General features: G+C 43.3%; 2 protein-coding genes, 1 long non-coding RNA gene and 1 pseudogene across 3 annotated transcripts in view; 1 reads left to right on the forward strand and 3 right to left on the reverse strand.

Annotated features, from left to right (window-relative positions):
• Nucleotides 1-848, reverse strand: part of LOC101947275 (taste receptor type 2 member 7-like) — a 959-nt gene extending 111 nt beyond the window's left edge. Inside the window, exons 1-2 of the mRNA XM_005289712.1 lie at nt 630-848; nt 1-537 (exon numbers count right to left, since the gene is read on the reverse strand). The exon at nt 1-537 is cut by the window's left edge and continues 111 nt beyond it. Coding sequence (XP_005289769.1) covers nt 1-537; nt 630-848 — 756 coding nt within the window. The remainder of the gene's footprint in view (nt 538-629) is intronic.
• A 12,801-nt stretch (nt 849-13,649) lies between these two features.
• LOC135982207 (uncharacterized) lies at nt 13,650-92,366 on the reverse strand. Its single transcript, XR_010599448.1, has 3 exons — nt 92,040-92,366; nt 80,548-80,645; nt 13,650-16,644 (listed from the first exon to the last, which is right to left on the reverse strand). It is a non-coding gene; the product is annotated as an uncharacterized LOC135982207 (long non-coding RNA).
• On the reverse strand, nt 18,348-19,298 carry LOC101947574 (taste receptor type 2 member 7-like). The gene has a single exon (XM_005289713.2). It carries the CDS (start codon nt 19,296-19,298, stop codon nt 18,348-18,350), a length of 951 nt encoding a protein of 316 aa, XP_005289770.2.
• Nucleotides 66,725-67,252, forward strand: LOC135982082 (V-set domain-containing T-cell activation inhibitor 1-like; annotated as a pseudogene).
• Nucleotides 92,367-144,179: the final 51,813 nt, after the last annotated feature.

A 144,179-nucleotide genomic window follows, 5' to 3' on the forward strand; every position in this document is an offset into this window, starting at 1 on the left:
GGCAGCAGCTATAAATATACACACCGTATATTTCCATTCATCGTTGAAATAGGATGGGTTTCCTATTGGGAATGTTGAAGCCACATAATAAATATTGTAGATGATGAAAAAGGACACCACAGATTTAAGAGCACGCATATGAGCATCCGTGTTGGGGTTCCTGAAATTTTGATTAAGGTCTGAATTAAGGTTCATTTTCCTGATGTGTCTCCAAAGGGATATGATTAACAGAACAGATGAAGCAATAAATAAGATAAGGGGGAAAATAGATCCTACACTGTGTATCAGAAAAGTGAACTCCAAAAGGTTATTTATATTGTCTGACATCGTGCTATTTGTTGATAGACGATCTGTGGAGTTGTGAGAGGATACGCAATAGGAATAGCTGAACAATGTAAAACAACTGTGGTAACCAAGCAGTAAAGCACAGAGCCCCAAAGCAGCCATGGCACCAGTTTGGAGATTTTCAATTTTAAACAGCTGAAGAGGGACTGGTTGAAAGTGGCAATCTTCACACAGTAGAACACAGAAAGGCAGCTTGCAAAACAGAGACTCACTTGGTTTATGAACATCCAGATAACTAGGTAAGGCTGTAGTATTTGAAACCTATCAAAGATATTTTGATATACCTTAGATGAAATATTGTTTAATGTCACCAAGAATTGTAGGCAAAATCTGGAGAAGGCCAGACTGGTTATGATCTTATCATACGAAGACAATGTTCTGCTTTTGGCCCAGTCGATACAATTTAAGGCAACAATGTATCCATTTGCAACAACTCCCACTGATAATTCTATTGCTGAGATGATCAGATAAAAAATAGCAGCAGGATCTAAAGACTTTTTCATCCTTAATTCTCTGTTTGTAGCTCACTTCTCAAGACTTTCCAGAAGTCTTGGTTTAGAAGACATCAGTTCAGAAGGCTTGATTTAGAAGACTGTTCATGTCCGCTCATGGATATACAAAGCTTAGTCCTTTTTGCATTGGTTCAAAAGCAGGATGAAAATTAAGTTTCACCTGTTGTTCATATATAACCAGGTCATTTCATGAAGATTCAAATCTGGCATCTATCCTGTTACTAAATATCTAGTTCATGGACAAAGATATTTGCATGTCCCTTCCCAAAATGCCCTGTTACTGACTAATCAAATCATTATTTTAATAAACTGAAAACCTAACCATTTATTTGAATATCGTAGGTGCTTTCTAAAATAAGCATGAGGTATAACTTGTGTGGTACACTGGCCTTAGTTAGCCCTCAGCACAAGAAATAATATTATATACATATGGCAATGGTCAATGGAAACTGGGAGATACATTTAGATAACTGTGACAAGATATTCAGACAAATGTGCAGAATTCCTACCCTGATTTTTTTTTCATTCAAACTGATTTGTTACCATTCTAGCAATAAAATAATGAAAGATCCCTCAAAATAATCTCTAGCAGCACTGGTGACATCCCACTTGGTGTGTTTGCTGTGTGCAGGTTTATTGTAAAATGGAGATCAATACAATAAAGAGGATGTAAAACACAAATGCAAATAGGAAGAATGCAACCTGCCTTGAGTCTTGGAGTGCTAATCTCTGCCCATATGCTGAAGCAGCAGTATGGATTGGTCTCCCAAACACTGCTTCTGTCTTGACATAAGCAACAGAGAGTCCTGTGGCACCTTTAAGACTAACAGATGTATTGGAGCATAAGCTTTCATGGGTGAATGCCCACTTCGTCGGATACATCCGACGAAGTGGGCATTCACCCATGAAAGCTTATGCTCCAATACATCTGTTAGTCTTAAAGGTGCCACAGGACTCTCTTTTGTTTTTTTCAGATCCAGACTAACAAGGCTACCTCTCTGTGTCTTGACATAGTTTCCTTTTCCCAACATCTGGTATATTCCTTGCTCTTGAGGGAAAACCCCAGACTACAGCCACAATATCTGACTGTTCTTTTTAAGAGAAAGTCAAGTCTTAAGTGTTTGCAGGCAGAAAAACAGAGTAGGCAGACAGAGGAGAAGCCAAAAGAGGGAGTTTGCCTGGGAACCATCCAAGAGGAGCTATGGTGAATTAGGGGGGCTGTGTTGTGAGCTGGTACGGTGAATATCCAAGTTTCTGCTATGACCATTTGTTTGACTGCTGCTAGTTGCAGGGACTGTTTGATTGTGTGTCTGTTCAAAAAATATGAATTGGGAGTACTTTGTTCCAGGTGAGCCTTGCATGGTTGATTGGAGGGAAGGCTTTGAGCTGGGGCAACTGCTTTGAGCCAGCAGCCTTATAAAGAAGCAGTCACTTTTGAACGAAGTGAGCTGCGAACAGAGAAGAAGAAAACAGAGGGAGTTTCCTTGGGAGTTTACCTGGGGGAAATTCCCACAGAGGTTTTGCCTTTCAGGCTTCTGTGAGAGGTAGATATAACATTTGAAGAGGCTCTTAGAAGGAATACAATATGGATAGTGAGTGATCAGCTGTTGTGACCTGCACAGGATGTGCCATGTTTGTCTTTCTCCCAGAGGATAGAAGCAACTTTGTCTGTACAAAATGTAAACTGGTCTCCATATTGGAAGAGAAGGTTAAAGGACTAGAGACCTAAGTATCAACCCCACGTTGCATCAGAGAAAATGAAGATTTTTCTGGATAGATGTCAGTGTTTAGTACTGCAGGCACAGCATGCTGAAGAATGAGAGAGGGCAGTGCAGAACAGGAAAGAAAATTGGCAGCATGTGACCTCCAGAAAAAGAAAGAGGAAAACCCATGTACATCCAATGCAGATAGAGGTAAGAAACCATTTTCATGCTCTCTGCACAGGTATTGCGGTGGAGAATGATTTGGATGAGTCATCTGAGGGTATGGATCAGAAGAAGACCCCATCGACTGGAAGGTATGGGATGCATTCTCCTAGGGATGGGGTTCCACGACCACCACTCCCAAGAGGAGGAGATAGTTGGTGATGGTCAGGAATTTGCTTCTAATGGGAGACAGAGTCATCCATCTGCCATCCAGGCTGGGAACCTCGAGAAGTGTGCTGCTTGTCTGAAGCTGGAATTCAGGATGTGACGGAGTGTCTGCCGAGACTGATCAAGCCCTCGAACTGCTACTCCTTCCTACTTCTCCACAGGGGCACCAATGATACTGCCAAGAATGACCTTGAGTGGGTCACTGCAGACTATGTGGCTCTGGGAAGAAGGATAAAGGAGTTTGAGGTGCAAGTCATGTTCTCGTCCATCCTCTCTGTGGAAGGAAAAGGCCTGGAATCTCCATCCTCAGAGGTTTTTAAGGCCTGGCTTGACAAAGCCCTGGCTGGGATAATTTAATTGGGGTTGGTCCTGCTTTGTGCAGGGGTTTGGACTAGATGACCTCATGAGGTCTCTTCCAATCCTTAGTGCCACCTTGACTTGAAGCAGGAACTTGAAATTTCACAGGGATGTCAATTGTCAGGGGGATGGCAAGGACAGTGAATTGAGATTCTATGGGAAACCATCATAGAGAACAGACGACAGGTCTGATGTGCTCCCAGCAGTTTGCGTTGCTGAGGAGACATCCTACAGTTGTAGGTGCTCAACCCCTTTTTGGGATTTAGCTATAGACTTATTGAACAGATCTGGTAAGGAAGCTTCATAGAAATGATAGACTCATAGATTTTAAGGCCAAAAGAGACCATTGTAATCATCTAGTTTGATATCTTGCACACTGCCGTCCACATAACCTCAGCCACGCACTTCTGAAAAAGGCCCATAACCTGTTGGCTGCGTTACTGACATCCTCTAATCTTGTTTTAAATACTTCAAGTTACAGAGAATCCATCATTTATTCTAGTTCAAACCAGCATTTGAACCACGCCCCAGAAAAAGGCAAAACAAACAAACAGGATCCCTGCTAATCTGACTGGAGAAAATACCTTCCCAACCCCAATCATAGTGATCAGTTAGACTCTGATTATGTGGGTGAGAAAGATCTCTCTGTAGTAAATCAGAGCCCTCGCCATCTAGTGCCTAGCACCAGGTGGAGATATCTGCTAATTGAAGTGGCTGATGGGCCATATATCATTCTAGGAAACCTCATCATACCATCTTCTCCATAAACTTATCAAAGCTCAGTCTTGAAATGAGTTAGGTTTTTTGCACCCTATTACTCCCCTTGAAAGGTTGTTCTAGAACTTCACTCCTCTGATGGTTAGAAACCTTTATAACCATTTGTTCTTGTACCAACATGGACCCTTAACTTAAATAACCCCTTTCCCTCTCTCTGATGTACAATCATATCTCCCCTCAGCCTTCATTTGGTTAGGTTAAAAAAGCCATGATCCTTAAATCTCCTCTCATAAGATAGGTACTCCATTCCTCTGATTATCCTAGTAACCCTTCTCTGCAGTTGTTCCAGTTTGAATTCATCTTTCTTAAACATGGGAGACCAGAACTTCATACAGTATTCCAGTGAGGAAATCTCACCAGTGCCTTGTGAAATCATAACAGAACTTGATTATCTCAATTGGAAATACCTCACCTAATGCATCCTTGGACTGCATTAGCCTTTTTCATGGCCACATAACATTGGTCACTCATAGCCATCCTGTAATTCACCAGTAAACTGAGATCTTTCTCCTCAGTCTCTTCCAACTAGTAAATTCCCAGATTACTGGAAAAAAATCCTGTTGTTAGCAGGGCCGGCTCTAGGTTTTTTGCTGCCCCAAGCAAAACATTTTTTGGCTGCCCCCCACCCCAGCCCTGGGCTCTCCCCCTTTCCCCCTCCCCAAACTGCAACCTCCTGCCACCCCAGCCCTGGGTCACTGGTAACTCGCTCCCAGGGCAGGTCATTCAGCAGGAATTTTGGATGTGCACAGAACACAGACAGGATTGGTTCCCATATGGTTACAGAACTGCAGTAAAGTGGAACAATTTTCAGCTTGCGTGACTGGAGGATATCTGGATGCATATTATAAGACTGTCCTACATAAATGAGGAAAAGTTGAGGTGCCTTTATTATTCTTTTGTTCCATTCTTTGTTTCTATGGGGAATGCACTATCACGATCTTCCTTTTAAACAAATAAAACTAAAACTTAAAAAAAAAAAAAAGCAAAATAGAAATTCCAGTCCTAATAACCACTGGGAAGCATTTCTTGCTCAATTTATTCTACTTTTTCTACAGCAAGTTACAGTGGATCAGTATATTTGATTTGGGGGAAATGAAGTGCCCAAATTGAGCTTGAGCACTCCTGAATTTTGAGGGTGTTCAAATCTGGAAGGCAGGTGCTGGATTCCCTTTCTGAATATTAGCTAAATCTGGAAAAGAAAAGTCAATATCTGCTTCCATGGCTCAGAAATGTAAATCCTCCTATGTGCCTGGTTCTGTATCTAAAGCTGCCCAGTCTAGTAGAGCCTCCCCTCCCTTACTTTTCATTTTACATTCTAGTGGGATCCACATACCTCCCTTGCTAGGCTTCAGATAGAGAGGTGCACCGTCCATTTAGGCCCCCCAATTCCTTCTTTGGGGGAAAGCCCAGGGCTGGGGCGACAGGGGGTGCGGGTGGGGGCCAGAGCTGGGGTGGCAGGAGATGCGTGTTGGGGGGAAGAGCCCGAGACTGGGGCAGCAGGAGGTGTGGGTGGGGGGAGAGCCCAAGGCTGGGGGAGCAGGGGAGTGCAGGTGGGGGCCAGAGCTGGGGCGGCAGGAGGTGCGGGAGGGGGGCAGAGCCCAAGGCTGGGGCGGCAGGAGTTGCAGGTGGGGGCCAGAGCTGGGGCAGCAAAGGGTGCGGGTGTTCGGGGGAAGAGCCCAGGGCTAGGGCGTCAGGAGATGCGGATGGGGCGGCAGGAGGTGCGGGTGGGGGGAGAGCCCAGGCTATTGTACAGGATCCAACCTTTGGATCCCACTTGCTTTTAAACCCACTGGGTCTGAGCAGTGTCCAGACCCCATCTTTAAATCTGGCCTTTCTGACATGCTCCTGAGATGCAGACCTCTGCCACGCCCATCATCTAGTTCTCCCTTCTTAGCAGGCGGGACCCTGTGGTTCAGCTGCCCTCTGCCCTCTGATCAGTTCCGACCCCCTCCTTCCACAAGTCTTCCCTAAGGACTAAGCACAACCTCCGGACATCTCCGCTTTAATGGGCAGTTATAAGAGTAACTCATTGTTCAGTGCACTTTGTGGTGGCTGGCTGTGGTTTAGCAGGATCTCTTCCTGCGGCACGTCTGCTGACAGCTACTCCAGCTCTGCAGTTGTCTGCTTCTTGCATCTTGGCCTTACAACCAGGTTAAATATAGCCCCATCTCTTTTGGGGTAAAATAAAAGTCCAATAAGCAATAGTCTGCCAATGCCATGGTGCGTCTTCAGCCCAACACAGGACTCCCCCCTTGTGTCAGGGGTATTTCCATATCACCTTCCTGGGTGGTCCAGTAGGGAAACTCAGGCCCTCCTTCTATTCCAGGATCGTTTCATAACCAGCCAAGACCCGTCAATGCAGACCCCTTGCTGCTTCCCTGGATCTCTTCCAAACCTGACCTTTCTTAGGCCTTTCCCACAGGCTCTTCCCAGGCTCATTGTGTATTGGCATCTCTCTCTCTCAGTCTATTACGCAGGCTCACTGCACAGCTTCTTAGGATTTTCTGTCACCTGCTTGTCCTACTTCAGGAGAGTTTTCTCTGCTCCCCTGGCACCTTTTGAGTGTCCTTTTAAGGTGTCACGTCACTCCTGAATCCCACTCCTCAGTCTTCCAGTTGATGGCCAGTGAGAGAGCCCTTCAGCTCAAGAAGATCTCAATTTAAATAGAATTATCTTATTCTCTTCTTTGAGTTGAGACCCCCTGAGAAGATTAAAAACCCCTATCAACCGATTGGTTAACTCCACACTCCTGCCCACCTACCCCCATGAAAAATTTGAAAAGAGAATTCCTGGAACTGCATCCAGCCTGCTGTTCTAGGGAGGACCCATCTGAATGGAGGACTATCAGGTTTGATGACTCTTGATGGCTTTCCCATTGTTTACTCTTCTTCTGGGTATAATGATTTTTCCTGACAGCTCTACGGTATCCCAGCTCAAGGTGGAGACTATAGCGTAAAAACAAAGGGCACAGAGAAGTTTAAAGACAAAACGGCATACACAAAACAAAATAAGACTTTGCAGCCTGATATAGATACATACAAACCTATACTAATCCATTACACTCTCCATGTTGAGAATTCATGATTCATAAGCTCTCGTTTTAACAAGGGCCAACATAATAGATGGAACTTTATCCATCCTTCAACTACCTGGTTTCTGCTGAACTACTCCCATGGAATTCCTTGGTAAAAATGTTCTTCTAACACAACTGCTCTGTGTAAATGCAGTCAGAAGTCACAGCGCCTTATCCTATTTTGACTGAGAATACCAAATATGCCTAGGATGAAACTGTGGCCTGAATTTTGCCATTATCTTGAATGGATCCAGGATTTCGCACTTGGAATCGGACATCAAAAAGACCAAGTTGTAGCTCCATCTTCTTCTTCTGTATGGCTGGTATGGAGCAGTAACTACAATTTTACCTGAAGTTGATCAAGCCAGATAGCTATATCTGGACTGTCAGAATTTATAGCAGTGATGCCGCCTTCATATTTATAAATTGGGCAGTAGGTGGTGATATGTTTGATGGCTTGTTGTGGGATCCACACTCACGCGGTGGGGAGTCCTTGATTTTCCATTTGTGCATTAGATGTCTGCATCTACCATGGTTGTTTTGAATTTGGTTCAGAATTGACCAAGATGTCTGTGGAACGTCAAACCCAGGAAACTTCTGAGTGGGACCCAGCACAAGGTGCTTATTTTTGAAGTCTTGCTTCGCCCAATCTGCTTTCCAAGCCTCCTTCTGATCATAGCCTGATTGCATGAGGCTAAGTGAATGTTCCCAGAAAGGCTTGTGTGACATTAGACTTTGGGTGGGGGGCATTTTCGAGGTCTTGGTGGATAGGAAGACATCTGTTTTCCTTGATTCGCTGAGTTTGCAGAGTATCACAGCAGTTTGGTGTATCATCGGAGGAGTGATGTTAGAACAGCTAGCCATGGTGTTCAAGCTGACTTAAGGGTTCCAGTGATCCTCCTCATCACTGTATTCACCTGAGTGTCAACAAGTCACAGATGGCTGCATCTGCTCCATACCAGTGCACAATATTCAGTTACCGAATATTCAAGTGCCATTACAGATGTTCACAGCATTGATGCCTGTGCACCCTAGGTTACCCCTGCTATTTTCTTTTATGTTAACTCTGTTTTTTATCTTTGAAGCTAGTTTCACAACATAATCATGGAAAGTGAGGGTGTGGTCGAGTTTCACTGCAAGGTATGCTGGAGTGTAATTATTTTGCAAATTTTTACCACAGAAAGCTACTTTCAATGTGTTTTTGGCACTCCTATTATCAAGATGAATTGCGCTTACTATTGTTTTTCCAGGGGGTTTTTTGAGCCTTCATTTCCGGAAGTATTGTTCCATAATTTGGAGATCCTCAGTTAATGCTTTCTCAGTGTCATGGAGGTTTGGTGCTTTGATTGTCATGGCAAGATCATCTGCATATCCAAATTTTTGTGAAATGGAATGTTCATCAGGGATTTTCTTTACTTTCACTCATTCACTTAGCTCAGACATATACATTTAAATGTGCCTAATGTACAACTATATTACATATCAAAGGTCATCTGCAATGTGATATATTCACATTGCAGATGGAACAAAATATAATCCCATGTATAATGAGGATGCTTCAAACACACAAATGCTCTAAATTATGCAAGTAGCCCCATTGACCCATACCTCACGTATGTAAAATTAAGAATATGTGTAAGTATTTACAGGATTGTGATCTATTTTTGAATATACTACATACATCCAATCCCAGAGATTTCTCCATAAACCAAAAACAGATGATGGATAAGTGATACATTTAAGAGCCAAGTGATGAATTATCTAGCATCTTTAACCACCAAACCTGTTTCCTACTCACTAATTCATCTTTGTGGTCTAAAATTAAATTCAATTAATTTTTTTTAAATCAACCTTGTGGAGAAATATTTCTTCCTTCTCCTTCAAAATATGCTTGTAGGGGTCGGAAATTGACTCTGTCGTGCTAACAAGTGGGTCAAAGTAGCTCTGTCAAAGTATGACAGGGTAGAGTTTATTGAAACTGCTAAGGGAATCTAAAAATGTACTCACTCCAAAAGCAAGGCAAGGGAAAATGCTTTTGGTCCAGTCAAGACAAAAATAAATCTATTTACAGTGATCCCTGTAAGGAATTCAATTTCTGATATGGTCAACTGCAGTTAAGGCCTGCATTATTAATTCAAACTCTGTGGCTCTCTTCTTTGTGGTTTTCCAGAATACTGAGTTCAGAACAGCAAGGGGCAGCGCTCCTGGCTCTCAAATATACACCTGACTAACAAATATACAACATCCATCCTTTTCACGCAGATTGATAAAGAAGCAGAGATTTTTATTTCCATTTTTGTTTATGAATAATAACGAGATAAATACAAGGAGAAGCATATCTGGGAAGTATTTTCTTATCACAGACAGGTCATGGATAAATATTTGCATGTCCCTGCTCAGGAATCCCTGAAGTGTTAGTCTAAGAAATTTAAAACATAACAATTCATTTCAATAAACAATGTGTTAGCTCACCTTCACTCAGGGTGAAATTCACTCCAGTGTAGAGGGCCAGGACATAGCTTATGCTTCACTGAAGTCAAATTTATGCCCTATTTTCACTGTTTAAGTGGGAGTTAAGTGATGCAGAGATCCGAGAGCCTTGTAGAGATGTCTTTTTGTGATTTAAATTGAAATAAATAAAAACACTTTTAACAATAATTTTGAATAACCATAACATTGAGTAAATGGTAATCTGCTGGCAGACAATTCTAGAACAGAAAAAAGTGAAATTCATTGAACAAATTCTTTTCTACAAATTATTCACCCAGTCCTACCCATTACACTGCTCTACAGCCAAAATGCTTCTGAAATAAATGTATTCAAACTTTACTAATTCTTGGTCACTGAGAACGAAAATGATGCTTAAAATTGTTGATTGGCTCTAGTTTTCAAGATATGCTATTGGGTCAGTATATACGACCCTTGACTTGGGAATGGCGAAGGATAAGTGAGTAATAAAGGGAAAGGATCTCAATTTAAACCAGAAATGACTAAAATACATCTTTGACTGGATCTACGAATAAATCTATGACTGGGTTTGGACAGTACTTGCTTTTTAGGCAAAACAATGAATGATGCAATCTGAAGCTGGTATTGCGTCATACATTATATGAATTGCATCATGTTATTCCTAGAAGTCATGGATGATGCAATCATAACGAAGCTTACATCACTCTGCTGAACAAATTGCCCTAGATCAGCTCTAGAAATCATACAGTGTCATGCTCTCTTATTTGTCAGTGTTTGATTTTGCAAAGGGACACATTTCTGTTTAGCCCAAGTGAGCAGAGATGCCGCGTACTTGTGTGAACAGTGCAGATAACTTCTGCTATGTTTGTGGTGAAGTGACTTTTGCATCACAAAAGCGCAGTATAACCACTATGGTTAAGAAAGCCTATCACCTTTATTTTGGCTGCAAAATTGGAGATCAGGACAAGAGGTGGGCCCCACACATATGCTGCAACACTTGTGCAACAAATCTTCGCCAGTGGTTGAACAGGAAAAGGAAATCTATGCCTTTTGCAGTGCCAATGATTTGGAGAGAGCCAACAGATCATACCAGCAATTGTTACTTCTGCATGGTGCCTCCAGTTGGGAAAGGTGTGTCAAAGAAGAAAAAGTGGACTGTGCATTATCCAAACATTCCATCAGCTATACGCCCAGTACCCCACGGAGAAGGACTGCCGGTACCTCATGCACCAGAATCATTCTCACTTGAGTCAGACGAGGAAGAGGATGAAACTTCTGGTCCTGAACCATCAAAGTCACAGGACCCACATTTTCACCCATCCTCCTCCTCTGAACCACATCTCATAACACAAGGTGAACTGAATGACCTTGTCAGGGATTTGGAACTATCCAAGAGTAAGCAGAGCTGTTGGGCTCCAGACTACAGCAGTGCAATCTCCTGGCAGGTGATGTTAGGGTTTCCATGTTCCGTGACCGTCAAAAGGATCTTGTCCCATTCTTCTTCATGGAAGGTGATCTTGTAGCCTGCAACAACATCGATGGTGTGATGGCAGCCCTCAACATCGTTCACGATCCAGATGAGTGGAAACTGTTCATTGATTCATCGAAGACGAGTCTTAAAGCTGTTTTACTGCATAATGGCAATGTTTTGCCATCAATTCCAGTTGGTCATGCAGTCCATACGAAGGAAACCTATGACAACATGAAACAACTTTTGAGGTGCATAAACTATGACCAACATCAGTGGCAGCTTTCTGGCGATTTGAAGGTTGTTGCTCTCTTGCTTGGTCTGCAGACTGGATACACAAAGTACTGCTGTTTTCTCTGCGAATGGGATAGTCGTGCAAGAGATTCCCACTACATCAAGAAAGATTGGCCACTCCGACAATCATTGGAGCCTGGCAGGAAAAGTGTTCAGCATCCACCACTTGTTGAATCAAGGAAGATTTTGTTACCACCCTTACACATCAAGCTGGGTCTGATGAAGAACTTTGTCAATGCCATTGACAAAACACAAGCAGCTTTCAAGTACCTCCATGGAAAATTTCTAAGGTAAAGGAAGGTGTCTTGTTGGTCCTCAGATTTGTGAACTTCTTCGAGATGATGCATTTGACCAGGCACTGCGTGGCAAGGAAAGGACGGCATGGAAAGCCTTCCAGTTAGCGGCAATAAATTTTCTTGGAAACAACAAGCAGACAACTACAGGTTGTTGGTGGAAAACCTCCTCAAGGCATACAAAAGCCTTGGTTGCAACATGTCACTAAAGATACATTTTTTGCACTCTCATCTAGATTTTTTTCCACTGAACTACGGAGCAGTGAGCGACGAGCACGGCGAGCGATTTCACCAGGACATTGCAACAATGGAGAAACACTATCAGGGCAAATGGAGCCCATCAATGCTTGCAGATTATTGCTGGACAGTGACAAGAGATGCTCTATTTAATGAATACAAGAGACAAGCCAAGAAGCGCTGCATAGACACTGAATAGGATTAAACTATGTACATAATAGTTTTTTACCTTTTGTTTCATAATAAATTTTATTTATATAACCCTTTTGCTGATTTTTAAAGTGTTACATAAACAGGACAGGAGAAATATTATCATGTAAAGCAACCATAAACACATGAAAAGACCTAGGTTTACAATTTATGATTAAAACTCTACTATCTACACAATATACATAGACATAAAATGTAAAAACCTAAATATCTTAGAAACAGTAGCCAATCAGTTGTTTTAATTGTCATATTTGAATTCACCACATCAAAATACATAATAAATAGCACATTTTATCTCTGAAGCAGACGACTTCTCAAAAATTGTAGACCAGTGTTATAAATCTAATAAATTAAATGCCGCCATCTGTATTATTACAAGAAATGTAAATGTAGCAGCAGGGGATTAGTTTTCAAGCTAATTCATAGTGATGCAGCAGATTGTGGCTTGGGAAGTAGAGGGAGAATTGGGGAAGCAAAGCCAGAGCTGACAGAGATCTGGAGATACCCAGAGAAATGACCAAGAAGAAGAGCAATGCAGTGTTGGGAATGCAGTATTCTTTATCCACAGTGTATATAGTCTGCTCTTTCAAGCCTTGAAAAAAAGATTGAGGTTGTGGAGTGGGTTATTGTCTTGTTGGGGGAGAAATGAATCAAAAATGATTTAGGACCTTAGGATTAAATAAATTTATATTTACATTTACAATATGCCCATTATTCCTGTAATTACCTTGAACAAGGACGAATAAGAACAGCAGAAGAGCAAATATATTGATATTACAGGTAGCCTTTCTCAAATGCAGCCACCGTGGCTGCGTGCGGTCACCAGGGACTTTTCTTGTGGCCACAGCCTCCTGGGTGGTGATGCGATGGGTGGGGGGGAAACAGCGGCCCCTCCATCAGGGCCCCCAGCCAGGGTTGGTTCCTGCCCCCTTCTGGAGTCACAAACACTGTAGAAGCAAGCGACCAGTGTGTGTTCCCCTCTTTCGCGGGGGCAGTGGGCCTTGGGCTTTGGGCTTCCATCCTGGGGCAGTGGGCAGCAGGTTCAGGCCATGCGGTGGCGGGCTCTGTCCCCCACTGCTCTGGGCTCCGGCCCCAGGATCCCCACCTCCCCACGTCACCTTGACCCCTGCTGCCTCCTCCAGCTCCCAGCTGTGCAGCAGGACCCTAGGGTTCAGCCCCTGACTCACGCCCATCGCCCTGCCCCCTGCCTCCTCCAGCCCCCACATCCAGTCCCCCATCATCCCTGGCCCTCCTGCCTCCTTACCAACCTTCCCATCCAGGGTTTAATTTGTTCCTCAGCTTCCCGAGGACGAGTAAATCTGCTGTGAAAAGTGATATTAACAAATATACAAATATCACTTTTCACAGTAGCAGACTTATTAGCTAGCAAATCTAAAACAAACAAACAAAAATCAACCAAAAAAGGAAAACATGCAGAGCAGCTTATTTGTGTTTCTATTCTGTTTAATCCAGTAAAGAATAGAGACATCTGTACATTATTTTTATTATTGAGTCTGCTAAAAAACCCTAAACAAATAAATTACAATGATTTGGACATGTATATGTGCATATTAATTTGTTTTTTTTTGTTAATCTAATTAAGTATTTTAGAAAACACCGTCAGAGCCACCAAAAAATTTGTTGTGAGGACCATAGTGCTACTTTCAGAATGTTACTAAAAACAGGCCAGTGTTTTTCTTCTTGAACCAAACTACCTCTTACTGCTCTGTGTGACTAGGCCTGGGGGGAATAACTCATCATGATAAATTATATGTTTTACAGCTTTTTCTTTCCATGGCATACCCACACATCGATTATACATATTTCTTGATTGTTTCATTATTTGGTCAAATTTTTCATGGATTTGCTCCATGGTTTGCTATAAGAAATTCAGGATGTGTTGATTTGGTATTGTTATGAGTTGGATGAAACCTTGTTTTGGACTGAGTGAAAACCTGATTCAGAATTATATGTGAACATGTCCGTCACTTAAAATAGTTGTAAAAATCACTTAAGAGGCCCTGTAGTAAAAACAAAGCCTAATAAAATCTGCCCAGAAATTAGCACCATATGGGGGTGAAGATTCCACTCGCTATTGTGACCAGGTTTGTGTGCATGAGTGAGGGGAGGGTTGAGAGACCATATAGAAGCTGAGAACAGACAAAAGCAGACAGACAGACAGAGGCAAAAAAGAATAAAGTCAAGGAGTAGGCTCTGCGCACAGTGTGATCCAGGGAAAAGCTAGAGAGAAAGCTTTTGGGGTTGAAAAGAAGTTTGGGGCAGTTAGGTAAAAAACTGCTCCTTTTGGTTGGCTGTTTAGGGCATTGCTTTTAGCTGCCTCTTTCTAGTCACAGGTTTACATCAGTGTTTCAAAATATATAGTCTTCGCCAGCTATGCCAGACTCTTATGAAACAGAAGGTAAAGGAGAGAAATAGGAAAGAAAAGAAATTAGGTGTAGAAGGAAAAGGACACATGGGGTTGGGAGATGGAGGAAGATATCCAGAATTTAGCTGGAAGCTGATGGAGGTAGCAATGTCATCTGTGTCCTCTCCCTAGCCTGGTCTGATCAGGATATCTCTCAGGACTAGGATGAAGAAGGTTCATTATCCCCAGGGATGGTAGTGATGGAAGCCAAGATGACAAAGCTCAGTGCAATGGTTGTTGTGAGACAACTGCTCCTTCTACTATTTTTTCCAAAGAACTCTTTTCTTTTTCAGAAGCCCAAAAGGGAGTTGGGGGCAGAATAGTCTATCCTCTCATTATTTTGTCCACCAATAGAACTAATTTCCAATGCACCAATTTTGCTTAGTTGATTTCTTCTCTGTTTACTTATCATAATCTTAATATAATCCTTGAGAGGTATCAATAAAACCCTTTCTGTTTAAATTAATTCAGTCTGTCCCTTTATTCCATCTGTTCTTAAACAATTATATATAACAAGTCATTGTGACAATTTGTGAACTTTCACTCACAATTTACAGCTGAGTTTACACTTAGGAGAAATGTGTAGGCCCAATTATCATAGCAGCCATATAAAAGAATTCTCACTACTTTGTTTCTGTAATCTTTGATTTACAAGATTGTTCTTATCTGGCACCAGAGGGGGGGAAGAAGTTTTTTGAACTCATAGCTTAAGGCTTGTCAGATCTCTCTCTCTACCAGCTGAGGATGCTTCAGGCTGTCATAGTCAATTGGTCAGTGTCTTTCACCGCTTTTTCCTCTGGATGGCCTGTCCAGACAAGAGAGGGGTACTTTGCTTCAGATATAATTTAAACATGAGAGAGAGCATAAGGTTCTCTTCCGCTTGCTTTCAACTTTTATACGGTTCAGTGTTCCCTTTACTCTGCCTCAGGGGTCACCTTTGTATTTTCACAGTCTAATTACGGAGCTCCAGCATGTTGGATGTAGTTCAATGTCGTCCAGTGATTTGGCAGTGGGCAATGTCTGTGTTAGGTGATTGTCAAAAGTTCTAGTAAGGAATGATCATTTTCTTGACAAATCTGCTGGGGTCAACAGAGACAGGTACTGTCTCATACATATGTTGTAGAACTCAGTAACACACTTTTGTCTAAGGCTAATGGACATGAGGCCAACATTTGTTTTGTGAAATATAATTAAAGACTATAAGCTAGTTATTCACACTCTCCCCCATTTACACTCATTAAACCCATGACAATTACTTAGGACAGACATTAGGGAAATGACTCTGAGGGTCCCAGCCTAGATACAAGATTTTAGCTAACCCCTGTGCCCTTTACCTTGAAGACATAAAACTGCTTTAGCATTTCTTGTTAAACTGACTTTATTCAGCACTGAAAAATTCAATGTTTCCAGGCCTGACATGAATTGTGGCTCATGTTCCTTACACCAGTCTGTTGTATTGTACCCAACTTTTGGATCCCATGTGCTTCCAGCTAGATGGGTCCAGATACTGTCTCTAGTAATGGCCTCTTAGGTACAATTACAGGTGAAGATTCCCTGTTTGGCCTCTTTCTGTGGGAAGTGAGACTTCACAGTCCAATTGCCCTATCCTCAGAAACCAATGCTGACACTCCGAAGACTTCCTAGCAGTTTATATTCCTTCCTCTCCCCGCCTGCCAAGTCCCACTTGGCCTGGTTGCTATGGAGTTCAAGTATTCAGGGACACATAGCAACTACAGTAAGGAACACAGGCTTTGCACAGCAACTTCTTAAAATACACACTTTACTCTTAGCACAGGAGATTTACAGGTCTATGCAAAACAAAGTCCTGAATACAATCCCCCTCTAGAGTCCTCATTGCACCTCAGAGTCCATTGGGTTTGGTCAGCATCCTTCGAGAAGTACACCACCTCCTTCTTGCCTCCCTTCCTTCAGTTGGGATTTCCATTCCTGGTGACTCCTGTGGCTTACAGAAGCCCACCTTTTAAAATCCATCTTCCTCCCTCTTTAGTCAGGTGGTCCACTGGAGAAACCACAGCTCTTCCAATCAAGTGTTCAGTCTACAGAGAATCCCACATCTCCCCAAACAGGTTTCTGTGAAGAGAGAATTTATTCAAAGACCTTGCTGTCAAAAAAACCTATTCTTCAACTATTCAATGGGAGGGGCCAGGATTGCTTTGCTGCACATTTCCAAGCCAGTCTTGCTACCATATGGAGGCTCTAATCCACTGAAAATTCCAATAATGGTATCCATAAAACAGAAAGGAATTCATAAGTTGACACAGTCATGTTCTCCAAACATGTCCCAAATTACCCTCGTCCAAAACCCAGAAAAGACCATATTTAGTAGACTGGGCTCTTTGTTTTTTAAATTTTAACTCACTAATTCAAGAATTTTCATAAACAGTGTCACCATTTTTCAACCATCTCTAATGTTCATTGCCTCAGGTTATTCCAGGGCTAGATGCCAATGCTGGGTCCCTTTCAAAAAAGGATTCTCCTTTTCCAGTGGAACTCAGTATTAGTCTACCCTGGAAACTCCTCCAATTACAGTCTAAAAAGTCTTAACCACAGTACTGACAATATTTTTTTTAATTTAAATCCTTTGTAAAAATATTTTTTCCAGGCAATGATCATGAACAATCCTTTCCACTCTCATAAACGTACATGTACATTCCCTTAACTATATTGTATCACAGTACTGTATTATCAACCTTAACCATTCATGCTCTATGTTCATGCTTCTTACTAAATTACCAAACAATTCACTAGTTATATGCAACTAATAGATTATTTGTCTAATTAACTGAATGGTTATGTAACTTTGAAAAAATATATGGATCAAGCATAAACTTTTTAGTATGACAGGGTGAATTTCAAAGTGCTAAGACACAGATTCCTGCTTTGAGTGAAGTTTAGTGCTGAAAAATTGCCAGTTGTATCCTCAGGTAGGTAGAGATGCAAGTACGCGGATTTCTGCACTCAGTTGAATTGTGGACACAAACAGTCTCTCAAAAAAGGAGGGTATCCTTTTGTAAATGTGGCCCCTACAACTGTTATTTCAATTATTCAAGTTGTTTTCTCTGTATCTGACAGACTAACAATTTCATGCTTGTTTTTCCATTGCAGCCTTTCACTGCAGATCAGATGATGACACCGTTACTTATTAAAAGAAGAAAGCTATAGTCATTTTGGGCCAGATTCTAATTAAGTCTTATCACCCAGATAACTGTTCTAAATGCTCGGGGACAGCAAGCTGTAATTGACTGGACTTTTTTATTAAATTTCAATGGGCAGTCAGTCCTACGACTGTCCTTTCTCTAACAAGACAGGCATGGACGAATCCATGCATAGGTTGCACTTTGCACATCATCTCATTTCTAGAAATGCCTGGTTTATTTATTTATAAACAGGAATGTCATTCCCCAGTGGAGACCAAATTTCAATCCTGGCCGAATCTATCATTTGAAAATGAATTTGGTGATCTCATACTGTTTTTCTTAGTCATCCACATCAAACGTCTGATACAATGAGAAGTCTCTTCTTAAAAGGATAGCAGTGCTGCTGCAGGAAAGGACTCATGTCCATTGGAAGAGTTTGAATGGGAATTGGTGGGAAATGTGCAAATGATCTCCTTGGGAAGTGTCAGTGGCTTTGTGTACTATAGCAATAAGAAAGATTTCAAATGGATAATAGATTGGAAAATATGGAAACAAAGAGGTAAATAGAATATTTTTCCACTACTGTGCTTTACAAAGGTAGTGAACATTCTTGATCCGGAAGGACAGGAATAGATATTATGAAGTAACCTCTCCAAAACAGGAATTGGCAGAATGCAGAATTTTTGCTGAGGCCAGTTTTAATTTGGGGTTGCCCAGAATCAAGATAATGGAGTGCAGAGAAGGGTAGACAGCAGCTACAAATGTACACACCATAATTTTCAATTCATCATTGAAATAGGATAGGTTTCCTATTGAGAATGTTGAAGCCACATAATAAATAGTGTAGATGATGAAAAAGGACACCACAGATTTAAGTGCACGCACATGGGCATCCATGCTGGGGTTCCAAAAACTTGGATTAAAGTCTGAATTAAGGTTCATGCTCCTGATGTGTCTCCAAAGGGATATGATTAGCAGAACAGATGAAGCAATAAATACAATAAGAGGGGAAATAGATCCTACGCTAAAAGTGAACTCCAAAAGGTTATTTTTATTGTCTGATATTGTACCATTTTTTGATAGACAATCTGTGGAGTTGTGAGAAAATACCCAGTAGGAATAACTAAACAATGTAAAAGCAACTGTAGTAACCAAGCAGTACAGCATAGAGCCCAAAAGCAGCCATGGCACCAGTTTGGAGATTTTCAGTTTTAACCAGCTGAAGAGGGATTGGTTGAAAGAGGCAATCTTCACACAGTAGAACACAGAAAGGCAGCTTGCAAAACAGAGACTCACTTGGTTTATGAACATCCAGGTAACTAGGTATGGCTGTAGTGTTTGAAATCTATCAAAGATATTTGGATATATCTTAGATAAAACATTGTCTAATGTCACCAAGATTTGTAGGCAAAATCTGGAGAAGGCCAAACTGGTTATGATCTTATCATAGGAAGTCAGTGTTCTGCTGTTGGCCCAGTTGATACAATTTAAGGCAACAATATATCCATTTGTAATAACTCCTGCTGATAATTCTATTGCTAAGATGATCAGATAAAAAATAACAGCAGGAGCTAAATATTTTTTCATCATTAATTCTTAGTTTGTAGCTCAGTTCTCGTGACTTTTCAGAAGACTTGTTTTAGAAAACATCAGATCAGAAGGCTTGGTTTAGAAGGTAGTCCATGTCCTTTTAGTACAGTTTCAAAAGCAGAATGAAAATTGAGTTTCATCTGTTGTTCATATATAGCCAGGTCATTTCATGAAGATTCAAATCTGGCATCTATCCTGTTACTAAGTGCCTAGTTCATGGAGAAAGATATTTGCATGCCCCTTCTCAGAATGCCCTGTTAGTGACTAATCAAATTATTATTTTAATAAACTGTAAATCATTTATTTGACTATGGTATGTGCTTTCTAAAATAAGGATGAGGTAGAACTTGAGTGGTACATTGGCCTTAGTTAGCCCTCAGCAAAAGAAATAATATTATATACATATGGCAATGATTAATGGAAATTGGAAGATACATTCTGATAACTTTGACAAGAAGCAATGGGCTTAAATTGCAGCAAGGTTTATGTTGAACATTAGGAAAAACTCCCTGTCAAGTTGGTTAAGCATTGGAATATATTGTCTAGGAAAGTTGTGGAATCTCCATCATTGGAGATTTTTAAGAGCAGGTTAGACAAATACTTGTCAGGGATGGTCTAAATAATACTTAGTCCTTCCATGAGTGCAGGGGACTGAATTAGATGACCTCTCGAGGTTCCTTCCAGTCTTATGTGATTCCTTAAAGGCTGCTTTGATGGCCAGTAGCTCTTTATCAAGGATGTCAGAGTTTTGCTTCACTGACGCATGCCTGTGTGAGTAAAAGACACAAGGGTGAAGCTGACCATCAAATGTTTTTGTTAGAGAGAGGACTGTTCACAGTGTGAAGTTCAAGGCATCCACTTCTGCCATAAATGGCTGGCACAGGCCTAGGTATGAAACTGGAGAAAAGCCTGTTGAGAGTGTTTGGATTAAGTTTAGAGATGAGAGCAACAAGGGTGATGTCATGGTGAGTATCTGATACAGACCACCAGACCAGGAGGATGAGGTAGACGAGGCTTTCTTCAGACAACTAACAGAAGTTTCTAGATCACAGGCCCTAATTCTCATGGGGAACTTCAATCACCCTGACATCTGCTTGGAGAGCAATACAGTAAAACCCAGACAATCCAAGAAGTTTTTGGAGAGTGTTGGGGACAACTTCCTGGTCCAAGGGCTGGAGGAAACAACTAGGGGCTGTGCTCCTCTTGACCTACTGCTCACAAAGAGGAAAGAATTGGTAGGGGAAGTAGATATAGGTGGCAACTTGGGCAGCAGTGACCATGAAATGGTTGAGTTCAGGATCCTAACAAAAGGAAGAAAGGAGAGCAGCAGAATACGGACTCTGAACTTCAGAAACATAAACTTTGACTCCCACAGGGTACTGATGGGCAGGATCCCCTGGGAGGCTAATATGAGGGGGGAAAGGAGTCCAGGAGAGCTGGCTGCATTTTCAAGAAGCCTTATTGAGGGTGCAGGAATAAACCATCCCTATGTGCAGAAAGAATAGCAAATATGGCAGGCGACCAGCCTGGCTTAACAGAGACATTTTCAGTGAGCTTAAACACAAAAAGGAAGCTTACAAGAAGTGGAAACTTGGACCGATGACTAGGAAGGAGTATAAAAATATTTCTCGAGCATGCAGGGGTGTAATCAGGAAGGCCAAAGAACAATTGGAGTTGCAGCTAGACAGCGATGTGAAGGGTAAAAAGAAGGCTTTCTACATGTATGTTAGCAACAAGAAGAAGGTCAGGGAAAGTGTGGGATCCTTACTGAATGGGGGAGGCAAACTAGTGACAGATGATATGGAAAAAGCTGAAGTACTCGATGCTTTTTTTGCCTCGGTCTTCACAGACAACGTCAGCTCCCAGACTGCTCCTGAACAGCACAGTATGGTGAGGAGGTGAGTATTCTTCAGTGGTGAAAGACAGGTTAAGGACTATTTAGATAAGCTGGACATGCACAAGTCCATGGAGCCAGATGCAATGCATCTGAGGGTGCTGAGAGAGTTGACTGATGTGGTTACAGAGCCATTGGCTATTATCTTTGCAAACTTGTGGCAATTAAGGGAGGTCCCAGACAACTGGAAAATATAGTGCCCATCTTTAAAAAAGGGAAGAAAGAGAATCCTGGGAACTATAGAGCTGTCAGCCACAGCTCAATCCCTGGAAAAATCATGGAGCAGGTCCTCCAGGAATCCATTTTGAAGCACTTGGAAGAGAGGAAGATGATCAGGAACAGTCAACATGGATTCAACAAGGGAAAGTCATGCCTGACCAACTTGCTTGCCTTCTATGATGAGATAACTGGATCTGTGAATATGGGGAAAGCTGTGGATGTGATATATCTTGACTTTAGCAAAGCTTTTGATACAGTCTCCCACAGTATTTTTGCTAGCAAGTTAAAGTATGGGCTGTATGAATGGACTATAAGGTGGATAGAAAGCTGGCTAGATCATCGGGCTCAACGGGTAGTGATCAATGGCTCAATGTCTAGTTGGCAGCTGGTATCAAGCAGAGTGCCCCAGGGGTCGGTCCTGAGGCCAGTTTTCTTCAACATCTCCATTAATGATCTGGATGATTGGATGGATTGCACCCGCAGCAAGTTCGCACATGACACTAAGCTGAGGGGAGAGGTAGATATGCTGGAGGGTAGGGATAGGGTCCAGAGTGACCAAGACAAATTGGAGGATTGAGCTAAAAGAAATTTGATGAGGTTCAACAAGGACAAGTGCAGAGTCCTGCACTTAGGACAGAAGAATCTCATGCACTGCTACAGGCTGGGGACCGACTGGCTATGCGGCAGTTCTGCAGAAAAGGACCTGGGGTTACAGTGGATGAAAAGCTGTATATGAATCAACAGTGTTCCCTTGTTTCCAAGAAGACTAACGGCATATTGTGCTGCATTAGTAGAAGCATTGCCAGCAGATTGAGGAACATGATTATTCCCCTCTATTTTTCATTGGTGAGTTCACATCTAAAGTATCACTTCCAATTTTGGGCACCCCACTACAGAAAGGATGTGGGCAAATTGGAGGAAGTCCAGCAGAGGGGCAACGAAAATTATCAAGGGGCTGGAGCACATGACTTATGAGGAGAAGCTGAGGAAACTGGGCTTATTTAGTCTGCAGAAGAGAAGAGTGAGGGGGGATTTGATAGCAGCCTTCAACTACCTGAATGTGGGTTCCAAAGAGGATGGAGCTAGGCTGTTCTCAGTGTTGGCAGATGACAGAACAAGGAGCAATGGTCTCAAGTTGCAGTGGGGGAGGTCTAGGTTGGATATTAGGAAATTCTATTTTACTAGGAGGGTGGTGAAGCACTGGAATGGGTTACCTAGGGAGATGGTGGAATCTCCATCCTTAGAGATTTTTAAGGCCTGGCTTGACAAAGCCCTGGCTGGGATGATTTAGTTGGGGTTGGTCCTGCTTTGAGCAGGGGATTGGACTAGATGACCTCCTGAGGTCTCTTCCAACCCTAATCTTCTAAGAATCTATGATTCTGTGAACAAAAATGGGGGCAGTGATGCAGTCAAAAGCCACTGGTTCCTCCTGGGACAAAAAAAATGGGATTCTTTCTTTAAGAGGGCTGTGATTGGGTTGACCACCCTGAGAAACTGTGGATGAGCCATATGGAGAAATTGGCAAAGCCCAAAAATTATTGCAGCCCCTGGATGTCCCTCAGCACTACCCAGTCAGTGATGGCTGCCACTTTGTCTGAGTCGATGGCCAAACTTCAGGGGAACTGATGTATCTCAGAAACTCTACTGTGTCTTTGTCAAACTAGCATTTCTCTGTGTTGGCCTATAGGCAGCATTGGTAAAGCCTTTATAAGACACTCCAAACATGCTGGGTGTTCTGTGCATGGTTGCTTGAAAAATAAGGATGAAGTCACAATAGATAATAATGAATTAATCCACCATGTCCCAGAAAATGTCACCGATAAAGTGTTGGAAAGACATGGGACCATTAAACAGACTGAATGGAATGACCAAGTATTCAAGGTGTTCATGCTGGGTTTGGAAAGCCATTTTCCACTCATCTCCTTCTTTCACCCACACCAGTTACTGGCCCCACAAAATCTGGCAGAGTGTAATCAGTCTATGAGTTCATTAATGAGGGGAAGCAGGTAATGGTTCCAAACTGTCACTATATTGAGGCCCCAGTAGTCAATGTAGGACCTCGGGAAATCATCCTTTTAAAAAAACACACAAAGATGGGGCCCCAGGTGGAGATATGGACAGTTGGATAAATCCCTTCTGCAGATTCTCCTGCGGATAGACATGAAGGGCTTGAAGCACTTGTTTGGAAAAGGTGATTTTGGTTCCTGGCTAAAGGTCAATTGGGCAGTCATATTTGTGTTGCAGCAGCCCGGGGGGCGGGGGGCGGCGCTGGAGGTCTGTATTTACCTTGTCAAAATGTCTTCAAGGTTGTACAAGTTATTTTGGTGGTGGCAGTTGGGATAGTTAGCAGTGTGCACAACTCCTGTGGGCCCATTCCCTCACAGCAGGGATTCCCCAGATGATGACACAGGCTTCAGAGGATACCAGTTCTCTCTTTGGCCTGAACACAGTAGAATTGTTGCCAGTACTTAGAGCAAATGTGTGCAATTCCTTTTTGCCTATGGATACAGAAGTCATGGGGAGCGAGCCAGGGCATTCCTAGGATGACTGGAAAGTGGGGAGCCTGAATTAACTGAAACTGAAAGGTGTCCTGGTGCCCTGTAGGGTAATGGTCTGGTAGATGACTGGCCTCAAGGTTAGGAGAGATGCCTCAATGGTTTCCACCAAATCTATGGAATTTTTATGCACAGCAGGGATCCTGTGGGCCTCAGCCACCTCTTGGTCTATAAAATTACCTTACCTTGAGTTTACCTGAGCCTCCAGGTAGAGTGCTGGACGCATCAGGAGTAGGAGCTACAATGGCAGTCAGAGTTGCATCAAGAGTAGATTTGTGATTGCTGCCATCCCAACAGAGGTGCATGGATGTCAAGTGTCTCTGGACGGGGAAAGGAACCTGCACAGATCAAACTCCTTATATGGGCTGAGGTAGACCCCAAAGCTGGTCTGAAATTTGCAGGATATCTCAAGGTGAAGTGTCCGCTGCCCCCACAATACAGACACAGGACCAACATTTGGCATCTGTGCTTCTCAGCCTCAGCCACATCTGGGCAGGCCCGGTCAATGTGCATGGGTTCTGGGGCCTGGACTGGGGTGTGCGATTGAGACTGGAGTATTGACAGAGCTCAAGGGACTGGGTCACATATATGGCACCGCTCAGTAGGCAATTGTGAATTCTGATCCATAGGTCAATCAGGTCATCGAGATGGGATGCTGACTTGACCAACACCAGTTCATTCTTTATATTATTGTTCAATGTCTCATTCCATTTAGTTTCAGCAGAGAGATGACAGAATTCAGCAGCATATAGGATAGCTGATTGATGCCCATGAAGTAGCATTTGCAGTGTAGCTTCAGCCACTTAGGTGCAGTGGTGGTCACTGAAGATAATCAACATGAATGAACATTGCCAACTGGCCCAGGACTATTCCAAGAGGGGGTCGGCCCAGGCCAAGGACTCCCCAGTCTGCAGACTAATGATGATCCCAATTTGGGCCTGGTCTGTGGGGAATGATTGGGTTTGTAGCAAGAGGAGCCATCATTGATTTAGGAAACCTCGGAATTAGCCATGACCACCATTAAACTTACCTGGGAAAAGGACTTTTGGCTCCTGGGGGGGCAGAGCCAGGGTTGGTGGTGAAGCTACCTGGGTTTGTAGAGCTACATTCTGCACCTGGAGGGTAGACACCTGCACCTGCAAGTTCTGTATGGTCCCCACCAGCTCCACCAGGGAAATATTGGCCAGAGAGGGGTCCATGCTGGTGAGATGGCCCCCTAGCCTTTGTATTGGGCTGCTCAAACCGTAGCTGACTAAGCTGTGGGCAATCAGGTCTGGTGGTTAAAATGTGTTTGGCCTACTGGATAGAGATGAGTCCAGGTTGGGGAGAGTTCAGGAATGAGCCGAGGGTCAGTACTGGAAAGAAAGAAGCCAAATGTCAGAGCCAGAGGGTAAACTAGAGTCATAAGCCAGAAGTGGAGCCAGGAATTGAAGCCAGAAGTCAGAGGGAAGAGGGGCTGGAACAGAGCAGGGACTGGAAGCTGACTGGAGCAGGTCTGGGACAAGTCCCAGCACAGCTGTGGTCATGATACACACTGAGCAGCCATTGATCTTCTGTGGGTTCCAGGCTTACAAGCAAGGCTGCTAAATGTGTAGCCAGCCAAGGACTGTGGCTATATATCAGTTCCAAAGCAGTGTAGCCGGGCTCATTGGTTGCCTAACCGTGAAGTTATTCATGGAGCAGGCCAGCAGCTGGTCCTAGCAGGTCTGGCCCTAGCAATACTCAAAACAACTAATATTAACAACAAGGGGAAAAGAATGCAACCCAACATAGGGAAAGAAAGGTTAAGGACTATTTAGAGAAGTTAGATGTATTCAAGTTAGCAGGGCCTGATGAAATTCATCTTCAGGTACCTTAAGGAACTAGCTGAAGCAATCTTGGAAACATTGAGAACTCATGGAGGATGAGTAAGGTCCTAGAAGACTGGAAAAGAGCAAATATAGTACCTATCTTTAAAAGGGGGAACAAAGGATCCAAGGAAATATAGACCAGTCAACCTAACTTCAATACCTGGATACTGGGGAAAAATATTCAACCAATTGTTCACCCACCTAACAGTAATTTCATCTAGACCACATTCCCTTTGTTTGCTTATGGGGAATGTCATGTGGGACTATGTCAAAAACCTTTCTAAAATAGATTACACTAAGCTGGAAGGAGTGACTAGTACTTTGGAGGACAGGATTAGAATTCAAAACAACCTGGACAAATTAGAAAATTGGTCTGAAATCAACAAGGTGAAATTCAATAGAGACAAGTGCAATGTACTATATTGAGGAAAGAAAAATCACATACACAACTACAAAATGGGGAATAAATGCCTATGTGGTAGTACTATTGAAAAATGTCTTGGGTTATAGTGGATCACAAATTGAATATGAGTCAACAATGTGACACAATTGCAAAAAAGGCCAATATCATTCTGGAATGTATCAGTAGAAATGTTGTATTTAGGACATTGGAGATAATTGTTCCACTCTACTCAGCACTGGTGAGTCCTCAGCTGGAGTGCTGTGTCCAATTCTGGCCATCACACTCTAACAAACATGTGGATAAACTAGAGAGATTTGAGAGGAGACAACAACAAAAAATGATAATCTGACCCATGAGGAAAAGTTAAAAAAACTGATCATGTTCAATCTGCAGAAAAGAAGATAAGAGGGAGGAAGGGAACTGATAAGAGTCTTCAAATATATTAAGGGCTGTCATAAAGAGGACAGTGGTCAATTGTTTCCATGTCCACTGAAGGTATAACAAGAAGTAATTGGCTTAATCTGTAGCAAGGGAGATTTAGGTTAGATATTAGGAAAATCTTTCTAACTATATGTATAATTAAGTTCAGGAAAGACTTCCAAGGGAGATTTTGGAATCCCCATAATAGAGGTTGGTCAAACAATTGTCAGGGATGGTCTTGCCTTGGCACAGGTTACTGGAACTGAGGATCTCTCAAGAGCTAGAATGTGGTTTATAAGTTTCAAATGTTATGTATGTGTAAGGGTGCTTTGTGACATATGCTGCATACAAGGCCAGGAGGGGGAAGAGCAAGGAGAAGAGGAGGATTCTATCAATGCAAAAAAAAAAAACCCCACTATTTTCTTTGCAGGCAATACAGTATGAGATGCAGCAGCAGTAGCTTCTCGCACAGCAGCAGGTTGCATGGCAAACAGCTGGGCAAAGTTTAGTGCAGCTTCCTCTTGAATGATGTTTTGCTACTATCTGAGCAGATGCTGCTTCTCCTCCAACTCTTGCTCACTCACCAGGGGCAGTCACTGCTCTCCTTCAGCATTCGCTTGTATGCCTCTAGTTTGATGGTGCTGAGTAGATGCTTTCAGGGCAAGCAGTTGGAATCCTGACAACTGAAAGAGGGGTCTTTAGGAAAGCATGAGTGTGCTAAACTAGAGATAATGGTAATCAAGAGAAATAGGACAGACCCTAGCACAGCCATGGCATGAGTCTAGGGATTCTAACATTCAGCTGAATGGTGTTGGGTATTTTATTTCAGAGTGAGAAATATAGAGTAAGTTGGCAAAACAGGGACTGGGCTGGTTTATAAAGAACCAAGCAACAAGGAAAATTAACCCCCTTTTCCATTTTGCTAAGTCTAGAGAGGGAAAATAATAAAAGTTCCTCAGCATTACTGTCTCATGAAGACAAAACAAAAGCAGGCTGAGATTAGATAGGATAATATCCCTCTCAGGGGGTTCACTCACTGCTGGTGGTGCCTTCTGCTGTCTTTCCTGGGGATTAGCTCCGGACAGGCATTGTGCCCTCCCCCTGGCATTGTCTCTTCCAGACCCTTCTCACTCTAAGAACCACAGGCTCCTCTTCATGACTCAGCCCTCCAGCCAGGTCATCATATGTGTTCCCCTTTCCAGAGTATCAAAGTCCTTCTTGACACATTGGCTCAGACAGTCTTTCCGACTGGGTATGTCTACACAGGGATAAAAAGCCTGCAACTGGCCTGGGTCAGATGACTTGTGTGCATGTGGCTTGGGCTCTGGGGCTGAAAAGTTGCCATGTAGAAATTCGAGCTTAGTCTGGAGCCTGAGCTCTGGGACCCTGTGAGGGTGTAAGGTCCCAGAGCTCAGGCCTCAGCCAGAGCCTAAAGCAGGGGCGGGCAAACTTTTTGGCCTGAGGGCCACATCGGGTTTCTGAAATTGTATGGAGGGCCGGTTAGGGGAAGCTGTGCCTCCCCAAACAGCCAGGTGTAGCCCGGCTCCCACCCTCTATCCGACCCCCCCTGCTTCTTGCTCCCTGACAGCCTCCCCGGGACTCCTGCCCCATCCAACCCCCCCTGTTGCCTGTTCCCTGACCGCCCCCGGACTCCCCGCCCGACTGTCCCCCACTACCCCATCAAACCCCTCCTCTCAATCCTGACTGCCTTCCCGGGACCCCTGCCCCATCCAACCACCCCTTCTCCCTCTCCTTGTCCCTCTCAACCGACCGCGCCCGGAACCCCTGCCCCTGACTGCCCCCCGATGCCCCATCCAAGCCCCCCTCTCCTTCCTGACTGCCCCCTGGGACTCCTGCCCCCATTCAACCCCCAGTTCCCCTCCCTCTGACCGCCCCAACCTCTATCCACACCCTGATCCCTGCCCACCACCCCAAACTCCCCTGCCCTCTATCCAACCCCCCCAGCTCCCTGCCCCCTTACCATGCTGCCTGGAGCACCGGTGGCTGGTAGCACTACTGCCACACCCCCCAGAGCACCAGGACAGGCAGCCACGCCGCCTGGCTGGAGCCAGCCACGCCACCGCGCAGCATAGAGCACCAGGTCAGGCCAGGCTTTGCAGCTGCGCTGCCCCAGGAGCTCGCAGCCCCGCCGTCCAGAGCACTGCACCGGCAGCACAGTGAGCTGAGGCTGCGGGGGGGAGGGGAAACAGCCGTGGAGGAGCTGAGGGCTAGCCTCCTGGGCCAGGAGGTCAGGGGCCGGGCAGGAGGGTCCCGTGGGCCGGATGTGGCCTGTGGGCCGTAGTTTGCCCACCTCTGGCCTAAAGTAAAGTCTACATCGCAATTTTTAGCTGTGCAGCTCAGTCCCTGTGAACCCAAATTACCTGACCCAGGCCAGCCATAGCCATGCCACAGGTTTTTTATCCCTGTGTAGATGTAGCAAGGATTTCACCCAATCAGCCTGTTTCTCAAAAGACCTAAATTGACACAGGTTCCAGAAATAATCAGATGGACAATATAAAACGAAGTTAGTCTGGGGTATTTTTGCTCTCTTTCTTGAGGATTTCCAGAACATTTTATTTAGAAGCTCAAATTTAGATAGTGGTTGTGCCCTGGTGTCTGATACAGATATAATATTAGGCCTCTTCATGCAAATAAAAAAAGCTGGTGATTATTTTTCATATATTTGTCAGCAATAGGTAGCTGCTTCCAGGGAGATGCAAAACTGGGAAGTATTATCTTACTACCATCCATTTCATAGTTCTATCTTTATGCTTCACTGTCCAGAATGTTCCCCTGTTACTAGAAACAAATGTTGCTCTTTTCCCACTGACTTCAATAGTAGGGATGCATGCCATGTAACTCAGAGTAGAATTTGGCTCATATGGTTTTCCTTGTATTATATATAAACATACATTTCACATATTTATAGTTTTAAAAACTTCATACAATTTTAATAGAAGAGAGAGAGAAAGAGGGAATCTCTAACATATGTTCTAATTTTTGCTATGAAATATAAATACTTTAATATATGAGATTGTTGGCACCCTTTTCTCAATGAGAATTTATGTTTTCATCGCAATTAGTGACCTAAAATATCAACTTCCAGGAGAAAAAGGATTTAAAGTGAAGAGCTGTAACTCATTAAGTTGAGTTTTCTTCACTAGCAATAAGAGTAATCCATTGTTTGTCACATTGCATATGGTGAGCCGAAACCTTTAGCAATAACAGTATGTCAATAATTTTGCAGTTTTCTTTTCTTGTGAAAGGGACTAAAAGAATCACTGAAGTAAATAATACTGCTCTGAGTCTGCCTCCTGAACTCTGCACATTGGGAGTACATACCAGGGACTGGAAGCATCAGTATGCCACTACTTCAGTTATGTATAATGACTGCAATTTACAGAGTAGGTAGATGCAGAAGTGCCCACAGAGATTCAATTATCTCCCAAAATAGTAGTGCACCGTATAGCAGCCTACAAGTCTCTGAGAAGTGATCACTACCCACCCTGTTTAAATTGCAGCAACAAAAAAAGAAACTTTAAAAACTTTAATCGTAGATCATACTTTAACAGAGGTTTTCAGAAACCCATGTCTTATACAGTACCAATTTGAATTCTAAATGGATGGTCCCCCAGGGGTTCACCCTGGTGTCCTGATAGGAAAGCTTCATTATTTTGAAGCATTAAAGATCCTTGAGTGTCTCATGGTTTTTCTGTGTGTGTATTTGCTATTTATCAAGTAGTAACCACTGCTCTTCATTTTTTTTTTAAATTATATACTGCCAGCTGTGTCCTAGGAATTTTATAGACTGGCATGAAGACAAGGTCTGTGGGACTCAAAGAGCTTCTCGAGTATTGATTGTACATTATTTTCTAGAGGTTGAATCAACAATAATTTAAACATTCTCATGAAATGCATTAAACGTATCTAGAGTACAGTGAATGAGCTGCATCGGGATAAACAAAAAGCAGTTGTCAAGATTTTCAAATGTTTGTACTTAAATTGTGACTCCAACATCCTTACTCATGTTCCTAAATAAATACCCTGATGTTCTGTTACTGAAAAACTGCTTATTTCAATGGGATCTGTTCCATAAAGCTATTTACACTCTGTGGGCTTGTCTACACTGCCTCCTACCCCCTAATTCAGACTACAGGGGTATGAGTAGCAGTGAGCACCTAAGTGTTGTGCTGTAACTCCCCTGTCTGGACACTGTGGGAGTGAGGGAAAAGGTTCCTGTTCCCATTGATATATCCTTTTCAAACAGGATGATGTTAATCTGAACTGGGAACAGTTTAGTTCATGCCTGCAGTATCTACATGGGGGAGTTACAATGTAGTAAGTTAGTGCACACTGCTATATATACCCCTGTAGTCCTAACTGCGGGACAGTGTAGATATAGCTAAAGATCTGTGGGGCAATGAGTTTTTTACAATGTGTGAGTACAGCATCTAGCAGAATGGAGCTCTGAACCTCTAGATAACACAATACAAATGCTAAAAAATAATTCTGAATCCTACAGTATAACATATTCTCAACCACCCAGATTCAACAGCTAGAAAACTAAAACCAGATGTATAACTTCATAGATTCCAAGGCCAGAAGGAACCATTTTGATCATCTAATCAGACTGCCTGTATAACACAAGCCATAGAACTTCCCCAATATTATTCCTAGAGCACTGCTTTTAAAAACACAACCAATCTTGATTTTAAAAATGTCAGTAATAGAGAATCCACCACAATCCTTGGTAAATTGTTCCGATGGTTAATTACCCTCACTATTAAAAATATAAACCTTATTTCCTGTCTGAATTTGCCTAGCTTCAACTTCCAGCCATTGGATCGAGTTATACCTTTCTCTGCTAGATTGAAGAGCTAATTATTAAATATTTGTTCCCCATGTAGATATTGATAAACTGTAATCTGGTTGCTCCTTAACCTTCTCTTTGTTAAGATAAATAGATTGAGCTCAGTACTGCTGCAAGTATTGTGTAACAGATTGGAAAAGGAAGGATTTCACTCTTACAAAACATAGTAAGAAACATACTTTTGCTAAACTTTATGTCATTGACATGCCAGCATATACAATCTGCAAAATTGAAAAGACCTAAAATAAAATAGTTCTAGGTGAAGAGTATCTATCTAAAAATCTATGCTGTAAAAAGGAGTGGAAATATAACATGGTGTTTACTGATAACCTGACCTCCTACATACAAAAGAAATGGCAAGAAAGATACTGAATAAAAGAAAGAGAGAGAAAGATATTATGTGAAGTTGGAAGTGGTCATGTAAATCTCAGGAGAACTTTATAAGTAAATATTTTCTGAAACTACTGAAAATATGTAATTTGTAGCACAAAGAAACAGACATTTGGAAATAAGTGATGTAAAGTGAATTGTTTTGATATGCTGGTTTAGTATTTCAATACTACTCATGAAAAAGGCTAAATAATCTTATACAGCATCCCTCATGACCCATGAAGAAAATTGTATAGTACAATATAAAACAATGTTTTTCTGAAAATATATTTCACAGATTTAGCAGCCTTCTGAAGTCAATGGCAAAACTGTGATAATGTCACAAACCAGCTAAAAATGTTTGTGCTACCAATGAGCATGTATTTCTAGCTTCTGGGAATAAATAGACATAAGAATCCTATATGAATAGGATAATATTTAGCACTTACACGGATAGTACTTTGTGTGTTTGAAGCACTAGCTAATATATCATGGACTTAACAGTTAATGGAAAGTATATACTTTTGTTTGCAAAATATAACAAACCAAAACAAACACTCTTACTCATCATTTGTTATTTATTTACAAATTTTAATCACCTCACCTCAACATCACTAATATGAAGGATTCTGACACATGATCTTGTTTAAAATGATCAACCTGATTCCCATATTCTGACACCTTGTTGGAAATTTTTAAGAATAAGACACTGGCTACTGCCAAGGATATCTTTGGAACAACAAAGAAAAAACATCTTGACTGGTTTGTGGTATCTGAACATCTGCTGCTTCCACTTATAGAAAAGAAAAAACAAGCTCACCTAAATTTACTTCAACAACCAACTAAGTCCAGAACTCTCAACTTTAAAGAGGCTAAGGCTGCAGTTCAGAAAGCCACCAAAGAATGTGACCAGAAGTATTGGCAAGACCTGTGCAAAAAAATTCAGACCTGCTTTGAAAGAGGGGACCTTCATGATACCTATAATGGAATTAAAGAGGCACTTGGTCCACCTTGTAGAAAGATGGCAAACCTGAAAGTGAAAGATGGTACCACATTGGCTGACAGGCAAAAACAACTTGACTGATGGACTGAGTATTACAAGGACCGCTACACAAAGGATGCCATTATCTTTGATACTGAATTAGCTGCCATCCCCCAGCTCCCAGTGATGCAGGAGCTGGACCAAATACCAACTCTTGAAGATGTAGAGAAGGCTATCAAATATTGCACCTGGGAAAGCAGCAGAAAATGATCAGATATCTCTGGAGCTCCTAAAGACAGAGGGGAGGAAGCTTGTGAGTGATATCTATGCAATTCTCTGCACCTGTTGGGAAGAAAGCCATATACCCCAGGATCTGAAAGAAGCAAAGATAATTCCTCTGTATAAAAATAAAGGAGACAGAGCAGATTGCACAACTATTGAGGGATATCTTTGCTCAGCATGGTCAGCAAAGTGCTTGCAAGGGTCCTGTTGAAAAGATTCTAAGTCCTTGCTGAGAAAGTCTATCCTGAGAGCCAGTGTGGATTCAGAGCTTGGCGCTCCATGGTTGACATATCCTTCTGTAATAGTCCGGTGCGGGGGTCGTGCCCTCTCAGGGGCCGTCGGGAGCCAGGCCGCCTCACTACACGTCCGAATCGTGTCTCGGGTTCTGCGGTTCTCGGGGCCTGCCCCTCAGTCAGGGCTGGGCGGCAGCCCTGGTCCGGGTTCCGGTTCTCACAGCCGGAGCTGGGGAACTACAAAGTCACATAAGTTCCAAACGCTAGCTCAGGGCGCAACACACAAGGGTCCAGGGGGGCTCAGAACCTTCCTGCAGGCTGAGCACCCCCAAAGTCAGGGGTTAAGGCCCGGCCCTCAATCAGGGCGGGGCAGCACACAATAGTCCAGGGGGGCTCAGGTCCGTGCAACGGGAGCTGAGCACTAACAAAGTTAGTAAGCCCTGGCCCTTAGTCAGGGTGGGGCAACAACAATAGTTCAGGGGGGTTCAGATCCGGGTCGCAGGAGCTGAGGACTAACAAAGTTAGTAAGCCCAAGCCCTTAGTCAGGGCGGGGCAACAAACAATAGCCCAGGTATGAGGCTGGAGCGCTGGCTGGAGAGGGAGGCTGCCACCCGTAAGAGGGGTGGCAGGGGGGACACAGGCCCACCCACTCCACTGTGTCCCAGCCCGGGGCCCTAAGAGCGGCAGTCAGTCTGCCGCTGTGTCGGTGGGGTCCTGACCGCAACACACCGACATTGGCTCCTCTGTTGTAGAGAGACTGGGGTCAGCTACCCCCGGGCTACTTTCCATTTCCCCCTCCATCGGTACCTGCTCATCACTGGGCTCGGCCGCGGGGTCCCACACCATGGGTTCCTCAGCTCGCAGAGGGTGGTCTAGGTCGGGCTGCTCCTCCAGTCTCGGGTCAGGGGGGCGCTCGGGCCCCTCCTCGAGGTACCGTGCTCGGGGTAGGCTCGGCCAATCCACTTCGGGGTACCTTGCTCGGGGAAGGCTTGGCCAATCCACTTCGGGGTACCTGGCTCTGGGGAGGCTCGGTCCGTCCGCGTCGGGGTACCTGGCTCTGGGAAGGCTCGGTCCGTCCGCGTTGGGGTACCTGGCTCTGGGAAGGCTCGGTCTAGCCGGAGCTCGCACCGGCACGTCTGTCCTCTCCGGCCGCTGGGCTCCAACTGAGTGCTGGGGCCTGGCTTTTATACTTCCTGTCCCGCCCCTTGACTTCCGGGGGGCGGGAACAGGTGGCGGTGGCTCCGCCCACTTGGGTGCCAGTTCAGGCTACTCTTTCTCAGGGGCCGTCGGGAGCCGTCCCTTCTCCCTCCATCTCTTCCTGGCCCTCTCCTGCTGCTGCTATTGCTGCTGTCGCTGCTGCTGCTGCTGCTGCTGCTGCTGCGTGAGTGAGTGAGGAGTGCGGTGGGGGGGGCCTTGCTGGCCTGCCCCCCCCCTCGCCCTCGCCTCCGGAGGGAGAAGCATCGGCCCCCCAACGCCAACACCGATACCATCTGGGGGCCCACCTGCCTGCTTGCTTGCCTGCCTGGCCGGCTGCCCAGCCGGCTGACTGCCGCTCGCTGCTGCTGTTGTTCCTGTGTGGGAGCCGCTGCCTCCGTCGCGGAGAGCGAAGAGACTGCGTCCCTGGTTCGAGAGATTGTGGAGGGGGTTGTTTGAGAACTGTGTTTCGAGTGACTTTGCCATCTTTGCTCCTGGGGTGGTGGTGCCCCCGGTCGCGTTAGGAGTGTGGACGGTACTGAGCCTCTCGCTCGTAATTCCTCGGACTGGAAGCCATCGCTTGCCAGGAAGCTCCGAGGTCGACTTGGGATCCTGCTGTCCCGTCCCCCATCTGCTCCCCCTCTGCCACCACCACCACCGCCGACAGCTGCCGACAACCCCTCCACCCCCCCGCGTGCCACCTGGACCTGCTTTTCGCCCCTCGCCTCTTCCACCGTCCAGGACTGTTTATCTGCAGCAGTGAACGGCGGAGCCTACGCGAGCGCTGTGGGTGCACCTTTTCCCCTGCCCTGGACTTCTCCTGCCCCCCATCTGCGTTTAGCTGGTGGGGTCCCCTCCCTGCAGCCCCCCCTGTATTAGTTGGCCCTATCCTACCCCCTCCTTTTGAGCCCCTTCGGTTTATTTGTTTGGTGCCCATTCCCCCCCCCCTCGGTTCCCAGCCTGCTGGCTGCGTTCCCGGCCCTGTCCTTGGGCTGCGGCTGGCTGGAGTTTTTCCTCCTACCCCCGTCCTTGGGCTGCAGCTGGCTGGACATTCCACTCTGTTTCTGAGCCGCTGCTCTTGTGCACCCCCCCCCGCGCGCTTGTGCCCCGTTTCGTTGCCCCCCTCTCACTGTTCACGCCCCCTTTTGCTGTTGTTGTGGTCCTCCCCCCCCAGTGTAGCCGGAGGAGCCGGCTTTCTTTCTGGCACCTGTGCCCCCCCCTCTTTTTTCGCCCCTGTGTGCCCCCTCCGTTGGCTAGCGGGGGGGAGTGGTTGCTTTTTCCTTGTTCCCCCATTCCCCACCCCGGGGGCGCCCCCCCTCCCCTTCCTGTAGCCTTCTAGGAGGGAGTGGTTAGCCCCCTTCCCCTTCTTCCCCCTTTTCCCCGCCCCGTTTGCTGGACCCTCCTCCTCTGTCCTTTGCTTAGAGGGGGGGAGCAGCTGCAGGTTGTGATGGCAGGGTACTCTGCCCCCGCCCCTGCCCCTGCCCCTGCCCCTGCCCCGCTCCCTTCCTCTGCCCTGTTGTCCCCGTCCGCCCCAGTGGCCGGCCCCTCGGCTGGCCCTGCCCTGGACACCACCGCTGCCACGGCTGCTCCCTCCACCGGCAGGAAGGGCCAAGGGAGGAAGAAGGGCAAGGGCCCCGCCCGTGGAGCTAAGCCTCCTGCGGGCGGGGCTGCGACCCCCGCCGCGGCCCCGACACCGGCCGTGGCCCCTCCCTCTCCGGCCGTCCCTTCCACCAGCTCTGGAGGTGCTCCGTCTCAGGCCCCCAGAGCGTACGCCCAGGTGGCCGCCGCCTCTCTGCGTGCCGCCGCGTCGTCCGCCCCGACCGCCGCCTCTGGACCCATCCCTGGTGACCACGGCCCCTTCCCCTCGCTGACGAGGAGGCATGGCGTCCGTTGCCACTTGGTGCCTGCCTCGCCCCACGTTGAGACCTATGTGCGGGCGTTGGCGAGGGTGGTGGGACCCATGGCCATCGTGGCGGCCTCCAAAATGTACGGGAAGGCCGTGTTCTTCCTGGCATCGGAGGCCGCCGCGCAGGAGGCGGTGGAAAGAGGCCTGGCGGTGGGAGGCGTGTTTGTTCCCTTGGAACCTCTGGAGGACCTGGGCGTACGGGTGGTCTTGACCTCCGTCCCGCCCTAACTCCCCAACACCGCCCTGTTGCCTGCCCTCTCCGCCCTGGGGAAGCCCATTTCTGTTCTGAGCCCTCTCTCGTTGGGCTGTAAGGACCCCGTCCTCCGGCACATCCTGTCTTTCCGCCGGCAGGTCCAGCTCCAGCTGCCGGCGGCGGCAGGTGCCGGAGTGGCGCTCGAGGGGTCCTTCCTGGTGCCCTACCGGGGGGGCCACTACCGGATCCACTATTCGATGGGAGAGGCCCGGTGCTTCCTCTGCCGGGTGCCGGGGCATGTCCGGAGGGACTGTCCCCTGGCCCGGCCTGGAGGGGCGTCCGAGACCCCCGGGGCCCGGGAGGGTGCTGGCCCTGTCATCGCCGGCGACCCTAGCGGTTCGGCCACTGCTGCTGCTGCCGCCGCCCCTCCTCCTTCTGCCGCGATTCCCGCTCTGGCCGCGGAGACGGCCGAGCGGGCGGGCCTTGCCGTCGCCGACCCTGGATCAGTGGGGCATGTGGAGGAGGGAGCGGGGCGGCTTCCGCCGGCCGCAGGGAAGGACCCGCCCCAGGGGGAGGTTTCCCTCCCCCCCGCTGCCCCTCCGCCCCTGCCGCCCCGAGCCCCGAAGCCATCGCCCTTGCTCTCTGGCCCTGCCCCTGCTGACCAGCCCTCCACCTCCTCTTCCAACTCGGGGGGCTGGGTGACCGTCCGGGGGAAGCGCGGCGCCCGCAGGTCGCGGGCTCTCTCCCTCCCCTCTGACAAGGAGGAAGAGCAGGCCCCCCGAAAGATGCCGTGGGGGGCCGACGTTGCTATTTCTGTTACCGCGCCCCCGGCCGGTGCCCAGCAGGAGGCGCCGGCCATGGAGACCGTGGATGCCGTGGCAGCGGCTGGGGACACTCCTGTCCCCTTTGCTGAGCCCCCACCTGAGGAGGCCTTGGTAGCGGTTCTCCCGGCCCTTGCTCCATCTGTACCCCCTGCTGCCGCCGCCGATGCCGGGGCGGCCTTTGTCTCCATGACTGGCGGAGAGGTCGCCGGGGCCGAGGGGACCGCTTTCGCCTCCATCTTCGATGAGATCAAGGCCCTGGGTCTGACCCCGGTTACCCAGGGGGAGGAAGACCCTCCGCCAGCGGGCCCCGATCCGGGCGCTGGTTTAGTCCCGCCCCCCCCCTTCTGCTCCCGGTTCCTCGCCCCACTCCGCCACCCCCGATTTAGTCCTGGGGGAACCCTTAGCCCTACCTGCCAGCCCGGCCGTGACTACCATCTCGTGCACGGCCGCCGAGCCCCTTGGGGCGACGGCTGTTGCTGAGCGGCCGGTTCCTGCCCCCGATCCCGCCCCTTCCACTGTTCCTGCCCCTGAGGCTTCCCCTGTCCCTGCTGCCTCCGTCCCCTCGGATGCAGACCCTGGCCGAGGGGAGCCGCAGTCTAGCGGCTTGGCAGCGGGGGGTGGGGAGCCCGTTCCCGTTCCCGTCCCTGATCCTGTCCCCTCTCCTGCCCAAGTCCCTGTTCCTGCCTCGAGCCCCACCCCTACTCCCGCCCTTATCCCTGTTCCTGTCCCCGAGGTGTCTCTCTCTGCCACCTCTGGTCTTACTGCCGCCCCCGGGGTTGTCGCATTTCCGTTGCCTGCAGACAACCCTCAGGGGGCGGTTTTCGTGTCTCCCCTTCCTGCCACTGTAGGGGCTGCGTTGCTTCTTCAGCCGCCCTCTCCTTTGCCGGGGATGGGGACGGGCTGCCCAGCGCAGCAGCGCCGGAGCTCGGCCCCTTGTTTGTCCGTCACCGTGGGCCGCGAGGACCCTTCAGGGGCCCCGCCGGAGGACGGCGGCGGCTTGGCCGCTGCCTCCCCCTCCGCGCTGCGGGATGAGCTGCGCCTCTTTCTATCCGATTCCCGTGGTTCCACGGGTAAGGTGCAGCTCGCCCTTCAGCTCTGGGGGGACTTCCATCTCATCCTCCGGGCCGTGAAGGCGCTTTTGGGGGAGGGGCGGGGGTCCGGTCAGCGGGACATCGCGGCCTATCGGCGGGCCCGCAAATTCCGCGACTCCCTTTTGACCTTCGGAGTCGAGACCGGGATCTTGCGGGGCCCGCTGGGGGCCGATGGTCCCTCCGCCCGTGAGGATCTGCCCCAGCCCTCCGCATGACAGCTACCACCTTTGCATCGTTGAACGCCCGGGGCTGTAGGGTGGGTCTCCGCAGGAGCCAGGTGCTCTCCTTCCTTCGGGAGGGGGGGTACTCTGTGATTTTCCTGCAGGAGACCCACACGGCTCCGGCTGTCGAGGCTAGCTGGCGGCTGGAGTGGGGAGACGGGGTTTATTTTAGCCACCTCAGCGCCCACTCGGCTGGGGTGGCCATCCTGTTCTCCCCGGGGCTGCGGCCTGAGGTGCTGGGGGTCGCCGAGGTCGTGCCGGGCTGCCTGCTGCACGTCCGGGCCCGTGTGGAGGTGCTGGTTCTGAACTTGGTCAACGTCTATGCCCCGAACACGGGCCAGGAACGAGTGCCTTTCTATCGGCGGGCGGCGGCCTTCCTCGGCACTCTGGATTCTCGCGAGTGCCTGATCCTGGGCGGGGACTTTAACACCACCCTCGAGGACCGGGACCGCTCCGGGCTTGAGTCTTCCCAGGCAGCCGTGGGCGTCCTCAGGGAGATCGTAGACCATCACTCCCTGGTGGACGTCTGGCGCGAACACCACCCGGACGACGACACCACCTTCACTTATGTCCGGGTGGAGGACGACCGGTCGCGCCACTCCCGGTTGGACCGAATCTATCTGTCCCGTTTTCATCTGGTGTGGGCCCATGCCTCCAGCGTCCGGCCGGCCCTGTTCTCGGATCACCATCTGGTGACTGTGACGGCCTCTCTCAGTTCCGAGTGGCCAGGGCTGGCCTATTGGCATTTTAATAATAGTTTGCTGGAGGACGTGGGCTTCGTGGCGTCCTTCCGGGAGTTCTGGCTGGCCTGGCGGGGGCAGCGGCGCGCCTTTCCCTCGGCGCGGCGGTGGTGGGACATGGGGAAGGTCCGCGCGTGGCTCTTCTGCCGGAACTACACCCGGGGCGCCAGCCGGCGGCGGGATGCGTTGATGGGGCAGTTGGAGCGGGAGGTCTTGGAGCTGGAGAGGCGTCTGGCCTCCGGCCCCGAGGATCCACCCCTCTGCGCGGCGTACCGGGAGAAGCGGGAGGAGCTCCGGGCCCTGGAAGACCACCGGGCCCGGGGCGCGTTCGTTCGATCCCGCATCCGTCTCCTTCGGGAGATGGATCGCGGCTCCCGCTTCTTCTACGCCCTAGAGAAACGGAGGGGGGCCAAACAGCATGTCACCTGCCTCCTGTCGGAGGACGGCGTCCTCCTCACGGATCCGGAGGAGATGCGTGGCAGGGCCAGGGCCTTCTACGCCGCTCTTTTCTCCCCGGATCCGACCGACGCCGAGGCCCGCAGGGTGCTCTGGACCGGGCTCCCGACGGTCAGCGCGGGCGGCCGAGACCGGCTGGAGCTGCCTCTTTCTCTGGCCGAGTTCTCGGCAGCCCTCTGGCTCATGCCCACTAACAAATCTCCGGGCATTGACGGGCTGACCGTGGAGTTCTACCGCGTGTTCTGGGACGTCCTCGGCCCAGACCTCGTCACCGTCTGGGCCGAGTCCTTGCAAAGCGGGGTCCTCCCTCTCTCGTGCAGGCGAGCCGTGCTCGCCCTGTTGCCAAAGAAGGGGGACCGCCGCGATTTACAAAACTGGCGTCCCGTCTCGCTCCTCAGCACGGACTATAAGGTCGTAGCGAAGGCCATCTCGCTGCGGCTGGGGTCCGTGCTGGCGGACGTGGTCCACCCCGACCAGACCTACACCGTCCCAGGCCGGAGCATCTTTAACAACCTGTACTTGGTCCGGGACCTATTAGAGCTGGGACGTAGGGATGGTCTGTCGTTCGCCCTCCTGTCTCTGGACCAGGAGAAGGCGTTCGACAGGATGGACCACGGGTACCTCCTGGGCACTCTGCGGGCGTTCGGCTTCGGGCCCCAGTTTGTGGGCTTTCTCCAGGTGCTGTACGCTGAGGTGGAGTGTCTGATCAGGCTCAACTGGACCCTGACCGAGCCGGTCAGCTTCGGGCGGGGAGTAAGGCAGGGGTGCCCCCTCTCGGGCCAGCTGTACGCTCTGGCGATCGAGCCCTTCCTCTGCCTCCTCCGCCGGAGGTTAGCGGGGTTGGTGCTCCGGGAGCCGGAGCTGCGGCTGGTCCTGTCGGCGTACGCCGACGACGTGCTCCTCATGGTCCAGGACCCAGAGGATCTGGTGCGGGTGGAGGCCTGCCAGGCCATTTATTCAGCCGCCTCCTCCGCCCGGGTCAACTGGGTCAAGAGCTCTGGCCTGGTGGTCGGGGACGGTTGGCAGGCGGGCTCCCTCCCACCCGCGCTTCAGGCCATTCGGTGGAGCGCGGGTCCGCTGCTCTATCTAGGCGTTTATCTTTCCGCCACGCATCCTTCTCTGTCGGAGAACTGGCTGGATTTGGAGGCCAGGGTGCGTGAGCGGTTGCGGAGATGGACGGGACTGCTCCGGTGTTTCTCCCTGTGAGGGAGGGCGCTGGTGCTGAACCAGCTCGTCCTGTCCATGCTCTGGCACCGGCTCAACACCCTGAGCCCGACCCCGGGACTCCTGGCCGGGCTCCAGAGGATAGCCCTGGAGTTCTTCTGGCCTGGACTGCACTGGGTCTCTGCAGGGGTTCTGAGTCTTCCCCTGGAGGAGGGGGGACAGGGCCTGGTCTGCCTTCGTAGCCAGGTCCATGTCTTCCGCCTCCAGGCCCTGCAGAGGCTCCTTTATGGCGCAGGTAGTCCGGCATGGAGCACGTTAGCGCACGCCTTCCTCCGCCGCCTCCGAGGGCTCCGATACGACCGGCAGCTCCTTTTTCTTCACCCGAGAGGTCTTCCGCGAGACCTCTCGGAGCTGCCGGTCTTCTACCAGGACCTTCTCCGGACCTGGAAGCTTTTCTCGGCGACCAGGTCCACTGTGGCCACCGAGGGCGTGGATCTCCTCGCGGAGCCCCTGCTGCACAATCCCGATCTCCGTGTGCAGGTGGCGGAGTCACCCTCGGTGAGCCGGAGGTTGGTCCTGGCGGAAACCACCAGGGTCGGAGACCTCCTGGACTACACCAGAGGGGACTGGGTGGATCCCCGCGCGCTTGGTCGGCGCATGGGGCTCTCCACCCTCGTGACCCCTCTGCGTGTACGCCAGGAGGTGGGCGCTGCATTGTCACCTCCTGCTCTCGGCTTCCTGTGGCGGGCCCTGCGGGAGGGTGCTCCCCGCCCACCCCTCACCCCGGGTCCTCCGGATCTTTTCATCGGGCCCCTGTTCCGTGAGCCCCCCCGGCTCCCCCGCTCCCATAATCCGAGCCGGCTGCGCGCTCTGCAGCCGGTCCGGTTTCGAACCGCGCCCAGAGACCACCTGTACACGCTCGTGCTCCACACGTTGCATCACCTCACCCTCGTGTCCCGCCCCGACACCAAGTGGAGGGACTATCTGCTACCTGTGGAGGGTGAGGTGCCCCGGTGGGCCAGCCTTTATTCCACCTTAGTTCCCAGGCCCGCCGGGGACATTGGTTGGCGGCTCCTTCATGGAGCCGTGAGCACGGGCGTGTACTTGGCGTGGTTCATCCCTATTCCCGAGGCCTGCCCATTCTGCGGCATCAGGGAGACCCTGGCGCACGCTTACCTAGAGTGCGCCAGGCTGCAGCCCCTTTTCCGGCTCCTCCAGAACCTCTTGTTGAGGTTCTGGCTGCACTTTTCCCCACACTTGTTTATTTATGCACACCCTATCCGTGGCCCCACTAAGTCGCGGGACCTCCTCGTCAACCTCTTCCTGGCCCTGGCCAAACTTACCATCTATAATACCAGGGAGAAGATGTTGGACGAGAGGGTGCTCTGCGACTGTGGGGCCTACTTCCATACCTCTTTGGTCTCACGTCTCCGGGCGGAGTTCCACTGGGCAGCGTCCGCTGGCTCCCTTGCCACCTTTGAGGAGCAGTGGGCGCTGTCCGGGGTTCTCTGCTCGGTGTCCCCATCCAGTTCCCTGATTTTGAACCTTTGACCGTCACCTCGCTCCCTGTTTTTTTATTAGTTGTCCCAAGTAATCATTTGGTACTGGGTCCAGTGGTCCCTCCCGCTAGGCTGGGGGAGGGGCCTTTCATAGTGGGCGGGTGAGCCCGCCCACTTCCCGGTTCGCCAATATGGCCTCACTACACCTTCACATTGCACTTGTTTCAAGAAAAAAGCCGTGAACAACAGACACCTCTGTGTGTAGCATTCATTGACCTACAAAAGGCCTAGTAGGGATGGCATCTATAAGATCCTGTTGAAAATTGGCTGTCCACAAAAGGTGCTCTCCCTATTCAAGGAGTTCTAAGAGGGAATGAAGGCAACCATCTAGTATGAAAATGAAACATCATCCGAGTTTAGTATTGATACTGATATGAAGCATGACTGTGTCTTAGTTCCCACTGGCTTTGGCATCTTCTCTATTCTTCTTAAGTACACCTTTGGAAATGATCAATCTGGCATACTAATTGATTTGAGGATGGATGGAGGCTTGTTTAACATCAGACGATTCCAGAGCAGAAGGCATGTCACCCAGCTTTCTATTTGGGATCTGTTTTTTGCAGATGACCCTGCATTCATCTCTAATTCACCTGATGAACTGCAGGTCATGATGAACAAGTTTTCTGATGCATGCACAAAATTTGGCATGATAATCAGTATCAAGAAAACAGTTCTCAAGTCACGAGGTACCAACAGTCCACCTAAAATCTATGTCAATAATGAAGCTCTGGACAACATGAATCACTTCTATCTCGGCTCAATTGTTACCAGCTCACTTAACCATGATAGGGAACTTGATGCTAGAATTGGTAAAGCTTCTGTTACCTTTGGCAAACTTATCTTACATGTTTTGAATATCAAGTTGCTAACTCTGAACACAAAGGTATCTGTTTATTAGGCTTGTGTCCTTAGTACCTTCCTTTATGGTTGTTAAAGCTGGGTTACTTACTCCAAGCAGGAGCAGAGATTGAACTGTTTCCACCTCTGCTGTCTTATAAAAATCCTTGGAGTTACTTGGGACCAATGGATCACTAATAATGAGATCCTTGAGTGAACCAACCTACAATCTATGCAGAGTATGCTGGACATTTGCAGGCTTCACTGGTTGGGACACATGGAGCACATGCCTCAAGATTGTCTACTGAAGGCTAACCCTTTGGGAACTGACACCTGATATGCCTAGACTACCTCTAAGCCCATTTTCCCTGGCAGCTTGGGACTTCAGCGCTCTGCCTGGTTGTGCCAGACATGCTAGCCTGCTACAAACACAGACCCAGGTCTGAACAACGTCCCCCAAAAGCTGCAGGCTTAACTGAAAACAGCTTAAGAAGTGTTCCTGTCTCCAACACTCAGATGCCCAGCTCCCAGTGGGGTCCAAATCCCAAATAAATCCGTTTTACCCTGTATAAAGCTTATACTGGATAAACTCATAAATTGTTCACCCTCTAGAACACTGATAGAGAGATATGCACAGCTGTTTGCCCCCCCAGGTATTAATACATACTCTGGGTTAATTAATAAGTACAAAGTTATTTTATTAAATACAAAAAGTAGGATTTAAGTGGTTCCAAGTAATAACAGACAGAACAAAGTGAATTACCAAGCAAAATAAAATAAAACACACAAATCTACGCCTAATACAGTAAGAAGCTGAATACAGATAAAATCTCACACTCAGAGATGTTCCAATAAGCCTCTTTTACAGACAAGCCTCCTTCTAGTCTGGGTCCAGCAATCACTCATACCCCTGTAGTTACCGTCCTTTGCTCCAGTTTCTTTCAGATATCCTTTGGTGTGGAGAGGCTACCTCTTGAGCCAGCTGAAGACAAAATGGAGGGGACTCCCAGGGACTTAAATAGACTTTCTACTATGGGTGGAGACCCCTTCCTCTCTCCTATGCAGAATCCACTGCCTGTAGCCACTGTGGGAAGGTTTGCTGATCACACATCTGGCTCTTTTCCCATACCATTGCTATACACCATTGATGGACTGACTTTGTCATGTTTCCTTTCATCTGTCAAGATGTTGGATCACCATATGAATTTTAATCACCACAATTGCACTGGGGTATGATACTCCCAGAACTCAAAAGCTCAACACATTTGTGACTGGACAGTACCCAGATTGGAGACCTCAAATCAAAACTCAGGTGCTATGCTAAGTGCTGTTGTTGAGCCCTTAAGTGACATTTTTCCTTCTTTGTTAGGCACATAGCATGGTGCTATGAACTGTTGTATTATAAAAAGAGGTCAACTTTAGGTGAGATGTAAAAGTAAGGCATTGGCCACTTGCAGTCATTAATAATCTGATGGCAGTTTTCCCAATACATGGGTATTAACCAAGTCTGGTATGGATTAAAATCCAGTTAAAATATTTATGGTCTACTTACCCACACGTAATACAGATATTAACTGATAGTAGTTCTGATCCTAAAGTCATTGTTATATAATGGTGCCTTTGACATGATTTATGAATACACCGGGTGAAATTCTGACTGAATTGAAATCAACAGGAGTTTTGGCGCTGATGTCATTGGAGACAGGATTTCCCCCACTGTATTTAATAAATGTTGGGATCCTTTTGGATGAAAGACATTTTGTAAGGTGATTATTGTTTATAAACTAACATATGTAGACTGCAACATACATGAATTTTTTATTGCATGTCCATAAATAATGAGATACCACAGTCATTGAACTATTAATCAGGAAAGAAAGAAAGAAAGAAAGAAAGAAAGAAAGAAAATAAATTCCCACCTCACTCCCCCTACCCCTACCCCCCAATTGTTTGGGTTGATCCAAATGTTCTGTTTTAGTAAAACTGAAATGTCTCGGTCCAGCTTCATTTTTTAATTTATTTTATAAGATCAAATTTAAAAAATATAACAAAAAAGTCATTTTTAAATAGTACTTCAAAATGTTCCATTCCAAAAACATCAGAATATAGTTGACAAATTCACATTTTGGATGGAAAAATTCCAACCAGCTTTAATAAACTGTGAAATTAAGGCCTGGCCTACACTATGACTTTAATTCAGATTTAGCAGAGTTAAATCAAATTAACCCTGCACCTGTCCACACAACAAAGCCATTTATTTCAAAATAAAGGGCTCTTAAAATCGATTTCTGTACTCCACCCCGACGAGCGGAGTAGCGCCAAAATCGATATTGTCATTTCAAATTAGGGTTAGTGTGGCCACAATTCAATGGTATTGGCCTCCGGGAGCTATCCCACGGTGCACCATTGTGACCGCTCTGGACAGCAATCTGAACTCGGATGCACTGGTCAGGTAGACAGGAAAAGCCCCGCAAACATTTGAATTTTATTTCCTGTTTGGCCAGCGTGGAGAGCACAGGTGACCACAGAGAGCTCATCAGCACAGGTAACCATGGAGGCCGATAATCGAATAAGAGCACCAGCATGGACCGTACGGGAGGTACTGGATCTGATCACTATATGGGGAGAGGATTCAGTGCTAGCAGAACTTAGTTCGAAAAGACAAAATGCCAAAATTTTTGAAAAAATCTCCAAGGCATGATGGAGAGAGGCCACAATAGGGACTCAAATCAGTGCCGCGTGAAAGTCAAGGAGCTCAGACAAGCCTATCAAAAAACAAACGAAGCAAACGGTTGCTCTGGGTCAGAGCCACGGACATGCCGCTTCTACGCCAAGCTGCATGCAGTTCTAGGGGGTCCACCACCACTACCCCACCTCTGACCGTGGATTCCGAGGTGGGGATAATCTCATCAGCTACACCTGAGGATTCTGCGGATGGCGAAGAGGAGGAGGAGGAGGAGGGCGAGCTTGCGGAGAGCACCCAGCACTCCGTTCTCCCCAACAGCCAGGATCTTTTTCTCAGCCTGACTGAAGTACCCTCCCAACCCTCCCAAGCCAGTATCTAAGACCATGGAAGGGTCCTCAGGTGAGTTTACCTTTTAAAATATAAAACTTGTTTTAAAAGCAAGCGTTTTTTAATGATTACTTTTCCCTGAGGACTTGGGATGCATTAGCGGCCAGTACAGCTACGGGAAAAGTCTGTTAACGTATCTGGGGATGGAGCGGAAATCCTCCAGGGACATCTCCATGAAACTCTCCTGGAGATACTCCAAAAGCCTTGCCACAAGGTTTCTGGGCAGTGCAGCCTTATTCCATTCTCCATGGTAGGACACTTGACCACGGCATGCTTGCAGCAAGTAATCTGGTATCATTGCATGACAAAGCCTGGCAGCGTATGGTCCCGGTGTTTGCTGGCATTCAAGCAACATCCGTTCTTTATCTCGCTGTGTAATCCTCAGGAGAGTGATATCGCTCATGGTAACCTGGTTGAAATATGGGAATTTAATTAAGGGGACAGAGGTGGCCGTTCCTACTGGGCTGTTTGCCTGTGGCTGAAAAGAAATCCTTCCCTGCAGTTAGCCAAGCGCGGGGGGGGGGGGGGGCGGAATTGGCCCAGAGCTTTTTGCGTTTGGCTAGCGGGGATCTTCCCTGATACCAGCCACGCGGTGTGGGGAGGGATAAAGCGATCATCCAGAGAATTGGATGGGGGGTTAGTTTGTTTTCTGCTGCTGAAGGTTAACAGGAAAACCGCAGCACTCAACGGGCTTTGCTTGGTATGTGGGAAAGGAGGGCACAGAAGCCGAAAGACAATGGCTTACCTTGGCCGCATGCAAGCCGAATTCTGTTGCCTGGACCTGCGTCTGTGATCTCTAGCAGCAAAGCCACAGGCGCTCAATATTAAGAGGCAAAATATGACCTTGCACAGAAATCACATGTGCTATGTAATGTGAATAGCGTTGGTCACCGTGAAAGAGTATAAGCATTGTTCTGCAAAATGTATCTTTTTAAAAAATTCTCTCCTTTTTTCCCTCCCTCCAGCAGCTACAAATTCTTCAAGCCTCCCTCCTCCGTCCCGAAGGCTATCTCAGATAAGGCGTCGGAAAAAGAAGAGGCAAGACAAGATGTTCGCAGAAATCATGCAATCCACCCGCAGTGAAAGAGCTCATCTGAATGAGTGGAAGGACACGGTTTCAAAGTATAGGAAAGAAGCCAGTGAACGTGAGGACAGGAGGGACCAACGTGAGGACATGAGGGACCAATGTGAGGTCAGAAGGGACCAACGTGAGGAGAGGAGAGATGCTCAAGATGAGAGGTGGCGGCAGGAAGATCAGAGGAGGTAGGATGCAACGCTGGGGCTGCTGCGTGAGCCAACAACATGATCTCCAAAGCACCGGGGCCCGCGGTTTGAGAGAATTCTGTGTCCATGTCCATGTCCAGGTCCTCATCACTCTCGTCATTGCGCTGCCGTCGCCGCAACCTCCTCGCCTCGTTTTTCTGGTCCTGGATCAGCATAAACTGCATGAGAACGCGCGAGGTGTTTACAATGTTCATGACTGCAGTCTTGATCTGTGCGGTACATGGACGCACACCGCCGAATTAATGTGCTTAGTGTGGCCGCATACATTCGATTTTATACAATCTGTTTCCAAAATTCTAATTATATAAATTCGGATTAATCCCTTAGTGTAGACATACCCTCAGTATGCATGAGGATGACACAGTCATCAGCATACTGAAGATCTGTAATGGACACCCTGAAGACTTTAGATTTTGAGCGGAGACGTAGAAGATTAAAGAGCTGCCCATCCATTCTATATTGAATGTTAACTCCATTGAGGAGGTGGTCTTTAACGAGGACCAGAATGACTGCTAAACAGATGGAAAATAGGGTTGGGGCAATAGTGCATCCTTGCCCCTAGTTTTGATGACAAAAGATTCTGTCTCAAGGCCATATCAGAGGACGGTGGCAGTCATCTGATCATGGAGAAGCCTTAGGACCTTAATAAATTTTGGAGGGCAGCCAAATCTGGCCAGCACCTTCCACAGGGCTTCACGATTAACAGAGTCAAAGGCCTTTGTCAAATCGATGAAAGCCATGTACAGTTCCTTATTTTGCTCCCAAGACTTCCTGTTTTTTCCTGGCAGGCAACAAAGATCACGTTGGTTGTCCCATGGGATGGTCTAAAACCGCTCTGAGATTCCGACAATATTTCCTGAGCAAGGGGAAGTAATTGGTTTCAGATGATACGGGCAAGAATTTTCCCTGCTGTATATAGCAAGGCAATGCCTCGATAGTTTCCACACTCCTACTTATCTCCTTTCTTAAAGATTGTAACAATGTTAGCATTTCCCAAGTGTTCTGGAATCTTCTCATTATACCAGATATGAAGAAAAAGTTGGGTATCACTCTAATAAAAGAACTCAAGAACAAGAAAATGATTGCCCAGTACCTAGAACAAAATATTACATAATGCAAATACTGCCTGTTATTTGCTGCCACACCATTAGCTCATTCTTTTACTTACTCTACAGCTAAATGAGTAATAAAGACCATCGGTGTATATTGAATATTGTAAGATACCAGAGAATAATTCTAGTTCCCTGAAGTTTATCTCATCTTGTTGCCATACGTCATCATTGTTGGCACACAAGCTTGCAATGTGATGACACTGCCTGGGCCATGAGAATCACTTTGTGACACATCAGGACAACACTGTTAAGAAACATGATGTGTGGTAAGCATCAGGTATCCCTGACACACCCCAGTATTTCAGTTTAAATGGTCAAATCATGAATATTTTAAAAAAGCAATTTAGGCATTTTGTAAATTATTTATTTTCTAATAAAAATAATAAATCCATGTCTGTATCTTCATTTTCACCGCTCCTCTTGGTCTCTGCAGTACAATTATTGTGGCAATCCCATGACATTATCTGCAGGTTAGCATGCAATAGTGTGCATTAAAATTAAGTTGAAAATCTAGCCCATAAACTCCATATCAATGCAGAAAATAATGAGATGAAGAGTTACATGAACTGCTGCATCATCATATTACAATATTTAAAATGTTCTTTGGAAGCAAGGGTCACATTGTGAGGGAGCCAAGGCAACAGGTTTCTTGTTAAAATAAATAGGTTGAGTTGCCTTTTTCAAAATATGGTATGATTTGACCCTCTCATGTGAAAGCCAATTGGCTCAGTGAGTTAGTGTGCTTAGGGCCCATTGACTTGAATATTGCAGGATCAGACACTAACTGTGATATAGATTTATATTTTGTTTAGATCACAACGCCGATTCTGGGCCTGGGAAACAAGCACAGACTGGTGGGACCGCATAGTGTTGCAGGTGTGGGACGATTCCCAGTGGCTGCGAAACTTTCGCATGCATAAAGGCACTTTCATGGAACTTTGTGACTTGCTGTCCCCTGCCCTGAAATGCCAGAATACCAAGATGAGAGGAGCCCTCACAGTTGAGAAGCGAGTGGTGATAGCCCTGTGGAAGCTTGCAACGCCAGACAGCTACCGGTCAGTCGGGAATCAATTTGGAGTGGGCAAATCTACTGTGGGGGCTGCTGTGATGCAAGTAGCCAAAGCAATCACTGAGGTGTTGCTACGAAAGGTAGTGACTCTGGGAAATGTGCAGGTCATAGTGGATGGCTCTGCTGCAATGGGATTCCCTAACTGTGGTGGGGCGATAGATGGAACCCATATCCCTAGCTTGGCACCGGAGCACCAGGGTACCCAGTACATAAACCGCAAGGGGTACTTTTCAATGGTGCTGCAAACACTTGTGGATCACAAGGGACATTTCACCAACATCAACGTGGGCTGGCCGGGAAGGGTTCATGATGCTCGCGTTTTCAGGAACACTACTCTGTTTAAACGGTTGCAGCAAGGGACTTATTTCCCAGACCAGAAAATAACTGTTGGGGATGTTAAAATGCCAGTAGTTATTCTTGGGGACCCAGCCTACCCCTTAATGCCATGGCTCATGAAGCCACACACAGGCAGCCTGGACAGGAGTCAGGAGCTGTTCAACTACAGGCTGACCAGAATGGTGGTAGAATGTGCATTTGGCCATTTAAAAGGTCGCTGGTGATCGTTACTGACTCGCTCAGACCTCAGCCAAACCAATATCCCCATTGTTATTTCTGCTTGCTGTGTGCTCCACAATCTCTGTGAAAGTAAGGGGGAGACCTTTATGGCGGGGTGGGAGGCTGAGGCAAATCGCTTGGCTGCTGATTATGCGCAGCCAGACACCAGGGCGATTAGAAGAACACACCAGGAAGCGCTGTGCATCAGAGAAGCTTTGAAAACCAGTTTCATGACTGGCCAGGCTACAGTGTGAAATTTCTGTTTGTTTCTCCTTCATGAAAACCTGCCCCCTTTATTGACTCATTCTCTGTAAGGAACCCACCCTCCCCCTTCCCCCAGCTTGCTTTCAAACCAAATAAAGTCACTATCATTTATTCTTTATTAATTGATTATAAAAAGAGGGAGAGAACCCGGGTGGGGTTTGGGAGGAGGATCAGCGGGAAGGAAAAGACCACTAAAAAAAGGTTAAAAAAATGACAGCCTTTTGCTTGGGCTGTACACTAGGGTGGAATGGGAGGGTGTACGGGGCCTCCCCCCCCCACATTCTTACACGTCTGGGTGAGGAGGCTATGGAACATGGTGAGGGGGGAGGGGGCTTATACAGGGGCTGTAGCAGCACTCTGTTATCCTGCTGCCGTTCCTGAATCTCCACCAGACGCTGGAGTATGTCTGTTGGCTCACGCAGCAGCCCCAGCGTTGCATCCTGCCTCCTCTGATCTTCCTGCCGCCACCTCATCTCGAGCGTGTCTCCTCTCCTCACGTTGGTCCCTTCTGACCTCACATTGGTCCCTCATGTCCTCACGTTGGTCCCTCCTGTCCTCACGTTCACTGGCTTCTTTCCTATACTTTGAAACTGTGTCCTTCCACTCATTCAGATGAGCTCTTTCACTGCGGGTGGATTCCATGATTTCTGCGAACATCTCGTCTCACCTCTTCTTTTTCCGACGCCTTATCTGAGATAGCCTTCGGGACGGAGGAGGGAGGCTTGAAAAATTTGCAGCTGCTGGAGGGAGGGAAAAAAGGAGAGAATTTTTAAAAAGATACATTTTGCAGAACAATGCTTATACTCTTTCATGGTGACCAACGCTATTCACATTACATAGCACATGTGATTTCTGTGCAAGGTCGCATTTTGCCTCTTAATATTGAGCGCCTGTGGCTTTGCTGCTAGAGATCACAGACGCAGGTCCAGGCAACAGAATTCGGCTTGCATGCGGCCATGGTAAGCCATTGTCTTTCGGCTTCTGCGCTCTCCTTTCCCACATACCAAGCAAAGCCCGTTGAGTGCTGCGGTTTTCCTGTTTCCTTCCTTCAGCAGCAGAAAACAAGCTAACCCCCCATCCAATTCTCTGGATGATCGCTTTACCCCTCTCCCCACCGCGTGGCTGGTATCAGGGCAAAGTAATCATTAAAAAACGCTTGGTTTTAAAATAAGTTTTATACTTTAAAAGGTAAGCTCACTGGAGGTCCCTTCCATGTGGTCATGGTCTTGGATACTGGGTTGGGAGGGTACTTCAGTCAGGCTGAGAAAAAAATCCTGGCTGTTAGGGAGAACAGAGTGCTGGGTGCTCTCCGCAAGCTCGTCCTCCTCCTCCTCCTCTTCCCCGTCCGCAGAATCCTCAGGTGTAGCTGATGAGATTATCCCCACCTCGGCATCCATGGTCAGAGGTGGGGTAGTGTTGGCGGCCCCCCCTAGAGCTGCATGCAGCTCGGCGTAGAAGCGGCCTGTCCGCGGCTCTGACCCGGAGCGACCGTTTGCCTCCTTTGTTTTTTGATAGGCTTGTCTGAGCTCCTTGACTTTCACGCGGCACTGATCTGAGTCCCTATTGTGGCCTCTCTCTATCATGCCCTTGGAGATTTTTTCAAAAGTTTTGGCATTTTGTCTTTTCGAACGAAGTTCTGCTAGCACTGAATCCTCTCCCCATATAGTGATCAGATCCAGTACTTCCTGTACGGTCCATGCTGGTGCTCTTTTTCGATTATCAGCCTGTATGGTTACCTGTGCTGATGAGCTCTCTGTGGTCACCTGTGCTCTCCACACTGGCCAAACAGGAAATAAAATTCAAATGTTCGCGGGGCTTTTCCTGTCTACCTGGCCAGTGCATCCGAGTTCAGATTGCTGTCCAGAGCGGTCACAATGGTGCACTGTGGGATAGTTCCCAGAGGCCAATACCATCGAATTGTGGCCACACTAATCCTAATTCGAAATGACAATATCGATTTTGGCACTACTCTGCATGTCGGGGTGGAGTACAGAAATTGATTTTAAGAGCCCTTTATTTTGAAATAAATGGCTTCATTGTGTGGATGGGTGCAGGGTTAATTCGATTTAACGCTGCTAAATCCGAATTAAAGTCATAGTGTAGACCAGGCCTAAGAATAACCTTCAGTCCATACTGGTTTTCCTTGCACAAGCTTACCAAAGTCTAGGACTCTCACTCAATACTGAGAAGACTAAAGTGCTCTATCAAGCTGCTTTAGGCCTTCACATGACCCACCACAAATCACCATTTAGGATCAGACTTTGGAAACAATTGAGCACTTTTGCTACCTTGGTAACCAACTTTGTCAAAATACAAAAATCGACAGTGAGATCCAGCACAGGATCCATTGCGCAAGTGCTTCCTTTGGGAAATTGCTCCAATGCATTTTCACTGCTACAGACTCCCACGCATAGACTAGGGACCGAATGGCTAGGCAGCAGTTCTGCAGAAAAGGACCTATGGGTTACAGTGGACGAGAAGCTGGATATGAGTCGACAGTGTGCCCTTGTTGCCAAGAAGGCTAACGGTATTTTGGGCAGTATAAGTAGGGGCATTGCCAGCAGATCGAGGGACGTGATCATTCCCCTCTATTCGACATTGGTGAGGCCTCATCTGGAGTACTGTGTCCAGTTTTGGGCCCCACACTACAAGAAGGATGTGGAAAAATTGGAAAGAGTCCAGCGGAGGGCAACAAAAATGATTAGGGGGCTAGAGCACATGACTTATGAGGAGAGGCTGAGGGAACTGGGATTATTTAGTCTGCAGAAGAGAAGAATGAGGGGGGGGGGATTTGATAGCTGCTTTCAACTACCTGAAAGGGGGTTCCAAGGAGGATGGATCTAGACTGTTCTCAGTGGTAGCAGATAATAGAAGAAGGAGTAATGGTCTCAAGTTGCAGTGGGGGAGGTTTAGGTTGGGTATTAGGAAAAACTTTTTCACTAGGAGGGTGATGAAGCACTGGAATGGGTTACCTAAGGAGGTGGTGGACTCTCCTTCCTTAGAGGTTTTTAAGGTCAGGCTTGACAAAGCCCTGACAGGGATAATTTAGTTGGGGATTATTCCTGCTTTGAGCAGGGGGTTGGACTAGATGACCTCCTGAGGTCCCTTCCAACCCTGATATTCTATGATTCTATGATTCACGGACCATGACCTACAGCAGGACACCAAGATCCAGGTTTATAAGACAATTGTTGTTCCTACACTTCTCTATGGATGTGAAACCTGGATAACCTATCGACAGCACCTCAAGAGTTTGGAGAGGTATCACCAATGATGCCTCCAGGAAATCCTTCACCTCAAGTAGCAAGCTCACTGCACTAATGCAAACATCCTCATTGAAGCCAATGTCACCAGCATTGAAGCAATGATCTTCCAGCACCAACTTCAGTGGGCTGGACATTGTGGGTGGATGCCATACTCTCGCCTCCCAAAACAAGTCCTGTACTCTCAGCTCACCCATGATCAGAGATCCTGTGGTGGTCAGAGGAAATAGTTCAAAGACACACTGAAAGCGTATCTTAAGAAAACGGATGTGAATATCACAAGCGGGGAGGAACAAGCCACCAACCAATCCCAATGGTGCCATATCCTTCATCAGTGAGTGGCCGAGGAAAAGCGCCTTTCCCTCAACGCTGAAAAGAAGCCACAAAATGTCTCTACCTACTGTGGGCGGATTTGCGGTTCCAGGATCGGACTCCTGAGTCATCTCAAGACCCATACATAAATCAGTGGTAGAGATCATCATCGAATTGAGGGATTGCCAATCAATCAATCATCACCCCACTTGTTTTCAAATGACAATAGTTATACAATAACCCCATTGATACTTCAGGATACCTTACATAGATGTCTGAATTATCCATATATACCTCTTGAATCCTAGTACGGTGGATTCTGCTATTACTTCCACAGGAAGAGGATTACCACTATTTACTAGCCTATGATAGAATAAAATCTTTCATATATTTAAACTTCTATTAATAGATGGGCATGTATTTCTATTCCACTAAATTGATGAAGATTTAATGTTTATTTTCCTGTGGACTTTCCCTGAAATATACATAACTCTAATTAGGGCATGTGTCCAAAATTGTATGCAGTATCCTAGGTGCGCCCTCATAGTGACTTGTTTAACTGTAGAGACCAGTACAATGTGTTCCTATTTCTATTACTGGTAAAGTGAATCTTCTCAGGTGAGACTAGCAATGGCTGTAATATGGACTACGAAATGGACTGATACCATCAATTCATGCAATAAAAAACAGACCTTGAGATGGTAAAAAAATCTGTTCAGTGCTGACCTACTGCAATATGAAGCAGTATCCCAGAGTTGAAAGTCTCTTGCTTTCGATTATAAATCCCCTGATACATTCTGTTACCTAGTATTGTTTTGACAGATAAACGTGTTTGATTAATTCCATTTTTAGTCACAAAGGCTTCACAGCAATCAACAAAAATGGAATTAGTGTGAGATTTTGTAGCAGTGTTAAGAAAGGAAAGAAATTTAAAGAGAGTCACATACTTCTAAAAATATTCAAAAGGGTTAATGCATAAACAAAAACATGGCCAATGAATACGTTATTGGCACTGTGGAAGCAAAGAAAGAACTGACAGGAAGGGGATGCAATGCATGACAGTTCTTTCTCTGCTTCCACAGCACCATGTTTTCAATGTCTTATGAGTATTCTTCAGCTCAAAACAGCATAGTTTGATTGACAATAAAAGAAGGATTAAAAGAAAATATCTGAGACCTTATGGGATAACCATATAATTTAAAAGAAATCAGAGAGGCAGGAACATTTCACAAAGGATAAAGCATCAAATCTAAGAAACCCAAAAATGAGAAATAAAGAGGAAAAAAAGCTTTTAAAAAGGTATTCCAGCACCGGAAACATCAAAATATCATTTCTTTGCACCTTGTCAGGAAATGCTTGATTGAGTTTTACACAATGGGCACATAGGAATTTGTTTCCTGGAGAATAATGCTTTGAGCAGTATGTATTAGAAAAACCCTTTCAACCTTACATATCACAGCATTAACTTTGTAATTGACATCCATCTTCACTGTGAATATGTGGAGAGGAAAAAATCCCTTACAAATCTTTTCTAATTTCACATGCTCTCATAACCTATTTTCCATTTCCTCTGATTTGGGGTTTGTTTGTAGCTTTTTCTTAAACCATCAGATCAAAAAAATTGTTACTAAATAATTGTAATGAAGATATGAGATGAAAATACTTATTTCCATTTCATGTCTCAGTGGTCCATGCTATAACTTCCATCTCCAGATAGAGGTTTTCATGCAGGTTTCATCTGTACTTGTTTGATATGACCCTTATAAATATAGCGCTGATTGTTCTTACCTTATTAGAATAGTTAATCTATCTTTCAAGATATTGAGGATGATGTGGAACAGCCAGAGCTAGGGTCTGATCCAAAGCCTATCTAAGTTAACAAAAGGAATCCTGTTCACTTCAACAGGCTTTGGATCAAGCACATCCATTGTCCAAATTCACCCTTTTGGCTTCATTAGTAACTAAAAAGAAATCAATAACTTATGATAAACTTCAGCCTGAGCTTATGCTTATGTCCACAAGCACGTTCTCTCAACTCCCTAGGTCTCTCTGTCCCCAAAAGGCTCTCACTCCTTTTACATCTTGAGTGCAATTGACTTCACCAGCCAGCAGTCATAGAATCATAGGACTGGAAGGGACCTCAAAAAGTCATGTAGTCCAGTCAGGCTTCTCTTTTCCAGACTAAACAAAACCAAATTTTTAAAATCTTCCCTCATAGGTCATGTTTTCTAGACCTTTAATCAGTTTTGTTGCTCTTCTCTGGACTTTCTCCAATTTGTCCACATCTTTCCTGAAATGTGGTGTCCAGAACTGGATACAATACTCCAGTTGAGGCCTAATCAGTGCGGAGTAGGGCGGAAGAATGACTTCTTGTGTCTTGCTTACAACACTCCTGCTAATACATCCCAGAATTATGTTCACTTTTTTCGCAACGGTGTTACACCGTTGACTTATATTTACCTTGTGGTCCACTATGACCCTCCAGATCCCTTTCTGCAATACTCCTTCCTAGGCAGTCATTCCCCATTTTGTATATGTGCAACTAAGTGTTCCTTCCTAAATGGAGTACTTTGCATTTGTCCTTATCGAATTTCATCCTATCTACTTCAGACCATTTTTCCAGTTTGTCCAGATCATTTTGAATTTTAATCCTACCCTCCAAAGCATGTACTTTCTATGCCAATATCTAAATCATTGATGAAGATATTGAACAGAACCAGACCCAGAACTGATCCCTGTGGGACCCCACTCATTATGCCCTTCCTGCTTGACTGTGAACCACTGATAACTAATCTCTGGGAATGATTTTGCAACCAATTTTGCACCCACCTATAGTAGCTCCATCTAGGTTGCATTTCCCTAGTTTGTTTATGAGAAGGTCAAAAGCTTTACTAAGTCAAGATATACCATATCTATGGCTTCTCCCCATCTACAAGGCTTTTTACCCTGTCAAAAAAAGCTATCAAGTTGGTTTGACACGATTTGTTCTTGACAAATCCACACTGACAGTTATTTATCACCTTATTATCTTGTAGATGTTTGCAGACTGATTGCTTAATTATTTTCTCCATTATCTTTTCGGGTACAGAAGTTAAGCTGACTGGTCTGTAATTCCTCGGGTTGTCCTTATTTCCCTTTTTATAGATTGGCACCATATTTGCCCTTTCCAGTCTTCTGGAATCTCTCCCATCTTCCATGACTTCTCAAAGATAATTGCTAATGGCTCAGATATCTCCTCAGTCAGCTCCTTGAATATTCTAGGATGCATTTCATCAGGCCCTGGTGACTTGAAGACATCTAATTTGTCTACGTAATTTTTAACTTGTTCTTTCCCTATTTTAGCCTCTGATACTACCTCATTTTCACTGGCATTCACTATGTTAGAAGTCTAATCACCACCAACCTTCTTGGTGAAAATCGAAACAAAGAAGTCACTAAGCACCTCTGCTATTTCCACATTTTCTGTTATTATTTCCCCCTTCATTGAGTAACAGGCCTACCCTGTCCTGTGTCTTCCGCTTGCCTCTAATGTATTTGTAGAATGTTTTCTTGTTACCATTTATGTCTCTAGCTAGTTTGATCTTCTTTTTGCCGTGGCCTTTCTAATTTTGTCCCTAGATACTTGTGTTACTTGTTTATATTCATCCTCTGTAATTTGACCTACTTTCCACTTTTTGTAGGACTCCTTTTTATTTTTAGATCATTGAAGATCTACTGGTTCAGTCAGGGTGGTCTCTTGCCATATTTCCTATCTTTCCTACACAATGGGATAGTTTGCTCTTGTGCCATGAATAATGTCACTTTGAATAATGTCTCATGAGCCCACTTGTACTATTTCAGCACGTCTAGTATGACTTTTTCAAGACATTCAGTCCTGTACAAGCTCTGAGGGTTGGCCACCTTGATGCAGTGCTATAGAAATAATCATCACGACAGGTGATGTGTAATGAATCTGATTAATTTAGCAGCATTTCAAAATAAAATTACATTATGTTCTACTTTTCTTTCCATATCAACCCCAGCTGCATTTAGAGGTGTTGCTGTCCATCCTTCCCCTTTTCTCCTTTTGTTCTGTTATTAAAAAAGAAAAAGAAACAGGATTTGCTGGTAGGACTCTGTAATGCCACAAGAGAATTCCCAATGAAGCTAAATTATACAAGCTATATTACAAGTGTTAAAATGAATGTAACTAAAACTTCCCCAAGTGAATATTTTTGAGACCAATCATTATATTAGATGCAATTTAAAAAAATTCCTTTCCTACTTGTCATACAGTACTTATATAGATAAATTATTATTTATCAAATCCCATAAGTAACCCATGTGAACAGGCAAAAAAACCCACCTCATTTGCAATTATTACTGCAAAACACAATTGCTGAGTTGCACTCTTTATTATCTGCAGAGTCATATTATTAATTATTAATAATTATTTGGATAAGTACCAAATATCCATGATAACTTTGCAAGTTATGAGAGCTTACTGAATTTTAGCATGCTTAATTATGCATTTGAAAATACATACTGAGGTTTGATTGTTATTTGCTATTCATTATTTTTTCCATTAAAAAAAATCAGTTAATTCCATCCAAAAGACCACTGATGGCTACGAGAAGTCCATTGACTTCTGTGGATTTTGGATGAGCCCCCCCCCAGACCTAGAAATGGTGTGATGTGACTTACATGATGCACCATCAACACAAATGACAAATAGTAAGTAGTCAAAGAGAACAGATCGGGAACAGGGTTTGTCATAGAGTGATTCTATTAACCAAAATGTGGGCTAAATTCATAGGGTATTATTTATACTGAATAGTCTGACCATTCTGGCCCTTCTCTAAGTATACTTAGAAAAAAAAATAAGCCAAAAGGCAAAGCCATCTATATATTGTAGGAAGACTTCACTAGAGAAGTGGGGTTAAAGGAGGGATTTGAAATGACATTAGTAGACTGGAGGAGAGACTGTCTCAAGCATAGGTGGCATGGAAGAAGATTGAAAGACAAAAGTGGGAGAAGGAGATCAACGGAGCATTTGTGTGAGTATAAGATACCAGAATGGGTGTGGGATGAAATGAGAGCAGAATGCAGCAATTCATAGAATCATAGAATATCAGAGTTGGAAGGGACCTCAAGAGGTCATCTAGTCCAACCCCCTGCTCAAAGCAGGACCAATTCCCAGCTAAATCATCCCAGCCAGGGCTTTGTCAAGCCGGGCCTTAAAAACCTCCAAGGAAGGAGACTCCACCACCTCCCTAGGTAACGCATTCCAGTGTTTCACCACCCTCCTAGTGAAATAGTTTTTCCTGATAGCCAACCTGGACCTCCCCCACTGCAACTTGAGACCATTGCTCCTTGTTCTGTCATCTGCCACCACTGAGAACAGCCGAGCTCCATCCTCTTTGGAACCCCCCTTCAGGTAGTTGAAGGCTGCTATCAAATCCCCCCTCATTCTTCTCTTCTGGAGACTAAACAATCCCAGTTCCCTCAGCCTCTCCTCATAAGTCATGTGCTCCAGACCCCTAATCATTTTTGTTGCCCTCCGCTGGACTCTTTCCAATTTTTCCACATCCTTCTTGTAGTGTGGGGCCCAAAACTGGACACAGTATTCCAGATGAGGCCTCACCAATGTCGAATAAAGGGGAACAATCACGTCCCTCGATCTGCTGGCAATGCCCCTACTTATACAGCCCAAAATGCCGTTAGCCTTCTTGGCAACAAGAGCACACTGTTGACTCATATCCAGCTTCTCGTCCACTGTGACCCCTAGGTCCTTTTCTGCAGAACTGCTACCTAGCCATTCGGTCCCTAGTCTGTAGCAGTGCATGGGATTCTTCCGTCCTAAGTGCAAGACTCTGCACTTGTCCTTGTTGAACCTCATCAGGTTTTTTTCGGCCCAATCTTCTAATTTGTCTAGGTCCCTCTGTATCCGATCCCTACCCTCTAGTGTATCTACCACGCCTCCTAGTTTAGTGTCATCTGCAAACTTGCTGAGAGTGCAGTCCACACCATCCTCCAGATCATTAATAAAGATATTAAACAAAACCGGCCCCAGGACCGACCCTTGGGGCACTCCGCTTGAAACCGGCTGCCAACTAGACATGGAGCCATTGATCACTACCCGTTGAGCCCGACGATCTAGCCAGCTTTCTATCCACCTTACAGTCCATTCATCCAGCCCATACTTCTTTAACTTGGCGGCAAGAATACTGTGGGAGACCGTATCAAAAGCTTTGCTAAAGTCAAGGAATAACACATCCACTGCTTTCCCCTCATCCACAGAGCCAGTTATCTCATCATAGAAGGCAATTAGGTTAGACAGGCACGACTTCCCCTTCATGAATCCATGCTGACTGTTCCTGATCACTTTCCTCTCCTCTAAATGTTTCATAATTGATTCCTTGAGGACCTGCTCCATGATTTTTCCAGGGACTGAGGTGAGGCTGACTGGCCTGTAGTTCCCCGGATCCTCCTTCTTCCCTTTTTTAAAGATGGGCACTACATTAGCCTTTTTCCAGTCATCTGGGACCTCCCCCGATCGCCATGAGTTTTCAAAAATAATGGCTAATGGCTCTGCAATCTCACCCGCCAACTCCTTTAGCACCCTCGGATGCAGCGCATCCGGCCCCATGGACTTGTGCACGTCCAGTTTTTCTAAATAGTCCCGAACCACTTCTTTCTCCACAGAGGGTTGGTCACCTTCTCCCCATGCTGTACTGCCCAGTGCAGCAGTCTGGGAGCTGACCTTGTTCGTGAAGACAGAGGCAAAAAAAATCATTGAGTACATTAGCTTTTTCCACATCCTCGGTCACTAGGTTGCCTCCCTCATTCAGTAAGGGGCCCACACTTTCCTTGATTTTCTTCTTGTTGCTAACATACCTGAAGAAACCCTTCTTGTTACTCTTAACATCTCTTGCTAACTGCAACTCCAAGTGTGATTTGGCCTTCCTGATTTCACTCCTGCATGCCTGAGCAATATTTTTATACTCCTCCCTGGTCATTTGTCCAATCTTCCACTTCTTGTAAGCTTCTTTTTTGCGTTTAAGATCAGCAAGGATTTCACTCTTTAGCCAAGCTGGTCGCCTGCCATATTTACTATTCTTTCTACACATCGGGATGGTTTGTTCCTGCAACCTCAATAAGGATTCTTTAAAATACAGCCAGCTCTCCTGGACCCCTTTGCCCTTCATGTTATTCTCCCAGGGGATCCTGCCCATCTGTTCCCTGAGGGAGTCAAAGTCTGCTTTTCTGAAGTCCAGGGTCCGTATTCTGCTGCTCTCCTTTCTTCCTTGTGTCAGGATCCTGAACTCGACCATCTCATGGTCACTGCCTCCCAGGTTCCCATCCACTTTTGCTTCCCCTACTAGTTCTTCTCTGTTTGTGAGTAGCAGGTCAAGAAAAGCTTTGCCCCTAGTTGGTTCCTCCAGCACTTGCACCAGGAAATTGTCCCCTACACTATCCAAAAATTTCCTGGATTGCCTGTGCACCGCTGTATTGCTCTCCCAGCAGATATCAGGGTGATTAAAGTCTCCCATGAGAACCAGGGCCTGCGATCTAGCAACTTCTGCTAGTTGCCAGAAGAAAGCCTCCAACAATCTAACTGAAGCTCCCTGAAACTAATACACTCTCTAAACTCACTGTGAGACATTCTGCACTTAACCTCTCTGTGCCTCAGTGCTCTCCCTGTAAAATATAGATAAAGACTTCCTTTTCCTTGTCTACTTAGACTATTGGGTAGGGTGTGTCTCTTACTATGTATATTTACTGCAACTAGAGAAATGGAGCCCTTATCTCCACTGAGATCTTTAGGTGTTACAGTTAAGTAAATAATCATCACCAGAAAGTTGCTACTGAAGGTACGTCTACACTGCACACCCCTTGCAGAGGCCTATACAGTGTGAGTAGCTACATGTCGCAGTGAAAAACAAATTGTGTCCACACTGAGATGTGTCAGCAGCTCTGGGTCCTGGTTCGATGGGAAGATCACTCTGCCTCTCAGACTCAGACTCTCTGCTGTGCCCCTTCCCTTGCAAATACCTTCCCAAACAAGAGTGAGGGTTACTCACAGTTCCTTCACTGCAGGCCCACCTCAGTCATCTCTAGGCACAGCAATAGTCTCTTCCCTGGCTCCAGTGAAGCCATTAACCACCTCTGAAATACCCTGCTTGATCAAAGCTCTCAGCAGCAGCTTCTGGCTTCCTAGAAGCAGCTCCTGGTATGGACAGAGTTTCACACCAGCAATCTCACTCCTCTCCCAAAATGGAGCCAACCGCCTCTTCTCCCTGCACTCCCTGGAAGAAGACGTCTCTCAATCTTTCCTCAAGTCATCATGGGAGTTGTGGTCTCTAAGGCTAGCTTGAAGCACACAGGATCTTCCCAACTGGAACGCTCACAATAAATTTCAGGGGCCCCTCCTTTTGTTGCTAAGTGAGAGAATATATTTAGAAACTTCTACATTGTAACTCACTACCTGCCACCTTCAGATATATGGACAGCTTTGAGAAAACAGCAAGCTAAAACTTTTTTTGTTACTTTCTTAAAGATCCTGTTGCTAAGAATCACAAAATGTTGCTCATTTCCATTACCTCAGTTAAGGTCTTGCCAAATTGTTTTGTATCTGTAGTTATGGACTATTTGTAGTGGATGTAAAAATAAAAACTTAGGAACCTAAAAAAAGATTAAGGGGCCTGACTTTAGCCTCTATTTAAAAAAAAAAAAATCTTGACCTTAAGGTGTTCATAACCCATGCAAAGCTATAACAAGAAAATTGGTTTTTACCTGTTCAAACGCCTATCAATAAAAATGCATCAAAACAATCAAAGGGCAGGTGCAATGAAGCATAAAGTACACTTACTACTGATAATGAAAAAGCACTAAACACAGAGTCATGATTTAATATAGGAAGATGATCAATATTTGAAGAAAGGGCCAGACTGTGTAACTCAGAAGTAACCATGCTCAAGTCAAGGGAATTATAGTGCTATAAAACAGATATCAATGAGACTGAAATATGGCCCCCAAATTTGTATAGAACAATGAAACACTTTAAAGTTGACATTCTAGCATCTTTTTTTTACCCCCAAGTAACAGTATTTTCACATTTCTTTAACTTGGAAAAGAACATGAGAGGAATATTCTTTATCTCCCTTCTGTTTAGTCTTTCACTAGAAACTCTTGCCCTGATGATACGGCTCATCCTTAAGCTCGTTGCATTCTGGTAAGGAATTTAACTTACAAGTATATCATATAGCCTGACAAGATACGTAACTTATAATAATGCGGAATCCTGACAGATCCATTCCATATATCTTGCACCTAATCATAATATTTGGACATTTAGCAGGATATAAAATTAACAGGAGCAAACTCAATAAGCCAGACTGCCACAAATAACTCAAAATTCCATTTGAGATATTAGATTTTTTATGGAATTACAAAAAGTTAGTGGTTGTGGAGAATGCAATATATGTAAGATATTTGGGTTTTAGTAAAGCATTTGACACTGTATCTCACAAAATCTAAATTAAAAATTAATTAAAATTGGCTTGGACAGTGAAGTTGACACATAGTCTCACTATCAATTAATGATTATGAATCCTTAATGTGCCAAATTGTGAGATGGTATCTAGTGGAGATGCTAAAGGAATACATTAGAGCTTGTTTTATTTAACATCTTCAATAATGATTGGAAAAGGGAGGAAATAACATGTTAATGACATGTCATTCATAAGGCAAGGTCCTCAGCTAGTATACATCTTCACTGACCCACTTATATAAGAGGGTCTATGTCTGTCCATTAACAGCCAGAAAAGACCATTATGATAATCTAGTCTGACCTCCTGTGTAACACAGGCCGTAGAATTTCACCCACAGATTCCTGCATTAAGCTCATAACTTCTGATTGAGCTAGAAAATCTCTTTGGAAAGACATTTATGTGATGCTATTCTGGGAGGAAAATAGTAAGGACAGAGAAATCAAACAACTGGAACTAGAGGAATTACAAATATGGGCAGAAAATAGCAAAATAAGATTAAATTTAGAAAAAAATAAAGTTAATATATCAGGAGAAAAACAATCTGAAACAGACATTGAGCAATATTTTCAAACCTAGTTGCTTAACATTAGTCTCCTAATTCCATTTAGGAGTTGCCTGATTATCAGAAGTTGTTCCCATTGACTTCATCTAGTTCTGTCTCTTTCTGCCTCCCCCTTTCTCCTCCCCACCCCCCAGGAATTAATATCAATGTTCTATTCAAGAAAATGTCCCTTAGTCTCACCAGATAGCAACATTAGCTCTTCTTCTTCCTGGTTAGAATAGAAATTGCCATAATTAACTTAACTAAAAGAACAATGTTTCTATCTAGAAGACTTCCTTTTATGATCCCTCCCCATATATTTTACCTTTTGGAAACTGAAGCTGTATTATATCTTTTTAGATATCTATATTTATTTGACAACCAATTTGGAATGCAGAAATGTGTCACTATTCTAAGAGTTAAAAATATTTTATTTTAAGACCAGATCATTCTGTATAGGTAAGAAGAATAAAGATTGATTATTTTGCTAGACTTATGTATCCATGCTGGTTGGAATGTCGGACTTGCTCTAATGTTTGTTTCTGGCCAGTAAAGAGGATATATATTTCACTCATAGCTTCAAGATTCTACTTTATCTCAAGCAGAAGAGGCTATTTGCCATGCCACATATTAACAATAATGACCAGGATGCCCATTGTTTAAAGGTTTGTAATTAAGACAAAGTGCATACAAATATACTGCAATCAGAACTAATAGCAGGATAAACAACATTCCAAAGGACCGTCTCATTCTCTACAATATATATATATATAGACAGAGACAGAGACAGAGATAGAGTTAGAGACAGAAATATATATCACCTGGGAAACTATTAAATATATTGTATTATTTAAATTGTACCTACCTGAAACATTGGAAAACTTGGTGCAAGAGAGAACAGACTTCATTTTATTTTTCAATTCTATTTCTAAAATATTATTAATTAATGCACTGAAGGACACCATTAAAAGTCACAGTGTACTCAGGGAAATGCATATCCTTGAAGTCTTCAATGTCCAACAAAGCTATCTTCTTTAGGGCTTTAGACTGCAGGACAATGAACATATTTCCAGTGATACTCAAAAACTTAAAGACAGACTTACTTTGAAATAGAGTCTGCTTCTTTATCTTTGACCATTTATATAAACAACAAGAAAAATTTTCCACCTTCAGAAAAATTTTCTTACTCTTAAACTGGAAACTCCTATTCTGCTATTGACAGAAAACAATGGGTTTATATGAAGGCATGCTGCTAAAGCCAGACACTGCTTTGATACCAGCTGAACCCAGAACCCTGGGAATTGTTGGCTGAGAAGCAGTGCATGCCAAGAAAGGGGGCAGGGAAATAAAAGAGCTCTCTGCTATGCAGTGAGAGTGCAGTTATGGATGAAGCAATATCTGCAGTGGTTCTTCCCCCGACAGAGCTGGGAAAGGGGCCAGGGTGTGATAGAGGGCTCAGGGGAGAACCTGGGAAGGAACAGACTTGGCATCTCCGGAAAAGGAAGGAGACAAAAGATGGGCAGAAGTTTTGGGTCTCTCAATAGGAGCCATGGGATGGGGGAAGTCTTTGTGGCATAGGCAGACATAACAAGGTCTGGTTAGGAACTGCAGAAAACAACCTAGAGAGGCTATGAGAAGAAGACTGAGAAAGGGCTAGGAAAGAGTCCTAGACACAGACAGCAGAAATGGATGAAGAAATGATCAGGTCATTGAAACAGAATTTGCAGAAAACCTAGGCTAAGCATCTGCTTCCTTTTAGGGCCCCAAAGTCAGAACCCTCCAGGAATAGGGAGGGGAGAAGACCCCTTCTCCCAGTCCTCACTAAGGTCAAGTGGCAGAAACCTTAGGACAGGGGTCTCAAAGTCCCGGCCTGTGGGCCATCTGCAGCCCAAAAACCTCCCCACTGCGGCCCACGGAGGAAAGACCCATACAGCCATGCTGCTGGCTCTGTTTGCTGCAGGTGCTGCCCCCAGCAGCTCCCATTGGCTGGGGGAGAGGGACAGAGATACCATCACTAGTCGCCGGGCAGAGTCAGCCATGGAGGAAGCATCATTAGTTGCTGGGCAGAGTCAGCCATCGAGGCAGTGTCACTTTTTTCCACAATGAACATAAACAAGTCAAAATACCGAACACAACTATCTGATGCACACCTTGCTGCAATCCTGAAGGTTTCAACTGCTCCTTAATGCTGAGAGCTGTGCAGCTCTCCAATGCTGCCACCTACAGGTGCTCTATCACCACTTCCAAAGGGAATTGAGAAACAGGGCTGGAATATATGAATGGAGCCTTCACCTCTCTGGAGGTGCAAGTGGATTACAATATCAGTACAAACACCATGCGGAGTGAGGCTCCTCAGTGGTTCCCTTAACCTGTTGTGATTTGAACCTACAAAATAACACAAGACAACTTATCTGAGGTCTCCAATATGAACTTCAAACTGTACTCTAAGAACAATGATGGCGGTGTCTGCTTTGCACAATATTACAGCTAATGATACCCATACCTGTGTAATCAAAAATAACATCGCTAAAGCTATGGGGACATCAAAGTGACAGTTTCCAGCATTGAGAAGATGGTCCACTTACAGCTATTGAACATGAACATTGCATCAAACTCCTTATTGTTTCTTACCCTTTACTGGATGTTTCTACCTTTCAGGTACCTGATGTCTTTTTATGCTTAATCTCCATAAAGAAATGTGCAGAGGAGTTGGACATGAAGGACAAATACCACAGCTGTGGGAAAATTTCAATCTTACTTTCCCTGTTGAACTGAGAACTGTCACTATAGCCATGTACAGGCCATAGGGTATATAGTGGGATTCATATGAAGCTGCTGCTGCTTAGTGTGTGCTTTGCTGCTGTTACTGGGTTGGTTTGTTCATAGACATGGATAAGATTAAAAAAATCAGAGATGATGGAATGTTGATTTTTTCTTGCATCTGAGAGGAGACAAATTCCACATGGGTACCTGAATGGATTACTTGGGAAGGAAGAAGATCTAACCAGAGGTGCAGTATACATTTGCTTACCAGGATAACTTAGTGATCAAAACTTTGGTATCTGTCTATGAAGACTCTATCCATGATTGCAACTGAAAAAAGGATTTGCCACACTGGATCAGATCATTTGTCCCTTGAGCTCAGAATATTAGAATAATATGTAAATTCCATATTGTCTTTCTTAAAATAATCTGTAAGATTTGATTATCCATGCCTCTCTTTAGAATTCTGTGTCAGTAAAACAGTGGTTAAAGGTGATAAAAGCCTTGTTGGAACCATAGTTTGTTTGGGCTTTTTGTTTAACTCTCTTATTTTACCTCAGAATGAATGGAGTCTGAGCAGCCCTAATTTAGCCAGCTGGCTAACTTACACTACCATAGCAATTGAGAGGGAAATTGATGCACAGCTGGGCTAAAAACTCAGGCAATAGTTGTAACTGATAGCCCCTTTACAGGGTTAAATGTGCTAATAAAGTTTGACTGCAATATTTAGTAAAGTGCTAAGAGTGTACTAATGTCCTTCCACAGTGACTCCAGAAAGACTTTGAGGTAGGCTGTAGAGAATCTAGATGCTACCTAAATATAATCAATGACAAAACTCCCATTGACTGCAGTGGGGACAGGATTTTACCCTGGGACTGGTATAGCCTGAGCAATTCTTCTTACACACATATATACCTAAAGGCACAATCTAGTCCTCACTGTAAATAACATACATTAATTGTTATTACATCCCAACAGGCTATCTAGAGTGCCTACAAAATATTATTATTATTAATAAATAATAAATATTTGACTATTGTCCTTATGTAATAGCCTCACATTTCCTATGTTTCATTTGCATTTGTGCAAGACTCTGTGGTATTTATTTGAATCAACATTAGCTCATAATAATATTTTCATTATTTTGAAAAAAGGAAGATAACTAAAATCATCCCAATCAATATGAAATATCATGCTGTTTCCTTACAATTTATGTGGTTTCTGAATTTCAAAAGACTTTCTAGATTATAGTAAAAATAGAAATCAATCTATTTGTTTCTTTAGGTAGGATAATTGTTCAGAATATGTTTAGTGTGGTAGATTTAGAGAAAACAGTGAACATAATTACACTGTAGTAGTTCACCTATAAATGATCAAGTGCAGCATACCAGAACATATGATGCTCCAACTCCAGATAATATTTTATAGAGAAAATAGACTCTGAATTATTTTAATTCTGGGCCAGAACAGGGAGCTGTCAATTATAACTAAAATAATTTAACAAGAATGGTTTGCATAAACTTTGGGAGCAGAGATCAGAGTTCTTCTGAGCAACTAGATTACATGTTATTCTTGTATGTGGGAAAAAAAAATAACTAAACTCAGTTCCATGAATTGTGTTCAGATTAGTATGAAAAGCAAAGTGTTAAATAATCTATTGTCAGACTTGTGATTTATACTAATATCTTTCAAGTTTTTACTATTTGTAGCGAAAATAGCAATGAGGTGGTGACAGTGCTATGTCATGTTCCCTGCTGCGCTGGTTGCATTACCAGTAAGACCTCCATGAATATTGTATTTCTGGAAATGATCTTTCAGTATACTGATGATTTACTGCTGATTATTTTTACAAATTATTGATAATTTAAGTCAAGGCTATTTGCATTACTTCTGCACCTCTCTGAATTACACAAGAAAATTGATTCAAAATAGTTACTGAGATTAAGGACTATTTGTTTTTTTAAGCATTACGCTATATAAATATTACCATGGTAAATACACAAGTGGAAGTGCACTGGATCTTTGTGCTGTGCTGTGTGTGTGTGTTCCTGAAGGCTACTCGCTCTACCATTATATTCACAACCTCTTATATGGGGAGAAAGACATGGAGAAATTTTACCAAACTGTAAGGAAATTATCTTTATCCTTAAGAGGACAGTTATTCCTTTGCTTTTTCCCCCCTTGTTTGAAGAAGTTAAATTTATAAGAACTATACTTTATTTAAACTCTGTGGGACAGATATCCAACTGGTGAGGGAACTCACAACTTCAGTGGAGTTGTACTTTTCCATGTCAGTTGCAAATTTGGTCCTGAAGCATTTAGAAAGTATTATTTTTGAGGGCATCTGGGGTCTAGCTGATCCCCCCTCACAAGTTAGAGAGCTCTCTGGCCTGCTTTAACTTACATTGGCTGGTAACAACCCTCTGAGGGGTTGTTAAGCAACCAGAAGTAGCCACAGTTTCTCTAGTTCCCTGCTGCCAGTCCCAGCCAGGTTCTTTACTGAAGCAGGTAACTGAAAATCCCTCTGGCATGGGAATTACAATCTTCTCTGTTAGGACAGCCTTCTGTTCCTCTTATGCCATAAGACCAGATCCTCAGCTAGCGTAACTTGGTGTTTCCCCCACTGACTTCAGTGATTCCACCAGCTGAACATCCGACCCTAGCAGTAGTACAAAAGTTGCAGAGCAGGGGTCAGGACCTCACTCAGTCTTTTTATTTGAAATGTTCAGCACATAAGAGCTGAAATATCGACACTGGTGCTCTAGAGGAGAAATATGGCAATTGAGGTTTTGTAGACTTTCTGCAGAACCCCTCAGTACTGGCCAACAATATTTTGGGGCTGCCACTTTTTTCCATGCTGCCCCTCCTTCCCCCCCCCCCCCCCCCCCCCGGGAAGATAATGTCAGTCAGGATACTACAGTTATACATTCTGTTGTCCTAAAAATCACCAACACACTTAATCAAATATCATTGAAGCACTACTATCTTTGTTTACTCTTTGTTCTAATGATTTTAATGTCTTGCCACCTTTATCTGAAGTATTTTTAAGTCTGTCATTTTTTTTAAAGTGCAAATTGCCATTATATGCTATGTACCAGTTTCATAGAATCATAGAAGACGATTAGGGTTAGAAGAGACCTCAGGAGGTCTTCTAGTCCAATCCCCTGCTCAAAGCAGGACCAACCCTAACTAAATCATCCCAGCCAGTGCTTGGTCAAGCCTGACCTTAAAAACCTCTATGGAAGGAGATTCCACCACCTCCCTAGGTAACCCATTCCAGTGCTTCACCACCCTCCTAGTGAAATAGTTTTTCCTAATATCCAATCTAGACCTCCCCCACTGCAACTTGAGACCATTGCTTCTTGTTCTGTCATCTGCCACAAGTGAGAACAGCCGAGCTCCATCCTCTTTGGAACCCACGTTCAGGTAGTTGAAGTCTGCTATCAAATCCCCCCCCACTTTTCCCTTCTGCAGACTAAATAAGCCCAGTTTCCTCAGCTTCTCCTCATAAGTCATGTGCCCCAGCCCCCTGATAATTTTTGTTGCCCTCTGCTGGACTTTCTCCAATTTGTCCACATCCTTTCTGTAGGGGGGGCCCCAAAACTGGATGCAATTCTCCAGAAGTGGCCTCACCAATACCGAATAGAGAGGAATAATCACTTCCCTCTATCTGCTGGTAAGGCTCCTCCTAATGCAGTCCAATATGCCGTTAGCCTTCTTGGCAACAAGGGCACACTGTTGACTCATATCCAGTTTCTCATCCACTGTAATCCCCAGGTCCTTTTCTGCAGAACTGCTGCTTAGCCAGTCAGTCCCCAGCCTGTAGCAGTGCATGGGATTCTTTCATCCTTAGTCCAGGACTCTGCACTTGTCCTTGTTGAACCACATCAGATTTCTTTTGGCCCAATCCTCCAATTTGTCTAGGTCACCCTGGACCCTATGCCTACCCTCCAGAGTATCTACCTCTCCCCCCAGCTTAGTGACATCTGCAAAGTTGCTGAGGGTGCAGTCCATCCCATCATCCAGATCATTAATGAAGATGTTGAACAAAACCAGCCCCAGGACCGACCCCTGGGGCACTCCATTTGATACCAGCTGCCAATTAGACATCGAGCTGTTGATCACTACCCGTTGAGCCCGACAATCTAGCCAGTTTTCTATCCACCTTTATACTCCAATTCATCCGTTCCATACTTTTTTTAAACTTGCTGGCAAGAATACTGTGGGAGACCGTATCAAAAGCTTTGCTAAAGTCAAGATATATCACGTCAAGATATATTACGTCCACTGCTTTCTCCATATCCATGTTTCCTCTTTCTTTCTACACCCAAAAATTACATATACAAAGTGTACTCTGATATTTTTCATTATATATCAAGTGTAAGTCACAGCTGGAGGCAGGATACTGGACTTGACAGGCCAGCCATCTGAGCCTGTATGGAAATCCTAGTTTCCTTCGTTTTTTTTAAATGGTAAGCAAGTTGTCATTTTAAAAAACTGAATCAAAAAATGCTGTTTCCCTCAGAGCAAAGTTGAAATGCCTTGATGCAGCTTCAAGCAGGATCTTTGATGCAACATTGGCACAGGTAACATCAAAAGAGATTTAACATAAAAGCCATAGAGCCATTTTTTTTCTTATTTCCTGTGAATATTGACAGGTGATTTGTCTTCCCTTCTAAGTTGTGAAAAAGAAGGAGAGCTACTTATTATAAGAAAAAAGACTGATGCAACATTTCTCCCTATTTTCTTAAAAGATCACATTACAGCCTGGGGTGGCATTATAATGAGGTAAGTTACAGTCATGGGAATGAAGTCTCATCTCCTACTAGTAAATCTCAGAGGGATAAATCTCTCTCATTCAACACTATTACTCATCATCTACAGTTCTAGAATGATTTCCAATGTGTCCCACATCAAAACAATTTTTCACTTACTTTAGAAAAAAATTACATCTTGCCCAGTATGGTGTTGCTATTCATTACAGGCAAAATTCTCCTTTGGTGCAGAGCAGACACAGAGCTGCCTGTGTACCCCCTGCACACCACAGAAATGGTCTCCTTAGGGGCAGAGACCAGCACAGAAGGCAACATTGGGATTGAGCCCGGGCAGGAAGCATGAAATCCATGTTTACACAGATCCATTGGCACTAACATCTTGACCTGGTGTAGAAAGGCTGCAGCAGCTATTCTATCTGATGACTAGTGAGCAGGAGATGATTTTACCTCTGTGTCCAGTGTTGGTGATACACATACATGTTATACTTGGACCCAGCGGAGAAGGAGATTTAAACACAACTGTCTGGTGTGGTGACTTTGGTTTCTGTTTTGCAGAACAATAAAACAAAAACAAGGTAGGTGAGTACAGGTGAAGGTGAGTACAGATCACTCAATCCTTTAAAGAGACAGGATATTACATCCCTCCACTCTACTTTAAAATACTTTCCAAACACATATATACACATACTTTAGCCATGTAAAAATTAATGTAACACACTATATAAGCTAATTAAAAGTTGCAGGTGGACTACCTGAGATTCTTAAATTGCTAGAGATTATTCTGCCCTGAAATAGCAACTCACTAGATAAACAATTTGTAAGTTTAGGTGCACCACTGGTTTTCACACTCTCTTGGAATAATGAGGTGATGGGGGTACAGCATTGTCCTGAACAACAGGAATGGTTAATGGTAAAGAATCAGTTGGATCTGGTACCAAAGTTTCTTCCAACAAGTCATCAAAATTAGGAGTGGTAACTGAAAGAGGTTTGATTGGAGGAACAGAAAGTCCTACTGGAACATCCCCAGACTCTGGTACTTGTTGAGGTTCAAATGGTCCAAATGTCACTTCTGTAAAGTACTGTCAGATACTTTTATCATGGGGGGGGGGGTCCTGTGCATTTTACAAGTTCTCCAACTACTCAATGTAGTTGTGAGTCCACACAGTCTCCTAATTGAATAAAATGATGACAAGTCTCATGTCATTAATCAATTAGTATAGTTTGGGATTTATTTACACATGAGGTAACATCAGAATGTAGCAGGTCCAGACAGGTACACTAACATCACTTTAAAAAAAGGTCACTTCTGGGTAGTAGCATGTCGTGTGTTCCTCTAAACAAGCAAGAAATTGTCCCATTTCTGCTGATCACTCAAAATGGATTTATTGGCTTTTAAGGTATACTTAAGTGTTTGTAAATGCATTCCACTAGTCCATCTGTAGCAGGATGGTATGGAACAAAACTTATGTGTTCAATTTAATTTGAACCTAGGAACCTCTGAAAACAGAATTGAAGTCCATTGTCACTGACCAACTGTCAGTAGACCAAATTGGCTAAACAAGGTAAGAATATGTCCAATGGTCTTAGGAGAAGTAGAAGTCAGTCTGAAAACTTCTGGCCATTTCAAATGGGCGTCAACTATGACCAAAACCATTTAACCTTCTAAAGGCCTGGCAAAGTCCACATGACTTTTTCCAGTCCCTGGAAAAATCATGGAGCAGGTCCTCAAGGAATCAATTATGAAACATTTAGAGGAGAGGAAAGTGATCAGGAACAGTCAGCATGGATTCACGAAGGGGAAGTCGTGCCTGACTAACCTAATTGCCTTCTAAGATGAGATAACTGGCTCTGTGGATGAGGGGAAAGCAGTGGATGTGTTATTCCTTGACTTTAGCAAAGCTTTTGATACGGTCTCCCACAGTATTCTTGCTGCCAAGTTAAAGAAGTAGGGGCTGGATGAATGGACTGTAAGGTGGATAGAAAGCTGGCTAGATCGTCGGGCTCAATGGGTAGTGATCAATGGCTCCATGTCTAGTTGGCAGCCGGTTTCAAGCGGAGTGCCCCAAGGGTTGGTCCTGGGGCTTGTTTTGTTTAATATCTTTATTAATGATCTGGAGGATGGTGTGGACTGCACTCTCAGCAAGTTTGCAGATGACACTAAACTAGGAGGCGTGGTAGATACACTAGAGGGTAGGGATCGGATACAGAGGGACCTAGACAAATTAGAGGATTGGGCCGAAAAAAACCTGATGAGGTTCAACAAGGACAAGTGCAGAGTCCTGCACTTAGGACAGAAGAATCCCATGCACTGCTACAGACTAGGGACCGAATGGCTAGGTAGCAGTTCTGCAGAAAAGGACCTAGGGGTCACAGTGGACGAGAAGCTGGATATGAGTCAACAGTGTGCTCTTGTTGCCAAGAAGGCTAATGGCATTGCCAGCAGATCGAGGAACGTGATCGTTCCCCTTTATTCGACATTGGTGAGGCCTCATCTGGAATACTGTGTCCAGTTTTGGGCTCCACACTACAAGAAGGATGTGGAAAAATTGGAAAGAGTCCAACGGAGGGCAACAAAAATGATTAGGGGTCTGGAGCAAATGACTTATGAGGAGAGGCTGAGGGAACTGGGATTGTTTAGTCTCCAGAAGAGAAGAATGAGGGGGGATTTGATAGCAGCCTTCAACTACCTGAAGGGGGGTTCCAAAGAGGATGGAGCTCGGCTGTTCTCAGTGGTGGCAGATGACAGAACAATGGTCTCAAGTTGCAGTGGGGGAGGTCCAGGTTGGATATTAGGAAAAACTTTTTCACTAGGAGGGTGGTGAAACACTGGAATGCGTTACCTAGGGAGGTGGTGGAGTCTCCTTCCTTGGAGGTTTTTAAGGCCCGGCTTGACAAAGCCCTGGCTGGGATGATTTAGTTGGGAATTGGTCCTGCTTTGAGCAGGGGGTTGGACTAGATGACCTCTTGAGGTCCCTTCCAACCCTGATATTCTATGATTCTATGACTGTGTGTCAAAGGAGTCTGAGGCCATGTAACAGGGTTCCCACTCACCATTAGTGCACCTCCTTCTGTCTAGGTCTGGGAAAGTAGCTCTCACAGCATCATGTGCCCCATGTTCACTCTGCAATAGTTTCTCTTCTGGTAACTTGGTCTTCTGGCCAGGTCACCATTTAGTCCACCGCTTCCAGGGTTATGAGGTCCAATAGGACTACTGTCCAAATGCCTTCTCTGGACAGTGTCCAGCCTCAGCTCAGAGCACTGTGTCATTATACCAGTGGCTGGAAGGAGAACCCAGGCCTCCCGCTGCACCGGGTTCCAGTCCAGAGACCCCATATCCAGCAATCCAGGTCTTCTTGGTCCCCATCCCAGTTGCTGTTTCTCTGGGCTCCTTCCTATCCAACCTCTCCAGTTTCCCTTCCCTTTGGGTTTACCAAAGGAGTGTACTCTACTCCCTGTGGACTACTTCACCCTCCCTGCTTCCTGCACTTGTTGGAGAAGCAGATTCTGTGGATTCATTACATGTGGGGGAAGTGATGAAAGAGGCTAGTGAGTGAGTCTTGACTCCAGCTCCCTAACATGCCCAGTAATGTAGTTATGTCAGCATGTTGGTGAGCATGTGCTATGTGAAGTACAGACCTGTCACATTTTTACTCCATTATAGGAACAGGAAGGAGTCTGTGAGGGAAACTGTGATTCATCAAGTCGCAATCACTCTCCTAGACTACTGCAAGAGCAGGAGCACAACTTGCTATGGACTAGATGGCAAGCTGAAGATCTAGCCCTCTATTAGTACCTTTATATTCCACTGAGAACATGTGAATTAACAAAATTATAGCATAACCTATTATGAACTTAGTGAAACACATCCCTTTAGATCTTCTACTGCTATTTACCTGTGAGAGAAGAATGCTTTCAACAAGCCAGATAGGGAACTTCAGTAAAACAAACAAATCTTTTTCAGCCATATTCTAGTCTTGTCTGAACTATTTACAGATAGTATTTACATACACAATTTGCAATGATAGGACCCAATTTTGATCTTGAAATGATTATGACATCACTATGGCTGTTGTGATTGTTCTTTTCCTTCCCCTAATTTCTGTCCATAGCTTATGAACTCCTCAGAATAGGACCATCCTTCTTGGATGTTTGAAAAGTGCCTAACAGATAGCCCCTGATCCAACAGCCATTAAAATTAGTGAATCACTCCCAGTGACTATAGTGGTCTCTGGGTAAGGTTCTTTGTGAGCACTATTGTAAATCAATAATATTAGTAGCTCTAGGTTTCCTCTCTAGACTCTCTCAGTTCAGCTGCAAGTTTATTAGTCTCTTTCTATTTCTTCAAATAAATATTTCCAAGTTTCAAAGCTCTCTCTGGGCCTTTTCACAATTTAAATCTCTGCTAACTACTGGAACAGAGAAATATCAAGGGAAAATCAACTGCAAAAAATGAAGATGAACACATTCATTTAAGAAATATAATGAATGGGATAATTTGTCATATGAACACTCCATCTCTTCTCCATTAATGAGACATATTTTTTGACTCAATGCATGAGTAACTTTTGTTCAAGTAAACAAGTCTATTTTTCTCTTGTGTTTTGTATTTGTGTTAATGTGGAGAGATTTTTAAAAATCATTGTGATTTGCTAGTTTTGATTGGTCACAAGTCCTTACTCAGAAAAAGTCCATTGACTTCATAGAGATTAATATCTAATAGCAAAATATATCACAAAATATTAAAGGTTGGATTATGTCTTGCACCGGGGAGATGTAGAATACATTGTCCCAGTAGAATCTCTGGGAAAATAAAGTTGTCCATTGATGCTGGTAGGAGTCTTTCATTTGAAAAACGTTATACCTACATCAGAGAGACTTTATATGCCAAATGGCCGAAAGCTTCTGACATAAATCACATTGTGTCCATTTCCCCCTCCCCATCAACCAGTCGTCAATTTCACAATTTCATATATTTCTGTTAAAAAACAAAGTAATGTACACAATAATTGAGGGATAGCTCCCTGCTCACTTTGTCAGGTGTGTGGGAGCTGATGCGCGTTCTATGCACAAAGGGGCAGAGTTAAGGTTTTGTATGCAACCTTAAATTTGGCATTAGCTGAGTTTTAAATCTTTCATGTGCAAAGTTAATACTCCTTTAATGTATTTTGTATAGTATAACAATGAACATTGGGATCTATACTTTTCTCTGTGTATGCACATGCAACAGTTTCCACTGGCAATAAGAATGATGCGCACATATACAAAAGATAATAGGGTCTTCAGTCATAGCGATCACAGAAAAAAATCAAACTACATAGAGTTTCTATTTTATTTTATAAGTAAGGAATGTCACGGTAGTGATAGATTTTGCAAAATTAGTGTGGTGAATTACCAGAGTGACTAAACTAAATGAAAAAATGTCAGCAGTTTGTATCTCAGGAAGATTGAATATCATCTCCTCACAAACACGCAAGAAACTGACACCATGGACCTATTTATAGTCACAGGAACAATAAGATGCTTGCACTGTTTTATGAATTTAAAACAGTGCCCAATTTAAACTTTATTCATAGATGTTTCCAGTTCAATCACTGATACTTAGGGATAACTTTTCAGTGCTGTGAACAACAGATAATGTGCAAAAATGCGTGCATGCATACTGATAGTGTAATTGATGCATTTGCACATGTGGAAAAGGTAACTGCATATATATGTAACCCTTCTGCCAGGCGAAGCCAGCAGCAACCAGGGCCGGTTTCAATATCTAGGGGTTCCTTTCCATCAATACAACACAGAACCGCCTCGAGCCCCCACCCAGTAACCTGGGAAAATTACACACCACCCTGGGCACCTCTGAGAGGCAATACTTCCCCACTCACAAGCAGAGTGTAAAAAAGAAACTTTTAATAAAAGGAGAGAAGTAACTCAGTGTTAATTTGGGAAAACACCACAAACAAGGTTCATAAGCATAAACTGTGAGCAAAAGACCCACCCCCAAGTAAGTTGGGCAGTGTTCTTTTCCCCTCAGGTTCTTAAGCCAAGCAACCAACAAGTCTTTAGCATGCCCATCCCTTCTCTGCACCCCACTCACAGTTGCTGTCCTTGGTCAGTGCAAACCCAGAGTTCAAAGGTGCACCTGCAGAGTTCCCTTCCCACCCGGGTGGAGGTAAGAAGCACCTTACTTGCTCCACTGCTCAGGCGCTCATCTGCCACTCCTCTCCACCAGCCACCCTGCTGGCCACTCGTTCTGCTCGCTGCCCCACCAGCCACTCATTCGCCAGCTGAGTGTCAGTCACCTTCTGCTGCCACCTGCCTCTGCTGTGACATCTGCACATCAGTCTCTTAGTGATTTTCAGCTCTTTGCAGGATGGGCAGAAATACTGCCCTATCTCAGGCCTTGGCTATACTGGCAATTCACAGCGCTGCACTTGTTTTTTCACACCCCTGAGCGCAGCGAGTGCAGCGCTGTAAAGCGCCAGTGTAATGAGCGCCTGCAGCGCTGCACGCTCGCTCGCAGCGCTGCAAGCTATTCCCCTCGGAGAGGTGGAGTACTTGCAGTGCTGCAAGAGAGCTCTCGCAGAGCTGGCAGCGCGACTACACTCGCGCTTCACAGTGCTACCACAGCGCTGTGAATCCACAAGTGTAGCCAAGGCCTCAAGTGATTTCAGCTCTCAGTGATGGAGCATTTAAAATAACAAAAGAGAAACCCTAATGAAGGTTAATTACCTCTTTTTTTGGGCAGTGGGGAAGACCAGGTCAAACGAGTGAGAAGACTTCTAGGGAGAAACCCCACATTGCCTGGGTAGGACATCTATCCTCACTCCTTTTATTTTTACAGAGCTCTGGTATTTGAGCCTCTAGCTTAATGAGGACTTTCAGCGGAAGGTGACCTCCCTCATTTGGACTAGGTTAAGCACAGTCCTTCTTCCCTGTATTCCTATAATAATTACAATATTTTGGTAACAGCATTTCACTACCCCTGCATTCAGTACTAACATGATTTGTACCCAACATCAGCCAAAATTGATTACTTTGACACCGCTCTATGTGCTGAATATCTAAGCAGAGCAGGAGCAAACTATATTTACATAAACACACCCAAAGTCTCTCCCTCTCCCAGCTAGCTCTCAGGGGAGCATGTTTAGCCTGCTTACATATAAATGAGTCAATAGATGCACAGTTACCAGATTTGCATGTACAAACTATAGCTTTATACACACAAATACCAGGAGCTTTCAGGAATTCGTGCATATTTTTGTGATTACATCTGTTGCAACCAGCTCTGAAAAGAGTGGTGTTTAAAGTTAGTATTATTACTCATCTCTTTCTACTTAGCTATATATAGGACCTGTAGAAACATAGTGAGTATTCCCACGCAATGAAGGAATAGCAATAGCAAACTTATTTTTTAGCATTTTTCTTTATTTAACTATTTGTGAGTGTTAATACTGAAAAATAAGGGGTTTGCTTAGGACTGCAGAAACCTACCATACAAGGAGAAAAGGCTACTGCCTCAGGAAACTTAAAAGTGGAACAGACTGAGTAATTCTGACATGCACAGTCCTGGTCTATACTAAGAGAATTTTGTTCCTAATACTGAGAACAGGGTTAATTGTCCTTAATGGGAGGTTTGGTTGTTCACACATCTTAAAAATCATCCCACTTTTATTTAAGTGGCCAACTCTAGGCACCCAAAGTTTGCAAATGTTGGCCTAAATGACCTGAGTTTGCTCTGGCCTTTAATCAATTTCTATAGTCATTTTCTGTTTCAACAAAGCAATGTAAACTTTTGTTTTAAAGAGGAATTTTCATATTGGACACATTTTTGAAAGTGTGCGATCAGTAGTTTTCTGTGCTTTTTTTACTATAGGCCCTAATTCTGCTGCTGTTGATGTCAATGGCAAAACTTCCATTAACTTCTGTGGTGAAGGCCTTTTTGAAGATGTCTTGATTAGAGATGTGTCCAAATGCATACTCTTATTTTGAATATACCCCAAACAATACCTGGGCCCCTTCTCAGAAACCCTAACTATGTTCATAAACACAGACAGACCCTTAGCTGATAAAAGTCATCATAGCCCCTTACACTCTATGTCAGCTGAGGTCTCCCGCCCCCCCCCCCTCCCATCACAGTTCTAGAAAACTCATAAATGCAAATTCTAAATTTCATTTTATCGTGTATATTTCTTGTTACAAAAACATCAAACATAAATGCCACCAAATAATAATAAAGTCTCACAGAACGTATGACACTGCTAAAACATGCCTGCTAAAATTAAACAATATAAATGGAAAATTAAATGCTACCTGTATAAGTAAGACAGTATTTTCAAATATTCTGAGTGCTACCTATTAATTCATTGCATTGCATATGGCAAGCAATTTGAAAAGAAAGATACAATTCCTTTACAATTTGCAGAGCTAAAATATAGTGAAATACCTTCTGTTTGTGAAGCTGACGTCTCTATCGTGCTTTCATGATTGTTTCCTCATTTGCTCATCACCATAAAATGTCAATCATGGGGAAAAGAAGTTACCCTAAAAAAATAAAGCAAAACATATTTTGTCTTGTATCATTTGACCATTACAGCACATCTGTTTCTACAGGGAGACAGAATGGGTGGATAGTATATCCTGCTGTACTACACTAAAATATGCAGATGATGGCAGATAAGACATACCCAGATGTGACAATTATCTTTGTCCATTTCACCTTACCCTGTATGTGACACTGTTAATGAGATTTTTGAAAAAATGATTTAGCTGTATCTGACCCATTTTTTAAAAAAAATCCTCTTTAAACTTTAAAATGTCCCAGTACAATTTTCATGTGGATCATTCTGATCAGATGTAATGCTTGGGGAAATAGATATTTTAGTGATTGTAACTCTATTTAACAATGAAAAGCATTTTACCAACGTTAAATTCAATCTAATCTATCTAGTTTACATGAATACTGAATATACCAGTTGACATTGGGTTTGAGGGTGCAATCCAGATCAGTGAAGGGTTTAGTCACCACCTGTCCTGTAACCCTGGGTGTCTCAAAGGCTTTGCTACTATAACTCCCTGCCTGGCATGTTCACTGTAAGCAACAAGCATGCAGGTCACCCCCTGAATGTCTGTGTATAACTGCAGCCCTGGTCCAGCAACTCTGACCCCAGCAGCCTGTCAGCAATACACCAGTCACACTCTCTGGTCTCTGCAAGTCTTGGTTACTACTTGCAGGCTGATCTCAACATGCTCCCAGTCCCAATTTCCCCCCCAAAATCTATACTCTGTAATGTCCAGCCCTCTCCTGGAAAGTTCAGAGAAATAATATTTGTTTGTTCCTCTAAAATCACAAAAGCACATCAGAGCTTACTTACTTAACTTAGTAAATGCACCCTTCCATTTAAACACAGCACCAAGTTGGTTTATATTAATAGTAAAAGAGGTTTATTGACAAAAGAAGACAGCATTTTAAGTGAATTCAATTATAAGAGAGAAAGTTAGAAAAAGTACTAGCAAATAAAAGTGAAAACATGCATCTAAAAGTCTAAAACTTAATTTAGCAAGATACAGGCTTTATTCAATATGGTTTCTGTAATCAATCTTCTTCATTCCCAGCCACATTTGACTTTCTGTCAGTCAGGACCTTCCACAGAAGAACAAGATGCTGGCTTCCCTTGTCTTCCTATGTGAAAGATCTTGGTCTAAGCAGGTTTCTCATCTGTATTTAGTTTCCAGAGACTTGGACCCTTCTACCAAAGGAGGGTTGAAGGGTCCATCTTTCTCAGCTTGCAAGAACTCTGTTCCCTTGTGTTTAATGATGGGTGCCAAAGATGGCTTCTGGTTTTGCTCATAAGTTCCGGAGTTCAATAACTTTGTTTCAAAAGGCAGGATGACCTCATGCTGTTCTTCCCATCCTATGGGCTTCCCATTCCCCTGTATGTAGATAGGGCTTCCATTGTTCTGATTCCACCATGCTTAATTTACATAGCAGACACGTGTCACCTGGCTGGGAGGGAACCTGTTTCTCCCTGTTTAGCTACAGACTTTAAAGCATAATATCAGTAAGTATTCATAACTCCTCTTATAGTGTTAATACATATGTTTTACAATTATATTAATCACTAGTATGTCAAGTGTATTAAGCATGTCAGGCCTGAAAAGGACCTCTGTGTCACACCAGTCCAGTACAATGCAAATGCTAAAATATCTTTTCCCCTGCTCAGATATGGAGCTGTAAGAGCTACACACATTCCCTAGTGGAGCAGTGTTTTCTGATACTAGTGGCTAAATTCTTTCTGCTGGAATGGGCTACAGTCTGCCTTGCTATCTGACTTTCAGGGAACAGTCACCTTGTTCCACCTGCAGAAGGCTGGCTTTCCACAAGAAGGTGGATAACTGACTCAAGGGGCTGCAAGAGAGAGAGAGGGGAGCCATGTCAGCATAGAGAATCTTCTATCCCCTGCTCATTTGCCCTACTGTAGTCATCTGCCATTTTGCCTCTGAAATGTTTAGAGGGAATAGAGTGCAAAAGTGCCAGCAGTTAGTATTGGTCTCCTTCCCCCTCCCTTCCTCCGCCCCCCCCCAATTCTTCTTTTATGTTCTCTCTCCACAACTGTGTCTTTGTAGCCTTGCCATGCCAAAGGCACTATTACTTTCCATCTTGGTTACCTGGGAGAAATTGCTGAGTCTTAAACTAACTCTGTATATTGTTGCGGGAGCCAGGAATGAAAGGTCACCACACCAGTCTCCACCAACCAACATCGTCCCGGTGATACCTTAGCAGGGCGATGTTTTAAATGTAATGAACTGGGACATATAAAGGCTCACTGCCCCAAGAACCCCAACCGATTACAGTTCATTACACCCCAATCACACCAAAGATCCCCAAACCCAGATGCCTCTCTCATACCCTCAGAGCGAAGGGAAACCTTGAGAGTGGGCGGAAAGAAGGTTACCGCTTGGAGGGACACTGGGGCTCAAGTGTCAACTATCCACCAATCCCTAGTGGACCCCAAACTCATCAACCCGGAGGCTACAGTGACAATTCAACCTTTCGTGTCACAGTCTGTAACCTTGCCTACAGCCACGTTGCATGTCCAGTACAAGGGCTGGTCAGGAATGTGGACTTTTGCAGTCTATGACAATTATCCCATTCCCATGCTGCTGGGGGAAGATTTGGCCAACCATGTGAAGCTAGCCAAGAGGGTGGGAATAGTCACCCGCAGCCAGGCTAAGCAAGCTTTCACCCCCATCCCTGTTCCTGAGCCGTCCACCAGGGCCCCGTCTGTGTTACCGGAGACCCAGACAAAGGTGGTGGAACTGGATCCCCTGCCAACGACTGCAACAGCCGTAGTGGATCCAATCCCAGAGACCCAGCCAAAGCCAGTCCCAGAACCGGAACTGTCAACGCAACCAGCACCAGAACCATTGCCAGCCCTGAGTCCAGCGCTTGCAAACCCGTCTACAACTCCAACGCCAGAGGGCACCAGCGAGCCGGAACTGGCAGAAGCAGCAGATAACCCTACCCAAGAGGCTCAGCCAGAGCCTGAAATACCACATAGTGCACCAGCGGACAGCGGTTCACAGTCAATGGAAACAGCCCCAGCACCTGCATCGCTTCCAGAGGGACCAAGCCCCAGTCCACAGTCCAAGGAGGAACTGATGTCTCCAGCATCAAGGGAACAGTTCCAGGCCGAGCAGGAAGCAGATGACAGCCTTCAGAAAGCTTGGGCGGCGGCGCAGAGCACCCCACCGCCTCTCAGCTCTTCTAACCGATCCCGGTTTGTTGTAGAACAAGGACTTTTATACAAGGAGACTCTTTCTGGTGGGCACCAGGAAGACTGGCATCCTCAAAGACAGTTGGTAGTTCCCACTAAGTATCGGGTAAAGCTCTTGAGCTTAGCCCATGATCATCCCAGTGGCCATTCTGGGGTGAACAGAACCAAGGACCGGTTGGGAAAGTCCTTCCACTGGGAGGGAATGGGCAAGGACGTTGCTAATTATGTCCGGTCTTGTGAGGTGTGCCAACGAGTGGGAAAGCCCCAAGACCAGGTTAAAGCCCCTCTCCAGCCACTACCCATAATTGAGGTCCCATTTCAGCGCGTAGCTGTGGATATTCTGGGTCCTTTCCCAAAGAAGACACCCAGAGGAAAGCAGTACGTACTGACTTTCATGGATTTTGCTACCCGATGGCCGGAAGCAGTACCCTTAAGCAACACCAGGGCTAGAAGTGTGTGCCAGGCATTAACAGACATTTTTGCCAGGGTAGGTTGGCCCTCCGACATCCTTACAGATTCGGGAACTAATTTCCTGGCAGGGACCATGGAAAACCTGTGGGAAGCTCATGGGGTGAATCACTTGGTTGCCACCCCTTACCACCATGAAACCAATGGCCTGGTGGAGAGGTTTAATGGAACTTTGGGGCCATGATATGTAAATTTGTAAATGAACACTCCAATGATTGGGACCTCATGTTGCAGCAGTTGCTTTTTGCCTACAGGGCTGTACCACATCCCAGTTTAGGGTTTTCACCATTTGAACTTGTGTATGGCCGTGAGGTTAAGGGGCCATTACAGTTGGTGAAGCAGCAATGGGAGGGGTTTACGCCTTCTCCAGGAACTAACATTCTAGACATTGTAAGCAACCTACAAAACACCCTCCGACATTCTTTGGCCCTTGCTAAAGAAAACCTAAAGGATGCTCAGGAAGAGCAAAAGGCCTGGTATGATAAACATTCCAGAGAACGGTCCTTCAAAGTAGGAGACCAAGTCATGGTCTTAAAGGCGCTCCAGGCCCATAAAATGGAAGCGTCGTGGGAAGGACCATTCACGGTCCAGGAGCGCCTAGGAGCTGTTAACTATCTCATAGCCTCCCCCACCTCCAACATAAAGCCTAAGGTATACCATGTTAATTCTCTTAAGCCCTTTTATTCCAGAGAATTAAACGTTTGCCAGTTTACAGCCCAGGAAACAGATGACGCGGAGTGGCCTGAAGGTGTCTACTACGAAGGAAAAAAGGATGGTGGCGTGGAAGAGGTGAACCTCTCCACGACCCTTGGACGTCTGCAGCGACAGCAGATCAAGGAGCTGTGCACAAGCTTTGCACCAATTTTCTCAGCCACTCCAGGATGGACCGAACGGGCATACCACTCCATTGACACAGGTAATGCTCACCCTATTAGAACCCCACCCTACCGAGAGTGACCTCATGCCAAAACTGCTATACAAAGGGAGATCCAGGACATGCTACAGATGGGTATAATCCGCCCCTCTAAGAGTGCATGGGCATCTCCAGTGGTTCTAGTTCCCAAACCAGATGGGGAAATACGCTTTTGCGTGGACTACCATAAGCTAAATGCTGTAACTCGTCCTGACAACTATCCAATGCCACGCACAGATGAGCTATTGGAGAAATTGGGACATGCCCATTCATCTCTACTTTGGACTTAACCAAGGGGTACTGGCAAGTACCACTAGATGAACCCGCTAAGGAAAGGTCAGCCTTCGTCACCCAGGCAGGGGTGTATGAATTCAATGTACTCCCTTTCGGGTTGTGAAATGCACCCGCCACCTTCCAAAGACTTGTAGATGGTCTCCTAGCGGGATTGGGAGAATCTGCAGTTGCCTACCTCGATGATGTGGCCATTTTTTCTGATTCATGGGCAGAGCACATGGAGCACCTGGAAAAAGTTTTCGAGCGCATCCAGCAGGCAGGACTAACTGTTAAGGCTAAAAAGTGTCAAATAGGCCAAAACAGAGTGATTTACCTGGGGCACCAGGTGGGTCAAGGAACTATAAATCCCCTACAGGCCAAAGTGGATGCTATCCAAAAGTGGCCGGTTCCAAAGTCTAAGAAACAGGTCCAATCCTTCTTAGGCTTGGCTGGATATTATAGGCGATTTGTACCCCACTACAGCCAAATCGCCGCCCCGCTGACAGACCTAACCAGAAAGAAACAGCCAAATGCAGTTCAGTGGACTGATGAGTGTCAAAAGGCCTTTAACCAGCTTAAGGCAACACTCATGTCTGACCCTGTGCTAAGGGCCCCAGACTTTGACAAACTGTTCCAAGTAACCACAGATGCGTCCGAGCGAGGCGTGGGAGCAGTTTTAATGCAGGAAGGACCGGATCAAGAATTCCATCCTGTCGTATTTCTCAGTAAGAAACTGTCTGAGAGGGAAAGCCATTGGTCAATCAGCGAAAAGGAATGCTATGCCATTGTGTACGCGCTGGAAAAGCTACGCCCATATGTTTGGGGACGGCGTTTCCAACTACAAACAGACCATGCTGCACTACAGTGGCTTCATACCGCCAAGGGAAATAACAAAAAACTTCTTCGGTGGAGTTTAGCTCTCCAAGATTTTGATTTTGAAATACAACACATTTCGGGAGCTTCTAACAAAGTGGCTGATGCACTCTCCCGGGAAAGTTTCCCAGAGTTAACTGATTAATAATTGTTCTTGGAATGAAACATATTGTTAGTTTTTATATAATCAGTAGTATGTCTAAAGGTACATGTGTCTTATTAACTCTGTTTTCTCCTAGAACTTCAGGAAAAAAATCACAGCCAGTGTGGAACCGAACATCCAACACTATCTGTGATTTGGGGGGCGTGTCATAACTATAAAGGGAAGGGTAACAGCTGTCCTGTGTACAGTACTATAAAAATCCCTCCTGGCCAGAGACTCCAAAATCCTTTTCCCTGTAAAGGGTTAAGAAGCTCAGGTAACCTGGCTGGCATCTGACCTAAAGGACCAATAAGGGGACAAGATACTTTCAAATCTTGGGGGGGGAAGGCTGTTTGTGTTCTTTGTTTGGGAGTGTGTTTGTTCTCGGGACTGAGAGGGACCAGACATCAATACAGGTTCTCCACATCTTTCTAAACAAGTCTCTCCTATTTCAAACTTGTAAGTAAATAGCCAGGCAAGGCGTGTTAGTTTTCCTTTGTTTTTCTCAACTTGTAAATGTACCTTTTACTAGAGTGTTTATCTTTGTTTGCTGTACTTTGAACCTGAGACTAGAGGGGAGTCCTCTGAGCTCTTTAAGTTTGATTACCCTGTAAGGTTAATTTCCATACTGATTTTACAGAGATGATTTTTACCTTTTTCTTTAATTAAAAGCCTTCTTTTTAAGAACCTGATTGATTTTTCCTTGTTTTAAGATCCAAGGGTTTTGGATCTTGATTCACCAGGAGTTGGTGGGAGGAAGGAGGGGGAATGGTTAATTTCTCCTTGTTTTAAGATCCAAGGGGTTTGGATCTTGATTCACCAGGAGTTGGTGGGAGGAAGGAGGGGGAATGGTTAATTTCTCCTTGTTTTAAGATCCAAGGGGTTTGGATCTTGATTCACCAGGAGTTGGTGGGAGGAAGGAGGGGGAATGGTTAATTTCTCCTTGTTTTAAGATCCAAGGGGTTTGGATTTGTTTTCACCAGGGATTTGGTGAAGGTTTTTCAAGGCTTCCCAGGAAGGGAATCCATTGAAATGGTGGCAGCCGAACCAGAGCTAAACTGGTAGTTAAGCTTAGAAGTTTTTCATGCAGGCCCCTACATTTGTACCCTAAAGTTCAAAGTGGGGATCCAGCCTTGACAGAAACAATTATGGGTACTTAGTGGAGATAGCAGGAGGACTTAGGGAAAGGTCTCTCTCCTATCTTAGAGTCCTAGAAGCAGAGAGTACAAGAGAAAAACAGCTTTGTGGAGGAGGAAGGACTAACTGTGTTGCATGAGATTAGTCCATTGTATGTTTATGATTTCTGTGTCCATGCCAGTTGAAGGTTACTGTTTTCATGTTACTTTTACAAGAGGTTGTTTAGATGTTGTTTTTATTATTTATAAGATACCATAGGTGTTTTACAGATCAAAGAAAAGACAAGTTACTGCCATGAGGAATTTACAGTATCATTCGAACAGAACACAGCAAGTGATGAGAATGAACCAGGGTGGATGATGTGGGCAAAGACAAGGGCTGTGTGCACATACTGCTAATTCCTTTATTATTCACTATGAACTATAATATGATTTGTCTATGTAAGTCTTCTGCCAGGTGTTGTCAGCAGCATGCTGGGAAACAGCGTGGTTCAAAAGTTTGAGCACTGGCCTAGAAGTCAGGTAGTCCTGAGATCCACTGCTGGCTCTGACCTGGATTTGCTACACAGTTGTGGGCAAGGAGCTCAGTCTCCCCACTTTTAGAGGGAGGATAACAGTTACAATTGTAAAAAACAACAGAGGGTCCTGTGGCACCTTTAAGACTAACAGAAGTATTAGGAGCATAAGCTTTCGTGGGTAAGAACCTCACTTCTTCAGATGCAAGTCTTAAAGGTGCCACAGGACCCTCTGTTGCTTTTTACAGATTCAGACTAACACGGCTACCCCTCTCATAGTTACAATTGTCTACCTCACAGGGCTATTGGGAGGATTAACTAATGTCTGTAAAGTGACTGATAGACTTAAAGGGCATAGGGTAGTAAAACAAGGACCAGGGGTCTCTCTTAAATCTTAAGAACACCACTAGCTTGAGTCCCCTTCTGGAATCTCTGGGATCACTAAATACCTTTGCTGGATGCCCTCAATAAGAAATGTTTCCCCACTCACAAGCACTGAGTCTGTATGTGAAACAGGAAAATATCCTACAGGCAAATGTCCCTTCACCATGTCACTTCCTCTTCCCCATCCACTAAGTCCCACTCACGGTTTGGAGTCAGTGGGTAGCATAGTCCCAGAGTTCTAAAGGGCAATCAGGAAGGCCTGTCTCCTGTCCTTTGTGAAGTACTGCCTGGTCCTGTCCTGAGGCTCCAGCACTTAACTCATCTATAGTGATTTCTGTGGCTGGGTGGGAGAGGCTGCATCAGAGCTTACTCAGCTCTCCTGTTGTCCTCTTCAGCAAAGGGCCTTTTCTATGATGCATCCCACCAAGGAATCACCTTGGCATCATCTCCCATGAAAGAGCCCTCCTAATAGCACAAGCTCCTCAATGGAGGGCAACCAATAGCATATAGGATTCTTTAACACAACCCTTGTCACAAGATGGGAATCCTTTTCTCCTGTTAGTTCAGTTCCACTACCCAACCAATTCTGCATTTGTGTAAAGTTATGGTGGCTCCCAAAGTGTCAGTAGAGGAATTCTAGGTAGAAAGCTCATATAGGTGAAGCTCTCTCTGTAGCCATACTTCCCCCAGTTCATTAACAGATGGCAGTAGAGACCTCCTTCTCCTCTGGAATCTCTGTCTACCTGCTGTTTAGGATAAATAGCTTATGCAGATGAAGTATCTCTGAAACCATCCTTCTCTCTGTTTGCCAATAGATGGAAGCAGATTGTGCCTTACTTTCTAGAGCTTCAGGCCACAGGGTTTACTTCTATATAATGATGTATCATAGGGATATGTTTGTAAAGTTGATATAGTAAGAAATGAGGGAAGAAAACTGACTAAGAAATTAGAAATAGATGCTAGAGTTGGAAAGTTAACTGAAAGAAGGGAATGTTGAGGCCAGATTTGAAGAAGTATGTTGATTTCAATTAACTTGAACCAGGGATGAATTTGACCAAGAAATGTCTGGAAGACCCAAGACTGTAACCCAGATCTAGTGTTTCCACATGTGGTACATGATTTACAAAACCCATCTTTTCTCTCAATGCCACGAACCTAGATCTGTTTGCAAAGCACCCCTGACTCCATCTATACTATGACAACATGATTCTCTTTTTGTAGCTGGAGGCTTTCAATGGGCTGAGCAGAAACAGCAATATGTTCATTCTAACCCTCAGAGAACACTACCGCTGTACAAAAGAGATCAATCATTGAGTGCACTAATGATATTTTTTCTAGGTTCTCTTTTTTGTTCCAGGTGTGTACATATTTACCACCCAGTTGGACTGCAGCTATAGGATCCTGTTAAATAGATCCTTTTCCCTGGCTCAGTTTCCAGGTGTGTCCACTACCATCTATTACTTTAATGTATTGTTTATTTAGTGCAATGTTGCATATTGTTGATAAGCCTGAATTTCTTGTTGTTTAATAAATATATTCACCAAAGTGTCATCCTCTGATTCTGTAACAGACCACAATATATTTGACTGACTGTTCTTTTTGAGTAGTATCAATCAGGTTTCTTACTCTGTTTTCAGCGAGCATGCAGTATTTTTGAGTGTGTGTCTCTAGTTGTGGGTTCAAACCATTTTATGTATTTGACACTCAGTATTACATTATGACCAAGGAATTAGAGTCATCATCTACATTCAAATATGTGTTCTCAGTATAGTGGCCCAGAAATATCTATAGGTGATTAAATATTCTCATACTCCATAATTACTATAACCAAAGTCCAGTGGGAAAATGAATTACAACTGGCTATGAGACGAGAAGTGGGAATAAGCTTGATTTACAATGTTAAAAACACAGACTTCATCACTCCTCAGGGTTTTCTAGAACAAGATTCTGAATATATTAGCTATCATTGAACCCTTGAGGTTTTATACCCTGAGTTTGCATCTCTTTTTTAAGATTATTCATTTAAAGGACATTTAACAAAGCATTGCTTTCCAAATTATATCATTACAATTATTATCTGTATACTATTATATCAGTACATGCTCAGATCTTCACAATACTGCTCAGAGCTCCTTGCACAGCTGAAGCACCTACAGATTCCACCTGATACCACATGCATCCGAAGAAGTGGGTATTCACCCACGAAAGCTCATGCTCCTATACGTCTATTAGTCTATAAGGTGCCACAGGACTCTTTGCTGCTTTCACCTGATACTAGGTGATTCCAGACTGTCCCTGCCAGCAGGTATATGGGATCTTGGGGAGCAATTACCACACAGGTGGGGTGCCAATTAATTTCTTTATTAAAGGAAAAAGGAAGTGGTGGGAATTTAACAATGAAATACGATGGGATGGGGTGTATAGGGTGTTTACAATAGACAATGATGGGGGGGGGTTCTTCTAGTAAATGGGATAGGGGGTTTCAATAGTGGGGTACAATACAGTTGGTAACCAATTAACACTTATACATTTACAAGTATAAATGTAACAGGTAGCTAACAATTTCTATGTAAAGAGTGTGACACAGCAGCATATAACCAACTAACAGTATGGGTAAAATGGGTTAAATAACCAACAACTTTAGGTAAAAATGTGTCACAGTGGTGTAAATGTAAAATGTGAGGTGTGTTAGCGAGAAAAGGGGTAACCAATGGGGTTTTATGCTAGAAAGAGAGAGAGCAGACAGGCTGTAAGTTTAAACAGCAGAAAGGAAGAGAGAGAGAGAGAGAGAGAGAAAGAAAGTGGTAGAAAAGTGAGTTTGGGGGATGGGGGAAGAGGAGCACGTGGTGGAGGGAGATTTAAACTCAGGGAGACACAGAACAGACAGGCTGCAAGTTTAAACAGCAGAGAGACAATTATACAAAACACAGCAAAATCTTATCTATGATTTAACTTAACCAAAACTACACAAATTAGCAAGTAACAAAACACAATGCAACAATTCTTTAAGCCTAACTTACAGGGTACAATGCAAGCAATTTTCTAAACCTAACTTAACTACAGCTATGCAAAATGAAATTACAACTTATCTAGACTAAAGGACAAAATCTAACCTGATGGGTGCACCTTATACTAGGGGTAGTTCCAGAGGGCAGAGTGGTGTGTGCCCAGGATACAGCTCCAAGGGGCGAGGGGGATTTAACTAGTGGTGGCTGCAAGGGGGGGGGGGGGGGCGTGGCTGCAAGCTGGCAGCCCAGGGTACAGTCCAGGAAGGCACAGGCTTATTTCTAGCAGCAAAGGCACTGCAAAGCAAGAAACAGATTACAGATACAGACCAAGGAGTTTAAGAGAGGTTTTAAGACACAGACCAAGGTTTAGCTTGAGTCTGTGTGCTGGGGAAACAGAGCCAGCAGCTAAAGTAATAAAAGTATAGAAAGTTTCACAGAGGGATTCTTACCAGTCACCAAGGCAGCAGAAATAACAACAGAAGAAGCAAGGAGGGCTCAGTACGGTCTTGATAATCAGGAGGTCTCTCAGGCAGCAATTAATTCTTCATGGGGGGGGGTTAAAAACGGGGGTACACTCAAAAATAAAACAAGAGCGGAGAAAGGACCCCCCCGAACCCCTGGCTGATCAGACCAGGTAGCAACACAGGAACCTTTCTGATGTTTGTTTCAAAAATGCCTATTCTTAAAGGCAATCACAGGCAGTTTCCCCACCTGTCCCTGATAGGCTCCTTCTGTCACAGGGGAGGAGATACAGGAAAAAACTGCAGGTGAGCATAGAGACGTGCCTGGGCAGAGTCCTGGATCATAGGCGTGAGTTCACACCTCAGGACTCAAAAGCACATGAGGCCTATGACTCATGCCCAGGATCTCAAAAACACATTAGGTCTTGCAGCTCTGGACATTGCATACCCTACACCAAGCCCAGGTTTAACAAGGTGCTAACAGGACCAACCCTTTGAACAGGGCAGTGGTCCCACTTAGCACGCAGCACAAGTGGCCTCCCTTTGAGAAGGGCAGTGGCCCTGGTAAACAACTTAACAGCCAGGGAGGGGCGGCCACAGGAGGAGAACAAAAACAAAATGGAGTAAGGGGACAGCTGTAAGAAACAAAATGGAATAGGGGGAAAGCTGTAACAGACACAGACCTGACAGATAATAGATACAGCTTTCCTATTTTCAAACCTAATCTTTTCAGGATGAAGCAGCATCCCCAGTTACCTCAGTACATTAATCATTTTAATACTATATAGCAAATTGCTGCTATATAATCCATTTGAAAATACATTTTAGCCTGCAGTGTCAACTAGGTTTTCTGTGGTGTTTGTGTGGGCCTGCCCTAGATACAGCTACACAGGCATATGCCCCTTGTCTTTCAAAGCCCCAGAAACTGCTCCGTGTAGAGAGCTTGCATAGCTACTATCCTATCCACTACTGCTACTGCTCAGCACACTACAACAATACACATTACTGTGGCTCAGTGTTAATATGTTCCTTAAAGGCCCAGCTGAGTGGGGTATGTTTGCAGCTCCCAGCAGCAAACATAATCCTGCCTGGATTACAGGGGAGGGGGTGGATCTCCTTGGTCTGTGGGGAGAGGAGGCTTGGGAGAATTTGGAGGGAATCACAAAAGCAAAACATTAATATAGAATCCTGATCTCCCTTGTCGTTAGGACCAAGCAGCAGGCAGGCAGGACAGGACTGCTGGGGGAGTAGTGTGGACGGGGGGTGGGGAAGAGATACTTGTGCTGTGCAGAGCCAGGAAGTGAGGTGGGGCCTGATGTCAGGGTGTCCCCCATTCCCTGCCAGTGTACCATTTTCCTCTGAACTAGGGTGGGGGGACAGAGGGACACCAGTTGTCTGTGCACCAGCTTCTGCTTCAGGAGTGGTTGCTTCCAGCTGCTGTCTGAACTTAGAGACAGCATGCCAACACATTCAATCTCCCTCAACACACACACACACACACACACTTCACCAACACTCTCTCTCTCTCTCACACACACACACACACACACACACACAGACACACTTCTGTGGGCTTCTTGTGTTAGTGCTCAGCAATGGTCATTACTGAGTGCTACTTTAAAAAGTGATTTAAAATGTGTTATTTTTTTGGGCACACACAGCAATTATAAGGTTCATAGCATGGTGCAAAAACACAATGACAGGCTCAGCACACTACAGCAACATGCATTACTGTCACTCAATTTTAGTATGCTCATTCAAGACATCCCTCTAGCTGAATAGCCCCCTGTTGGGCTCCTCTTATAGCCTTGTATTCATAATGCACAGCACAATAGTGAACAGATGTGCAGGATCTATGCTTTCTGACAGATGGCTGGGTTGCAGGTTACCAGGGCAGTTGAAAAGTGGTTGGCAATCTAGTAGGATGCCCATGGAATGATGCGATTGAGAAACCTTCATCGTGTGATGCTGTATCTGCCCCAGGAGGCATTGCAAACCCTTCCCAAAGCACCCTGCAGCCAGTTGCACAGTGGGATAGCTACCCACAATGCACTGTTTTGGGTTGATGTAAGAGTTGCTATTGAGGATGCATTCCACTGACACAAGGGGCATACTGTGGACATGCAACAGTGGTTTAATTACAGCAGTGACTGTATGTCAGTGTAACTTGCATCTGTTGCCCAATCTTTAGATTATGTATTAATAATATTGATTGCTTAAGAATCCCCAGTTATCACTTTGAGTGTTGACAGATTCTTGCCCCAAGATTAGGCCCAGTATTGTTCAAATTATTATATGGTTGGGAACCCCAACATGCACAGTTAGAACACACACACAATAGGAACTCTTTTATAATTTATAGTCACAAATACCCCAACTCAGTAAGATAGATAGAGATACTACAAAATGTACATTTGCACATACATATACTCACACCATCTCCTGTAGAACAACCTGAAATGTTAGCCATCATCATTCCTCACCAGTGGCCATCACCAGTGGCCATCATTCTGGCACCTCCCCAGGACTACATCTCTCTCTCCTACTGCTCCAAGGCTGGGATGCCACTTTAATATTATGTTACGCTAACACCATTATGTTTGATGCATATTCAGTAAAGGATTTTTCCCCTTTTCCTTATTTGTCATTTCCTCATCTTTCTAATGTTGGAGTGTCTTTTTTCTATAGGTTAGTATATTAATGATTTCAACTTGTTATCATATACATCAATTTGTTACCATGGCCCTTTTGCGGTTAGGTATCATATTTGTTATTTCTGTCCTAACTAGTTATTTTGGTTCTTTCCAAGTTCCAAGTTGTGGTGTACTTGTTAAGTTTAAAAGGGTATGAACTTAGGAAAGCCCCTATGCCAACTTGCTTCAACACATTCTTTATGTATCTATGGTAAAGGTCGCAACCATATATGGACTTTATGCTTTACCTCATCAACACCTAGGTCTCAAACATATGTATGTTAACAGTGCCCTAGCTCAACATACAGGATATGGCCTGTAGGTCCCTTGAATTACAGCCAAAATATACTCTAATATAAACCTATAAACCTATTATAATAAAACAAATAATCAATCCCATAAGATAATAAGTAACTTATAAGAAAAGATATATAGGCAAGCAAGCAGATTAGCCTTAGATGTATTTTATGTATCTGTTATGTACGCCAGTTCATTGCCAGGACACTTATGTGGTTGACTCATGTACATATGATCAGAACTTTCCCATAAACTCTATTTTCAGTTCCCGAAATACTTTGGGTTTTCCATTGGGCAATTTATCTATACAAAGTTTATCTGTTTAAAGTTCATAGGCCTCAAGCCTTATCATAGAATCATAGAAGATTAGGGTTGGAAGAGACCTCAGGAAGTCATCTAGTCCAACCCCAACTAAATCATCCCAGCCAGGGCTTTGTTAAGCTGGGCCTTAAAAACCTCAAGAAAGGAGATTCCACCACCTCCCTAGCTAACACATTCCAGTTCTTCACCACCCTCCTAGTGAAATAGTTTTTCCTAATATCCAACCTAGACCTCCGCCACTGCAACTTGAGACCATTGCTCCTTGTTCTGTCATGTGCCACCACTGAGAACAGCCTAGCTCCATCCTCTTTGGAACCCCCCCTTCAGGTAGTTGAAGGCTGCTATCAAATCCCCCCTCACTCTTCTCTTCTGCAGACTAAATAACCCCAGTTCTCTCAGCCTCTTCTCTACAGCCCCCTAATCATTTTCACTGTCCTTAACTGGACTCTCTCCAATTTGTCCACATCCTCTCTGTAGTGGGGGCCCCAAAACTGGATGCAGTTCTCCAGATGTGGCCTCACCAGTGCTGAATAGAGGGGAATAATCACTTCCCTGCTGGCAATGCTCCAACTAATGCAGTCTAATATGATGTTAGCCTTCTTGGCAACAAGGACACACTGCTGACTCATATCCAGCTTCTCATCCCCTGTAATCCCCAGGTCCTTTTCTGCAGAACTGCTGCTTAGCCAGTCAGTCCCCAGCCATGTAGCTGTGCATGGAATTCTTCCGTCCTAAGTGCAGGACTGTGCACTTATCCTTGTTGAACCTCATCAGATTTCTTTTGGCCCAATCATCCAATTTGTCTAGGTCACTCTGGACCCTATCCCTACCCTCCAGCATATCTACCACTCCCCCCATCTTAGTGTCATCAGTGAACTTGCTGAGGGTGCAATCCATCCCATGATCCAGATCATTAATGAAGATGGTGAACAAAACAAGCCCCAGGACAAACCCCTGGGGCACTCCGCTTGATACTGGCTGACAGCTAGACATGGAGCCATTGATCACTACCCACTGAGCCTGACAATCTAAGCCTTATGCTAACGTGCTTAAGCTAATGTTTTACAGGATACAGGCCTCTAGGTTTCTTGCATTCCAGCTGAATATAATGCAAAGATGTGAATATAATAAAGGCAAACTAGCCCTTTAGTATACACATTGACAAAACTTTGTAGGGTAGACAACACCTAAAAGCCATTAATAATTCTGAGGAACTCAAAACTTTGATGATAAGGGCTATATAAGTAGACACATAGCTATTAAGGGTGAAACTGCTTGCTCTGATGTAATTATGCTTCCCACAGAATGAACATCTCTTTTTGCAACAAGGAAAGAAAAGACCCCTCCATATAGACTCAAAAATGAATTTTTGGAGAGAGAGAGAGAGAGAGAGAGAGAGAAACATTTCTCAACACCTTGTTTATTTAAAGAAGGAAGCTGTTACTGTTTTTGATATATCAGAAAATGTAGAGATGCTCTCAAAAGGTCCAAACCTTGTGAGGACTGCTGAGTGTCTTCATTTCCCACTGACTTCAAAGGGAGCTGAAGTCCCTCAGTTTCTTGCTGACTCCCCAGCTTTTAAATGCCTAATCCTAATCTCATTGAAGTCAGTGGGAATTTACTACTGGCTTCCTGGGGAACAGAACTGGAATCTTCACTTTCATGGAGAGATTTATGAAGTCCTTTAGATGATTTAATTTGCATGCTTGTGACTGGCAAAATTCCCCAACTGCTAGAAAAAATACATCCAAATATTAATTCCCCCACAAGAAGATGACATCATATTAGATTTTGTCACTGCCTATACTGCAGTTGCACTTGAATGACAGAATTAATGTCTGATAACATTAAAACTTAGTGTAAACTAAGTTTCTATCAGACACTGGAAAACACTGATTCCAGGAAATAATGAAAACCTCAATGTTCTTGAGTTTTCAAGTGCAAATGCTCTTAAAAATACTGTTGCTGCACAAACAATTCAGCCTAAATTATTGTATAATGTACTGTTGTAATAGACAGTGTAAACCCATTCAAGTCAATAGAGTTCTACCAGAAATTAATTTGACCTATTGCCTGCATGGTTTCAATTTTCTAAAATTTGTATTGTTTGACAGTCTTTTCATAACATGACTTCTAACAAGACTGTATTTCTTGCCTTAAGGATGAAAGTAGGTTGAACAGTTTAATCTTTTGAAGAACACACCTTGTGCAATAGGTGACTGCTCTTTTTTTTTTAATGGCACTTCTTTTCTTTAATATTCTTAATTTATAAATTTTCTGATGAGCAGGTATTTTTATTAATTAGAAATATTTTGAATACTGTATAATAAAACCTTCCTTACATTTGCTGTATTTGAAATGTTGCAGGAAGTAGCTATTTTAGTCAGTTGAAAGACTCTCATTGACTCCAACGGGCTTTGGATCAGACCCTAGTTGTGCAGGGTGTTAGGACCACTGGATCTGAGTAAACATGGAGATGTTCCCATCCCTGGCCTGTCCTCATTGTGGCCTTCTACACTGTCCTATGCAAATACTGCTGCAGAAATTGTTTACACATGGCATGGTGCGCATAGCACATTGCACCATTACACAGCTGCTCAACTCATGACCCTTTTGCAGGGGTTCATTCATGCAAAGCAACTGGTGTTGGCTCCCCAAACCACCAATAATTTCATCCATTTAAAATAACATTTCAGGAATAATTCAATGGACAAAATCTTCATAAAGATAGGTCCAACCCATACAAGATTATCATTGGCTTCCATGGGAGCAGGATTCTGCCTTCTAGTTTTATTATTATCACGGAAAAACAAATTCTATTTTCAAAAGTTACATTATTGTAAATTAACCAGGTTAAGAAATGCCACTTTTTAACCCCCTCCCACTCTCCCCGCCACCCCGAATCACTGGAATTGAGTTTTTTCCCAAAGAGACCTTCCAACTCCTCTACATTTATGCAAATTTTAATAACATTCTGCACTTCTCTAGTATGGCCTAACTGAGGATCTCAAAGTACTTTACAAGCAGTAATTGAGTCTCACACATACCTTGAAAAAGTAGGGAAGTGTTATTATATCCATTTCTGATATGGAAACTGAAGAACAGATAGGTTCAGTCATTGCCCAAATTCATACTGTGAGTGAGTGGTTGTGACATTTTGGGGATCATCCGGACCAGTAAGGTGCTCTCTCACCATCTGCCTTATAACTTTGGATGCCTTAATGCTATGCTGCTATAGCCCAGAGCCTTACCAATAGTTGCCAGCCTACAAGCTTAAAGGTCTCACTCTGACTTCCACCAGCCTAGTTACTTCTTTCAGGGTGCCTTTCCCATCCTTTCCTTTCCCAAGTCTCCCCAAATCTCTCTACTCTGAGTTCTTAACTACCAGACACTCAAACTTTTCCTCTTTGGTTCATCACCCCAGAAGGAGTGAAACCTGTCCCAGTTATCAGTTCACTTTGGGACACACACTACAGTTTTCACAGAGACCTATTAATAAACAACGAACAAATAAACAAGAGGTTTATTTAACATGAAAAACACAGATTCATAGATGAAATAGTAAGGGAAAGCAAATACACATCAGTTATACAGAAAATAAAAATAAAGCTGCAATCTCAGGTTTTACACTTATACATTAGCTAAAAATCCCTTTAGTCACATAAATTACCCATTGCCTTCAGTTTGCCAGTGGGCCATCTGTCATAAAGGGGACAGCACCCCATCTAAATGCTGGCTCTCAGTTTGTGGAGACCATTCACTTCAAATCCCTTTCCTTTTAACAAGATTTGCATGTTTTTTTTCATTTTTGTTTTTCTCTCTCTCAGACTATGGTGATTCATGGTGGGGGAAATTCCATTCTTTCTTAGGCTTGGTCTACACTAAACCCCCAAATCGAACTAAGGTACGCAACTTCAGCTATGTGAATAACGTAGCTGAAGTCGACGTACCTTAGTTCGAACTTACCGCCGTCCAGACCCGGCAGGCAGGCTCCCCCGTCGACTCCGCGTACTCCTCTCGGCGAGCAGGATTACCGGAGTCGACGGGGAGCACTTCTGAGTTCGATTTATCGCGTCCAGACTAGACGCGATAAATCGAACCCAGAAGTTCGATTGCCTGCCGCCGAACCAGCGCGGTAAGTATAGACAAGCCCTTAGTTTTCCAAGACTGAGATTTTCTTTTCAGTTTCATGTTTCAGTTGTTTTAATATTTTCCCATTAACTTTAAAAGAACCATCACTTGTCTTTTCCTGGGTTGTACAATGCAAGGTTTTTGGAGCTAGTCTCGTCTGGTTGGGGAAGCAGCAGCCCCTCCCTGCCTGGCTACCTATCTCCCTGTTATGAGGTGGAGCTGAATATTGCGGCACAAATTATGAGCAATTTATATCTACACAAATACATAAATTCATAACCAGTCTGTGTGCCTATCTCATGATGACCAGCAAGTTCCGAACATCACAAGCTTTCATAAAAGACTTTACTTGATACACATTATAGTACAATAACATTGTATACAATCAGTTGATTGACTTATTTATTCATTGGGGTTCAGACTCCCATTCTTCCTGGGGTTGTCTGGACCCTAATTACCACAGTGGTAGATTTAGGTCTAGGACCATCTTTCCTGACTCCCAGTCCTGAGCTTTATCCACTAGATCATATTCCCATTAAGTACATGGAGACAAATTCAGCAAAGCTTATACAGGAAGCAATAAACTACATTCGCATTTGCTGGCTAACCTCAGTATGTCTGGGAAATGTTCTGACTTCTGCCACTCATCGGGCAGCTTTAAATACTATCAAAGCTCCATAGATGTTTCCCCACTGGAAGTCTCTCTCAGGCAAACCAATTCATCAGTACTGGAATGCACCAGCTACCCTAGCTGCAAAACTGCACTACTGGTGGAGAAGAACCGGGAGCTGCTCAATGACACAGGACACAGAGTACTCATCTGAACCCCATGCTAACCCCACTCTATGGGTTGATGCAGAGAGTGGGATGGGTGGAAACATAGTCACTTCATAACCAGGTTCCTTTGTCAGTGTTTCTACCAGCAATAAACTTAAAATATTAGATTTATTAAAAAAAATGTGGCTATTGTAATTGTGATAAATGGTTTGAATGAACTAGGGTAACTCTACTTATACTGGGAAAGGATTTTTGTTTCCCATTTCATTTACTAAGCAAGAGATCCTAGCACCAAAATAAACTGTGCTTAGGTTAACTAAAGCCCATGATTCACAGTTATTTAGCTGAAATAAAGTGTATTATCATTACAGGTATAAATGACAGGTCAGTTGTTTGCTTAGAACTACAGTTGCCATTCTGTAGCCTCTGAAAATAGAGAAAGTGGAAAGAAATAATCCTGTACCATTGAGCTCAATCCTGCAATCATTTTCACAGATGTGTGATTTTACTCATGGAAGTAGCCTCATTGAACTCATGTCAGTAAAGCTGAGCACATACCTATATGTTTGTAGGGTTGGACAACTGTTTGTAGGTGCAAATTATTAAAAACATAAAAATTCTCCACTTCTGATGGGTCTTTCCTCTTGATTTCCCCTACCAATTGGATTGTACATAATGATACTAAACACCAATTTACAGAAGATTAAGTAAGAAGCTCTTGTTTCATTTGTGTGCTCTTTTTGCTTTTTCTAATAGATTCTAGGGGTCATAGGTTCTATGAAAGCTTCACCTTTCTTTTGCCCAGCACAGCTATGACCCTGCTCCTGCAAACTTGATTTTAACTTTACTCACTTCAGTAGTCCCACTGACTTCAACTCAGTAAAATGGTGCAAAAGTGAATAATTTCAACAAGACTACAAATATGAGTGAAGATAAACATGTGCATAAGTGTTTTCAGGATCAAGACCCAAAGGCTTTTTATTTACTAGCTTATAGAACTACTTACCACATGAAAGACACAGCTTGCTTCAGTATGTTCCTTTTTATGAGCAGGTGAGAAAATGCCTATCACTCAATGAAGCAGTATGTGGAATGTATTAATTTACTGTAATCAAAGTTTTCATTCTTTTAAAATGGAAATAAGAAGTTTTAAACGCAATTTCCTTTTTAAAAAGAAAACTTTGACAAAGGACTTTTGCCTTTTGTGATATTTGCAGTACATGCTGAAATAAAACACATGCCAGAATGCAGTTATTGTGCTGCTGCAATCAACAATGGCACATTAGCTGCCCTAAATGAGAGGCAATATTATTCTGGGGGTTACAGTGTATGAGAGGCAATATTTAGATAGATTAGAAACTTCACAATTCATGTAGCTAGCTGATATTTATGGCTAGATTTCACTAATTATGACAAGGCTAACATTCCCATGACCAGTTTTTTGTTTACTTACTTTTCTGATCCCTTACAGTTGCCAGATAAGGGAGAAAGCAAGTAGAAAACACATTATCTGGGACAACCTGCTTTTATGGTTATTGAAAATAAAAATATGTAGCTAGATCTGATCTGTGGGGATTTGTTCAAATCCCAAAACAACCACATATTATCAACATCTGAATCAACGATGGTAAAGGTAGAATGAATCTGAAATAGGATCCTCCTTTCTTACCCTCATTTTTCCTGTCCTAGACATGCATTTCTGGTTTAGCAGGAAGGGAGTCTGAGGTTCAGACTCATCCAAGCCTTTTGTTTTCTAAAGCTGCCTATTTACCTTCCCTTACAGACAGTTCTACAGCTACCTCTAGATTACTAGGACACTCCAAGGGTCCCAAACTTTGGAATGTCTATATGGCAATTAAACAACCCTGCAGCCTGAGCCCCAGGAGCCCAGATCAGCTGGCACCAGCCAGCCACAGGGTGTCTCATTGCGTGTAGCACACCCTCTAATTACAGTCTCTTTTGTGATTCCTGAAAGTATTATCTGGTCCTGAGCACCCACAACTTAACTGATGCCCCAAACTGTTAAGAGTGGCATAGGGTTGAACCATACTGTTCACATGCAGCTCTTCGAAACTTGATAGATTTGTCTCATGAGATTTAGCTGACAGAGAATGGAAGGGTTAAAATAGGACCAGAGGCAATTATTCTGCTGAGGGAGGAAAGGACACATTCCATGGTTAGATATAAAGTGCAAGAAGTTTTGAACAAGGTAGGAGCCATAATTACTGGAAATAAAACAGATTTGGTGGTCAAGGAGGCACTGTGTGCACATAGTGTTAAGAATTTTCAGTCACCCTGTATAGGCTCCCAAAACTGCTAGATTTGTAGCCTATAGGTCAGAAGCAAAAAAAGTGAAACAAAAGCTGAAATTCAAAGCATAATTTCCTGTGTCTGTTTTCAGGTAAATAGTCAATTTGTGTGGAGCAAAAAAATGAGGGCATGAAGAAAAATGGGGGGGGGGTCTTATTGACAAAGTTTCTTTCATTTGTTGTTGTTAAATAATCACCAAAGCCACAGGCTTTGGTGAACAGAGAGCCTTGATAAACATGCCAAGATTCTTAGAGCCAGAAACATTCTATCAGGTTATTCCATGAGACCTCAGGTGCTCCTAGACTCTGGGATATGCAATAAGCTCCACCCACTCTCAATTTTCAAATCACATAATCAGTAACATGGACACGGTCAGTAGAAGTTGAGTATTTGCAGGGAATCAGGCCTCACCTATACAGCTGTTCTACAGCGGGGAATAGCTCTGATTCAGCAGTGGGTGGCTAGAAAATGGAGTAACTGCACTTGTGCTGACCACTACATATAATCCAATTAGCTCAGTTGGTGCAATCCTCAGCTTGCCCTGTATTGAGGAATCAGGATGTGTGCAGCATGGGCAGTGAGTATCAAAGGCCAGGGCAGGCTAAGCCTCCCCTGACCCAGGCTGTGACACCGCCTATGTTCCACTCTGCGGCCCCACCCTGCCTCCCCCTCTACCTCTACCCTGACTGTCAAATTGAGGTATTTTAAGTGAACATGAGGCCTCAGGTGGAGTTGTGTGTTTTTGCAGGGCAAAGAAGAATTTGTCTTTGGAAAACATAAATTGATCTGAAGCCAGCTGAAGCTGAATTCAGGTTCTTCTGAGAACTCTAGTCATTTCACCTGTACTTAGATACCAGGATACCAGTAGCATTAACCAATCTTACCTTACCCTATGGTAACACAAACAGTACACACTAATTGCAACAAAAAATTAATAATAGTGTAGTTACATAATACATAGGCCAGATCACACTGTAACCTATGTGAATACTGTACACAGTAACAAATCAGCACAGTTGCCAACTTTCACACAGTAGATAAGCACTCCAACTTTCACAGTAAGCCAAAAAAAAAAGCTAATCCCATTTCAAAACAAGGCCAAAAAAACCCAATCTCTAAGAACCCCAACACTATGTAACTAGATCCCCCACAGTGTGCAGTCTGGGACTGTGGTGGGCCCACTGTGCACCCCTGACACTCTTCCCCACTTGGCCCTTGCTGTTTGCTCCCCGTTGCCCCTGCCCTGGAGCCAATAATAAAAAAAAAAACCCGCAACAAACTGCAAGCCAAAAACTAGCTAACAAGCAACTCATAAGCCAATTAACCCAAAAACAAGCCCAATTCATGCAGGGTTTTTTATAGGTTTGACATGTCTGCAAATCTGCTAGTAATGAGAGAGTGAAGAGAGTTCACCCTAGTTCTGATCTTTTCCAGCATCATCCAATTCCACATATCTATGCCCCATAAACTCATCCAATGTTACCCTAAGACTTTCAGGGATGGAAAAATTCTCCCAGTCATCTTGGCTACTCCATGTACACAAAATATCAGTACAAATTATTTAAGCAGGAGTGCTTGCAAACCAGATTTAGCCCTGGCTTCATGAAAAATCTTTCTTTGCTGAATAGGATACACATTTCTATTTCTATCTATTTAGGTTTTTATATTGTGCTCATCCCTCTAGTAACTGCTAATAGTTGAACTTGGCTCTGGTGATGCTTTAGTTTCAGCAAGTCATAATTCAGCCTCAGTCACACTGATATTGTAAGGGCTATTCACATGTCTTGTTCACCACCAGTCATATAACTTTCTCAGAGTACTGAATAGTTTCACAGGGACAGCACCAGTTACCTATATACAAGATAGTAAAAGAGAGCAGTATGTAAAGAATATACACTTGCATACAATGAGTAATTGGGAGATGGTACTGATATTCAAGAAATGGAAAGTTTACTACAGGTATAGTCAGAATAATCAAATGCTGCTTCCTGGACCTAGGAACTCTGCAAGGGTAAAGTAGAGTGCAGGAGAGCTCTCCAAGCTCTCATTAAGTGAACACCAAGTGAGACAATTTTGGATTCCTATGCCAGTACCCTATCAAAGAAACTTTTAAATTGTACTGTAGCTGGTAGTAACAATGAAATATAATTATTTCTTCCAGCTGATTTGGCTATTGTTTTCAGCTTTGTAAAAAGGCCCACTTAAAGCACCATCCATTTGTGTGTGACTGTGCATGTATATATTTGTGGCTTGGAATTTATTCTGTTAGCACATAAATATAATCAAGTCATATCGCTTGCACCTAAGCAACCCCTAATTTTCTCTGATCAGTTCCTCTTTAGCTGTCAAGATGAAGTCTAATATAGAATTCCCCCTAGGGGCTGGCAGTGGTTCCCAGGGTGTTGGAACATTGGGTAATGAATGGTGTTAGCCACATATATATGTAAAAAAAAATAGGAAAATTTAAAGGAATCTTTGCTCTTGTATGTATCCCTGCTGATGCAGGATTCCAGAATTTAGCTAAACAAGCTTCAGGGTTGTGTAACCCATGAAAGCTGGCTTGTGTTTCTTACTCTGTACAACTTCAGTCTATGTAAATAGCAGGTGAAACAGAGAGTCATAGGGAATTGCTAACTTCAGATGCCCCCCAAGACAAGCTAACAAGCAAAAACCCAAGACCACAAAAACAGATCAGTAAAATAAAACCAATGGATGGAGGCAGTAGGATTAATAGCAGAGACTAATCATAGAAGCAGACAGAAGTTTTAGTAGGGTAAAATTTATTAGTTTAAGTTAGTTATTGTGATTTATGCATAAAAATGTTTTAGCTGGAGGTTTAGAATGGATAGGTGCATAGATAAGGTAAAGAGTCTGTGCAAAGTTGCGGAAGAAGGTATAAAAGATAGTAATTGACAATAAGAGCATGGAAAAGAACAGGGGAAGAACATAGCAGAGAGCAGAGATTTGAAAAAAAGTGGCCCTGTACCTAGGAGAGGTAACTTGATCAATAACTTTTCTTGCCTTACCTGTTTCAGCATGTATATGCAATTCATAGGTAATAATTGTATTGTTTTGACTTAAAACATACAAAATAAAGGCTACAAGAATCTGTTTAAGCCTAAATTGGAGTGGATCTAACACATTCTCCAAGGGCAGGGGAGAATTGCCAGAGCATATAATGTTCCACACATATCCACTCTCACTTTCTTAGTGGAACAGAGAAAATAATATTATCCCTATTTTATAGATTGTGCAGTACTGCACAGAGAGATTAAGGCACAAATCCACAAAGGTATTTAGGAACTGGGTTTCAATGACTTTCCAAAAGTCACACAATAAGTCTGTGGCAGAGTTGAGTTCTCATATAAAGTTTTCATTGAACAATTATAACTACCACATTAATAAAAGTCAACCCCTATTCACAGATACTCTGTGAGCAGAAATAAGGGCTTTATATTTGTCAGTTAAATGTTCACTATGCATACAGCAAGCTTTATTAATGCTAGATTCAGACAGTAGGCACATCATGAGCATCAGCATTGCAAGCTGTTCCTCGGATGTGCCTTATCTCACAAATGTCCATCTCCAAGTTGCCTCAGTATTATTTTCCCAATAGAAGGGAACATGACAAATAATCTCTACATTATAATGGTTCAGGATAAAAGAATACCAGGAAGCAAAATGAGGAAAGTATAAAACCCTTACCTTTAAATTATGTAAAAAGATGGGCACCCAAAGTTTAGCTGAAAAGTGGTAAACAGTGGCAGGTGGCAAAATTTGAAGATGATACAAAATTACTCAAGATAGTTAAGTCCAAATCAGACTGTGAAGAGCTACAAAGGGATCTCACAAAACTGGGTGACTGGGCAACAAAATGACAGATTAAATTCAATGTTGATAAATGCAAAGTAATGCACACTGGAAAACATAATCCCAGCTATACATATAAAATGATGGGGTCTAAATTAGCTGCTACCACTCAAGAAAGAGATCTTGGAACATTGTGGATGAAAACATCCACTCAATGTGCAGTGGCAGTCAATAAAGCTAACAGAATGTTGGGAATCGATAAGAAAGGGATAGATAATAAAACAGAAAATATCACATTGCCTCTATATAAATTCATGGTACGCCCACATCTTGAAGACTGTGTGTAGATGTGGTTGTCCCGTCTCAAAAAAGATATATTGGAATTGGAAAGGTTCAGAAAAGGACAAGGGCAAGGGCTAGCGGTCTATAAAATCATGACTGGTGTGGCGAAAGTAAATAAGGAAGTGTTATTTACTCCTTCTCATAACACAAGAGCTAGGGGTCACCAAATGAAATTAATAGGCAGCAGGTTTAAAACAAAGAAAAGGAAGTATTTCTTCACACAACGCACAGTTAACCTGTGGAACTCTTTACCAGAGAATTTTGTGAAGGCAAGACTATAACAGAGTTCAAAAAAGACCTAGATAAGTTCATGGAGGATAGATCCATCAGTGGCTATTAGGGATGGTGTACCTAGCCTCTGTTTGCCAGAAGCTGGGAATGGGTGATAGGGGATGGATCACTTGATGATTACCTGTTCTGTTCATTCCCTCTGGGTCACCTGGCATTGGCCACTGTCGGAAAACAGGATACTGAGCTAGATGGACCTTTAGTCTGATGCAGTTTGGCCATTTTTATGTTCTTATGTACATCTTTTTTGACATTTTAAAAATGCTTTTGGTGGTGAATGTCAATAATAAAGGTAGAGCAGAGAAAAACTGACTTTCTATTGTATGGAAAATTCCAGTATTTCAACATTTATTTTTGTCCCAAAATGGAATGAAAAGCTGAAATTTTCCATAGAACAGAAATTCTAAGTGTCATAATTAAATGTTTCAATAGAAACTAAACATTTTGACCTTCCCAAGATTGAATGGTTCATTTGGGTTGTTGAAATAAGAACATATAACAAACATACTGGGTCAGACCCTAGTCCATGTAGCCCAGTATCCAGGTCTTCAGACATGAAATGAAATGAAATGAAATGACATGGAATGCTTCATTCTGAGTCATTTCAAAATTAAATTGCAGTACCCTATTGCCTTATTGGAATTGTAGTTCAGGAACTTGTTACCCTAATGGGCCTGGCTGCCTGGGCGGGCTAAATCTCCCATAATGCACCACCCAGCTCCATTAGAGGTAAATCAGTGCATTGGTTTAGGGAAGGTGTAGTCTTCAAGAAGAGCACAGAAGAGAATCAGGGCTGGAATATAAGGCAATACACCATAGGGAAAAGCAGTTTAATGTTTTGCTGAACTCATTTCAAATGAAATGTTTCAGGTCAGTTAAAAAAATCAGAATAATCTGATTTGGGTTGAACTGACCTGAAAGGAAATCTTTCATTTTGATTGTTATGATGGAAAATCAAAAATTTTGTGCAAAATCAAAATGTAGAACAATTATGATTTTGTAGAAACTGCACTTTGTATTGGAAAACTCCTGATCGGCTCTAATTAAGAGCTCATCTAAATACCTTATGTGGTGATAAGGATGTGAGATAAGGGCAAACTTTGCATTTCCTGGTTCTTGTTAACTTGTGTCTCAACAGTAGTTTTATTCAGAATAGTTTTGTATTTAATGATATATAATCTGAACTTCTGCAATAGCAGCCCCTATTGTTTGACTATTGTACAAGTGGTAGTTATGTGCAAATAGCAGATAATAACATTGGATAAAACAGGGAGGTAGTGTTTTCTTGCTTTGAATCTCTAATGCTGGCTCTTTTTGAGGAAAAAAAATCAACCAAGCATTTTAACTGTTTATCTAGTATATGAGAACAAGTTAGAAACAGATAGTTCTACTGTATGAAATAACATCTGCCATCAGAATAAGTAAATTGACATTCCAGTTCATGTAGCTCAATGCCACATACTACTATCTATTCATTTGGCTACCAATTCAGAAAAACACCTAAGCATGTGCTTAAGTCCATCTTTAGCCAGGATATCACATAAGCAAATGCTTAAGGGTTGTCACGAATGCAGATATAGTCCTGAATTGGTACTTTGGTTGGTATTCTGTGAAAGATGATAATGCTTGAAGGGCCTGATCCGAAGATGATTGATTCCAATGAGAGTCCTTTCATTGACGTCACTGGGCTTTGAATTAGGCCTTTGGAGAAGGTTTCAGTCAGAAGTTTGAATTGCAATAATTGAACAAGATAAAACTGAAGGAAAAAATAATTTTTAGCCATTTGATAGAATGAGATTAAACCTGTAACATCCCCAGTTGACATGTCTTGAAAAATGCTTGCAAAAATGGAAGGAGGAAATAGTTTCTTTGTCAGAGTTTCAGCTTATCTGCTTAGATAATTGTATGGCCCTCATCACAAGTACCTAAGCCCCTATGAAGTTTTACATCAAAGAGGTCTAAGGAAGCCATATAGACATAGCCAGTTGTTTATGCTTAGGGAAAATCTCCATAAGTTGTGCCTGGGAGTTTAAATAGACTTTGGGACAGACTTTTAAATACACTATGGCCCCTTTCTACTACTCTGGCAATGCAAAGAGGACTTGAAGTGGGCAGAAATTGTCTCCTTAACTCTCCTTGAATATTCATTTGAATTTGAAAATAAATCTCAACTCAGCCATATTTGTGAACCTTTCAGATTTGCTTTTCACAGACCTCCAAATAGCTGATCTTTACTGGCATGAATAGGTACAAAGCGCAAGGGTTCAGTTCAAATGCTTGAATACTCACAAAAATCATTCAATGCAGAGACCATAAGAAATACCATGAGACCTATGTCACTAAGCAAAAGAGTACACACTTCAAAAGTGCTCATATCAGATATTAACAATGCACTCTTCATACAAAAAACAAATTCACAAAGAAATTACAAATGTCCAGTATCAAATACATTTATGAACTTAGTAAACCACCCTGAACATTCTGCAAACAGAAAGTGTCAAATGGGACTAATACATTATTCTGTGAATTGTTTGCTCAGCTCATAAGGATGGACTGTGACTGTGGCATTCTACAGCTGCCAAAAAAGGAAATAGGCTTTCCTAAGGAAAAAGGAATTTGCTTTCATGACTGAAGAGGCTTTGCCATCAGTTTCATGGTGATTTGCTCTCTTTTTTCTTTTTAATTAAATCATCTTATCCACACTTTTGATGAAATATTCTTTTGAGAAGGATTTTGATACTTTGCCAGATGTAGCCTATATAAAGATCTTCACTGATAACAGTAACACCAACCATTTAGTTACTTAGCAACACAGATTTATGTTCTTACTAATCATCCTGGAGCACTTTTAACTGCTTGTGAAACACATAGCACAGTGGTAAAAAGTCAGTGATCTTTAAAATTTTTTGACTATTATTCACTACTGCAAGAGGATTAACATCTGTTATTAAATTTAATTGATTAAACATCCTGCTGTAAAATTATCCACATATTTCAAAAAATCATTAATTTGAGCATCCTCTGTAACAATTCACAAGTGCTGTGTTGTATGTTCAATTTCCTTTTCTTTCTGTTTCAAAATGGGAAAGGGTCCAACACAGGCTTTACTGCATGTTCAATAAAAGGGTAAGTAATGATATTCGGGATCCTAGAAAGAACAGGCCACAGGCCATCTTCTTGCTCCTAAGACAACCAATCTCATTAACTGTCATGCAGAACATTGTTTTCAGTTTTTTTAATACAGTATTTCTCTTTCTTGTTGTATAATGAAAAAGCCATAGCCTCCTCACCCAGATGCCCAAGAACGTGGGGGAGAGGCTCCGGGCACCCAGCCATTTTCTGTTTAAAGTGTTTCCATTATTTTCCCTACAAATATTTAAAAATCAGCTAGCATCATATGATCTGAAATTAAAATGGTTGGATGAAGGGATGGAGCTGTAGTCCAAATTTATGTCTCAGTTTAGCTACCACTAGTATATGGTCCATACCCACATCTGCCCAGTTCCTGCTACTTGTATGTACATCTTCTAAAGTTCTTTTCCATTTGCACTAAATTGTGAGATGATCAGTTTGGTTCTCTACTCTGTGATCTGGTGACCTCCAAGTTATCTTATGAATAGTATGGTAAGGGAAGATAGTTTGTCCATTCAGATTCATAGATTCCAAGGCCAGAAGAAGCCATTGTGGTAATGTAGTCTGATCTCCTGCATAACACAGGGCATAAATAATGCCTAGAGCATATCTTTTAGAAAAACATCCTGTCTTGATTTTAAAATTATCAGTGATGAAGAATCCACCATGACACTTGTTAAATTGTTCCAATGGTTAATTACTCTCACAGTTAACAATTTACATCTTAATTTTACAGTCTTAATTTGTCTAGCTTCAACTTCCAGCATTTGGATTGTGTTATATTTTTCTGCTAGATTGAAGAGTCCATTATTAGATATTTGTTCCCCATGCTGGTACTTACAGACTGTAGTGAAGTCACCCCTTAACCTTCTATTAGTTAAATTATATAGTTTGAGCCCCTGAAGTTTATCACTATAAAGCATATTTGCTAATCCTTTAATTATTCTTATGGCTCTTCTCTGAACCCTCTCCAATTTAACAACATCCTTCTTGAATTGTGGGCACCAAAATTGTGTACAATATTTCAGCAACAGTCAAAACAGTGCCAAATATAGAGGTAAAATAATCTGTGTACTCCTACTTGTGATTCCCCTGTTTATGCCTCCCAGGACTGGATTAATCCTTTTGGCTACAGCATCACACTGGAACCTCATGTTCAGCTGATTATCCACCATGACCCCCAAGTCTTTTTCAGAGTTGCTACTTCCCATAATAGAGTCCCCCATCCTGTAAGTATAGCCTACGTTCTTTGTTCTCAGATGTATATATTTACATTTAGCCATATTAAAATGCATTTTGTTTGCTCGGGGTAAGTTTATCAAATGATCTAGATCAATCTGAATCAGTAACCTGTTCTCTTCATTATTTACTACTCCCCTAATTTGTATGCCATCCACAAACTTTATCAGTGATGATTTTATGTTTTCTTCCAGGTAATTGATAAAAATGTTAAAATAGTGTAGGGCTAAGAACCAATCCCTGTGGTATTTCACTGGAAACAGACTGACTCAATGACGTTTCCCCATTTACAGTTACATTTTGAGATCTTTCTGTTAGGTAATTTTTTCATCCATTTAATGAGCACCATATTAATTTTTTATCTAGTTTTTTAATCAAAATATCATGCAGTACCAAGTCACATGTCTTATAAAAGTGTAAATATAATCCATCAAAACTATTACATTTATCAAGCAAATTTATAATCTCATCATAAAAAGATACCAAGTTACTTTGACAGGATCTATTTTACATAAACCCATGTTGATTTGCATTAATTACATTATCCTCCTTTAGTTCTTTGTTAATCAAGTCCCATATCAGCCAATCCATTATTTGCCTGGGATCTATGTGAGGCTGACAGGCCTATAATTATAATAAACCTGTTCACCATTTTTTAAAAAATTAGCACAACATTAGCTTTCTTCCAGACTTCTGGAACTTGCTTAGTGTTCCAAGATTCATTGAAAATCAAGGTCTTCAGACAGCTCTTTTAAAACTATTTCATGTAAATTATCTGGATCTGCTGATTTTAAAATGTCTACTTTTAGTAGCTTCTGTTTAACATCCTCCAGAGATACTAGTGGAATGGAAAGAGTATTATCACCATATGATGAGACTACATCATCAGTTTTTCCCCAAATATAGAACAAATATTTATTGAACTCTTCTGCCTTTTCTGCATCATTATTAATAATTATTAATATTATTAGCCATTGCCATCTAATAATAGACCAAACCATTGCCAGGATTCTTTTTGTACTTAACATATTTTTAAGAATTCCTTATGGTCTGTTGACTATAGATGTCTCCTTGTGTCCCTTGGCTTCCCTTATCAATTTTCTACAATCCTAACTTCTGATTTATATTCATTACTATCAACTCCCCTTGCTTCTGTTTGTTGTATACATTTAAAAAAAAAAAGTTTACAGCTGCCCTCACTTCCTCTGTAAACCAGGTTATTTTTTAAATCAGTGTGGCCTTCTTCCTCAATTGTGGGATTGTGTCTTTTTGGTCATCTGGTAAGGTATTCTTAAGTGATTCCCAATTATCATTTACATTTTCTGATTAAATTCTTCCTCCCAGCTGATTTGTCTCATAATTGTTTTCAGCTTTTTTTTTTTTTTTTTTTTGCCATTGGCCTTATTAAAGCTTTAAATATATATATTACTGGTCTAGATTTTATTCTGCTTGCACATTATAAATATGATCAAGTCATGATCACTTGTACCTAAGCGACCATTAACTTTTAGTTCTGTCACCAGTTCCTCTTTATCTGGTAGAAAAAATATCTAATATAGAATTTCCCCATGTGTGCTGCAACACTTTTTGAGTTAAGTTATCATCTATAATTAGGAATTCCAATGATGTTTTAGTACTGACACCATGAAACCTCCAGCATATGTTACTCAACCTGAAGTTCCCCATGGTCACACAGGTTTTTGTTTTTTTCCCTATATATCATAGATAGGGGTGTAAGGAGGAGGTCACCCTGTTCTCTAGAGTGATTTGGTGGTCTGTAGCAGACATCAACTAGTACCCCTGTTAGAACATTGATCCATAAGCATTCAAGATCATTTTATTCTGAGTTATCAGTGACTCAGAAACAGGCAATGCTATTTTTGACTTAGAGTGCCACTTACCCTCCCCTTTTGGCCACTCAGTCATTCATAAATAAGTTATAACTATTTCTTTTAAGATTCTGATGGCACAAATCATCCCACCAGGTTTCAGTAATACCAACTACATCAAATTTATGCTCATAAATGAGCAATTCCAATTCCTCTTGTTTGTTACCCAGGGTCCTAGGTATAGGTAATTCAGTAATTTCTTCTCTTCATGTTGCTTCGTTTCTTGATTTATTTTGTTTTCAACATCTCAATTTGGTGTAATTGAGTGCTCATATCTTCCTTCTTTTTGCCTTCCCCTTTTGCTATTAGTTAAATCCCCTTTCTCACTACGTGAGCCAGCCTGTCCCCAAGCAGATTGGTCCATCTTCTGCTGAGGTGGAAACCGTCCAAACTATACAGACACCTCTCCCCATAGAAGGTGGAGGAATGTACCACAAAACTAAAGCCCTCCACCTTACAACACTTATGTATCTAGTGATTCACTTTCAGAATCTTCTACTTTATGTGCTCATGGAAAGGATCTTGGAGAAGATTGCTTCAACATTCTTCATCTTCAGCATGCTTCTAATTTCCCTGAAGGCCAACTACTAACTGTGGGTATGTTGACAGAACAGTTAGCCCTGGTCTACACTACAGAGTTAGGTCGAATTTAGCCGTGTTAGGTTGATATAAAAATGCCCACGTCCACACAACCAACCCCGTTCCGGTGACCTAAAGGGCTCTTAAAATTGACTTCTGTACTCCTCCCCGGCAAGGGGAGTAGCACTAAAATTGTCCCTTCTGGGTCAAATTTGGGGTAGTGCGGACGCAAATTGACAGTATTGGCCTCCAGGAGCTATCCCAGAGTGCTCCATTGTGACCGCTCTGGACAGCACTTTGAACTCCGATGCACTAGCAAGATACACAGGAAAAGCCCTGGGAACTTTTGAATTTCATTTCCTGTTTGGTCAGCGTGGCGAGCTCAGCAGCACAGGTGACCATGCAGTCCCCCTAGAATTGCAAATGAGCTCCAGCATGGACCAAAAGGGAGACACTGTATGGGGAGAAGAATCTGTGCAGGCAGAACTCTGAACCAAAAGAAGAAATGCAAATATAATTGCCAAAATCTCACAGGGCATGTTGGACAGAGGCTACACCAGGGACACAGCAGTGCCGCGTGAAAGTTAAGGAGCTCAGGCAAGCCTACCAAAAGACAAATGAGGCAAACGGTCGCTCCCGGTCAGAGCCCCACACATGCCACTTCTATGAACAGCTGCATGGCATTCTAGGTGTGGACCCTACCACTATCCCACCACTGTCCGTGGACACCTGCAAGGGGGGAGTCTCACAGAACACGGAGGAGGATTTTGCGGATAAGGAAAAGGAGAAGGAGAAGAATGTGCAGCAGGCAAGCGGTGAATCCGTTCTCCCCAGCAGCCTGGAGCTTTTCATCACCCTGGAGCCAATACCCTCCCAAGGCGGGATCCCTAACCCTGAAGCCAGAGAAGGCACCTCTGGTGACTGCACATTTGTGACTACAGTACCGGGTTTAAAAGCAATAGTGTTCATGGTCACCTGGTTGAAATAGGGGAATTTTTGTAAGGGAACTGTAAAAGGACCCCATTCATGCTGGGCTGTTTGCATTTGGCTAAAAGGGATCATCCCGGAGAATAGCCACGCGGCGGGGGTATGGGGGTAGGTGTGTGTTGAACATCTACCTGAATACTGCAGCCCCTCCTTTTAAATGTGAAACCCAACCCATTGCTTGCTCTGGGAAAGGGGGGTGCTGCAGTTTGAAAACATTCCCACATGTTATGAAGATGTAAGAAGCCAACCCAATTTTACTTTCCCTTTTTATCTCCCTGCAGGTGCAAATGTTTCTACGCTCCCCCTATCATCTCCGTCTCTGCGGTTATCACAGATTAAAAGGTGAAAAAAACACACTCGTGATGACATCTTTTCCGAGTTGATGCAGTCCTCCCGCACTGATAGGGCACAGCTCAATGCATGGAGGCATTCAGCGGCAGAGGCCAGGAAAGAATTGAGTGAGCACGAAGAGCGGAGGCAGGACGCGATGCTGAGGCTAATAGGGGAGCGAACGGATATGCTGAAGCATCTGTTGGGGGAGCAAACGGACATGATGAAGCATGTGTTGGAGCTGCAGGAAAGCCAACAAGAGCACAGACCCTCACTGCATCCACTGTATAACCACCAACCCTCCTCCCCATGTTCCATAGCCTCCTCACCCAGACGCCCAAGAACGTGGGGGGGAGGCTCCGGGCACCCAGCCACTCCACTCCAGAGGATGGCCCAAGCAACAGAAGGCTGTTATTCAAGCAGTTTGATTTGTAGTGTGGCTGCAATAAACAACGTGGCCTTGTCCGTCCCTTCTCCCCCACTCCACCCGGTCTACCTTGTCCGTTATCTATTTTTTTTTTAATTATTAAAGAAAGAATGTATGGTTTCAAAACAATAGCTACTTTATTTTGAAGTGGGGAGGGTGGTTGGCTTACAAGGAATTAAAATCAACAAAGGGGATGGGTTTGCATCAAGAAGAAACACACACAATTGTCACACCGAAGCCTGGCCACTCATGAAACTGGTTTTCAAAGCCTCTCTGATGTGCAGTACAGCTAGCTGTGCTCTTCTAATCACCCTGGTGTCTGGCTGCTCATAATCAGATGCCAGGCAATTTGCCTCAACCTCCCACCCCACCATAAACGTCTCCTACTTACTCTCACAGATATTATGGAGCACACAACAAGCAGCAATAACAATGGGTATGTTGGTTGCGCTGAGGTCTAACCGAGTCAGTAAACTGCGCCAGCGTGCTTTTAAACTTCCAAATGGCTTCTCTAAGGCCCGATTGTGATACCTTTACTCATGCTGCATAGTACCTTACTCTGGGGAGCTGCAAAGTGAGGCCTATGTTCCAATCCAGGGGATGGGTGGGGGGTGTCCAGGAATTGTAGCTGGCCATTTTCCTCTACCAGTTACACGCATGGGTCAGCATGAAGCTGCACAAAGTACAGTGCCACAGTTTGAGCATCCATTGGAACTATAAGTCTCTACCACTCCAGATGGCCTTTTTACGTGTGTAGTGAGGCACAGAGAAGGGGGGGAAAGAAGTGGGCAAAGCTTGGACAGGCATTACATTTTGCTTCTGGAACTGGAAAATCATCTTCCAGGTCTGAATGTCCCTGAACTCAAGGAATGTTTGGATCCAAGGTTCTGTTTTAGGCCTTCTTTTACGTGTGTGTGTATTGTTGTTCTATCTTGTAATTTTCTGTTTTAACTTACATTTTAATATTATTTAAAAGTAGTGAAAATTTTCAAATCTGCTGTCCATCATAAATAATACTAAATACAATAAAATTGCAGAGATCTTGTAATGTTTTAATTTAAAATATCTCAGGATAATTAATTGGGGATTAAAGGAAGTAATAATAATGGATCACCTATTGTAGGTTTGGTTATAAAGTTAATCCTGAACTTTTATTACTTAATCATCAGTTTCTCTCTTTCGCATAATTTAGGGCTATATAAAAATGACAACTGAACTATGTTGCTTCCCTCTCGAAGCGAGGCATCAAGAAGCTGGAAGGTTGTGTGGCCATTCCGCAGTCCATTCCACAGAAGCCGGGAGTGGGTATGTGGCTCACCAGGGTAAGCACTCTAGTGGGCCGGGCCGGTTTGTTTACCTGCCGCGTCCACAGGTTTGGCTGATCGCGGCTCCCACTGGCCGCGGTTCACCGCTCCAGGCCAATGGGGGTGGCAGGAAGCGGCGGCCAGCACATCCCTCGTCCCACGCTGATTCCCGCAGCCCCCATTGGCCTGGAGTGGTGAACTGCGGCCAGTGGGAGCTGTGATCAGCTGAACCTGCGGACACGGCAGGTAAACAAATCGGCCCAGCCTGGCGGGCCGCATGCCAAAGGTTGCCGATCCCTGGTCTAGCCCTAAATAACTCCTGCTTACAGACAATTAGCAATCTGTCTCATGCAGGGTGATCACTTTTATATAATTGTGTATTTTCTATGCTGAAATTGTTTGAAACATACTGTAGGCTTTTTCATATATACTTAAGATATAAGCAACATTCAAATAGGTCTCTTTAGCAATAGAAAGATGGCAAAAGCCAAGCATTCATTAGATTTCAGAAGGACCCTGGGAGTTTGGGATATGCTGAAAAGTTCCACATAATTATATGATGTTTCTTTATTTAATTGCTGTGATTATATACTCTGTTAGATTGCTATATTATTGTTAGTAAATTAGGTGTCCCTTACTTATTTTTAGCAGTATGTATGAAATGTTTTGTTCTCCTTTCTTCATGTAGCAAGTTCCACTGTAATTGAAGTTTCCAAATTTAAATTTATCTGAAGCAGAATGGAAGAGCTGAATTGGTTCTGTTACAGTAAGAAACAACCTGGCACTCCCTGGGGATATACATGCATATGAGCTTCTGGTTGGGTCCAAATACCAGGAGAGGCACTATTTGTGCATTTTTTCTCACCCTATAATAAATAGGAATAGGTAGCTGTTATATGGCATTTTTCATCAGTAGATCACAAAGTTATTTAACAAAGAGGTAGGTCAATATCATTATTCTTATCTTACAGATGGGTAAACTGAGGCACAAAGAGGGCTATGACTTGCCCAAACTTTCCAGCAGATGTTAGAGATGAAAATTGAACTGTAGTCCCCAGTGTCGTAGGCTATATTGTCTCCCTAGAACCAGGAAGCTTGAAATGTCATGGGAAAAGCTTGTTCCTATGAGAATTTGAGCCCCTTGCTCAATTCAATGAACTAGATTTTTAAAGATATTTTGGCACTTAACAGAAAAGATAGGCCCCTAGTGAGTTTTTCAAAAGTGTCTGGGAGCCTAACTTCCACTGAAACCAAAGGAAGACAGGTTCCTAGGCATTTTTGAAAATCCCACTAGACACTTATCTGAATCTTACAGTGCCTAAATACCTTTAAAAATCTAAACCCAAAAGCCTAATTGTGCTGGGCACCTCCATGATAAGCTCCTTCAACTCTCATTGCTGTAATGTTGCTAAGCCCCAGCTGCACTACAATTGCATGTCATGAGCCAGCCCAGCTAGGACCAGCTACTGACCTGCTCCCTGACTAACTTTGCTGCTAGGCAACCAATGAGCCCAATGCACTGCCTTGGAACTGACAGAGTGGCCACAGCCCCTGATTGGCTGCTAGTTTAGCAGTCCTGCTTAGAAGCCTGGCCCTCACAGCAGATCAGTGGCTGCTGGATGCATACCACACACACAGCTGTACCTGCCTGGTTTCCAATTGTTGTTCAAGCTCTTGTTCGAACTCTGTTCCTGCTTTTGTTAACTAACATACACTGGCTAGTGTTTGTTTGTGTATATAATATACTGATAATAACTACCTGCAATATACATGTAAGGAGGGTCTGAATGAACTCTCCCCAACATCTAGTGATGAACTGGGGGGGGGAAGGGGAGACTTCAGAAACTGACCTTGTTTGCATAAACATACCTACTCTGCCTAGGTGCGCAGCATGATGAAGCTAATTTGTTCTAATGATCACTTTTGGCTGGTGTTGGATTGCAAGTCACTTTGGTGTAAGGGTGATGAAAGGTTGTTGTCCTTGTTGTGTGAATGGGGCAGTAGAACTCTGCTTGGCATGCTCTAATTGAGGGCAGTCACCCTCAACTGAACTGAACTTGCTAAGCAGGGGTTAGAGGTGCTGTAGCGGGGTGGTTACCCTACTCCTGTCATGAAGGGCTTAAAACAGTCCTGGGAGAGGGCTGTGGCAGGGAAAGCTGCCATAGCTGGGCCATGCCCCAATCAGGCCAAAGCTGGCCCTATATAAGACGCTGGGAGCCAGGAGCTCAGCAGTCTCTCTTTAGCTGTAGAGGGAGATGGACCTGGACCTGGCTGTAGGGACCTGAGCAGAGTATCTGAGTGGAGCAGGGCTGGGACAAGCTAGAGGAGCTGGGGAAACTCCAGCCTGGAAAGCCCCAGGCTGTGGCCTAGCAGAAGGCCAATGGGTATGGGGGTTGCAGAGGGCAGCCCATGGGTAGGTAGAGGCAGCAGGTCCAAACCCCCCTTGCCTATGATGAGTGGCTTTTACACTGCAGTCTGCCCCAGTGAGCAGGGGCTAGTTGGTGACTGGCAGTAGCCCACGACTGAGGCAAGGTGGGGATAGAGGGTTGGGGATTCCCTGGGGAGGGGAGACCCTGAGAGTGAGGGGTTACTTCCAGGGGGCAGCACCCCAGATAATGGGACACGGGGGCCAAGTGGCAGCGCGACACTGGCCTGCAGAAGGCGCTCCAGAGGCTGGATGAGCTAATTCCCAGAGACAACCAGCAGGAGGCACCGCAGGGGTGAGTCCCGCATCGCTACAGGTGCCAAATCCCTGTGGAGAGGAGAGTGGGTGGGGACAGGTACTTGTACCTGGTGGTGTGGTCTCTGCCTAAAGAGTCCTGGACACCATTTGACCCTTCCCTTCTCTACTGTTTAATGGATTAGACTCAACTGGGAATCTTGTTTTGTTATGGATCACTGAGCTGAAATAACTGATAACCAGGTTTAAGTACCAATCCATGTTTAAGTGCTGTGGGGCAGTGTCTCCTGGGAAAGGGACTGACCAGTCTGCCCTAATAGTGAAACTCTCACACTAACCGTTGAAATCACTGAGAGCTCTGTTTAGTTGGAGGACCTCAAGACGTTGCAGATGTTAGTACAGCACTTTGGGATGAAAGGCACTATTATAAATGTAAGGTCATAGTAATCACAAGGAGCAATGACTGTCAGGAACTGAAATGCAAAAGACAAATAGCAACACTCAAGTCCTGCAAGATTTAAAAAATGGGAGGAGAGAAAGCAAATGAAGTGAACTGGAAAAAACAGTATGGTACTGTATCAGTTATATGCGATTCAGTTAATATACCATAAGCATGGAGTGATTAAGTGGGCTTGGATGTTTTCCTGAGTTATTCATTTGACCCTACTAAACAATAATCCATTGAGCCAGCCAAGGTCTGTCCAATGACAGATTATTACTGGCTTGGCATTTTGGGGTTTTGTCTATCATGAAAATTATTTGAAGATGGAAAAGAATCCAGAGCATTTTTAATGAATAAGAAATGAATAAAGTTCTTGATATTCCAGTGCCATACAAGTTCTGTAGTCAATATTACATATCAAAAACTACATAAAAAGAGTAAAAAGAACAGGAGTACTTGTGGCACCTTAGAGACTAACATCTCTAAGATCCGAAGAAGTGGGCTGTAGTCCACGAAAGCTTATGCTCTAATAAATTTGTTAGTTTCTAAGGTGCCACAAGTACTCCTGTTCTTTTTGCGGATACAGACTAACACGGCTGCAACTCTGAAACCTGTCATAAAAAAAGTAAAGTTTGTAAAGTCAAGCATCTAAAAGTAGGGAAATGGAAGAAGTAAAGTTGCCCGGGAATCCTGGAAGCCAGACCACAGCTGGGCATTCCACCAGGTGGCAAGGTGGGACCCAGCTAGACAACACATTGGGAAACACGTTGGCAGATAGGAGGGCCACCAAGTCAGGCAGCTGCAAACCATGTGCGGAGCCGGGAAGCTGCAAGCTGGGCAGCTTGGGAGCCAGCTGCCCAGGTAGCCAGAGCAGCCTGCCCATCACATGAGCAGCTGGGAAGGCAGCAAGCCAGCATCCAGGAAGCCAGGCAGCCAGGGGATCCTGCCCACCTGCCAGGTAGGCATCTGGAGAGCCAGTAAGCTAGGCAGTCTGAGGAGACAGGCAGCCCCTCACATCCCTGAGGGTCAGAGGGGAAGGTGGAATGTTGGCAAACTGAGCAGCCTGGGGAGTCGAGCATCCAGGCAGCCTGTAAGACTGAGAACCTGGGCAGCTGGAAAGCCAGCAAGCCAGGCAGGTTGGTGAGCTGTCACCCCAGGGCAGCAGGCAACGCACCTGCCAGAAATCTAGCAAGATGGATAGCCAGCGGGTGCCAGCAAGACAGGCATCCCAAAGAGCAGGGCAACCTATCCATTCATCAGGCAGGCAGACAGGAAGCTAGCCAGCAAGGCAGCCTGACAGCCTTGTTTCCATCAAAAGTTTTGATGTAATTGACATGTTCACACAGAACGTTTTGATCCCATTGAATCAGCATTTTTCCAACAGAAAATGATTCTGCCAGAAAATGTTCAACCAGTTCTAGTTTTATCCTGTTTATTCTATCCTCATTGTTTGACATTTTACCCTGTCCCTTATTTACTGCACACTATTCAAACTCTGCTCTGAATGCAGAATTATTAATTTTTTCCTCCTGGGCTTTTCTATGGCACTCATCCTGTTGCTCTGAGTGCTCAAGAAATATTTAATGAATTTATCTTCACAACACTCTTGTGAAGCTGGTTGTATATTTTACAGACACAGAACTGAGGCACAAAGAATTTAATTTCCAAAGTTTCCACTAATTTTTGGTAACTAACTTGAAACATCCAGGGCCTAATTTTTTTATATATATAAATTAATATTTATACGACTTTTCAAAGCACAGCTCTCATTGACTTTAGTTGCAGCTCAGCTCTGTTGCAAATCAGACCTGAGGTGTCTCAAGTTGGGTACAAAGGTGTTATGCTCATACAAAGCACACGGGATCTTTATAGAGGAAGGCAAATACGCAACATTGATTGAAAATACAACAGTTAGCATATGCTTTCAAGTCACACACACACACACACACACACACACACACACACACACACACACACACAGTCCTGCCAGTGATGTTTATAGTTACCAGTCTGTTGTAGCTCGAGTCAATCTAATGGCCAGTTAGATTGAGCAGGAGTGTGGAGCTGGGCTCTTGTCGGTCATGATCTGATACTCTGAGGCTTTGCAGGACTGAACCCAGCGTTCCATGGCAAAACACCCCAGCTTTATAGTTGTAAATTCCCATTTGAGTCCATGCGTTTTGCAATATCATCCTGTAATCATTAGTCCGTAAGTGGTGTTATCATTTGATGGTTATTGTCGGGCTTCCCATCATTATCTCCTATTTGTTGTCTTGCCTTCGGAGGTGCCTGCCTCACCTCTGAGGTCATCAGTGCTGCTTCTGCTAACATGTTTAGCATCAGATACAATAGATGTTTTCTAATTGTCTCCTGGTCTTTCCAAGTCTCTCACTTTTTCTTGACCATCTGGACATTTGTGATGGCTTTGACACCTTATCTTTTCCTGATGCATGTATTCCTCATTCACACAAACAATCTCTTACAGAAACTTTCAAAGGTATACGGACAGCAGTATTGTATATTTAGCAGAATACACTGTAAATCAAGCCTTGCTAAATCTTATAACTAAAACAATTCACACTGGGGCTTCAGGCCCTCAACATTCCTCTAATCTCCTTAACATAGATACAATACAAGATCCTCTCTCTTACTTACTAAAACCTTAAAACAAAGAAATGTATATTTAACTAGAATGCCTAATTTGTAATACACATAGGAAACCATAGTAGACATTATAACTTATCCTAAAACAAAAAGGTGACCATAATCAGTCATAAGGATTGTTCTGGTCTGTCATTCCGTTCTGCTATTCAAAAAGGATGGCTGACAGGATGAAATCAAATCATACATTAATTCTTATGGGACATTATAAAATCCTGATCCTACAAAGGAAATGAGAAACACACAGTTAGTGGCCACCTATGAAAAGTATCATTTTAATGAATTTCAGCATCACACAGGAACTCTGTGGCAGAGGCAGGGATAGAATCCACTTCTCCAGAGCAGCATTCAACTAACTAAACCATAAGACCTTTCTTGCTTGTCCTGCAACCCCCTGCATTTTTCATCACCCACCTTACAAAATCTGCAATGAGATAGAGTCCTACAGGTAGCAGCCTCATTAACTGCACAGCCCTAATTTATTTCCTGAGCACCATCCATCCAAAGTAGTCATACAACGATTGTTGCATGTGCTTAAATTTACTACCATGAGAAATTTTCCACACATGTGAAAGTCTTTGCAGGAATGAAGCCTGATTGAGACAGTGATCCTGCGAAAGTAGTAAGTGATCATGTAATTAAAGACTGTATCATGATGAGAGCTGGTCAGGAATTTCACAATTTTTTTTTGGTCAGAAAATGATGATTCATCAAAACAACAACTTTTTTGTGGAAAAGGGTTGTTTTAAATTAATTTCCTATAATGGACAAAATTTTCAGTGTTTCTGTTCAAAATGACTCTTTTAACATTTAAATTTATATAGAAAAGTAAAGAAATAAATCAAAACACAACAATTTTAATTATTAAAACAAGGTTTGATTGACCTGATCTGAAATTTTGAGAGTTTTCAGCTTATAATTATTTTTGAGATTTTGAGCTTTCATCCCCATTTGGGATGTGAAAAAAATTGAAAATCTTTAAAATTCTCACAGGATAAGGTCCATTTCCTGCCCAACTCCTAGTCATACTGCATACCTCAAAAGGGAGCCAAATCATAGTGGCACGGGCAACCTTAATTCTGGCATTTCTTAACTTTTGTGTGCTTGACTTTGTGTGTGTGTGTGTAATTTCAACGACTTTTTAAAAAAAATATACTGGAAAAACAGAAGTTGCATCTTGTGGAACCATACTGCCTGGATTGACATGGTTCATCTGTAGGATTAGAACATTCACATCCACAGACCTCTGCTACAGAGTAGCTGATACAAGTAGTAGGTTATCATGCTCTGTGTGAGCTATCCACCAGAAGGAGATGAAGCATACATTTTGCAGTGGTTTTACAGCTATTTACAGCAAAGGAATGCAGAAACTCAGGAATCCTGTGCTATACAAGCTATAGAGACTATTCTACCTCTGCCCTGCACCAAGCTGAGTCCTTCTGCCCATGGCCCTTCAGCCTGTCCTTGTTTCAGTCTCTGTAACTTCTGAGTTCCTCATGCCAATGCCTGTCCCGACTACTACAACTCAACATTCCAGCCCTAGTCCCTGTGTCCCCGCTGCCACTCTCCATTGCTGGCTCCTCATCCCATTCCCCATCTCCAGGCATGGCACATCCTTCCTCAGCTCACCTGCAAAACCCTTACGCAGTTTATATTAGGGCTTGTCTACACTACAGCTTATAGCAGCATAATTTACATTGCTCAGGGGTGTGAGTAAGCCACCTCCTTGAGTGATGTAAGTTATACCAACCTAAGTGTCAGTGTGGACAGCAACATAGCTACCGCCTCTTGGGGAGGTGATTTTATTATGCCAATGGGAAAGCGTCTTCACCAGATGCACTACAGCATCACAGCGGTAGCTCTTTTAGTGTAGACTAACCCTTAAAGAACTACTTCTGTGGTGCTGCCTACAGTGAATTACCAGACAGCTGTACTGATGTGTATATAAATTGCCTATTGTTGCCATTCCTCTAAACTCTGTCTAGGTATCAATTTGTTTTTAGATTGAGAGCTCATTCAGAGAAGGGACTGCTCCTTCTTGAATGACTGGAACAGGTATTACCATAAACAAATATTTTCAAGAGCTGAATGCTCTTAAATCGTATTGAAGTTGAAGGCATTCAGCACTTCCTAGAAGGTGTTCAGACCCTAGCAGAATCCATCTCTTTTATTTTCAAGGAGTATCTCAGAAGTGGATTATATCAGAAGACCTCTGCTGTCATTTGCCATGGAAATAATCTGTTGCCTCCTTAGTTTTCTGTTGGAAAAAGTCATTGTTTCTCCTAGAAAAAGTTTTCTTTAAAGAAAAGATCACTTTTAAAATGTAACATTTTAATGAAAGCTGTTTTTATTATGCTATTAGATACTGTACCACATAAAATCCTTTTTCATATCACATTAAGTGTTCATTACAACACATAAAATCAATTTAAAAATGAAGACTCTGATCCTGCAAAGACTTGTGTGTGTTTAACGTCACACTTTGTGAGTAGTTCCACTTAACGTCAATAGAACTAGTCTCCATGTATAAAGTTAAGCATGTATGTATATCAGTCTTTGTAGAACCGGAGATATAGGTTTTTTTTGTTTGGTTGTTTTTAAAAGAGGCTTTGACTCCAGGATCCTGAAGCCTCTCTATTGTTAGGATTCTACTGGCTTTAGCTCAATTCATTCTCAATTTTGTAGTGAACTGCTTGAAACTGACATAGCTTGAAGTGCAGAAATATTCATGAAAGCCAGCAGTTCTACAAAAAGCATTTTGTTTTTCTCTCAGCTCACTTTGAAGATGTTGCATCAAATTTGCCCTCATTTACAGTGATTTAAACCTAAATTAACTTAATTGAAGACATTGGAGCTACTCTGGATTTTCAAGATGGTGATGAAGGGCAGAATTTGGCCCTCTGTTTTATTAGTCTAATCAAATTGGTTCCTCTGTGCACTGTAACCAAAATAAACATGTCAGGAACTATCAACATATTCTCTGTGTTTTTCATACCTATTTACTGCAGTGCAATTTAACTGCTTTTTAAGCATACACAAAAATATTGCTGTCATTTTCTGAATGTCAGTTAATAAAAATCATTCTTGAGAAGTGCATGCATTTCTTCAAGCACAAATTCAAAATGCCTGTTCTCAAATGACTGTTGTGCTTGAGTAGTTACGGGGATCAGAAAACCTCATTTCTGTGATAAACCAAAATCACGTTTTTCTGTTAGAGCATGACTCTGATTTCATAGAAGGCATTAGACTAGGAGACAACTCATCTTGTTGGAAGAAGGAGAATAGCAGACATTCTAAAAGAAAAAAGACTATTGATTTGTTTTCCAGTAGTTTTATTCATAATTGATATGGGGCACCAGAAATCAGCCATCATTAGACAGTTATATACAAATATACTTGTCTTGAAGAGCTCAATGGGAATTTACATTAAAGTAACAGGCGAATACAAATAATTACACACAATTTACATGTTTTTGTTACTTTAACTTTTTGTCAGATTATCATAACAAAATAATGATTCAAGATGTCTTCCACTCTATCATTTCAAACTATGAATATTTCTATGTTTGTGTTCATAAAAGACAAGAGAAACAGATTCCACAATCCCTTCTTCAAAAATAGGAGTTACTACCCAAAGCTTCATCAGATCAGAACTCCCTGAATTGCTGGCAAAGAGTGGGTTTACTAATAAACTAACTGGGACATAGATTCTGATACACTTAGTCCAGTTTAAGTCAGTGGCATCCTTTGTGGAGTAAGATATTACTCCAGAATCTGGATGTGATGCTGTTTGACTAAATATGACTATATCATCGATATTACCACTGTTATACAATTGCGACAAATTTTGTACAAAATACATCATATAAGGTGTCAATGGAAACAATGATTTTTTAAGTATGATTATCTTGTTTATATGCATGTATCATTTTTGTATCTGAAGTTATAAATATTGACTATGTACTGGCATCATACATATGTGTTATATTCCTGGGTAACCCCCACCAGGTAAAATGTATATGAAGGCCAGGCACCCTTGGACACTTAGTTCTCACAATGGGCCAGAGAAGAAACTCATTCCTCCCAGATAGCTCTTCCTGTGGACACCTCAGCAAGAATATGGGCAATGTCTGCCCCTGTGAGTTATCAAAGCACGTAAGGCATATGATATGCTCATGTGATCCCGGACTCCATCTTAGGCTAGTAACTTTCCACAAACAGAGACAGCAAATTTCCAGGCACATGGCAAAGGATATAAAAGACCACCGAGATATCTTCATTTAGCCTCTTTCCTGCCCTGATTCTCTGGAACTAGAAAGAGCGTTTTGAACTATGGACAGAGGACCTTCCAATCTTTTGTAAGTTAAAAGAGAGCCTTTACAAGCCAGCAGTCTATTGCATCACTGCTACAAATCTGATATAAGGCCTTTGCAATTATTTCTATATATATGATCTCTTAACCATTATTAGAGGGGTGGCCATGTTAGTCTGGATCTGTAAAAGCAGCAAAGAGTCCTGTGGCACCTTATAGACTAACAGATGTATTGGAGCATGAGCTTTCGTGGGTGAATACGTCCAAATAAGTGGGTATTCACCCATGAAAGCTCATGCTCCAATACGTCTGTTAGTCTATAAGGTGCCACAGGACTCTTCGCTGCTTAACCATTAACAACTCTCTTCTTCTTTTCTTTTATTATTAAACCTTTAGTTTTTAGTTACTAAAGGGTTGGCATCAGCATGATTATTGTGTAAGATGTGCATTATATATTGAGCTGGCTAAGTGGCTGATCTCTTGGTATTAGAAGAACCCTATATTTGATTAAATTGGTTTTCAGTAACCACTCATAATAGAGTCCAATGTCTGGGTTGTGAGACAAGAGCTGGAATGTCCAAGGAGCTGCATTTTTGATTTCCTGTTAACCAGTGTGATTAGACAGAAGTTTACTTTTGTTACTGGCTTGGTAGATAGAATAATCATCAGTTTTGGGTGAGTCTCCCCTATTTCTTAGCAGTTTGTCCTGAATGTGGCATTCTGAGCTGTGACACACAGAGGCACAATGACACTGGAGTATCTGATATCAGCATCTGGTTCCATATAAGGCAACAATATTATCATCAAATATGTATTTTAGAAAAAGTAATCACAACTTTAAATAAAAATATTAAATACAAATATATAAATATCAGATGTTGAAGTGTTTGACGAAGTGTTTATAATGTTAAAAATTGAGAAAATTGCTCTCAAAGTATGATAAATACTTTAAAAAAATGATAAATTGTTTCAGAGGACGGAGAAAAAATAAATAGGCTCTTCATATTTTAAATATTTTTTAAGAAATAGCTCTCATTTGAAAATATATTCTATATTTCTTTATAATATTCTTTACAAAAATTAAACGTGACTCTGTTCATGAAGTATTTCTCAAATAGTTTACTCAATCTCCCTGCAGAGATAGATATAGATATCTATATATTATCTTAAATTTCTGAATCTTTGTTAAATAAAATGTAAGATGATTTTATTTTTAAATTGATTAAAATTGATTTTATAGCACCAGAGATATACATAGTTATTTATAACAAGAAAGAAAGAAAGAAAGAAAGAAAGAAAGAAAGAAAGAAAGAAAGAAAGAAAGAAAGAAAAGGCAGAAGAAAGGTGATAGCTCCAAACTGCTTATGCTCTACTGATAATTTTTCGGACCCTAAGTTCTGTCCTGGATGTTTTTCCACCAATCCATAAGCTTAAGAACTTTTGCTAGGACACTTTGTGATACCTTTGAAAATGAAGCTCGCTAGAATGGAGTCTTGGAAGATGCAGAAATGGATATAATTAAATTTCAGTGTAGTCAGCCCAAGGCTTTATTGGTCCCAGCATGAAATAAATTATGTAAGAGCCTCTAAAGACTTCCACAAACAGCTTAGTGTGTGAAAGAACATACACTGGCAACTAGAGAAGGGAAGCTCAGAGTATTTTAGGCCTGATCTAGTGACCATTGAAATGAATAGAAAGTCTCCCATTGGATTAAATAGGAGACGATGAGGAAATTTACCAGAGTGATATTGCCTTAAAAATTGATTAGTGCATTTGTTTAAGGAGATGCTTCAGGTCATCAAGCAATTTGTCAAGATGTGTGGGATGGGTTAATCTGAGCCAATAAGTGGTGGTAAGAAGTGGTCAAAGAGGGAAGTGCTGATAGTGTACAGCAGGGGTAGGCAACCTATGGCACTCACACTGCCTAGGTCCTGGCCACCGGTTCGGGGGGCTCTGCATTTTAATTTAATTTTAAATTAAGCTTCTTAAACATTTTAAAAAACTTATTTACTTTACATACGACAATAGTTTAGTTATATATTATAGACTTATAGAAAGAGACCTTCTAAAAACGTTAAAATGTATTACTGGCATGCAAAACCTTAAATCAGAGTGAATAAATAAAGACTCGGCACACCACTTCTGAAAGGTTGCCAACCCCTGGTATGTAGCCTACCACATATTCAAGGCTTGTGCAACCACACGTTTGCAAATAACTAGGAACATCCCTGAATTTCAAATGCTCTTGACAATTATGGGTTCAAAATTTAGCTAGAGAACTGAAGACTACATGATAAAAATAAAATATGACATCATTTGATTAAACATAAAAAGATGTTTACTGTAAACTATATCCATCAGCCAACAGTATAAATACATAAACTTAGATAATGCCATGTTAGTGATTTAAACCTTGGGAGACATGAAGACAAATGACCTCCAAAGTCAAAGTTATACAAAGAAGAAAAGGTAAAGAATTGCCCTGAGGAGACCTTTCAATCAAGATCTAAGTGGGAATTCAAAAGAAACAATGACACTGCAATAAGTTGCTGAATTGGCCTTGTCATCACTGGCTCTCCACTTGTAAGGTAACTCTCTTCCTTTCTCTTCATGTTCCAGTATATTTATGCCTGTATCTGTAATTTTCACTCCATGCACCTGAAGAAGTTGGGTTTTTACCGACAAAGGCTTATGCCCAAATAAATCTGTTAGTCTTTAAGGTGCCACCAGACTCCTCATTGTTTTTGCAATAAGTTGGTAAATCCAGAACATGAAGACCTGGTGAAGAGTGGGAATCTGGGGGGAAAGTGGACAATCATAGTGAGTACAAAGGCGAGACAAGAGGGAATATAGAGGGGAAATCTAATGAATATCTTAGATATCTGTATACTAATGCAAGAAGTATGGTGAATAAATAGGAAGAACTAGAGACAGTAGTGAATAATCACAATTATGACATAATTGGTAACACAGAGACTGGGTGGGATAATTCACATGATTGGAATATTAGTATAGAAGTGTCCAATTTGTTCAGGAAGGACAGGCAGGGAAAAATGGAGGAAGTGTTGACTTGCATATCAAATATGTACACATTTGTGCTGAGATTGAGATAGAAGTGGGTGGCAGACAGGGGTAAAAAAATCCCAAAGATGATGTCATGCTAGGGGTTTACTGTAGACCACCTAACCAGGAAGAAGAGGTGGAAAAGACTTTTTTTTAAACATTGAACAAAATTATCCAAAGCATAGGACTTGGTGGTGATGGGGGAAATTCAACTACCCATAAAAAATGAGGAGTCCTTGTGGCATCTTAGAGACTAACAAATTTATTTGGACATAAGCTTTCATGCGCTAGAACCTGATGAAGTGGGTTCTAGCTCACAAAAGCTTATGCCCAAATAAATTTGTTAGTCTCTAAGAATAGGAGTACTTGTGGGACCTTAGAGACTAACAAATTTATTTGAGCATAAGCTTTCGTGGGCTAAGGCCCACTTCTTCGGATGCATAGAATGGAACATATATTGAGGAGATATATATACACATACAGAGAGCATGAAAAGGTGGGAGTTGTCTTACCAACTCTGAGAAGGAAATTAAGTAAGAGAAAAAAAACTTTTGAAGTGATAATCAAGATAGCCCAATACAGACATTTTGATAAGAAGTGTGAGAGTACTTACAAGGAGAGATAGATTCAATGTTTGTAATGACTCAGCCATTCCCAGTCTCTATTTAAGCCTAAATTGATTGTATCTAATTTGCATATCAATTCAAGCTCAGCAGTTTCTCGTTGGATTCTGGTTTTGAAGCTTTTTTGTTGCAAAATTGCCACCCGCAGGTCTGTCACGAGCCCCTTATGGCATGGCTGATGTGATTAAGCCCTATGATGATGTCACTTGAATAAATATGTGGGCAGAGTTAGCATCGGGCTTTGTTGCAAGGATAGGTTCCTGGGTCAGTGTTTTTGTTCAGGGGCTCGTTCACCTGCACATCTACCAATGTGATATATGCCATCATGTGCCAGCAATGTGTTATACCAATAGAATAAAAACCAGCAGGATCTTATTAAGAGGGATAAGGCAAAGATGCCACATTTATTGTAAATATACTGATAAAGCAAAAGATAAAAGTAAACAACGTTGTTTGACTACTTATTTCTTATACACACACACACATACATATATATATATATATATATATAGAGAGAGAGAGAGAGAGAGAGAGAGAGAGAGAGATTCATTCACACAATCATTCATTCAAGTTTTGTATAGGTGTTATAGTTACCAGCCTAGAAGTTGCTCATGCCAAGTTACTGGCCAGGTATCTTGGTCATGAGGATGGAGCCGAGTCTGTGTCAGGTGCACCTGATGCTCCTGGAGGCTGGCAGCAGAACCAGAGACTCAAAGTCATCAGTCTTTAGAGTCCATTCTTATAGGAATTAATTCCTATGTTAGTCTATGGGAACTGTTTCATCCTGCTGTTGCTGACTCAATCAGCAGATGGCACATTCCTGTCCAAAGTGGCACATTCCTGGTGGCTCCACACTGTCCAAAGTTTGTGTTTCTCATCCTTCCAGGTGATGGGGTGGATCCCAGTTTACCCTCAGGGGGTTATCTGGTGGTCCTACTTGACACATTCTTCGGCCGATGGATACTCCCTGTCTAGGCTGGCACCTCCCTAACCATTTATGTACATCAAGCATTCATCAACATACATTCCAGATCTTAACCATATTTTAATTTACTGTCTACACCACTTTCGTTTGAGACTCCCGGCCCTTTAATCAGAGAGGGTGGGAGTCTGTCCTAGGAGCCCTTGAATGAAGTGAAAGTCACTTAACAGCTTATAGTGTTTGTTTACATTGTATCAATTACTTCAAGAACAAAGTCAATTAACTTGTTTGTAAGTTTTACATAGTAATAAAGTATCTTTCACAGGATAGATATAATCAATGGTTTCTACAGACAGTAGCTTACAAGTTTTAACAGAAGACCCAAGAGATTTTTGTACTTGGTGAAACTGTTGGATTTTAAAGTGTGGGGGACAAATTATGAGGGGGTCACTGTCACTTGGGGGAATCACTCTTAGTACCTTCTTTTATATCCCTACAAATGCCCCTTTGCCATGTACATTGGCTAAACCGGACAGTCTCTAGGCAAAAGAATTAATAGACACAAATCTGACATCAGGAATCATAACATTCAAAAATCAGTAGGAGAACACTTTAACCTGTCTGGTCATTCAATGACAGACCTGCGGGTGGCAATTTTGCAACAAAAAAGCTTCAAAACCAGACTCCAATGAGAAACTGCTGAGCTTGAATTGATATGCAAATTAGATACAACCAATTTAGGCTTAAATAGAGACTGGGAATGGCTGAGCTATTACAAACATTGAATCTATCTCTCCATGTAAGTATTCTCACACTTCTTATCAAACTGTCTGTATTGGGCTATCTTGATTATCACTTCAAAAGTTTTTTTTCTCTTACTTAATTTGCCTCTCAGAGTTGGTAAGACAACTCCCACCTTTTCATGCTCTCTGTATGTGTGTATATATATCTCCTCAATATATGTTCCATTCTATGCATCCGAAGAAGTGGGCTGTAGCCCACGAAAGCTTATGCTCAAATAAATTTGTTAGTCTCTAAGGTCCCACAAGTACTCCTGTTCTTTTTGCGGATACAGACTAACACGGCAGCTACTCTGAAATTAGTCTCTAAGGTGCCACAAGGACTTCTTGCTGTTTTTGCTGATACAGACAGACCCGGCTACCACTCTGAAACCTGTCAACTACCCAGACATCTGTTGGAAAATAATACAGCAGGCACAAATTATCCAACAAGTTCTTGGAATGCATTGGAAACCATATTTTTTTTATTTCAGAAGGTGGAGAAAGCTACTAGGGGACAGTTTATTCTAGATTTGATTCTGACAAATGGGGAGGAACTGGTGGGAATTTGAAGCTGGAAGGCAGGCTGTGTGAAAGTGATCATGAAATGAGGAGTTTATGATTCTAAAGAATGGTAGAAGGGAAAACAGCAGAACAGCAGACTATGGACTTCAAGAAGGCAGACTTTAGTGAACTCAGAGAATTAGTCGGGAAAAAAAGAGTTCAGGAGAGTGAGTTCAGGAGAATTGGCAGTTTTTCAAGGAAATATTATTAAGGGCATAAAAAGAAATTATACCATTATGTCAGAAAGATAGGCAATATGAAAAGAGGACAGGAGAGATCCCAGAGGACAGGAAAAGGACAAATATGGTGCCTATCTATAAAAAGGGGAATAAGGAGAGCCCAGAGAACTGTAGACCAGTCAGCTTAACTTTAGTACCCAGCTTGTCCCTAGCTTAACCAGGAGATCTTCAATGATCTGAAACTCAAAAAAAAAAAAAAAGAATCATACAAAAAGAGGAAACTAGGTTAATTTATAAAGAATAAATATAGGAAAATACCATAAGCATGTAGGGACAAAATTAGAAAGCCAAGGCACAAAACAAGATTAAACTAGTTAGAGACATAAAAGACAACAAGGCAACATTTTACAAATACATGATAAGCAAGAACATGACCAAGGACAGAGTAGGTCCATTACTCAATGAAGCAGGAAACCCCATAGCAGAAACTGAAGAAATGACAGAAGTGTCAAATGCCTTTTTTGTTTCAGTTTTCACCCCCACCCCTCAAAAAAAATTAACAGTGATTGGATGACTAACATAATGAACATCAGTGTAAATGGGGTAGGATTTGAAGTTAAAAGTGGGAAAGAACAAGCTAAGAATTATTTAGACAAGTTAGATGTCTTCAAGTCAGCAGGGCCTGACAAAATACAGCCTAGAATACTTAAGAAACTGGCTGAAGAGATCTCTGAGCCATTAGCTATTATCTTTGAGAACTCGTGAAGGACAGGAGAGATCCCAGAGGACAGGAAAAGAGCAAATATAATATCTATCTATAAAAGGGGAAGAAGGACAACCCAGGGAATTGTAGACCCGTCAGTTTAATTTCACTACCCAGAAAGATAATGCAGGAAACAATGAAACAACCATTTTGTAAGCACCTAGAAGATAAGGTGGTAAGTAACAGTTGACATGGATTTGTCAAGAACAAATCATGTCAAACCAACCTAATATCCTTCCTTGACAGGGCAACAAGTCTTGTGAATAGGAGGAAAGTATTAGATGTGATATATCCTGACTTTAGTTAGTAAGGCTTTTGATACTTTGCATGACCTTCTCATAAGCAAACTAGGGAATTATAACATAAGCGAATCTACTATAAATTGGGTGGAACAACTGATTGGAAAATTATACCTAGAGTATAGTTATCAATGATTTATGGTCAAGCTGGAATGGCATATAGAGTGGGGTCCCACAGGGATCTGTCCTAAGTCTAGTTCTATTCAAAAATCTTCATAAATGATTTGGATAATGGCATAGAGAGTACACTTATAAAGTTTTTGGACAATACCAAGCTGGGAGGGGTTGCAAGTGTTTTGGAGGACAGTATTAGAATTCAAAATAGTCTTGAGAAACTGGAGAAATGTTCTCAGAGAAACATGATGAAATTCAATAAGGACAAATGCAAAGTACTGCACTTAGGAAGAACAATCAATTGCACAAACATCAACTGGGAAATGACTGCCTAGAAAGGAGTACTGCAGAAAAGGATCTGGGGGTTATAGTGGATCACAAACTAAATGTGTGTCAACAAAGTGATATTGTAGCAAAAATAGCAAACATCATTCTGGGATGATTATTAGCACCAGAGGTGAAAGTAAGCCGGTCCGGTCTGGTACGGCGTACCGGCAAGAGCCGGTACGCCGTGCCAGACAGGACCGGCTTCTCTGGCGGTGATTTAAAGGGCCCAGGGTTCCAGTTGCTGCAGGGAGCCCCAGGCCCTTAAAATCACCGCCGGAGCTCCGGCAGCCTGGTTCAGGTGGGGATTTATAGGTCCTGGAGCTCCAGCCCCTGCGGGGAACCCCAGGCCCTTTAAAGCGCCGCCCAAGCCCCGCTGCCGGAGCTCCGGCAGTGCTTTAAAGGGCCTGGGTTCCTCGCAGCGGCTGGAGCCCTGGGCCCTTTAAAATATGTCCGGAGCCCTGCCGCTGCTACCCCAGCCCTACCCCTAGCCCTGCCTCCCATGGGTAGTGGCAGCAGGGCTCCCGCGGTGATTTAAAGGGCCCGGAGCTCCATGGCAGCCAGAGCCCCGGTCCCTTTAATTCGCCCCTGAGCTCCCAGCCGCCTCTGCAGCTGGTAGCTCCGGGGTAATTTAAAGGCCCTGGGGCTCCCAGCCACAGATGGAGCCCCATGGCCTTTAAATCTTGAAAGGCCCCGCCTCTTCTGGTTGAGGCCATGCCTCTTCTGGTTGAGGCCACGATCCGTTCAGGACTCCGGCATGTACCGGTAAGTCCTTTAAGTTACTTTCACCCCTGATTAGCACGAGTGTTGTAAGCATGACACAATAAGTGATTCTTTCACTCTACTCAGCACTGGTAAAACCTCAACTGGAATACTGTGTCCAATTTTGGGAACCACTCTTCAGGAAAGATGTGGACTAATTGGAAAAATTCCAGACCTAAGAAAACATGACCTATGACAGAAGATTGAAAAAACTGGGTTTGTTTAGTCTGGAGAAGAGAAGATTGAGTCTTCAAGTACATAAAAGGCAGTGTAACAGAGTCCTTGGTGGTTACTCCCCCTGTGGGGTGGCAGAACCTGATCGTGCCCAGTTAGATACTCTGGGTGGTCACAACCCAGGCTCCACATTCCCACTATTTGCAGGGGGTGGGATTCGACCCTTTTTGGACCTCCTTAAGTCTCAGAAGCTGGAGGATCAAAATGAAAGCCAGAACCACCCACACATTCAGGGATATTCTTTCCCTGTGGGCCCAGCAAAGGGGACGTAGGTAGCAAGTCTATGGTGCTGCCAATGATCCACTTCCAGTGCAGTGGGTTTAGGGACATCACTCTGGCTGGGTCTCTGAGACAGGCTCAACCTGTCTGTCTTACCCTGGGAATTCATTGTACTCTCCTCAAGGTTGGAGTGAAGGTTTTCTGCCTAGCAGTTCCCTCCACAGCTTCAGGAGTTACTCCAAAGTGGGCTGCTTAAGGCAATCCCTCTCCTCCTCCTGCCCTCCCTCCCCCAATGACTGCATCTTCCTCCCTTTTAAATGCCTCCACCCTATCATGCATGATTGACAGCGCCAGAGGGGTGGGGCTAACCCTGCTGCCAGGGACTTTATGGCCCTTTCCTTGTCTGTGTGAAACCTATACACCCCATCACAGGTTGTTATAAAGCGGAGAGTGATAAATTGTTCTCCTTATCCACTGAGGACAAGACAAGAATTAATGGGCTTAAATTGTAGCAAAGGAAATTTAGGTTAGATATTAGGGAAAACTTCCTAACTGGAAGGGTAGTTTAGAAATGGAACAAATTATTTAGGGGGATTGTGGAATCTCCGTCACTGGAGGCTTTTAAGAACAGTTCAGGGGACTGGACTAGATGACTTATTGAGGTCCTTTCCAGTCCTACTTTTCTATGATTCTGTGAAATACAAACCCCTATGAAAATTAATTAAGGTGATGACTGATGTAAAAGGTATATGACTAATAATTGTATTATAAATGGTCTACTTTCCAATAGCATAAAATAATCCTGCAGGCATATTTTTTTCACAAGCTCAAGGTGCTCAGTGGAAGACCAGAGGAAGAGGAGCAACAGCAAAGGTAACTTTAGCCTTTCTTATGTTCCCCTGATCATGGTGCCAGCCTTGCTCTGGACCAGTCCCTAGAATATAAGTAAAATCTGCTCTAATTTGCATCCATCTGCCTGCACCCCTAAGGAGCTGTACCAGCACCCGGGGATTACTGGGGCATAGAATCACTTTAACAACACACTTTTACGTTCAGGAATGCACCCTATTCTGGGGGCTGAACCCGAGCATGCCCTCTGTTACAAAATTCCAAGACCAGGCAGCTTTCTGGGTGCTTTGTACTGCCAGAGAAAACTGGGATGAGAAAAAGAGAGAGAGAGAGAGATCACAGTGTGATGGGTTGGGTCACAGAAACCCCCTTGGGACTACCAACTGATGTGCTGAGACTACCTCTGAACCCATTTTCCCTGTCACCTTGGGACTTCAGAACCTTGCCCAGTTTGAGCCAGACATGCTAGCCTGCTACCCAGGTCTGAACCATGTCCCACACAAGCTGCAGGCTTAACTGAAAACACTTAAGAAGTGTTCCTGGCTCCAACACTCAGATGCTCAGCTTCCAATGGGGTCCAAACCCCAAATAAATCCGTTTTACCCTGTATAAAGCTTATACCGGGGTAAACACATAAATTGTTCACCCTCTATGACACTGATAGAGAGATATGCACAGCTATTTGCCTCTCCCCCCAGGTATTAATACATACTCTGGGTTAATTAATAAGTAAAATGTGATTTTATTAAATACATAAAATAGGATTTAAGTGGTTCCAAGAAATAACAGATAGAACAAAGTGAATTACCAAGCAAAATAAAATAAAACATACAAGTCTAAACCTAATACAGTAAGAAAGTGATTACAGATGAAACCTCACCCTCAGAGATATTTCAGTAAGCTTCTTTTACAGACTAGCCTCCTTCTAGTCTGGGTCCAGCAATCACTCACAACCCTGTGGTTACTGTCCTTTGTTCCTTTCAAGTATCCTTTGGGGGTGGAGAGGCTATCTCTTGAGCCAGCTGAAGACAAAATGGAGGGGTCTCCCAGGGGTTTAAATAGACATTCTTTTGTGGGTGGACACCCCTCCCTCCCCTCGTATAGAATCCAGCTACAAAATGGAGTTTTGGAGTCACATGTCCATGCATGACTCAGAACTTACAGGTAGTAGCCATTGTTCACATGCTACCTTGAACATCCTCAGGTAGACTTCTTATGTGGATGGAGTCTTCCAAGATCCATTGTCAATTAAGTATTTCTTGATTGAGCACTTAACTTGCAAATTCCTTTCTAAAGAAAGCTGACCAAATGCCTTACTAAGGCTAGTTAAAATCAAAGAAGTACACAGCCAATATTCATAATTTTGAAAAATGATACATGCATACAAATAGGATGAATATATTCAGTAGATCATAACCTTTGCATAGATATGTTACATGGAATATGTAGCATAAAACATATTCCAGTTATGTCATATTTCCATTCATATGCATATTTCCATAAAGCATTATGGGGTGCAACATCACACACAGTAAAAGGTGAATGAAAAGACACAAAAAAGAAGATATATATACATATATCAACAAAAATATATATATTTCTTAACAAAAATTGATTAGATGATATCTCTGGGGTCATGCAATTTTCAGGAAATAATATAGTACAAGATAAAACCATTGTCTGATGCTAAAACAGTTTAAGGCTTGTTATATAACGGAAAACAAAATGAAACTGAGAGTTTCTAGTCAGTAATATGTATTACAAAATGTGTACAAAAGTTTGTATTTACTCAGTAGCACAAATATTAAGTTAATGATGTTAATGTTTTAAAAACAAGCAATTCTTCCAGTTTACATTGTATCTCAATGAACAGAACTGAATGGCAAAATTTACGTAAAACCGCAAAAGACACCATATGACTGTATATCTCCATCTAACACCATACTGAGAGAAAGAACTGGAATTCAATTAGATGCCTTCTGAAGCACTCTCAAATGATAAATCAAGCATTTCTTATTAATTCATAGTCAGCAGCATAATACAGTTAGAAAAAAGTTTTATGCATGACTTGAATGAGCAAAGGGCAATCCTAGCTACCTGTGGAAAGAGTTTCCTGAAGTTTTTCCTTGTCACTACACGTTGTGAGCAAGGCCCAAGGCCCACAGTGGAAGCGTTCACAGGAGAACTATTGCCAGGCTTGATTACCTACTAATCATCCAGACTGTGCATAAAACCTTCTTCTAGAAACCAGAAAAACTGACTTCATGCAATTTCCCAAAGCCTCCCCACTCCACAGAGAAAATCATAACAGTAAATGCAGCCTTGTTTCCTGATGAGTCCCTCCTAATGAGTGAGGAGGCCCTTCCTGAGGTTGGTGAATGTACAGCAAGGAGCTTCTCCTCTTTCTGAGCACCTGAGATGCCATGGTAAGGAGCCCAGCAAGTATTCCTAACTGATCCACTCAGAGAAAGCAAGAGCAGCAGCTTGAATAATCAGGCAGAGAAAACACCAACATGGCGTGCAAAATAAAAAACAGGGAGAAGCAAAGAGCTTGTGTCCTACCACAGCAAAGAATGTTGATTGAGCAGCTTCAAGGGAAGTATGGTCCTGTACCTGGTACACTAAATAATGGAATTGCTTAAACTTCACTGCAAGCCTCCACATGGTGCTATTGCAGATAGTCTTATTTATTAATTAATTATTATTATTATTCATAGTCTATTCATTATAGTCTGATTAGTTCGGTTTCTCTGAATGTTAAACAACTAGCTCCTGCAAGAAAACAATACAATTAGATGTGGTCCAACTCATCTTTGATACTGAGAAATACAGTCTGTTCTGCCTAAATCTCTCTCTGATTAAGAATGATTTTTAGGGGTAGCTGCTGCCTAAAGTTATAGCTACACAAGTGAGCACAAACTAAATCATTACAGATAAGAGAGGGAGCATGGGCCTGATGAGATATTTATGAGCATGAAGGGAAGGTTTGGGCTGCATATTTATTTTGTACCCCAGTCACTCAGCTATAAGGTTGATTTTTTTCATAATTCCTATTATATTATGCAAATCACTGTTCCCCTTGAAAAAATTTTCTGCTAAAGAATGTTAATTTCTATTCAGTTAGCTAAACTGTGTGTTTTATATGAGTCCATATGCTTCTGCTAATGTACTCTTCCAAAAACCACTTGTATAGTTTAGCACTCTGAAAATAAATATAATCATTTCCAACATTCATTTTCAGTGTAATTAGTTGCCTGAAGGCATCAGTAGATAAGTTTTCAGTGGAAGAAATGTAAAAATGAATAGCCATGCTGGTTCTCAAGGAAATATTCTCTCTATGTGTGACATGTCTGGGTAGCTCTTTAGGAAAAATCCTTGCTGGAACCAGTCTTGATCGGTAAATGTTCCTCATTTATTAAACTAACAAACCAATGAAAAAAGTAATTCACATCATAAACTCATAATTTGGATTGTAAATTCTTCAGACAGGAACACCGGGATTAATTCTGATCTCTTTTACACAGGCTTTACAGTCATGTACCTCCATTATATTTACTCTGGATTTACACCTCTGCAAGAGCGGAAAATCAGATAAATTGTCTTTTATCTTTAAAATTCCACACATTTATGCAGCTGTATAAATAAACTAAAACAATCATCACCATAATAAAATCAGGAGGATGTATCTAGCAGTTTTTGTCAGGGTATGTGTGAGGGGCAAATTATAGTCAGAATATAGTTCTGAGCGTAGCTCCTCCTACAGTCATAATTACTTTCTCCCCGCACGTTTTATAGAACTTTTTCACTCCTCGTTTCACCAATTGATTCACTCACTTTAACAGGAAAAAACACCACATTATAATATCAGAGCTTTCCCTAGCAAATTTATCATGAATGCACAATACCTTTCAAATGTATGAAAAACGTGCAATCTCTTTTAAAAATGCATAGGCGTGCCTGATCTCAGTTACAGCCTTGTAAAATCCAAAATAACTGCACCGAAATTAATGGAGATTCACACTAGTGTAAGTAAGTCAGAACAGAATCTGGCCTGTTGGCCACTGCTTTATTGCAAAGTAGTGCACAACCTGTATACATTTTAAAAAAAGAAATACAGAGAGAGAGAGAGTGGCTAGCCAATTCATAAACAGCTTTGTCTTTATTAATTTGATTTATTTTACTAAATAAAACAGCACCCATCCAGCATTCTGGGCACCCCACAGAATCTTTTAAAGATACACTTATCAATAACCGGATTCATAAGTTACCCTGATCAAATTTTTCAAAACACCCAATGACAATATAAATGTAAAATTAATCAACCTCTTTATATTGAATAAATTGCTTTTTAAAACTTTTTTATATATATCATACACTATTTTTGTATACCTGAAAGAGGGGAAGAGAGAGCATAATGTACATATAAATGGACAAAAGCAAGGTAAAGAACATGGCTAGCAAATACAGATGGACTCAATTGCTTTCAGTAAAATTGGAAATCTAGACACTTTCAAGAATAGTTATTTGAATATTTTTCACTTCTAGCTTCCATCCCAATTAGTTTCTCTAATAACTCATTTTGCAGAGAGAAATCAAATAATTTTGATTATACAAAGGAAGGTAATAATTAGAGTAAAAATATATATATGCCTCTCTGTGAAGTCAGGAACAATAGGTTACTTTCTCTGTGATACTTTGCTAAATCTATAATGATAATGAATGAATCTTTTTACGGTGGCATAGATGTATATGGTGCTTTGTAAATATACAAGACCTTTGCCAAGAGGAGTTTAGATTCTATAATAGCTAGATGACATGAATTAAGACAGCAAAGCACAGGAAGAGGGAGTCTAGCGGGGTGACAAAACTGTGGAATTTGAGGAAGTGCAATTGGACAAGGAGTTGCAATGGTGAGAACCTGAGCAGGATAAAACAGTCAGCACATTTTCAGTAAATTCTGATAGAAGGTAGTAAAAGTGCTTGATTTTAGTCAATGATGTAGAGTGTACATCTACTTCATATGTATTAGAATATGTGAAAAGGAGAGGAAAGATATTTCAGGCAGGTATGATATTTTCATGGTATCAAGCAGAAAAACCTGCCACTAACAGCTGAATAATTGTGTCATTTAAGCATTTTGTATCTATCTTTAGAATACTTTGAAAATTTAAAGTCTGAGGGGTCATGCTGTGAGCAACCAAATCAGGTTCCCAGCAGGAATGTCATTTTTATTCGACATCTCATATCAGTCAACTAATGGGAATCTTGTAGGTATTCCAGTCTCCTATGTAACACTTCATAGAGCAGTCAACAACTGAATTGATTTTCTTAGCTTCCTCATTACCTTGGATTTCTGACAAGCCAACTGTAGTGAAAAATATTCAAATAACAATTCTTGAAAGTGTCTAGATTTCCAATTTTACTGAAAGCAATTGACTCCATCTGTATTTGCTAGCGATGCTCTTTACCTTGCTTTCGTCCATTTTTCTACAGCCAATAATCTTTCTTGATACAAATTTCAATGAGTGGATGCTGGCAATTGTAGAGCTATTCTGTCCCAAAGAGACTGCTGGTTGAAAGGACATAGTGGATTATAGTAGAACCAGCCTGTTTTTGTGTATAGTTAAATTATTCAATTTTCATTGCATTGTATGGAAACACGTGATATTTTAGGGTAGGAAGATGCAAGGGTATACTCTAAGGTTTGAGGTCTCCCTAAGGTCAGTTATGAACTTGGATTTTTCATCTCTCTCATATACCACACTCATTACCAGGTATTTGAGTGCCTGCATAGCACAAGAGCTATCACATGGGTTTCATGCTGCCAACAAGTTACTGAAGAACCTGGCTGGGTGCCTCCAAGTAATAAAAGACTGAGCTAGTCTAGTCTCCTCATTATTTCCTCTCTGGATGTTTCTGAGATGTTAATGGGTCTGATCTCTTTTTAGATTAGGACAGCAAGTTTCATATATCTAAGCATCCTCTTTAGAATATACTATAATTGAACACATTCTTCTCTTGGGGTGCTCTGATTTCATGTGAGTAGCAGACAATGAGATCATCCTTCAAAAAATCATCAGCAAATAACTACCTCTGTTAAGAAACCACTTTTGTAAGTTCACTGAGTGATCACTTAAGGCAAGTTTCCCTTCATAACTAGTTAACAGATAACCCTTTTTGTCTTTCCAGGCTCCAAGACTTGTGGGCCACAAATACGTGCAAAGGGAATACAGGCTTTAAACCACAAGCAGGGATGAGGGGACAGTTTCGGGAAGCATGGATTATCCTCCTCTGCTGAAAGCAGAAGGGACCTCCCTTCTCCCTGGCTCGGGTTAGCAGAGGTCTGGCACAGCTCCTGCTCCTCCTTTTCTGATTTGATGAGAGCTCCCCTTCCTGGTGCAATCTTGATTGACTACTCACCACAAAAATCCTATCCAAAAGGATCATCTTTATTTGGTAGGTTTAGTTGTCTTGTGGCAGATGTCTCCTCCCTTTGGGAAGGACCTCTTGGTGTCTCCCTGGAACTCTGGATCTCCACCTGCTCAGTCTCGTCTATGGCATTGGACATATAGCACCCTTTTTCTGTGTGGTGACTGCAACCCGTCTGAGTATCTCAGAGCAATGGTTCAGCTTCTCATCACTGTGCCACATGCCTTGCTGTTCCCAATATAAGAATATACCTAAATGACAAGTATTCTTATTATCACCCTCAGCTACCCACAAATACACAGAGTCAATGAATATGTCTAAATAAGCTTCAGAGTCACAGCCGTGTTAGTCTGTATCCGCAAAAAGAACAGGAGTACTTGTGGCACCTTAGAGACTAACACATTTATTTGAGCATAAGCTTTCGTGGGCTACAGCCCACTTCATCGGATGTATAGAATGGAACACACAGAAAGAAGATATTTATACATCCCACCTTTTCATGTTCTCTGTATGTATAAATATCTTCTTTCTGTGTGTTCTAAATAAGCTGATATGCAAACTCTTACCAGAAACTGAAAAACCTAGATCAGAAATACATATCTTTTGAGCAGCTTCAAATTATGTATGTGCAATTGGCTTGTAGGTCTTGTCAGCACTAACCTTTGCTCTCCCTTGTTAGGCTAGTTTGAGGGAGATGATTTGTTGCCTCGTAAAACCTCAGCATAAACATATGGGGGTGGTTTTACGCATTATAGGAAATGGTTCCATTATGGCAAGAGGTTTTATGAATACTAGGCACCAAATATCTAAGCTGAACATTCGTGGGGCTGGTAGCCCACTAGGAGAGAAACTGCATTTGTAGTATCTGTGGATCACACTTATTTCCATAAATGCTGCTGCTTTTTATTTGCTTTGCAAAAGCATATTGAACTAATAATATTGGAGAGGCAACTGTAAAGGATAAACCTGTAAAATACACTAGCTGTGAGCTTGGCAAACAAAAATGTATTACTTGAAGCAGCAAGTTCTGTCTCATGTTTAATGTTTTGTTACA

The sequence above is a fragment of the Chrysemys picta genome, chromosome 3, assembly GCF_011386835.1.
Source record: "Chrysemys picta bellii isolate R12L10 chromosome 3, ASM1138683v2, whole genome shotgun sequence".
Classification (NCBI taxonomy): domain Eukaryota; kingdom Metazoa; phylum Chordata; order Testudines; family Emydidae; genus Chrysemys; species Chrysemys picta.

Coding starts and splice junctions, on each gene's coding strand:
- LOC101947574 (XM_005289713.2), bottom strand. CDS start 19,298: ATGAAAAAATATTTAGCTCCTGCTGTTATTTTTTATCTGATCATCTTA.